The sequence below is a fragment of the Salmo salar genome, chromosome ssa14 (genome assembly GCF_905237065.1).
Source record: "Salmo salar chromosome ssa14, Ssal_v3.1, whole genome shotgun sequence".
Lineage (NCBI taxonomy): Eukaryota > Metazoa > Chordata > Actinopteri > Salmoniformes > Salmonidae > Salmo > Salmo salar.
Window position 1 is genome coordinate 58,584,802 of NC_059455.1, and position 144,179 is coordinate 58,728,980.

General features: G+C 43.1%; 2 protein-coding genes and 2 long non-coding RNA genes across 13 annotated transcripts in view; 2 read left to right on the forward strand and 2 right to left on the reverse strand.

Moving 5' to 3' along the window:
• Window positions 1-15,527: 15,527 nt before the first annotated feature.
• Window positions 15,528-62,520, reverse strand: LOC123726740 (uncharacterized). The gene is made up of 3 exons (XR_006758863.1): window positions 62,369-62,520; window positions 61,576-61,704; window positions 15,528-17,536 (listed from the first exon to the last, which is right to left on the reverse strand). It is a non-coding gene; the product is annotated as an uncharacterized lncRNA (long non-coding RNA).
• LOC106570080 (homocysteine-responsive endoplasmic reticulum-resident ubiquitin-like domain member 2 protein) lies at window positions 61,484-80,273 on the forward strand. 7 transcript variants are annotated; one of them, XM_014142048.2, is made up of 11 exons: window positions 61,484-61,724; window positions 64,219-64,294; window positions 64,507-64,583; window positions 70,341-70,643; window positions 72,576-72,653; window positions 72,835-72,962; window positions 77,162-77,275; window positions 77,451-77,582; window positions 78,007-78,297; window positions 79,287-79,398; window positions 79,630-80,273. In XM_014142048.2, exons 4-11 carry the CDS (start codon window positions 70,509-70,511, stop codon window positions 79,810-79,812), a joined length of 1,173 nt encoding a protein of 390 aa, XP_013997523.2. In that variant the 5' UTR covers window positions 61,484-61,724; window positions 64,219-64,294; window positions 64,507-64,583; window positions 70,341-70,508; the 3' UTR covers window positions 79,813-80,273. The 7 variants fall into 7 exon arrangements, with proteins under 7 accessions (XP_013997523.2, XP_013997526.2, XP_013997520.2 ...); XM_014142045.2 differs by lacking the exon at window positions 61,484-61,724 and adding an exon at window positions 61,931-62,131; XM_014142046.2 differs by lacking the exon at window positions 61,484-61,724 and adding an exon at window positions 62,510-62,622.
• Window positions 80,274-85,409: 5,136 nt separating this feature from the next.
• LOC106570079 (uncharacterized) lies at window positions 85,410-89,416 on the forward strand. 4 transcript variants are annotated; one of them, XR_006758864.1, is made up of 6 exons: window positions 85,410-85,478; window positions 87,927-88,018; window positions 88,206-88,305; window positions 88,454-88,529; window positions 88,711-88,796; window positions 88,883-89,416. It is a non-coding gene; the product is annotated as an uncharacterized lncRNA (long non-coding RNA). The 4 variants fall into 4 exon arrangements; XR_001320612.2 differs by having other exon boundaries at window positions 88,454-88,796; XR_001320610.2 differs by lacking the exon at window positions 88,883-89,416 and having other exon boundaries at window positions 88,711-88,833.
• An 8,839-nt stretch (window positions 89,417-98,255) lies between these two features.
• LOC106570077 (sodium bicarbonate cotransporter 3) overlaps window positions 98,256-144,179 on the reverse strand; it is a 50,441-nt gene continuing 4,517 nt past the window's right edge. Inside the window, 26 exon segments of the mRNA XM_014142041.2 lie at window positions 98,256-100,874; window positions 101,675-101,785; window positions 102,523-102,629; window positions 102,806-102,943; window positions 103,163-103,336; window positions 103,589-103,657; window positions 104,072-104,197; window positions 104,542-104,667; window positions 104,925-105,086; window positions 105,947-106,060; window positions 106,357-106,518; window positions 106,615-106,720; window positions 106,995-107,240; window positions 107,938-108,071; window positions 108,778-108,952; window positions 113,380-113,492; window positions 113,968-114,114; window positions 114,355-114,442; window positions 114,693-114,850; window positions 116,445-116,563; window positions 125,062-125,194; window positions 125,196-125,251; window positions 125,551-125,711; window positions 126,495-126,633; window positions 129,676-129,822; window positions 132,492-132,573. Of these exon segments, the coding sequence (XP_013997516.2) occupies window positions 100,790-100,874; window positions 101,675-101,785; window positions 102,523-102,629; window positions 102,806-102,943; window positions 103,163-103,336; window positions 103,589-103,657; window positions 104,072-104,197; window positions 104,542-104,667; window positions 104,925-105,086; window positions 105,947-106,060; window positions 106,357-106,518; window positions 106,615-106,720; window positions 106,995-107,240; window positions 107,938-108,071; window positions 108,778-108,952; window positions 113,380-113,492; window positions 113,968-114,114; window positions 114,355-114,442; window positions 114,693-114,850; window positions 116,445-116,563; window positions 125,062-125,194; window positions 125,196-125,251; window positions 125,551-125,711; window positions 126,495-126,633; window positions 129,676-129,822; window positions 132,492-132,573 (3,378 nt within the window). The 3' untranslated portion in view covers window positions 98,256-100,789.

Sequence of the window (144,179 nt, forward strand, 5' to 3'; positions counted from 1 at the left end):
TTGAATGATGACTCTGCAGTCCATGGCTAAAAAACAGTAGCGCATTTGGATAGTGGTCGATCTGAGAACAATGAGATGGGCGCGCGCTTGCACGTGAAGAGGCCATTTTACATTTTCAGTCTTTGAACGAAAACAACGACTCCCGGTCAGAATATTATCGCTATTTTACGAGAAAAATGATTTTAAACAGCGTTTCACATGCTTCGAAGTACGGTAATGGAATATTTTGAATTTTTTTGTCACGATATGCGCCGGCGCATCACCCTTCGTTACCCTTCGGATAGTGTCTTGAACGCACGAACAAAACGCAGCTATTTGGATATAACTATGGATTATTTGGAACCAAACCAACATTTGTTGTTGAAGTAGAAGTCCTGGGAGTGCATTCTGATGAAGAACAGCAAAGGTAATCCAATTTTTCTTATAGTAAATCTGAGTTTGGTGAGTACCAAACTTGGTGGGTGTCAAAATAGCTAGCCTGTGATGGCCGGGCTATCTACTCAGAATATTGCAAAATGTGCTTTCACCGAAAAGCTATTTTAAAATTGGACACTGCGATTGCATAAAGGAGTTCTGTATCTATAATTCTTAAAATAATTGTTATGTTTTTTGTGAACGTGTTGAATTCAGGCTGTAACACAACAAATGTGGGATAAGTGTGGTGGCTAATATCTGCATGACCAAATCAGGGGAGTTACAAACACACCAGTCTGAGTTAAGCTACATCTTTAATACTTAAGATACTTTTGCAAAAGCACCTTTGACTTTGAATGATTCACCATTTCTAATGACCCGTTAAGAGTGTTAACACAATGGCTACTGAGATCTTTATAGCAAGATCCACCCCCTTTTGACATGACAAACCACAGATAGTTAGGAACGGTTCACAAAGAAAGACGGTTTACTTTAGAGAGGAGTATCCACAGCCAGATAGCATTCGCTATAAATTATCGTTCAGTTTGGTACCTATGACGAGGTTCTAAACTCATCCCTGGTACTTCATAGAACAAAAACTAAATTTTATCCAATTGCATATATCAATTGTCAACTGTAGATACTCCCATCTCAAGCAAACCCCCTCTTGACCCCACTCCTGGACAAGCTCACTGAGGGGAGTGACTTACATGGTTTAAGAATAGGTAAAGACACATTCACATATGAAGACAATGTTTGCAAATAAAACATCTTAATTCTCTATGTTACCCAACTAATTCTGATTCATCCGCCACATAAGTCAAGGGGTATAAATACTTTCTGAAGGCACTGTACTTTACCTGGTAAGTTCACCTTCAGGTGTAGGATCTTCTTTTGATCCCTTTTTTGTTGCTGAGGATTTTCCAGCACAACAGGGAATGCAAACTTGTAATGAGGTTTAAAAAGGCTTGTAAATTTTCACTTGTCAAACTTGATTTACCCTTATGAAAAATATATCAACCCCCACAAAACATTTATATTAAGTATATTCCACATATTAATTCACATTTCCTGTTGCTTCAAGATTACTTTCCTGATGCAGCAAACTGTCTCAAATTAAGATCCTACATCTGTAGAACACGTTCTCATTTACAAAAATGAGGTGGTGAAGAGTTGCAAGGGGAGAAAAGAGGGGTTGAATGAGCAATGGAGATTGATTTAATGGTGCTTGAAGTAGCATGTCATTACAGAACTGCACATTGAGACAGGATGTTTGTCTCGCTCAAGAGCCCTGAATTGATTTCTTCAGCAGCAAGATCTTCCAAAAAATGATATCCTAATGTATGCTATTATGTTGGTATTGGATTGTACTGTAGTTCTGGCTGCAATTGACCTCACATATGCAGCACAGACTTTTGTCCCTCTTCCACCTTCTGCACTAGGCTAACTGCTCGGTCTTGTGCAAAAGTAGTGTAAGTTGTATCAAATGAAGAATACACTGATCTACAAAAGCTTGCACTATTGTAATACTGTTTCTTATCTGTCAGATAGGTTGAACAAAACGTAAGAATTTAATAATATTAATCACAACATTGAGAAAAATGTGTCTCTGAAGTAGCCAGAGGGCTACATGACTTACACACACACAGATAAACAACAAATGAATAACCCAAGTCACACCCTTAGAAATACAACTCCTCTGGGAAATTCAGCTGGGGACCGGAAATGCACTTATTTCTTAAACATATTCTAATCGAGGTGCATAAATGAACATGCTAATGTCACTCACTCACTGTTTTGTATGCAGTCAGAAGATCATTGCTGTTGAATATGCGGCAGAGGGTGTCGGGGAAAGCCTGTGCGTCATGGTAGACTGAACCCTTGGGGGTTGAGGTGGGGAGGGTTGAATGGTGGGCTGGCAGGTTGCCTATCTATCATCATCTTCGTCACCATGACTACCACCTACTGATTCACTCTCTACACACAGGTAAACAGTACACAGTTTAAAATGTTACACGCAATATATTTAGTAGGACAGGAGGCCTCCTACAGATGGGGATTACTGTTTGTTATTTTACAGACACAATTATCTCCCCATTATGATCATGATCCTCCAATGTGCATTCCTCAGCAGAGTACAAAATTACTCTTCTGATGATTGATTTTATACCATGATATTGTTGAATACTCGTTTATGATTGCCTTTAGGGGATTCTAGAGCATGCATTATTTCCCTATAACGCACGGTATATCAGTGGAATTCAATGGCTATAGTTCTTACACGTTCCATGTTCGAGCTGCTTTTGAAAGCAAACGTCGAATTGAAAACATTATTGGCATTGTTGAGTTTGATTTTCACAATAGCAAGCTAGGACTGTTGGTTTGGTTAGCGAAACTAGCAAGTCTGTTTGTTTGGTTACCAAGGCAAGTACTGTAGAACTGAACAGATTTTCTAGCGGCAAATGTAATTGGCAGGTTTTCCATGGCCGAGCAGCCACACACAAGCCTAAGATCACCATACGTAATGCCAAGCTTTGGCTGGAGTGGTGTAAAGCTCACCGCCATTAGACTCTAGAGCAGTGCAACCGCGTTCTCTGGAGTGATGAATCACACTACCCCATCTGGCAGTCCGACGGAAGAATCTGTCTTTGGCGGACGCGACGAGAACGCTACCTGCCCCAATGCATAGTGCCAACTGTAAAGTTTGGTGGAGGAGGAATAATGGTCTGCGACTATTTTTCATGGTTCGAGCTACGCCCCTTCGTTCCAGTGAAGGGAAATGCTACAGCAAACAATGACATTCTAGACAATTCAGTGCTTGGCAACAGTTTGGGGAAGGCCCTTTCCTGTTTCAGCATGATAATTTCCCCGTCCACAAAGCGAGGTCCATACAGAAAGGGTTTGTTAAGATCGGTGTGGAAGAACTTAACTGGCCTGCACAGAGCCCTGACCTCAACCCCATCGAACACCTTAGGGATGAATTGAAATGCCAACTGCAAGCCTGGCCTAATCGCCCAACATCAGTGCTCGACCTCACTAATGCTCTTGTGGCTGAATGGAAGCAAGTTCCTACAGCAATGTTGCAACATCTAGTGGAAAGCCTACCCAGAAGAGTGGAGGCTGTTATAGCAGCAAAGGGGGGGACCAACTCCATATTAATGCCCATGATTTTAGAATTATATGTTCGACAAGCATGTGTCCACATACTTTTGGCTATGTAGTATACCTGCCCAACTAAGTACACGGTTCGCTAATTAAAGCTATTTTTATCTCATCTATAAAGAGTAGCCAATAGGTCTTGAGTTCCTAGTAGGCCTGGTTTAATGATATGTAACCTGTCTGAATGTGTGCATTTAAGTGAAAAGTAAGAGTCGCTTAGCTGTTGCATGGAAGTCCAGAAACTGTCCAAAAGAGTTAACATATTTAGCTTTTCAATCTGAAATCAAAGCCAATTAGTAAACGTGCCCCTCAATGGTCTTAACGGTTTCCCATTAGTCCATTGATCTCTCACGTCTTAATGTCTTAACTAGACACAACCCACAGAGAACAAAGACTGACCACTATCGAGAGAGCATATCTTTTCTCCCCATCTGTACCTGTGCCTGGATGCGACTGTTGATCTGCCTGCCTCTTGTTTATCACTAAACCAGGCGTCTGTTCATGTCACTCTTTTATACTGATCTCATCCCAATGTTCTTCTAAAGAGAACCATGAATGTGTCCTAAATGTCACTCTATTCCCAATATAGTGCACACTTTTAACCAGAGCCCTATGTGCCCTGGTCAAAAGTAGTATGCTACATAGGGAATAGGGTGCCATTTTGGGACACATTCATGGTTCTCTTTAGAAGAACATTGGGATGAGATCAGTATAAAAGTGTCCCACTAAAATCAGGTCCCTCTACAGTCAGTTCACCCTACTTTACTACCATGTGATTTGAAAGGGGCTGGAATTTTGCATCTGGGGCTTATGCTGAAGCCTGGGTGCCCTTCAATGTATGCACACAAGACCGAAGATGATAAACTCTTCACCTGTCTCAGGCAGGTGCAACTGCATCTCTAGATTTCATGTACATGAACAGTGCCTTCGGAAAGTATTCAGACCCATTTGACTTTATGCACATTTTGTTACGTTACAGCCTTACTCTAAATTGGATTTTTTTTTAAATCCTCAGCCTTCTACACACAATATCGCATAATGACAACGCAAAAACTGGTTTTTAGAAATGTTTGCAAATGTATTAAAAATAAAAAACATAAATACCTTATTTACATAAATATTCAGACCCTTTGCTATGAGACTCGAAATTGATCTTAGGTGCATCCTGTTTCCATTGATAATCCTTGAGATGTTTCTACAACTTGATTGGAGTCCACCTGTGGTAAATTCAATTGATTGGACATGATTTGGAAAGGCAAAAACCTGTCTATATAAGGTCCCACAGTTGACAGTGCATGTTAGAGCAAAAACCAAGCCATTAGGTCAAAGGACTTGTCCGTAGAGCTCCGACACAAGAGTACCAAAACATTTGTGCAGCATTGAAGGTCCCCAAGAACACAGTGGCCTCCATCATTCTTAAATGAAAGTAGTTTGGAACCACCAAATTAAGCAGTCGGGGGAGAAGGGCCTTGGTCAGAGAGGTGACCAAGAACCCGATGGTCACTCTGACAGAGCTCTAGAGTTCCTCTGTGGAGATAGGAGAACCTTCCAGAAGGAGAACCATCTCTGCAGCACTCCACCAATCAGGCCTTTTGGTAGAGTGGCCAGAGGGAAGCCACTCCTCAGTAAAAGGCACATGGCAGCCCACTTGGAGTTTGCCTAAATGCACCTAAAGACTCTCAGACCCTGATAAATAAGATTCTCTGGTCTGATGAAACCAAGATTGAACTCCTTGGCCTGAATGCCAAGCGTCACGTCTAGCACCATCCCTACGGTGAAGCATGGTGGTGGCAGCATCATGCTGTGGGGATGTTTTTCAGCGGCAGTGACTGGGAGACTAGTCAGGGTCGAGGCAAATATTAACGGAGCAAAGTACAGAGAGATATTTGATGAAAAACTGCTCCAGAGCGCTCAGGACCTCAGACTGGGGGCAAAGGTTCGTCTTCCAACAGGACAACGACCCTAAGCACACAGCCAAGACAACGCAGGAGTGACTTCCAGACAAGTCTCTGAATGTCCTTGAGTATCCTAGCCAGAGCCCGGACTTAAACCCGATCAAACATCTCTGGAGAGACCTGAAAATAGCTGTGCAGCAACGCTCCCCATCCAACCTGACAGAGCTTGAGAGGATATGCAGAGAAGAATGGGAGAAACTTCCCAAATACAGGTGTGCCAAACTTGTAGCATCATACCCAAGACTCGAGGCTGTAATTGCTGCCAAAGGTGCTTCAACAAAGTACTGAGTAAAGTGTCTGAATACTTATGTAAATGTGATATTTCAGTTTTTTTTAAGTCGGAGCACAACAAAATGTCAAGAGGTCGGAATACTTTCTGAAGGCAATGTATATGGTTAGATGAACAACTGAAAACAAGCTCACTTCAAAAACTCCCAACCTAGGCCAAGATTAATAAATAGTTAAAATGTATTTATTAAACTACAAGCCCTTCAGATTTGACAGAAGAAATTCATCAATATGTTTTATTCACAGTGAGTGGTAATCAATTGGGTCGCAAATTTGCCTGACAGTAATATTTGTCTCCTATAATTGCATACATGTAAAGTAGTTGAGCCAACTCAGGCAAACAAAAAGCTTAAACTTAATTAGCAATAATTAAAGTAGAGCACAGCAAAACTGTTTTCAAGTATCAACATATTTCAAATATGTTGACGAGGCCAGACAGATCTCATCATAATCACGAGTAACTGTGGTGTGCTTGCTAGTCTTGAAATATTAAAGGTTGTGAAAGAGTAGTAGCAGTGGTAGGGACAGCAGTAGTATTGTTAGTAGTATCAATGGCAGCAATAGGGTTTCATAACCTATGTGTTAGTTATAGTGATCTATTTTGGGGTGGTTTAAATGTGTGGAGTTATTATAGTGGGCTAGCATAGTAGGCTGGAGTGATTACTATATCATCATAAGCCATATAGCTCTCTAAATGTTTTAGTTTGAACATTCTTGTAACGGCTGTCGGGAGAGAGAGTAGACCAAGGTGCAGCGGAGTTAGTGTTCATCACTGAATTTAATAACAGAAAGAACACTATACAAAACAAGAAAACCGACAGCCAAACAGTCCTGTCAGGTGCAAAACTCTAAACAGAAACAATTACCCACAAAACCCCAAAGGAAAAACAGGCACTTATGTGTGACTCCCAATCAGCAACAACACTCTACAGCTGTGCCAGATTGGAAGCCACACGGCCAAAATCAATGAAACAAACCAACATAGAAAAATGCACATAGAACGCCCACCCAATGTAATACCCTGGCCTAACCAAATAAAAGAACAAAAACCCCTCTCTATGGCCAGGGCGTTACAGTACTCCCCCAAGGTGCGGACTCCGACCGCAAAACCTGACTCTGAAGGGGAGGGTCCGGGTGGGCCTTCTTACGGCGGTGGCTCAGGTGCGGGACGTGGCCTCTGCTCCACCCTCGGCATCGCCCTCTTAGGTGGCGCACCTGGCCGCGCCGAAGGTCTGGTGGGCGACCCTGACTGCGCCTGGCTGGCGGGCGGTGATAGCTGCGCCCGGCTGGCGGGCGACCCTGGTTGCGCCCGGCTGGCGGGCGGTGATGGCTGCGCCCGGCTGGCGGGCGGCGATGACTGCGCCCGGCTGGCGGGCGGCGATGACTGCGCCCGGCCGGCGGGCGGCGATGGCTGCACCCGGCTGGCGGCTCCGGCGGCACTGACCCAGGATTCACCAGGCTGAGGAGACATGTAAGAGGCCTGGCCCTAGGCGCAGGCACAGGACTCACCGGGCTGGCGGGCGGCTCTGACTGTTCCGGACAGGCGGGCGGCTCTGGCGACTACGGACAGGCGGGCGGCTCTGGCGGCTCCGGACAGGCGGGCGGCTCTGGCGGCTCCGGACAGGCGGGCGGCTCTGGCGGCTCCGGACAGGCGGGCGGCTCTGGCGGCTCCGGACTGGCGGGCGGCTCTGGCGGCTCCGGACTGGCGGGCGGCTCTGGCGGCTCCGGACTGGCGCGCAGCTCTGGCGGCTCTGGCGGCTCCGGCGGCTCCGGACTGGCGGGCAGCTCTGGCGGCTCTGGACTGGCGGGCGGCTCTGGCGGCTCTGGACTGGCGAGACCCACTGGAGGCCTAGTCCTAGGAGGCGGCACAGGACGGACCAGGATGGGGAGACCCACTGGAGGCCTAGCCCTGGGAGGCGGCACAGGACGGACCAGGATGGGGAGACCCACTGGAGGCCTAGTCCTGGGAGGTGGCACAGGACGGACCAGGCTGGAGAGATCCACTGGAGGCCTGGTCCGAGGAGGAGGCACAGGATAAACCGGGCTTTTGGGGAGCACTGGAGTTCTAGACTTTACGCTCTTTACCCATACCCCAGGCTGAATGCCCACTTTGGCCCGGCACGGGCGGAGAGCAGGCATTGGGCGAACTGGACCCTCCCAGCGCCCTGGAGACACAGTGCACAGAGCTGGTGCAGGATACCCTGGCCCGAAAAGGCACACTGGAGACCAGACGCCTAGAGCTGGCACAACCCGTCCTGGCTCGATGCCTGCCCTCGCATGGCACTTGCGGGGGGCTGGTATGTAGCACACCGGGCTTTGAACGCGTACTGGGGACACCGTGCGCTTCACAGCATGACACGGTGTCTGACCAGTACTGCGCTGCCTCCTGTAAGCACGGGGAGTTGGCTCAGGTCTACCGCCTGACTCCGCCAATCTCCCCGTGTGCCCCCCCAAATTTTTTGGGGGGGGCTGCCTCCCGTGTCCATTGCGCTCCCTCTCTTCGTACCAGCGCCTCTCAGCTCTCGACTCTTCTATTTCCCATTGCGGGCAGCGATAATCCCCCGCTTGAGCCCATGGTCCTTTCCCATCCAGGATTTCCTCCCAAGTCCATGACTCCAGATAACTTTTCTCCTGGTTCTTAACCTTGCTCTGCTCCTTACTCCGCTGCTTGGTCTTCTTGTGGTGGGTAATTCTGTAACGGCTGTCGGGAGAGAGAGTAGACCAAGGTGCAGCAGAGTTAGTGTTCATCATTGAATTTAATAACAGAAAGAACACTATACAAAACAAGAAAACCGACAGCCAAACAGTCCTGTCAGGTGCAAAACTCTAAACAGAAACAATTACCCACAAAACCCCAACGGAAAAACAGGCACTTATGTGTGACTCCCAATCAGTAACAACACTCTACAGCTGTGCCTGATTGGAAGCCACACGGCCAAAATCAATGAAACAAACCAACATAGAAAAATGCACATAGAACGCCCACCCAATGTAACACCCTGGCCTAACCAAAATAAAGAACAAAAACCCCTCTCTATGGCCAGGGCGTTACAATTCTGAAAGTTTTGTATCAGTGATTTCAGTTTTGAATGTTGTAGCCTGGATTCCGCCATTGAAATGAATGGGGATATAACAAGCTTTATTGTTTATGAAGTAGGAATGCTGTGTTGAAGGCATCTAAATTATGCCAACGTTGGGGTGGTGTTTGTAGCAGTGGTCATAGTTGTGTGATCAGTAGTTGTGTGGTTGTGTTGCGGGGTCTTTGGACAACCATACCCATGACATGATGCAGCCACCATCATGCTTGAAAATATGAAGAGTGGTACTCAGTGATATGTTGTCTTGGATTTGCGTCAAACATAATGCTTTATACTCAGGACAAAAAGTAATTTTAGTTGCAATTTTCTGTTGCAGTATTACTTAGGTTGCAAACAGGATGCATTGTTGCAAACAGGATGCATGTTTGGAATATTTGGATTCTGTACAGGTTTCCTTCTTTTCACTCTGTCATTTAGGTTAGTATTTTGGAGTAACTGCTTGTTGATCCATCCTCAGTTTTCTCATATCACTTCCATTCAACTCTGTAACTGTATTAAAATCACCATTGGCCTCATGGTGAAATCCCGGAGCGGTTTCCTTCCTCTCCGACAACTGAGTTAGGAAGGACACCTGTGTCTTTGTAGTGACTGGGTGTATCGATACACCATCCAAAGTCTAATTAGTAACTTCACCATGCTCAAAGGGATATTCAGTGTCTGGTAAATGTGTAAATTCTTGGAGTCATTGAAAAACCTCCCTGGTCTTTGTGGTTGAATCTGTCAGTAGTTGTGTGGTTGTGGTTAGTAGTTGTGTGGTTGTGGTTAGTAGTTGTGTGGTTGTGGTCAGTATTTGTGTGGTTGTGGTCAGTAGTTGTGTGGTCAGTAGTTGTGGTTAGTAATTGTGTTGCTGGGTCTTTGGGCCCTAAAGTATGGATGTGGTCAGTAGCTGTGGTTAGTAGTTGTGTTGCTGGCATTGGGGCCCTAAAGTATGGATGTGGTCAGTAGTTCTGGACAGTATTTGTGGTCAGTAGTTGTGTGGTTGTGGTTGGTAGTTGTGCGGTTCAGTAGTTGTGTGGTCAATAGTTGTGTGGTTGTGGTCAGTAGTTGTGTTGCTGGGTCTTTGGGCCCTAAAGTATGGATGTGGTCAGTAGTTGTGGTTAGTAGTTGTGTTGCTGGTATTGGGGCCCTAAAGTATGGATGTGGTCAGTAGTTGTGGTCAGTAGTTCTGTGGTTGTGGTTAGTAGTTGAGTGGTTGTGTTGCTGGTTCTTTGGGCCCTACAGTATGGACATGGTCAGTAATTGTGGTTAGTAGTTGTGTTTCTGGGTATTGGGGCCCTACAGTATGGGCATGGTCAGTAGTTGTGGTCAGTAGCTGTGGTCAGTAGTTGTGGTTAGTAGTTGTGTTGCTGGGTATGGGGCCCTAAAGTATGGATGTGGTCAGTAGTTGTGGTCAGAAGTTGTGTTGCTGGGTATGGGGCCCTAAAGTATGGATGTGGTCAGCAGTTGTGGTCAGAAGTTGTGTTCAGTAGCTGTGTGATTGTGGTCAGTAGTTGTGTGGTTTAGTAGTTGTGCGGTCAGTCGTTGTGGTAAGTAGTTGTGTGGTTGTGGTCGGTAGTTGTGGTTAGTAGTTGAGTGGTTGTGTTTCTGGTTCTTTGGGCCCTACAGTATGGACATGGTCTGATTGGGGTTATCCCAATCAGATTGTATGAACATTTAAAATTGTTATAGTTCAAAAATTATAAATGGTATCACAAAGCCGTATACGAGTCTTTCTATAAACTAGGGTACCAGTGAGCATTTCTTGTAGTGGACAACTGTTAGGAGCTATTACAAAGTAATTCATAATAATTTGTCTTCATGTGAATACATTAAGATATAAAGGGGTAACATAGATACAATTGATTTAATTTATAAATGATATTGAATGTATCTCCCTATGCTACAGTTTGAAAACAATATAATGGGCACACATATCCACAATAATGTATGTGATTGCAAAATCCAATGATTCAAACAGAAAGAGTAACTTTAGTATGATTAATAAAACAAATCGATATTGTCATTAACGTGGCTTTTCAATAATTACGCATAACAGTTGTTTCATGTTTTTCTGTCTAGCTGTTTAGTTATGTGGGGACGTTAACCACGCAACATCAGCTGACACAAGAAAGGACTTTCTGAATGACAGTCAAGTGATAAAGAGCTTGTGTGACACTGCACACGATTTAACAACAGCCAACTTGACATTGTGATGTCCAAACGTGCCTGGTCAAGTGCACAGCCAACACTTCCTGTCCTTTCAAAGTAGGAGGTCACCCTTCTAACTCCATTCTAGTCATCTATTATCTCTTAATAAATGTATTAATATCGTGCCACAGTGCCGAGATGAGGTATGATTTCCACATTTCTGCATAAGATTTAGTGTGTATTGACTTATTAATGAACTGCTGTTACTGTAAATGGTTAGCTGACTGATATAGCCTAGCTACCTAGTTAACCATTGGTAATCTTGTTAAATTATGCTATACAGAAAAAACAACAGTATCTATTGTTAAACTAAAGATATGCCCTGGCTATATTTAGTGGTTGCACATTTAACCTCTTGGGGCTAGGTGGGACGCTAGCGTGCCACCCGTGGTGCACTCCATCAACAGCAGGTGCATTTCAAGAGCGGCAAATTTGAATCCAAATAAATGTCAAAATTCAAATTTTTAAAAAATACAACTATGTTACACCATTTGAAAGATAAACATCTCCTTAATCTAACCACGTTTTACGATTTCAAAAAGGTTTTACGGCGAAAGCATAAATTTAGAGTATGTTAGGACAGTACATTTACAAGAGTTGTGTGTAATGTTTTGTCAAGTCAAAGACAGGGTCACCAAAACCATAAAACCAGCTAAAATGATGCACTAACCTTTTACAATCTCCATCAGATGACACTCCTAGGACATTATGTTAGACAATGCATGCATTTTTAGTTCTATCAAGTTCATATTTATATACAAAAACAGCGTTTTACTATGGCATTGATGTTGAGGAAATCGTTTCCCTCCAATAACCGGCAGTCAAGTCAGCGTCAGAAATTAAATAATTAAAATTAGAAAACATTGGTAAAATATTATATTGTCATTTAAAGAATTATAGATTTACATCTCTTGAACGCAATCAACTTGCCAGATTTAAAAATAACCTTACTGGGAAATCACACTTTGCAATAATCTGAGCACTGCGCCCAGAAAAATACGCGTTGCGATACAGACTAGACGTCATGTTGGGGAGATCTAAAATCGAAAATACTATGTAAATAATCCATTACCTTTGATTCTCTTCATCAGATGTCACTTCCAGGTATCACAGGTCCATAACGAATGTAGTTTTGTTCAAAAAAGCTCATCATTTATGTCCAAAAATCTCCGTCTCGTTAGCACATGATGTAAGCCAGCCGGACTTCTCGTCATGAACGAGGGGAAAAAATATATTTCCGTTCGTTCAAACATGTCAAACGTTGTATAGCATAAATCATTAGGGCCTTTTTTAACCAGAACATGAATAATATTCAAGGTGGACGAATGCATACTCTTTTATAACGTATTGGAACGAGGGTACCCAACATGAACTCGCGCGCCAGGTGTCTAGTGGGACATCATCGTTCCATGGCTCTTGTTCGGTCAGATCTCCCTCCAGAAGACTCAAAACACTTTGTAAAGGCTGGTGACATCTAGTGGAAGCAATAGGAAGTGCCAAAATATTCCTAAACCCCTGTGTTTTTCAATGGGATAGGTTTAAAGTCAATACAACACATCAGGTATCCACTTCCTGTCAGAAAATGTCTCAGGGTTTTGCCTGCCAAATGAGTTCTGTTATACTCACAGACACCATTCAAACAGTTTTGGAAACTTTAGAGTGTTTTCTATCCATATATAATAAGTATATGCATATTCTAGTTACTGGGTAGGATTAGTAACCAGATTAAATCGGGTACATTTTTTTTATCCAGACGTGCAAATGCTGCCCCCTAGACCCAACAGGTTAACTAGCTGGAATGAAGCAAGTGTGTGAATAGTAGACATGTAAATATATCCTTTCACTGTTTACAGCAGGTCTCCAGCTACCCAGACTTGTGTGATCAGCCTGCTAGGGCGCCGTGGTTGTGTCCAGCTTACACCTGTACAAATCTGTGTGTGTATAGCAAAGGAATGAATAAACATCTAACCAATGCCTCAAGTGTCTTGCTGTCCAGAAACAAACCCTAGCCCCTACCCCTAGATACTTGTGGAGATCTGAGAGAATTGGGAAATACCACCAACATTCAACCAAGTCTATCAGAGGGTAAGGTGGAGGTCTCACAATGTCACCACCCATCAATTCCTCTCCGATCTCCACAAATGTCTAGACTCTGAGCAGTAGGGGCTAGGGGTTGTTTGTGGACAGGCCATGACTACTATGGTAGCTCAGTCAGTCAGTCTGGCACTGTCAAAATAAAAATAAAAGTGGTCAAATACTTGCTTCCTCTGTCCTTGGGAAAATCTCAATTGCATTTTCTTAATTTGTTGCATCCTCCCCTCGTTTCCTTCTCAAAACCGATTGGCTGAGAAGGTCAGAAGTCCCTCCCCTCTCACCTTCTTATCCAATGAGTTTTGAGAAGGAGGCGAGGACCGAGAATGTAAGGAATGAAGGAAATGCAATTCTGATTCTCCCCTTGTTTCCACCATTCCTCACCTCCCCCTCAAAGCACATTAGGGGGGGAGGAGGGAACGTTCCTCCCCTCGGGCTCCAATGCACTTTCAAGAAGAGGCAAGGAGTGGAGGAAACAAGGACAGAGGGAGCAAGAATGTGATGTCTAGTTCACACACACACACACACACACACACACACACACACACACACACACACACACACACACACACACACACACACACACATTCACTGCTTGAAGGGTATAGTGATTATAATGATGTCGTTATTGGTTATTGTTATGGTCAATTATTTTGTTGACAGAACCCATTGTATTATATTATTGTATTAAATTATTATATCAACTATTAAAAAAATACACTGCTCAAAAAAATAAAGGGAACACTTAAACAACACAATGTAACTCCAAGTCAATCACACTTCTGTGAAATCAAACTGTCCACTTAGGTAGCAACACTGATTGACAATACATTTCACATGCTGTTGTGCAAATGGAATAGACAACAGGTGGAAATTACAGGCAATTAGCAAGACACCCCCAATAAAGGAGTGGTTCTGCAGGTGGGGACCACAGACCACTTCTCAGTTCCTATGCTTCCTGGCTGATGTTTTGGTCACTTTTGAATGCTGGCGGTGCTTTCACTCTAGTGGTAGCATGAGACGGAGTCTACAACCCACACAAGTGGCTCAGGTAGTGCAGCTCATCCAGGATGGCACATCAATGCGAGCTGTGGCAAGAAGGTTTGCTGAATCTGTCAGCGTAGTGTCCAGAGCATGGAGGCGCTACCAGGAGACAGGCCAGTACATCAGGAGACGTGGAGGAGGCCGTAGGAGGGCAACAACCCAGCAGCAGGACCGCTACCTCCGCCTTTGTGCAAGGAGGAGCAGGAGAAGCACTGCCAGAGCCCTGCAAAATGACCTCCAGCAGGCCACAAATGTGCATGTGTCTGCTCAAACGATCAGAAACAGACTCCATGAGGGTTGTATGAGGGCCCAACGTCCACAGGTGGGGGTTGTGCTTACAGCCCAACACCGTGCAGGACGTTTGGCATTTGCCAGAGAACACCAAGATTGGCAAATTCGCCACTGGCGCCCTGTGCTCTTCACAGATGAAAGCAGGTTCACACTGAGCACGTGACAGACGTGACAGAGTCTGGAGACGCCGTGGAGAATGTTCTGCTGCCTGCAACATCCTCCAGCATGACCGGTTTGGCGGTGGGTCAGTTATGGTGTGGGGTGGCATTTCTTTGGGGGGCCGCACAGCCCTCCATGTGCTCGCCAGAGGCTACCTGACTGCCATTAGGTACCGAGATGAGATCCTCAGACCCCTTGTGAGACCATATGCTGGTGCGGTTGGCCCTGGGTTCCTCCTAATGCAAGACAATGCTAGACCTCATGTGGCTGGAGTGTGTCAGCAGTTCCTGCAAGAGGAAGGCATTGATGCTATGGACTGGCCTGCCCGTTCCCCAGACCTGAATCCAATTGAGCACATCTGGGACATCATGTCTCGCTCCATCCACCAACGCCACGTTGCACCACAGACTGTCCAGGAGTTGGCGGATGCTTTAGTCCAGGTCTGGGAGGAGATCCCTCAGGAGACCATCCGCCACCTCATCAGGAGCATGCCCAGGCGTTGTAGGGAGGTCATACAGGCACGTGGAGGCCACACACACTACTGAGCCTCATTTTGACTTGTTTTAAGGACATTACATCAAAGTTGGATCAGCCTGTAGTGTGGTTTTCCACTTTCATTTTGAGTGTGACTCCAAATCCAGACCTCCATGGGTTGATAAATTGGATTTCCATTGATTATTTTTGTGTGATTTTGTTGTCAGCACATTCAACTATGTAAAGAAAAAAGTATTTAATAAGATTATTTCTTTCATATCTAGGATGTGTTGTTTAAGTGTTCCCTTTATTTTTTTGAGCAGTATATATAGAAAAGCTGTTTATGTTTTTCATTCTTCTGGAAGGTTTAGCATGGCTATAAATGATAGAGAAGTGAACTAAAGCACACACAGACCTGGCTACCAGGCATGATAAGGAAACATGCGGTGTCCATGTGACATTTTGAATGACATGTAGATGTTTCGTAGTTGCTAGGAGTTATGTTCTCATTGTGTCTACCTAGACTCTTAATCCTGTAACTACGCATGTGAAGCTGGAAGAAAATCATATTTAAATGTATATAAAACCATTTTGAAATGTTGAGCCTGTCACACATCGGCCCATTTATTTATAGATAGACCCATGCAGGCAACCTATTCCAGACCGGTCTGCAGGTTTTAATGTTTGAATAGCGTTTGTAGCTTAAACGGTGGAATACTAGTTACGGCAAGAATGTTTCCAACTGAAGTCTATGGCCATTGAAATGCATTAGGATTTATGTAAATATGGCTGTAGTGTGAAAGGTATGAGTGGTATCATGAAATAGTTTTTCAAGCAATCTGGATGTTAATTTTTGTGTTGATAGCTTTCACGGTTTTGGCGCTACAGGTGGCTGTGGAACAATAATGAAAAGTATGAACAACTTCTAAAATTGTGCTTTGCTTTCAGCAAGCACATCTAGTAATTCCTCATGCTACTGTCAGTATTTTTCTTAAAAAATGGGGTACATTAGCATTAGCTCAGATTGATGAGCTATAGATTTCACTGGAGCCCAAATCAATCTTCAGAGATGATTAAGATAAACTATATTCTTACATGTCATGCTGAACAGTGTTGAATATTAATATTTTAGAATTTCACATTTTTTTTATTTGATTTGTTTAACCTTTATTTAACCAGGAGAAGAACCTTGAGACACACAGTTTCGTTTGCAAGGGAGACCTAGCCAGGAAGGCAGCAATGGGCTACAAGAGAACTTCAGGATGCAGAGCATATATGCATAGCAAGAGCCTAGACTTGTGAAGGGTTTGCACCAGGTGGAAAGTTATGAAACAGTTATAAGAGATTGCATATATAACAAACAAAAGGTTAAAACTTTGCATCATTTTTGGAAACATTGGTACAAGCAATAGTTACATATACAGAGCCATGGTAAGTCCTAATGTGCCCTATGAGGGCTCTCTCATTTAAAGACTGATGGGTGAAGTGGCTTCCACTATCGGCCTCCCACATGGCAACCTATGTCCTATATAGTACACTACTTTTGGCCAGAGCCCATAGGCGACCAAAATAGGGCTCTGTTCAAAAGTAGTGCACTATTTAGTGAATAGGGTGCCATTTGGGATGCATCAACTGTTTCATTTAATAACCAACATAATTAAAAGCCCCTCCACAGACAGTGAATACATACATTTCCCTTATGAAAGATATTACACTGGGTTAACATGACTTGGCTGCATAAAAACCTGTCCTTGGTGCTGGTGTACCTGGTTAATATTCCAGACACGGAAGAACAGACACTCACCGTCTGCTCTTTCAAACACAATGGTAACGCTCTGCCCTAATGGGTGCATTAGCAATTTCATTGACCTGAATTGCTCCCTAGTTCTATGCATACAGGATAGAGAAAGTAGCATCTTAAATTGAAGGGGGCACTGGTCAATTGATTGGCTGATGATCAATACATCAAATGTATTGTCCCATTGGTAATCCATCTAAAGAATGATGATTGACTCAAAAAGGGGTGAGGAGCATTGACTCAAGAATAGGTAAGAATTTAATCAAAAAGTGCTGGGAATTGACTCAAAGGGTGATGATTGACTCAACAAAGAGTGAGGATTGACTCAAGAAGAGGTGAGGTATGACGCTGAGGATGTCCTGCAATGAACACCATACACATTGTCCTTGACTACTGCACTGTTGTCCTTCTGCACGTGTTGTCTTTTTGCACTCCTTAACAGCCAGGGGTTGGAATTGTTAATCCCCTCTGCCCACACTTCTGGAGAGTTTTTCACTCTCACAGAGACCATCAAAGCTTTTGGTGGCAGGCAATGATCTTTTCCCTTGCGTGTGTAGATTGATGAATAAGGCTGTAACCTAACAAAATGTGGAGAGGGAAATGAACATTAGAACATTAGACTTCAATCGTGGTCTTCCTGTCTGGGTTGACGCCCCCCTTGGGTTGTGCCGTGGCGGAGATCTTTGTGGGCAATACTCGGCCTTGTCTCAGGATGGTAAGTTGGTGGATGAAGATATCCCTCTAGTGGTGTGGGGGCTGTGCTTTGGCAAAGTGGGTGGGGTTATATCCTGCCTGTTTGGCCCTGTCCGGGGGTATCATCGGATGGGGCCACAGTGTTTCCTGACCCCTCCTGTCTCAGCCTCCAGTATTTATGCTGCAGTAGTTTATGTGTCAATCTGTTATATCTGGAGTATTTCTCCTCTTATCCGGTGTCCTGTGTGAATTTAAGTATGCTCTCTCTAATTCTATCAATCTCACTCACTCACTCACTCACTCACTCACTCACTCACTCGGAGGCCCTGAGCACTAGGACCATGCCTCAGGACTACCTGGCATGATGACTCCTTGCTGTCCCCAGTCCACCTGGCCGTGCTGCTGCTCCAGTTTCAACTGTTCTGCCTGCGGCTATGGAACCCTGACCTGTTCACCGGACGTGCTACCTGTCCCAGACCTGCTGTTTTCAACTCTCTAGAGACAGCAGGAGCGGTAGAGATGCTGTCAATGATCGACTATGAAAAGCTAACTGACATTTACTCCTGAGGTGCTGACCTGTTGCACCCTCGCCAACTACTGTGATTATTATTATTTGACCATGCTGGTCATTTATGAACATTTGAACATCTTGGCCATGTTCTGTTATAATCTCCACCCGGCACAGCCAGAAGAGGACTGGCCACCCCTCATAGCCTAGTTCCTCTCTAGGTTTCTTCCTAGGTGTTGGCCTTTCTAAGGAGTTTTTTTTTCTTCTACACCTGCATTGCTTGCTGTTTAGGGTTTTAGGCTGGGTTTCTGTACAGCACTTTGAGATATCAGCTGATCTAAGAAGGGCTATAGAAATACATTTCATTTGATGATTTTATTAGAATTTTTTGGGTCGCCAAAAACCAGTTTCCAAATGGGTGGTGCTTCAGTTGACTGGGACTTTGTGATCTTTTTATTATGTGAACTAGAAATACCGCTTCCTCCCTCGATTAAAGTATTTTGCAGAATGGAGGGAGAGATTTTACATGATGTGAAAGTTTATTCATGTATGATAGTGAAGCAATTCACCATTCATGAGATGTTTAAAAACTATAGTTCCCTCTAGTTCACTCAATACATACTATACTATAGAGCCTATTGTTCTACACAGGTCGATATACAGTACCAGTCAAAATAACTACTCATTCAAGGGTCTTTATATATATTTTGATTTGTTTAACACTTGTTTGGTTACTACATGATTCCATATGTTATTTCATAGTCTTGATGTCTTCACTATTATTCTACATTGTAGAAAATAGTGAAAATAAAGAAAAACCGTTGAATGAGTAGGTGTGTCCAAACTTTTAACTGGTACTGTAAGTCTGACGGACATAATTCACCTGCAATCTGAAAGGCTCTGTCAAGTTTTCTGACTTCAATAGGTCTATTAAACTGATTCTTAGTAAGGAGCTATAATAGGGTCCATACACGTTCATTAACAGTGGCATTCTACAGTACAGAGCAAAGTTTTCCATGGTGACGTCAGTTTGCTACCAAGTCGGGGATATGTCAAACAATGGAAGAATAGATGGGTGGGTTGACAACGTCATGGAAATAATGTGCATTCAACTCGGAGGTAAAAGGCTGTGTGTTGTTGTCTTCTGAACGGTGTGAGAAAAAAATGTGGTGTTTACCTGATTTGTTTGATATTAATAGTTAGCTATTAATACTTAACGAATAGGATGACATTTCTGTCCTGCTAGTGTCTGTTTTTATGGTCTCCACTTTAGTTCCCTGCAGCTAATCTGGGCGTATGGTCACCAGAGATGGCTTGAGCTGACAAATGAGTTGAAGACTGCATTACATAGTCAAGAATGTGTTTTACTAGGGATAGCTTAGGAGTAGAACAATCCCTAATTGTCTCAAAATCATCCTTGTATCTGGGAGACTAATCCAGGGTGGGGTTAAGACAACAACCCACATGCAGATAACGACAGGATGAACCCAGAGTGGCTTATGATGCTCCTTGGTCTGCATGGGAGGGGTTGAACCAACCATGAATGAGCATTGTTAGTGTCAGCTATATATAGTACTCTGCATTTGTGTAAAGGTTAGGTTACTCGGTCCAACACTCAAGGGTGTGGGTTCGACCAGCCTCATTATTGCAATAATTAATTGATATTGAATAAAGATGATTGTTTGAAGAAATGACAGTCTCTCTCACTTGATTAGAATATTCCATGACAACGGTCAGATACCTTGCAACAATGACAAGTAGCTGCTGTGTGGTGAATCGTAGATGGCTTGTTTCAACTAGATGTATCTTGTTCTTGATACCATCTCTTGTTGTGGTTTGACTCATACTGTGTATTTGAGTGCCTATTGGGCAAATGTATTCATGTTGTCAATAAACAATTGCAGATGAAATATAGCTTACATGTCAATAATCCTTTTATTGTAAGCCAACCCTGTCTGTTTTTGCCTCGTAGTTGCGCACACATCAGGTTTTGTTGGTAAACACCTCACCCATCTATATGAATATTCGTTGATGGAGAGCATCCAGTTGCAGGACCTGCATAAACCAGTTGCTTTACCAGATAAGTGCCACGTTCTGCTCGTGCATATCAGTGATAAAACATTTATTAAAGTAAGTAATCATATCTGTTGTCATTGAAATTGACTATTTTTGTCTGAATGGCATGCATTATATTGACTGGCTTTGCATGTGGACTATGTCGACAAGGAAGCAAGGGAATGCTTTTAAGAGACAAAGGAAGAGAGAACCAATTCATGTGCCTGTGGAGACTGCAGAGAGAGAGAGCGAGAGAGAGAGAGAGAGAGTGTGTAACTGTGCAGACTGCAGAAGAGCAGACACCCAGTAGGTGAGGAAGCCTTACATAGTCAGGGTGTCACAAAGGTGCAGGTTTCCGGATGAGCCTCCAGGAGATTAGAATTTCAAAAAGAAAGTTACCTTTGGAGGGGTCCTGGCACTCAACTCTTCACTTTAATAGCCTGCACAGTAAGCTGGTGCTTAAGAGATTCCCGTAGGTGTTAATTTTCTCCTATATTCTCTGCAGCTTCCGCCTCCATTAACATTTCATTGACGTCATTGGGAGAAAAAAAAACACAGAGCTAGCCTCCCCGATTTCGCAGAGACCCGATTCCATTCCCACACACACACACACACACAGAGAAAAACCCTGCGTGGGCTGATTGCAGTTATTGAGCACTGCGTCTGTCTGAATGACAGCACATTAACAGACTGAACAAAAACAGACGTCAATGACCAGATCGAGAGAGGGAGGGTCGAGGATGCATAGAGAGCGAGGGGGAGAGAGAGAGAGAGAGATTGAATGAATGATAGACAAATAAAGCCTACTGATCCTGACAGTGTGTGAGAGATGATAGGAGCAGGGAGAAAGTGAGGCTGAATCAGAAGGTGTCGACACACAGGGTCTCCAGAGATGGAAGGGTGGAAGTAAACCGAAAATCTAGGATTTAATAAGAAGCTGAAATTCAATAAAATAGCAGCCATGTCTGCAGCCATTGCTGCTGTCGATTGCATCTCAAACAAGAGATAGTCACCAGGTTTCTCAAAAGGCATATGCATGATATTACCAGACAGGATTGATGTCAACACAGAGACAAACCTGTCTTACCATATATTTTCATGCAGGTGTCTCATGGATCGATAGGTGCATAAGAGGTTATCTGGTAGAGGCATGGGTGAGGGGAAGAGAATATAATATAATAAAAATAATCTATGCCTTTTAGCAGACACTTTTATCCAGCGGAAATCAAACCCAACATCCTTTCAAGTACCATGCCCTACCAACTGAGCCACACAGGACCACAGAGGAGATTCAATGTGACTAGACAAAACATGGCTAGGAGAAAGAGACAGGAAACATTGCCTCCCGGCGCCCTTGAGTGCCAGGGAGGGAGAAAGGGAGCAGTCGTGACAGTACCCGCCCTCTAGGGGCGCCACACGGCATCCCACCTGGACTAGCCTGACGGGCCGGCCGAACATGGGCGCTGGACCAGCCGGCTGGGGCGTAGAAGCCCGACGAACCGGCAGAGGCGTAGGAGCCTGGCGAACCGGCAGAGGCGTAGGAGCCTGGCGAAATGGCAGAGGCGTGACAGTTTGAGCCGTGAGTCGAGGACCAATCAAATTAGATTCCCTCCCTCCCGCAAAGAAAGAGTCATCATTCCTTAAAACTCCGGACCATGTTTGAGGAAGAAAACTGAATAAATATTTTGTTAATTTTGTGTGTTAAAAATAGTAATATTCAAATACATATAACACATGAAATGTAGTAATGTAACAGGATGCATTTGAAACTTCACATGCAGTAAAACTTTCGTATGACTTAATACTATTTTATCGATAGGAGTGGGGGGAAGCAATGGTATGCGTAAGAAAGATGTCACTAGCTAATTACAGAAAAGCTTGAGTAAATCTAGCTAGATTCGTAGTATAGACTTTTTGTCAGGAGACGAAAACAAGACGAAACAACGAAAATGGCCTTTAGGTGGGAAGAAATGAACCGCTGCAACATGGGTTTGAATCTGGCCCACTGCTATTCCAGCATTTATCTTTCCTCTCCTATCTATCCTTTTAAAAGATAAACAAATTTACTTCAGTATTGACATAAAGGAAGTCCTGATTCATCCCCAATCTCTCCAACTAGAGTTACCAGCTCTGTGTCACCTGAGTGCGTCATCACAGCACTGAGCGTTGTGATGGGAATAAGTCAACAGGTGCAATGATATTGAAATGTGCAAATTTTGTGCAATCATGCATACCAGGAAGGATAGCTGTCATCATGGTGCCAGGTAATAGGGATACAAATTAAGATTAAAGAGCAGTTAAACCAAAAAACAATGTATCTGGTTGTAAACGGCCAATGTTGCGTCGATATTAGCCAAAATCAGAATTGAGATGATGCACACTTGCCTCCTGTCATGCACTGACCTGAGAGAGAAGGTTTATTTCTCTATTTTGTTAGGTCAGGGTGTGGGGTGGGCATTCTATGTTTGTATTTCTTTGTTTTGGGCCGAGTATGGTTCCTAATCAGAGGCAGTTGTCTATCGTTGTCTCTGATTAGGAATCATACTTAGGCAGCCTTTTCCCAGCTATGTTTGTGGGTAGTTGTTTTCTGTTTTGTTATATGTGACCTGACAGAACTGTTGGTTTTCGGTTTGTTTCTTTGTTCGAGTGTTCTCAGCATTAAATCATTATGAACACTTACCACGCTGCGCTTTGGTCCCCTTCCTCTAACGACAGCCGTTACACATCCCAAGTGCCACTTGTCAATATTCCAAAATTCAAAACCCATTTCGTGTTCCACCGCGACCTGTTTTGTAACATGATTTGTTATGAAAGACTGCCAGACAGATGCACACCCTGGTAATAGGTAGTGAGAAAGTTGTAAAAACAATAAGCTGATTTAGCTAACGTGGGTGGTGCGGTCTGCCCAATGCATCATCGGGGGCAAACTACTTGCCCTCCAGGACAGCTACAGCACCCGATGCCACAGGAAGGTCAAAAATATCATCAAGGACAACAACCACCCGAGCCATTGTCTGTTCACCCCGCTATCATCCAGAAGGCGAGGTCAGTACAGGTGCATCGAACCTGGGACCGAGAGACTGAAAAACAGCTTCTCTCTCTCAAGGCCATCAGACTGTTAAATAGCCATCACTACGCGATTCCACCCGGTTATGTAACCCTGCACCTTAGAGGCTGCTGCCCTATATACATAGACTTGGAATCACTGGCCACTTTAATAATGGAACACTAGTCACTTTAATAATGTTTACATATTTTTGCTTTACTCATCTCATATGTATATACTGTATTCTATTTTACTGTATTTTAGACTATGCCACTCCGACATTGCTCATCCTAATATTTATATATTTCTTAATTCCATTATTTTACTTGTAGGTTTGTGTGTATTGCGTGTATTGTTGTGAATTGCACTGTTGGAGCGAGAAACACAAGCATTTTGCTACACCCGCAATAACATCTGCTAAACACGCATATGTGACCAATAAAATTTGATTTGATTTACGATAGTTTGACAGCTTGTAGACAAGTTGTAGACATGTTCTCAGAAATCCGTCTTGAGCGCTGAAGATTCGATACTGTCTGCAGTGCACAACTAGCTTTCATGCAAATCTTTTTATTTGAGGAAACACTGCACCAAACACAGAGATGTAAATTGCGTGACTAAGAACTCTACAAATGTTGTATTTATTTATCTTAATTTGGACTATTTTGAGGGTAAAATGTTGCTGCTGTGAGTCAAGAGGGACAAACAACAATAAATGCTAGGGTACGCTATACACTACAGTACATGATCAAAAGGATATGGAAAATACATTTTTATAAAATAATGAATATGGTGTGAGTTAGATGACAAATTGTTCACCCCAATCAACTGTCATCTATGGCCATCAATGACATGTCCAGAACATAAATCGTTCCCTTTAGTTTAGAGCCAGCCCATGTGTGAGGCCTGAATGCGAGCCTGTCCACTATGATTACAGATGCTGCAAATCAATGACGGCAGAAGCTTAGGAGTGGTCGGCGCTGACGGCACACTCTTCCGAATGACGCACATCAGAGAGGAAAGAACACCGGGACCACAGAGGCAGGAGAACAGCTGGACTATGAAAAATATGGCAAAACAAGGTAATAGTGTCTCATAAGTGACTGTGAAAGGAAGTAGAACCTTAATGTGGCACCTGCTAGAAGGTACAAAGCACAGCAATTGCCTGCCATGTTGAAAACATGAACACAACATTAATATAGAACTATAGTTCAGACAAGGAAATGCCAAATCTGCTTTTAGACTGTGATCTAATGCGGACCCTCAGATACCTAACAGTTTCTTTGTCCCGTTACACCCTCTCTCTCCCGAGAAAGAATAAAAGAAACAGAGAACATGAGTCATTTCACATCAATAGTATTTTTGCTAAAAATAACTCTGGAATAATAAAATGTTTTGGTCTTTGTCGCCATAGTATCCTAACTAGAAGTGCTATATTGCTATGTCTTGTCGACTACACGACTCACAGTTCAGCCAGTAAAGGAAGGGCATAAGGCATACACTTGCTTCCCATCCAAAACAGTTCGGGCATATACTATGAGGTCATTTTAAGATGTTTGTTTTGATCTTCGGCAAGGGTTTTTTGCGACTGTTCGTGTACACATAATTTTTTCTTGAGGCAAGCTAAGTTCAGAGCCGACGTCTGCGCCCCTTCGTCGGTCATTGGTCAACAGTAAGGATTTTCAAAGAACTGTCATTCAACTGTCATCCCCCAGTTTTATCATTGGAATGTGATACAAAATGAGGCAACGGTGTGCTTTAGGAACATGCGGACGCCTCCGAGCGGTCAGATGGGCTGTTTGGAGAAATTACAGTTTACAGTACCAGTCAAAAGTTTGGACACACCTACTCATTCAAGTGTTTTTCTTTATTTTTACTATTTTCTGCATTGTATAATAATAGTGAAGACATCAAAACTATGAAATATCACAGTAACCAAAAAAGTGTTACACAAATCAAAATATATTTTAGATTTTTCAAAGTAGCCACCCTTTGCCTTGATGAAAACATTGCACGCTCTTGGCATTCTCTCAACCAGCTTCACCTGGAATGCTTTTCCAACAGTCTTGAAGGAGTTCCCAGATATGCTGAGCACTTGTTGGCCGCTTTTCCTTCACTCTGCGGTACAACTCACCCCAAACCATCTCAATTCGGTTGAGGTGGGGTGATTGTGGAGGCCAGGTCATCTGATGCAGCACTCCATCACTCTTCTTGGTCAAATATCCCTTACACAGCCTGGAGGTGTGTTGGGTCATTGTCCTTTTGAAAAATAAATGATAGTCCCACTAAGCGCACACCAGATGGGATGGTATATCGCTGCAGAATGCTGTGGTAGCCATGCTGGTTAAGTGTGCCTTGAATTCTAAATAAATCACAGACAGTGTCACCAGCAAAGCACTCCCACACCATCACACCTCCTTCTCCATGATTCATGGTGGGAACTACACATGCAGAGATCATCCGTTCACCTACTCTGCATCTCACAAAGAGACAGTGGTTGGTACCAGAAATCTCAAATTTGGACTCAAACCAAAGGACAGATTTCCACTGGTCTAATGTCCATTGCTTGTGTTTATTGGCCCAAGCAAGACTTCTTTTTATTATTGGTATCATTTATTAGTGGCATTCATTCGACCATGAAGGCACGATTCACGCAATCTCCTCTGAACAGTTGATGTTGAGATGTGTCTGTTACTTGAACTCTGTGAAGCATTTATTTGGGCTGCAATCTGAGGTGCAGTTAACTCTAATGAACTTATCCTCTGCAGCAGAGGTAACTCTGGGTCTTCCTTTCCTGTGGCGGTCCTCATGAGAGCCAGTTTCATCATAGCGCTTCATGGTTTTTTGCGACTGCACTTGAAGAAACTTTCAAAGTTCTTAATTTTCCAGATCATTTATAATATCATACATGATAAATATTAATGTCCACTACATTCTCACCCATTGACCTTTTCCACATTTTGTTGTGTTACAGCCTGAATTTAAAATGGATTACCTTTAATGAATTTGTAAACATTTCGAAAAACTTAATTCCACATTATGTGGCTTGTCAAAGTCAAGCACAGAATTTCAAACACCAATTCAACCACAAAGACCAGGGAGGTTTTCCAATGCCTCGCAAAGAAGGGCACCTATTGGTAGATGGGTAAACAAATGAAAAGCAGACATTGACTATTCCTTTGAGCAATGTGAAGTTATTAATTACACTTTGAATTGTGTATCAATACACCCAGTCAGTACAAAGATACAGGCGTGCTTCCTAACTCAGTTGCCAAACAGGAAAGAATCCGCTCAGGGATTTCACAAAAAGGTAAATTGTGTCTTTAATACAATTAGAGTTTAATGGTTGTGATCGAAGAAAATTGAGGATGGATCAAAAACATTATAATTACTCAACAATACTAACATAAATTACAGATTGAAAAGGAAGCCTGTACAGGATAAAAAAATATTGCAAAACATCAACCCTGTTTGCAATAAGGCACTAAAGTAAAACTTTAAAAAATGTGACAAAGAAAATCCAACACAACACTCAAATTTTCAAGCATGGTGGTGGCTGCATCATGTTATAGGTATGCTTGTCATTGGCAAGGACTAGGTTTTTAGCATAGATAGAAATGGAATAGAGCTAAGCACAGGCAAAAATCTAGAGGAAAACCTGGTTGTCTGCTTTCCAACAGACACTGGGAGACAAGTTCATCTTTCACCGGGAAAATAACCTAAAACACAAGGCCAAATATACACCAAGATGACATTGAATGTTCCTGAGTTGCCTAGTTACAGTTTTGACTTAAATCAGCTTGAAGATCTATGGCAAGACTTGAAAATGTCAGCAACCAACATGTCACATCCTGACCATAGAGAGCTCTTATTTTCTATGGTAGAGTAGGTCAGGGAGTGACTGGGGGGTTTATTCTAGTTTTATTTTTCTGTTGTTTGGTTCTAGTTTCTGTTTTTCTATGTTGGGGTTTTTGGATGATCCTCAATTAGAGGCAGCTGGTCATCGTTGTCTCTAATTGGGGATCATATTTAAGTAGTTGTTTTTCCCACCTTTGTTTGTGGGAGATTATTTTCAGTTAGTGCATGTAGCACCTCTTCGTCACGGTTTGTTGTTTTGTTTATGGTTTATTGTATGTCTTGCATAGTTTCACATTCAAATAAATTATGTGGAACGATACCCACGCTGTGCTTTGGTCTCCTTCCTATGACGAACGTGACACAACATGACAGAGCTTAAAGAATTCTAAGAATAATGTGCAGATATTGTACAATCCAGGTGTGCAAAGCTCTTAGAGACTTACCCAGAAAGACTCACAGCTGTAAATGCTGTCGAAGGTGATTCTGACATGTGTTGATTCAGGGGTGTGGATACTTTTGTAATCAATATATGTATATTAGTGTTTTATTTATTTTTATTTATTTTGTGTAGATTGACGACAAAAAAATTACAATTAAATCCATTTTAATCCCACCTTGTAACATAACACAACTGTAGAAAAGGTCAAGGGATGTGAATACTTTCTGAAGGCACTAAATGTAATGAACTCCCTTTATGCAGCAAAATATTTTCTCACCAGGTAAAGTAAGCCCTAACTGGTAGAGAGGTACTTGAGGAGGATTGGGCTGTACCTTAGAAAACCTGGATTATTGTGTCCCAACCACATCTAGGCTATAATATTGTCATTGGACATCACCCAACTCTATTCTCAATACAGGCTGCACAGTGCTTAGTCTTAGTACTTACAGTGAGGGAAAAAAGTATTTGATCCCCTGCTGATTTTGTACGTTTGCCCACTGACAAAGAAATGATCAGTCTATAATTTTAATGGTAGGTTTATTTGAGCAGTGAGAGACAGAATAACAACAACAAAAATCCAGAAAAACGCATGTCAAAAATGTTATAAAATGATTAGCATTTTAATGAGGGAAATAAGTATTTGACCCCCTCTGAATCAGAAAGATTTCTGGCTCCCAGGTGTCTTTTATACAGGTAACGAGCTGAGATTAGGAGCACACTCTTAAAGGGAGTGCTCCTAATCTCAGCTTGTTACCTGTATAAAAGACACCTGTCCACAGAAGCAATCAACCAATCAGATTCCAAACTCTCCACCATGGCCAAGACCAAAGAGCTCTCCAAGGATGTCAGGGACAAGATTGTAGACCTACACAAGGCTGTACTGGGCTACAAGACCATCGCCAAGCAGCTTGGTGAGAAGGTAACAACAGTTGGTGCGATTATTCGCAAATGGAAGAAACACAAAAGAACTGTCAATCTCCCTCGGCCTGGGGCTCCATGCAAGATCTCACCTCGTGGAGTTGCAATGATCATGAGAATGGTGAGGAATCAGCCCAGAACTACACGGGAGGCTCTTGTCAATGATCTCAAGGCAGCTGGGACCATAGTCACCAAGAAAACAATTGGTAACACACTACGCCGTGAAGGACTGAAATCCTGCAGCGCCCGCAAGGTCCCCCTGCTCAAGAAAGCACTGGGAGACATCTGAATGATTCAGAGGACAACTGGGTGAAAGTGTTGTGGTCAGATGAGACTAAAATGGAGCTCTTTGGCATCAACTCAACTCGCCGTGTTTGGAGGAGGAGGAATGCTGCCTATGACCCCAAGAAAACCATCCCCACCGTCAAACATGGAGGTGGAAACATTATGCTTTGGGGGGGGGGGTTTCTGCTAAGGGGACAGGACAACTTCACCGCATCAAAGGGACGATGAACGGGGCCATGTACCGTCAAATCTTGGGTGAGAACCTCCTTCCCTCAGCCAGGGCATTGAAAATGGGTCGTGGATGGGTATTCCAGCATGTCAATGACCCAAAACACACGGCCAAGGCAACAAAGGAGTGGCTCTAGAAGAAGCACATTAAGGTCCTGGAGTGACCTAGCCAGTCTCCAGACCTTAATCCCGTAGAAAATCTGTGGAGGGAGCTGAAGGTTTGAGTTGCCAAACGTCAGCCTCGAAACCTTAATGACTTGGAGAAGATCTGCAAAGAGGAGTGGGACAAAATCCCTCCTGAGATGTATGCAAACCTGGTGGCCAACTAAAAGAAACGTCTGACCTCTGTGATTGCCAACAAGGGTTTTGCCACCAAGTACTAAGTCATGTTTTGCAGAGGGGTCAAATACTTATTTCCCTCATTAAAATGCAAATCATTTTATAACATTTTTGACATGCGTTTTTCTGGATTTTTTTGTTGCTATTCTGTCTCTCACTGTTCAAATAAACCTCCATTAAAATTATAGACTGATCATTTCTTTGTCAGTGGGCAAACGTACAAAATCAGCAGGGGATCAAATACTTTTTTCCCTCACTGTACATAAAGGCAGTGAAAATTGTAGATGAATCTAAGGGAACATTTATTTGCCACATGATACTGTAATACATTTCAATTACAGAACCAATACACGGAATATACCAAACATTAGGAACACCCCCATATAGGTGGCTGGATGCCCTTTGGATGGTGGACCATTTTATTTTTATTTTTTAGGGGGTAATATTGCAGATAGATTGCAGCTCTCCCTTAATTAATGTGAGCAAGACAAAGGAGCTGATTGTGGACTACAGGAAAAGGCAGGCCGAACAGGCCCCCATTAACATCGACGGGGCTGTAGTGGAGCGGGTCGAGAGTTTCAAGTTCCTTTGTGTCCACATCACCAACAAACTATCATGGTCCAAACATACCAAGACAGTCGTGAAGAGGGCACGATTTAACCTTTTCCCCCTCAGGAGACTGAAAATATTTTGCATGGGTCCCCAGATCCTCAAAAGGTTCTACAGCTGCACCATCTGGAGGAAAGCCCATAAAATTGTCAGACTCCAGTTACCCAAGTCATAGACTGTTTTCTCTGCTATCGCACGGCAAGCGTTACCGAAGCGTCAAGTCTAGGACCAAAAGGCTCCTCAACAGCTTCTACCCCCAAGCCATTAGACTGCTGAACAATTCATAAAAATCGGCACCGGATAATGTACAATTTGACCACCCCTCCCCTCTTGTACAATGCAGCTACTCGCTGTTTGTTTGTTACCTATGCATAGTCACTTCGCCCCCACCCACGTACAGATTACCTCAACTAGCCTGTACCCCTGCACACTGACTCGGTACCGGTGCCCCCTGTATATAGCCTCGTTATTGTTATTCTTATTGTTACTTTTTATTATTACTTTAAATATTTTCTTCTTCTTGAACTGAACTGTTGTTTAAGGGCTTGCAAGTAAGCATTTCACGGTAAAGTCTACACTTGTTGTATTCGGCATATGTGGCAAATAAAGTTTGATTTGATTTAGCTTCCATCAATGTAATTGTATCATTTCTAATCCCCCATATATTTTGTGTGTGTGTGAAATATATTTTCTCCTAACCCTACCACCCCTCCCCTAATTGGAGTAAACTAATGGACAACAACACTTACATAACCGTTAAAAAGTTTGAGGTCACTTAGAAATGTCCTTGTTTTCGAAAGAAAAGCAATTTTTTTTGTCCATTTAAAATAACATCAAATTGATCAGAAATACAGTGTAGTCATTGTTAATGTTGTAAATTACTTTTGTACCTGGAAACGGCCAATTTCTTATGGAAAATCTGCATAGGCGTACTATCAGGCTATTATCAGCAACCATCATCATCATATATATATATATATATATATATATATATATATATATATATACATACATACACACACAGTTGAAGTCGGAAGTTTATAAACACCTTAGCCAAATACATTTAAATTCAGTTTTACACAATTCCTGACATTTAATCTTAGTAAAAATTCCTAGACTTAGGTCAGTTAGGATCACCACTTTATTTTAAGAATGTGAAATGTCAGAATAATAGTAGAGATAATCATTTATTTAAGCTTTTATTTCTTTCATCACATTCCCAGTGGGTCAGAAGTTTACATACACTCAATTAGTATTTGGTAGCATTGCCTTTAAATTCTTTAACTTCGGTCAAATGTTTCAGGTAGCCTTCCACAATAAGTTGGGTGAAATTTGGCCCATTCCTCCTGACAGAGCTGGTGTAACTGAGTCAGGGTTTGTAGGCCTCCATGCTCACACACACTTTTTCAGTTCTGCCCAAAACATTTTTATGGGATTGAGGTCAGGGCTTTGTGATGGCCACTCCAATACCTTGACTTTGTTGTCCTTAAACCATTTTGCCACAACTTTGGAAGTAGTCTTGGAGTCGTTGTCCATTTGGAAGACCCATTTGCGACCAAGCTTTACATTTTAGTCATTTAGCAGACGCTCTTATCCAGAGCGACTTACAGTGGTGAATGCAGTGGTGAATACTGGACCCAGTGGGAATTGAATCCACAACCCTGGTGTTGCAAACACCATGCTCTACCAACTGAGCCACACGGGACCACACGGGACAACTTCCTGACTGATGTCTTGAGATGTTGCTTCAATATATCCACATACTTTTCTTGCCTCATGATGTCATCTATTTTGTGAAGTGCACCAATCCCTCCTGCAGCAAAGCACCCCCACAACATGATGCTGCCACCCCCGTGCTTCACGGTTGAGATGGTGTTCTTCAGCTTGCAAGCCTCCCCCTTTTTCCTCCAAACATAACAATGGTCATTATGGCCAAACAGTTCTATTTTTGTTTCATCAGACCAGAGGACATTTCTCCAAAAAGTACAATCTTTGTCCCCATGTGCAGTTGCAAACCGTAGTCTGGCTTTTTTATGGAGGTTTTGAAGTAGTGTCTTCTTCCTTGCTGAGCGGCCTTTCAGGCAATGTCAATATATGACTCGTTTTACTGTGGATATAGATACTTTTGTACCCGTTTCTTCCAGCATCTTCACAAGGACCTTTGCTGTTGTTCTGGGATTGATTTGCACTTTTCACACAAGTACGTTAATCTCTAGGAGACAGAACATGTCTCCTTCCTGAGCGGTATGACGGCTGCGTGGTCCCATGGTGGCTATACTTGCGTACTATTGTTTGTACAGATGAACATGGTAACTTCAGGTGTTTGGAAATTGCTCCCAAGGATGAAACAGACTTGTGGAGGTCTCCAATTTGTTTTCTGAGGTCTTGCCTGATTTCTTTTGATTTTCCCATGATGTCAAGCAGAGGCACTGAGTTTGAAGGTAGGCCTTGAAATACATCCACGGGTACACCTCCAATTGACTCAAATGATGTCAATTAGCCTATCAGAAGCTTCTAAAGCCATGACATCATTTTCTGGAATTTTCCAAGCTGTTTAAAGGCACAGTCAACTTAGTGCATGTAAACTTCTGACCCACTGGAATTGTGATACAGTGAATTATAAGTTAAATAATCTGTCTGTAAACATTTGTTGCAGAACCTGCAGGGTTTCAAACTTTAGAACCCAGTTCCTACATTTGAATATAAAAATAGATTTTTTTCAAACCAAACTATTCTACATTTTATCTCTGGGACCCTCAGGGTGACAAATCAGAGAAAGATAGCTGAATGTAAGTACATTACCTTCAGAGTTGAATGTATCAAACCAGTTGCCGTGAAAAGTTTTGTTGTTGTGCACTCTCAAACAATAGCATGGTATTTTTTTTCACTGTAATATCTGCTGTAAATTGGACAGTGCAGTTAGATTAACAAGAATTTAAGCTTTCTGCCCATGTAAGAAATGTCTATGTCCTGGGAAATGTTCTTGTTACTTACAACGTCATGGTAATCACATTGGCGCACGTTAGCTCAACCGTCCCGGTGGAGGGACACCGATCCCATAGAAGTTAAATAAAACTGGTATACTTTTTTATTTATAACAATTTTCTTTAACCAATTTTGGTCTTTAACGGAGGGCCGACAGACAAGTTCCTTACCTTTTCCCCCTTCCATTTGCCTCTTCCATTTTTGCGGTAGTGGTGCAATTAGTTGGTTGTAATTTGGGGTAGAGCTGACATTTCCATATTTTTCTTAGCTGCATGTGTGACATAACTCCACCAGTTGTATTTATGATATCATTTACAAAGATTATACCTTTAAAAAATTTTTTTTATCAATTAGTATATTTGAGTTTAGCAATAACATTTGTATTATTTGTTCTGTCTATTCTGGTGCATTAAACTGAAATTGGTGGACAATTCTTGATACACACAAAACTGTTGAGCATTGCAGTTCTTGACGCAAACCGGAGTGCCTGGCACCTACTACTATACCCCTTTCAAAAGCGCTTAAATATTTTGTCTTGCCCATTCACCCTCTGAATGGCACACATACAGTCCATTTCTCAATTGTCTCAAGGCTTAAAAATCCTTCTTTAACGTTTCTCCTCCTTTTCATCTACACTGATTCAAGTGGATTTAACAAGTGACATCAATAAGGGATCATAGCTTCCACCTGGTCAGTCTGTCATGGAAAGAGGTGTTCTTAATATTTTGTAAACTCAGTGTATACTCAATGTACGTGTCAAAGGTTACTACTTATTTATCAGTATTTAAGAGAGAGGAAAGTACCCTAACCAGATGCAATATTTGCTAAACAACCCTAATTCATTAAGGGCAGAGATGGAAGAGAGAAATACATTCTGAATGGAAGTGGCATAATCCTAAACTCAGACGACAGGAGTTCAGTGTCCCTGTTACGTTATGATTACAACGGCTCGCATTAACAATTTCCGTCTGGTGCTGCCTCAGCTTCCGGCTGCCCTTTACGGAATGCCAATGGCGCAATTAGCTCCACCAAGCAACAGGAAGCACTGTGCCCTCTGGGGACAAGAGAGCATGGCGTTGAATTCATAACTTCAATAGTGGTACAGACAGTAGTCCTTGGAGTAAGGGAGTGTGTACACGTAATACTATGAAATGATTAATGGGGCACTACTTAAAAGTCAGCAAGAAACTGTGAAATAGTTAATAATAATAACTACGGTTAATTTATAATTGTGAAGTCAATTCAGTTCTAAAAATAAGGCATGCATTATTGGAGACAGAATATATTTTACAAAACAAATAAGATGTATTTAGAAATAACAAGGCTAAAACAATAAATATACAGAATGAATGAACAATAGATTGCAATTGCAAAATTATGTAATACAGAATCCGAATAACAAACAGGGAATGGTGATTAGAGGGCCTAAAATCAAACAAACACTTATTCTTGATATAATAATACAAGTAACAGCCTACAGGTTACACGCTCACATTCAAATGAGGGAAAAGATATGTGAGATTGAGCTGGATACTCTTACGTATATCCTGTCTGGAACCAACAGTCTTCAGGAAACTCTCCATGGTGTATAGAGTCCAAAACAAAGGATTTCAGAAGTCCAGCATCTCAAGGTCCCCACGGGGGGGTAAGTCCTTGAATGATTTTGTAGTTCACAAATGACAGCAACCATACGGCTGGTCGCTGTACGAACACAAGAAGCAGTTCACACGCTCGTTCCAGGACTGTAAACTGAACAAGAGGTAAGGCCTGTTGTCAGGAGAGCTGTGATTGGGACAGGTGAGGGAACAGTTCTAGGGGTCGAGCCCGCCCCCATTCATCTCCTGCATTGTTCTGTGACCTGTGCAGCCTATGAATCAATAAATTGTCCAAACAATTTTGCACCCTCTCATAAAGTATTCCAACGTCTGTGTGAAGACTGTGTGGTCGCACAGATACCAAACAACATACTTTTCCTTGGACATCTTGGATACTTGGATACTGATAGTCCAGGGGCCGTATTTATCAAGTGTCTCAGAGAAAGAGTGTTGATTTTAGGATCACTTTTAGATAATAATTAATAAGATTAAATGGACCAGAGGGACCTGATCATAGATCAACACTGCTACTTTGAGACGCTTGATACTTATGGACCCTGAGCTCAAGAGCATGTCCATTCAGGTGAGACATTCATGGAAAGAATGAACTCAACTGACACAATCTATAGAGGACATAATGACAAAGAACAATATGTGGAGGCATTTACAGAAAAGTATCCCATTATTTGGCTATTTCATGACTTTACAGCCAATTTAAATTTTATTTGATAGCGGCTGCTTTCTTTGTTGAAAGAACCTTGTAAATATGCTAATGTTTCTAAGTCTGAATCATTATTCAAACAAGTTTACTTTAGGTGCAATGCGTCATTGATATGTTCCCCAGAACCATATCTTGCATCGTTCTGGGGGGAGAGGTTGAGATGTTGGACTAGAGTGGCAGAACCAGCGTGGATCCTCTTTGGTAGCCAACTCTAACCCCTCCTCTCTGAAACTAGACCTCTTCAAACATTGTCTTAAATAATCCTCCTCCTCACCTCAACCTTTTTTTAAACACTTAACCTCCCTGGGCAAGGTGGGATGCTTGCGTCCCACCCTAGTCAACAGCCAGTGGAATCGAGTGGCGCGAAATACAAATACCTCAAAAATGCTATAACTTCAATTTCTCAAACATATGACTATTTTACACCATTTTAAAAGACAAGACTCTCGTTAATCTAACCACATTGTCCGATTTCAAAAAGGCTTTACAGCGAAAGCAAAACATTAGATTATGTCAGGAGAGTACCCTGCCAAAAATAATCACACAGCCATTTTCAAAGCAAGCCTATATGTCACAAAAACCAAAACCACAGCTAAATGCAGCACTAACCTTTGATGATCTTCATCAGATGACACTCATAGGACATTATGTTATACAATACATGCATGTTTTGTTCAATCAAGTTCATATTTATATCAAAAAACAGCTTTTTACATTAGCATGTGATGTTCAGAACTAGCATTCCCACCGAAAACTTACGGTGAATTTACTAAATTACTAATGATAAACGTTCACAAAATACATAACAATTATTTTAAGAATTATAGATACAGAACTCCTTTATGCAATCGCTATGTCCGATTTTAAAATAGCTTTTCGGCGAAAGCACATTTTGCAATATTCTGAGTACATAGCTCGGCCATCACGGCTAGCTATTTTGACACCCACCAAGTTTGGGACTCACTAAACTCAGAATTACTATTAGAAAAATTGGATTACCTTTGCTGTTCTTCGTCAGAATGCACTCCCAGGACTTCTACTTCAACAACAAATGTTGTTTTGGTTCCAAATAATCCATAGTTATATCCAAATAGCTCCGTTTGGTTCGTGCGTTCAGGTCACTATCCGAAGGGTGATGCGCGAGCGCATTTCGTGACAAAGAAATTCAAAATATTCCATTACCGTACTTAGAAGCACGTGAAACGCTGTTTAAAATCAATTTTTATGCTATTTTTCTCGTAAAATAGCGATAATATTCCAACCGGGCAACGTTGTATTCATTCAAAGGCTGAAAGAAAAAAATTGAGAATTCTCGTGAACGCGCATCTCAGTCTCACTATCCCCAGGCTGACCACTCACAAACTCTCCTGCTGTTCTTCGCCCAGAGACAGCAGACACCCCATTCCACTTTCTGGCGGCTTTAGAGAGCCAATGGGAACCTTAGAAAGTGTCACGTTACAGCACAGATGCTGTATTTTTGATAGAGATGCAACAGAAGGACAACAAATTGTCAGACAGGGCACTTCCTGTATGGAATCTTCTCAGGTTTTGGCCTGCCATATGAGTTCTGTTATACTCACAGACACCATTCAAACAGTTTAAGAAACGTTGGAGTGTTTTCTATCCAAATCTACTAATTATATGCATATTCTCATTTCTGGGCAAGGGTAGTAACCAGTTTAAATCAGGTACGTTTTTTATCCGCCTGTGCAAATACTGCCCCCTATCCCAAAGAAGTTAACGAGAGTCTTATATTTAAAATGGTGTAAAATAGTTGATTGTTTGAGAAAATGTAATTGTGGTATTTTAGTTGGTTTTGTGTTTCGCGCCGTGCGATGCCATTGGCTGTTGGCTAGGGGTTCCGCAGGCGGAACGTCTGTCCTCAACAGGTTAAGGTCCTGGAGTGGCCTAGCCAGTCTCCAGACCTTAATCCCATAGAAAATCTGTGGAGGGAGCTGAAGGTTCGAGTTGCCAAACGTCAACCTCGAAACCTTAATGACTTGGAGAAGATCTGCAAAGAGGAGTGGGACAAAATCCCTCCTGAGATGTATGCAAACCTGGTGGCCAACTACAAGAAACGTCTGACCTCTGTGATTGCCAACAAGGGTTTTGCCACCAAGTACTAAGTCATGTTTTGCAGAGGGGTCAAATACTTATTTCCCTCATTACAATGGAGATCAATTTATAACATTTTTGACATGCGTTTTTCTGGATTTCTTTGTTGTTATTCTGTCTCTCACTGTTCAAATAAACCTACCATTAAAATTATAGACTGATCATTTCTTTGTCAGTGGGCAAACGTACAAAATCAGCAGGGGATCAAATACTTTTTTCCCTCACTGTATGCCTGGCTGGATCTCCAATTAAACTAATTGTAGACACAGAGGACCTGAGAAGTAGAGACTTTTGTTAATTAAACAGATTTTGCTTAGTATGACAGTAGACAACCTGTGTCTTCTCTCATGTTTCAGGTGAATGAAGACTAAGTAGGCCCAGGTACGGTACTCAAACAACATTTTGATTAACTTGAATCTTTACCTGCGTTGTCATAGAAACACGCAACCGACTCTAAGTTGTTCAAATACAACACATATTTAATGCTTCACTCATTAATGCACTCACTGTGGTGAAACCTTTTAAACTAAACACAAACACTTTTCACTTCACTCGTTTATCGCTCAAATTGCTCATCCTTTGTCAAGGCAAACCATGCTTGGATTGCTGGATGATCCAAGCATGGTTTGTTTTGACAAAAGATGGATGGAACATCAAAATACATTCTCAGCACTTGACGTGATTGTTTTTTATGAATGGACAGTCATTCCTCCTTTGATGGTGCTGACATGCCTGCCTCGTTCTTCCTGCCATTCATGCTCGGTCTTATCCAAACAACAGACTTAACAGGGGGAGGTTTCACTACCGGTGGGTTGCTCTGACTGCAAACTTCCCACACAACAAAACATCCTTGTGTTTACTGTAGTGACATTTTTATCTTTTGGTGGGTTGATGTGTCTGACATTTTTGTCTTCTAGTGGGTTGATGTGTGTATGACAGCAGAGGGGGAAAAGTTTTGAGCAGCGGAATGAAGCAATGTCTGGAACAGGGACTGGATATCAGCATTGTCTGTCAGAGAACCGCACATTGTGTGAATGTTAAACAAAACAAGAGGTAAAACTGGTGCCAGGTTGCTTTAGGAGTACAAGTATGTAATACTGTCACACCCTGATCTGTTTCACCTGTCCCTGTGATTGTCTCCACCCCCTCCAGGTGTCGCTTATTTTCCCCAGTTTATTTATCCCTGTGTTTCCTGTCTCTCTGTGCCAGTTCGTCTTGTATGTTTAGTCAAGTCAACCAGTGTGTTTTCCTGTACTCCTTTTGCTATTCTCCTTTTTCTAGTCCTCCCGGTTTTGACCCTTGCCTGTTTCTGGACTCTGTACCCGCCTGCCTGTCCATTCTGCCTGCCTTGACCACGAGCCTGTCTGTCACTCTGTACCTCCTAGACTCTGATCTGGTTTTGACCTTTTGCCTATGCACGACCATTCTCTTGCCTACCCCTTTGGATTAATAAACATTGTAAGACTCCAACCATCTGCCTCCTGTCTCTGCATCTGGGTCTCGCCTTGTGCCTTGATAGTACGAACTGGCCATGACAGACCCAGCAGACTTGGACCAGCTCCGCCACGCTGTCTCCTTGCAGGGAGCCACCATTAGGAGACATGAGGAGTTGGTACAGGGCCTTTTGGAAGGGCTCAAGTCCTTGACAGAACGCCATGACCATGGGTTAAAGGCTATTATGGAGCAAATCAGGGAGTTGGCTCAGAGGCTGCCTGTCCCCTCTGGAAAAACCCCAATCACCCAGTCATTTTTTCCCCCCTATCTGTGGTGAATTTGTACTGCCTATCCCGCTCCCCGAGAACCCCGCTCGCCTCCTCCGGAGAGATATTCGGGGAATCCTGTTACCTGCCGGTGTTTTCTTTCGCAGTGCTTGCTTATTTTTGAGCTACAGTCATCTTTTTTTCCTTCAGACAGATTAAAGATAGTGTATATTATTACGCTAATGTCGGGAAGGGCGCTCTCCTGGGCTATGGCAGTTTGGGAGCAATCTGTTGCTTGTGGTCATCTAGAGGGATTCATGGCAGAAGTGAGAAAGGTATTTGAGCCTCCAGTTTCCAGGAGAAAGGCAGCCATTAAACTACTTGACTTCAAAACTCCTGTAGTGTGGCAGACTACGCGGTTGATTTTTGCTCGTTGGCCGCCGAGAGTGCCTGGAATCCGGAGTCTCTTTTCGATACTTTTTTGCACGGATTATCTGATGAGCTAGCTGCTCGGGAATTGTCGATGGATCTCGACTCCCTTATCGCCCTTACCATTAAAATTGATGGACACCTATGGGAATGCAAGAGTGAGAGGAGGTCTGGTCTTGGGCACACTTGTGCACCCGCTATGGCGCGTTCACCTCCAAGGGAATCCAGAAGTTTCCGAAGGCAGGTCTTCCGAGAGGATTCGAAGCCACCTGAGCATTCTCGTGAATCTACAATGGGTGAGTTGGATACTCCTGAGCCAATGCAATTGGGAAGAGCTAGGTTATCAGTTGGGGAATGCTCACGAAGGATGAATAATAACTGTTGTTACATTTACGTTACATTTACGTCATTTAGCAGTCATTTACAGTAGTGAATGCATACATTTCATTTATATATTTTTTTTTTTCGTACTGGCCCCCCGTGGGAATCGAACCCACAACCCTGGCGTTGCAAACACCATGCGTTGCAAACACCATGCTCTACCAACTGAGCCACAGGGAAGGCTACTGAGCCACAGGGAAGTTGTCTGTACTGTGGAGGGGCAGGACAATTTATAGCTACCTGCCCTACTAGGAAAACCTTGTCTCTAGTGGGTACCAGTTCTATGGTGAGTCAGACTGGGAATTCCCTAATTCCCATCACCCGCACACCCCTTTTTGCTCTTGTGATGTGGGGAGACCAATCTAAGTCTCTCCGAGTGCTCATTGACTCTGGGGCTGATGAGGGTTTTAGGCCATGATAGCTTCGGAGCATGGTATACCCACCCGATGATTGATTGGACCACAAGCTCCATCCTGGGTTGGAGCCCATTTTGCCATTCCCACTGCCTTCAAGCAGCACAGCCTTCCTCAAGTCGTCTCCTCAGGATGTTAGCAAGACTGTGGATGTCTCTGCTATCCAAACAGAATGCCATGACCTCCTGGAAGTGTTCAGTAAGGCACGTGTTACTTCCCTTCCCCCGCACAGTCCTTATGATTGTGCCATTGCTCTTCTCCCAGGCACCACACCACCTCAGGGTCGATTGTATTCTCTGTCTGGACCAGAGACCAAAGCTATGGAGGAGTACATAGAGGAGTCTCTGGCCACAGGGGCCGTCCGTCCGTCTGCATCTCCTGCCGACGCAGGGTTTTTCTTTGTGGAGAAGAAGGACAAGAACCTGCGTCCGTGCATTGACTACCAGGGACTTAATAACCTTACTGTCAAGAATTGTTACCCCCCCACCTCTCCTCGGCGTTTGAACCTCTCCAAGGGGCCACCATATTTTCCAAGTTGGACCTTCGAAATGCCTACCACCTGGTTCGGATAGGTGGAGGGGGGTGGAAGATAGCCTTCAACACAGGCAGTGGACATTATGAGTACCAGGTCATGCCATTTGGACTCACCAACGCTGTTTTCAAGGCTTTGGTCAATGATGTGCTTCGGGACATGCTAAACCGGTTTGCGTTCGTGTACCTTGACGACATCCTGTTTTTTCCTGATCTGCACAAAAACATGTTCTTCATGTCAGACAGGTCCTTCAGCGCCTCCTGGAGAACCAACTGTTTGTGAAAGCCGAGAAGTGAGTTCCACCACTCTACAATCGCCTTTCTGGGATATGTCATTGCTGAGGGCAATGTTCAGATGGATCCTGGAAAGGTGAAAGCAGTGGTGGATTGGCCTCAACCAATGTCCAGGGTGCAGTTAGCAGTTAGTTGGGTTTGCAAACTTCTACCGCCATTTCATTTGGGACTACAGCACCTTGGCGGCCCCCCTCTCGGGACTCACCTCTCCCAAGGTACCGTTCAAATGGTCTCCCGCTGTCGACAAAGCCTTTGTGGACCTGAAGCATCGGTTCACAACAGCACCCATCCTCATCCATCCGGACCCCTCACGTCAATTTGTGGTGGAAGTGGATGCTTCGGATGTTGGAGTGGGGGCCATCTTGTCCCAGCAATCTGCTCAGGACCAGAAGCTTCCTCCCTGTGCCTTCCTGTCCCATCATCTCAATCCTGCTGAAAGGAACTACAATGTTGGCCACTGAGAACTCCTGGACGTGAAGATGGCGTTTGAAGACTGGAGGCACTGGCTGGAAGGAGCAGAACAGCCATTCCTGGTCTGGATCGACCATAAATACCTGGAATATCTCCGTACAGCCAAGCGCCTCAACTCCAGGCAGGCCTGGTGGGCCCTCCTGCTCACCAGATTTAACCTCACAATCTCTTACCGCCCAGGGTCAAAGAATGTGAAGCCTGACACCCTCTCCCGCCTATACAGTTCCTCTGCCACACCCTTGACCTCTGAAACCATTCTCCCTACCTCATGCCTTGCTGCCACTGTGGATTGGGGTATTGAGAACCTGGTCCATGAGGCACAACGTTCCCAGCCTGGACCTGAAGTGGGCCTGGCTGACCGGCTGTGTGTCCCTAGTCCGGTCCTGGAATGGGCTCATTCCTCCAGGCTGACCTGTCATCCTGGGTCCCGTCATACACTAGCCTTCTTCCGACAACGTTTCTGGTGGCCCACAATGGTTCCTGACTTCTCTGCCTTCGTCACCACATGCACAGTGTGTGCTCAGAATAAGACTCCACGGCAAGCTCCTTCTGGCCTCCAGTCACTACCGGTCCCTCATTGTCCCTGGTGTCATATTTCTCTGGACTTTGTCACTGGGCTCCCTCCATCTGATGGCAACACTGTCATTCTGACGGTAGTCGATCGGTTCTCCAAGGCCGCCCATTTCATCCCTCTCCCCAAACTACCTTCTGCCAAGGAGAGGGCTCCGCTTATGGTGCTGCATGTCTTCCGGATCCATGGACTCCCGGTAGACATGGTCTCCGATTGGGGTTCTCGTCTCAGTTCTGGAAGGCAATCTGCACCCTTATTGGGTTGTCGGTCAGCCTGTCATCCGGATTCCATCCCCAAACTAACGGTCAGTCTGAGCGAGCCAATCAAGACCTGGAAACCACCTTGAGATGCCTAGTATCAACCAACCCCACTACCTGGAGCCGTCAACTGGTCTGGGTGGAGTATGCCCGGAACACTCTTCCCAGTTCTGCCCCAGGACTCTCGAGTGCTCTCGAGTGCTCCATGGGGTATCAGCCTCCACTCTTCCCTGAGCAGGAGGTCAGCGTACCCTCAGCCCAGATGTTTGTCTGTCGCTGTCAACGTACCTGGAGAAGAGCCAAGGCGGCTATTCTCAGAAACAACTCCAGGTATCGCCGACCGTCGCCGGACCCCAGCTCCCCGCTACCGCATTGGGCAGAGGGTATGGCTTTCCACTCGGGATCTGCCCCTTCAGGTAGAGTCCTGCAAGTTGTCTCCCCGGTTCATTGGTCCTTTTCCCATCTCCAGAGTCCTGAGTTCCACTGCTGTCTGTCTTGTGTTACCCCGTACCCTCCGTATTTACACTACCTTTCATGTGTCTAGGATTAAGCCTGTGTCTCACTGTCCTTTGTCTTCTGCTCCAGGCCCATCTTTCCCCCCAGGTTATCGGTGGCCAGCAAGCGTAAACGGTGAGACGCCTCTTCTTGAAGGTTCGACCACGGGGCAGGGGTTTCCAGTACCTGGTTGACTGGGAGGGTTATGGCCTGGAGGAGAGGTGCTGGGTCCCTGCTAAAGACATCTTGGACCAGGCCCTCATCGCTGATTTCCACCGCCGACACCCCGGTCAGCCAAGTATGCGCCCAGGTAAGACGCCAGGTGGCGTCCCTCGGGGGGGGTTACTGTCATGCCCTGATCTGTTTCACCTGTTCCTGTGATTGCCTCCACCACTCTAGGCCTCACTTATTTTCTCTGATCTGGTTTTGACCTTTTGGATGTCCACGATCATTCTCTTGCCTACCCCTTTGGATTATTAAACATTGTAAGACTCCAACCATCTGCCTCCTGTGTCTGCATCTGGGTCTCGCCTTGTGCTTTCATAAATACCAAGTCCATGGACATTTTACGTGGGCTGCTGATGAGACCCACGTGACTCACAGTGCAGGGAGCGCTGTGACACAATAGTCTGGAAAGGAGGCCATTTGTTAATGCATTAGTCGCTCAGGAATTGAGCAACGGGTTTGATTGGTTATCTCAAATGTATTTGTTTCCTTAGGGGTTGAGACCTGTCATTGTTTGGATTTGAAAATCCAACCGTTGTAATGGAAGGGGGCGGCGCTCAGGTGCTGTTTGGCTGTGGGTGTTTGAGTGAGAAAGACACAGCGGCGAGCCAACCAGTAAAAGCAGAGCCCCCTTCATTATTGGCACATTGTGCCGACAACATCAAAGAGCCATTCCAGAAGTCAGGACTTCGAGAATTAGATGTTAGCCAGAATATTGCCTTAAGACCAATGAAATTGCTTTAGGCCTAACAAAACCCATTATACCCCTACAAATAAACCCATTTTTGTGTATTACAAGTTAACAAGTGGATTTTTGTATCATTACTACCATTCTTGGTTTACCCAATCTGAAAATGTATTGATTTCGGGACAGGTGCCTTTTGCCGTGTTTGGTGCAGATTCCATTTGGGTGACACCTCTAAAAAGGTAATGAACAGTCAATCATGTTTTTCATGCAATTTGATATTTTTAGGAAACCAGATCAAAGTATGAAAATGACTGTTGCTCCTACATTGATAAAGTTTCTGGTCCCCTCCCCCATGGCAAATGCTTGGATTCATTATTAACTTAAGTCTCATTTTATTACATCAATTGTAACATGATATTCTCTTAACTAATTTAAATAAGTACCGCCTTGTAACCAACATCAGAGAAGGTGTGATTGCAGAGGGATGTGGTTTATATAGCTAGATAACTGCTCTGCTGATGCTAAAACTTGACTGTGTGTCAGCAAATATAATTAAAAGTTTACCCTATTCATCTGTGGCAATGATACTTATGTTTCCCCTTTCATCTGTTTCTGGTGTTAGCTAGCTAGATCTTCATCCAGCATGGAAAAAAAGGGGGGGAGAGAGTTGTCAAGTCAACACATCCGTTAGTACTGCTGTGAACCGCATCACAAGAAACATGCCAAATGGGAGATTTGTAAGAAAAGAAAAAAGATAACATTGATGCAATTTCAATGTTGGTTTGTATATCACCAAATTCAGTTGATTAATTTTACTGCCACACTGCATCCAAGTTACTTGACATAGGAGTTTCAAAGAGCTGTCAGTCAAAGTGAGCTCATGAATATAAGCTCCCCGCCCAGTCAGCCTGTCTTTTCAAACATCCTGATAGTTAGCCATGATAGAAAAAGTACTTTTCAGAATGACTGTTCAGGATCTTTAAGAAAAAGACACTGGTGATTGTAGACTTCTTAACATGCAAGACATCTATTCTTGTCCTGTGTAGCTGTGTTAATTGAGCTAAACGGGTGGATTTTTTTCATTCACTCCCCTACCAAGTTGTTTGTGTCTGAATGGGATCCGCCCAACGGGGTGTGGGCGATCTATTCATGGTTCTTGGTCATACTGACTGGTGTGGGTGCCAAAAATAACCAACTGTTACATATACACACAGATGGCAATATATCTCAATGATGGAAACTAGTGAAGTCATTACACAAGGACTAGGGGATTTTGCCCGAACTGTTATGTCCCAGGCTAGCACACAATAACTAACAGGGCCGGATATAGCTCTACTCTAAATGATGCGGTGCCTCCATGGTAAAAATTGCACCCCAAATTACCGGGGCCGGTTTTCAACCAGAAGAAACCAGTGGGCCAATGAGTGAGCAAATGACCTCACAGCGTTTTATTAATTGGCCTTCCTTTTCCGTCTCTAGACTGAGCGCTAATACAGTACATAGTGGGCAGGCTGAGTCAGACTAAGTTTGAAGGCCGCTCTCATTCATCCCCTGATCCCCATTGTTCAGTCAAGTACACATGAAAGTCTTGAGGCTCAGTGGTGAATGGAAAAGGGAAATTACAGAGCATTGCTTACATTCCAGAAATATGATTCACCAATTGACGATGTGCTGACCAGTTCAGGGTTTAACCTCAACAATGTGAGCAATTATATTGCTAAGCCCATCCGTTAATGAATGTAATGCAAATTGAGGATATCAAGCAACAATTTCTTCGTTCTTTTTAGAAATCACCTAGCATTGCACTGAGCCCTGCAATTGTTGTTGCCACTATCCACTTAGAACTAACTTATGCAGTGATTGGAAGCTGGGTCAGGTTCACTGAAAGTTAGAAGTGCTTTTGTCATACCTTACACTAGAAAAAGTGACAAAAAAGTATTGTGGCTTTGACTTTTTCCTCCAACAGAAGGAGGAAGAGGGCACCTCAGAAACTGCCTACCGAGTGGTGCAGCGGTATAAGGCACTGCATCGCAGTAGTTGAGGCGCCACTACAGACCCAGGTTCAATCCCGGGCTGTCTCACAGCCAGCCGTGAACGGGAAACCCATGAGGTGGTGCACAACTGGCCCAGTGTCGTCCGGGTCAGGGGAGGGTTTGGCCAGCCGGGATGTCCTTGTGTCAACGCGCTCTCGCGGATCCTGTGGCGGGCTGCGGGCATGCACGCTGACTTCGGTCGCATGGTGTTTCCTCTGACGCATTGGTGCGGCTGGCATCCTGGTTAAGCGAGCAGTGTGTCAAGAAGTAGTGCGACTTGGCAGGGTCGTGTTTCGGAGGATGGATGGCTCTCGACCTTTGCCTACTCTCGACAACTTGCTAACCTATTCTCTCTGCCCCCCCCTCTCTCTGTTTTCTCACGAAATCCAGTTATGGAGCTCTCTTGGAGTTCGAAAACTTGTTGCCATGGGGACAGCAGCCGGCTCCTGCCACACTGAGGCTGAGACTAGATTGTGTGTGCGTAAGAAACCAGCGAGAGCCAGTCTTCATCTCAACTAGCAACTTCTCTCTCTACAAACTATATTGATGTATTCTGAAGAAACAAGGTTTAGTTATGTGTTGTTGTTGGTCCTAGTAGGTCAAACACGTTGATCCCAATCCTGCAGCATTAAAAGAATATGCATCTATGGACTCACCATCCATTGACTCACTTTTTGTGCATGCAAATAGATGAATAAGATCGATTGCATTACACTGTACATGTCGAATACAATGCAATCAAACTTCCCTGACATTGCATTCTCTGTCAACTCTGTTGATGCAAAGGTGTGTGTGTGTGTAAAGCGTCTGAGAAGTCCCTGTAGAAATGGTTTACAATATGCATAATGAATGCAGATAATTGCCCACTTAATGTTTTAACTGAAGAGATGCAGTATTCTTAATTTGCGGTCATGGGGGAGGGGTGGTCACACAGTCTGCAGGCTTTTGTTCCAGCCTTGTACTTATACAGTGCCTTCGGAAAGTATTCAGACCCCTTGACTTTTTCAACATTCTGTTAGGTTACAGCCTTATTCTAAAATCGATTAAATCGTTTTTTCCCCCCTTATCAATCTACACACAATACCCCATAATGACAAAGCAAAAATAGTTTGGCCGGGCGGCCAGCTCTAGGAAGAGTCTTGGTGGTTCCAAACTTCTTTCATTTAAGAATGATGGAGGCCACTGTGCTCTTGGGGACCTTCAATGCTGTGTAAATGTTTTGGTACCATTCCACAGATCTGTGCCTCGACACAATCATGTCTCGGGGCTCTACGGACAATCCCTTCGAACTCATAGTGCATGTCAGAGCAAAAACCAAGCTGTCAACTGTGAGACCTTATATAGACAGGTGTGTGCTTTTCCAAATCATGTCCAATCAATTGAATTTACCACAGGTAAGTGTTTCTACAACAATCAAGTTATAGAAACATATCAAGAATGATCAATGGAAACAGAATGCACCTGAGCTCAATTACGAGTCTCATATCAAAGGGTCTGAATCCTCATGTAAATATGGTATTTTCTTTTTTTTTTTTTTTCTCAAAGATTTCTAAAAACCTGTTTTCACTTTGTCATTATGGGGTATTGTGTGTAGTTTGCGTGTAGATTTTTCTTCATTTATTTAATCCATTGTAGAGTAAGGCTGTAATGTAACAAAATATGGAAAAGTAAAGGGGTCTGAGTACTTTCCAAAGGCACTGTATATAAGGGTTTTTATTTATTTTTATTTCACCTTTTTTTAACCAGGTAGGCAAGTTGAGAACAAGTTCTCACTTACAATTGCGACCTGGCCAAGATAAAGCAAAGCAGTTTGACACATACAACAACACAGAGTTACACATAGAGTAAAACAAACATACAGTCAATAATACAGTAGAAAAATAAGTCTATATACAATGTGAACAAATGAGGTGAGATAAGGGAGGTTAAGGCAAAAAAGGCCATGGTGGCGAAGTAAATACAATATAGCAAGTAAAACACTGGAATGGTAGATTTGCAGTGGAAGAAAGTGCAAAGTAGAAATAGAAATAATGGGGTGCAAAGGAGAAAAATAAATACAGTAGGGGAAGAGGTAGTTGTTTGGGCTAAATTATAGATGACATAAAGAGCCGTTGTGTTGAACACCGTGCAATGTTTAACAGTGAGAATGGCAGAATGGTGAACTTACTAAATGAAATGAGAGTTTGACTGTGTGATAATAGGTTGCTTCTTGTGTAAATATTTTCCGTCTGGATTTTAATGATTTGTATGCCGTTTGTCTGTGAGCTGCTCTGACAGCTGGTGCTTAAAGCTAGTGAGGGAGATAAGTGTTTCCAGTTTCAGAGATTTTTGTAGTTCGTTCCAGTCATTGGCAGCAGAGAACTGTAAGGAGAGGCGGCCGAAGGAGGAATTGGCTTTGGGGGTGACCAGTGAGAGATACCTGCTGGAGCGCATGCTGCTATGGTGACCAGTGAGCTGAGATACGGGGGGAATGATGATGATGATGATGATTGGTTGAAACAGATGCATTGAAGACCACTGCATGGGATTGAGGCATATCAACTGCAAAGCACTATATTTTCTGAAGCCACTTTTGAACCACTTTTGATTTGGTCTGAGGTATACACTGTATGCAAGAGTAAAGCTATTGACTATAGAGCTCATTTGCAGCTTACTGATCATATCAGTGCTGTCTCCATAGAGCATTTAGTCTGGTAGACTTCTGACAGCATAACAAAGAACACTCTCCCCCACAATTCTGTATAGAGGGGGCCATGTTATGGGGTTATTCAAACTCCAGAGTACTTCTAAAAAGCTCCTTAGACAATCTCTAATAGACTAGCTTTTATGAAATAAAATAAAAATAGCTTTTGTTGTAAACAAAAACCAAGTTCCCTTGTAGTTTTTTTTAAACAAATGGAATGGAAGAAGCTCTTCTGTGAACTTGCTTAGTTTTCCAACTTTCACGTCATTACAAAAAACAAATATGTACCGCCATCCACTGTAAGTGCACTTTCGGTCTGTGACCAACCCATTCATTTTCATTGAGAAGATAGCATTCTACCGCAGGCTTAGAGGGAGTTGAGTTAAGACCAAGGTTATTATAATTTGTTTTTGTATACATTTTTATTTATATTAGTTAAATGTTTATTTCAAATTCAGTTGAATTTCAGTTAGATGAACAGCTGACTGAAGACGGGACGTGCAGTTGAGTCCGTTTCAGCGATAACATGGACTCTTAAGTAAAAAAAATTAAAATACAAACAATTAAACAGCAGCAGTAAAATAACAATAGCGAAGCTATATACAGGGGGTACCGGTACATTTACAAAATTACACTGATTGGCCAGATGGAGGCACTATAACAAGAGATGGAAAATGCAAACTTAGAAAAAGGTCACGCCCTCACCCCATTTGTCATGAAATTCACTACACAGGCCTCTCTCCTCACAAGGAACAAATTCACTACATAGGCCCCTCTCCTCACAAGGAACAAATTCGCTACATAGGACCCATAAGGTCTGCAATGATGGATTTTAGAATTTTGTGAAAAATTCAGTACTCTTTGGCACGAATGACTGATCTGCATGAAACTTGATATGTGGCATCTCTCAACACAATATTTTCCAGACCAGTACCTAAAACAACATGACCGCTATTGACCAATAAACATTCACGTGGTGTGGTCTGGCACATAAATGCTTGTAAATCAGTCAAGGATACTTGTACATTTGGTATACATGTAGCAAACTGTCAAGACTCAACCAATGGGAAAACATTCATATTGACCACACAAAGGTGCTATTCAGGCAAATGTTTATATCTCTTGATCTGTTTGACTCAGAGTGATTAAATTTGGCACACATGCTCAGGGATATTAGTCTAGCTAACCCACACGATATCTCAGAAACCACTAGCCCGATTCTGACAAAACTTGGGTGAGTGGTGTGTCTTGCCATAGAGATCCGTCATTTACAAATTACTGAAGGGGGGGCGCTGCATCAATCATGGGGGACGTTTACTGTTGCCTTGTTTTTATTTAGCTTGAGTTTTATGAAACATTTCTATTATGTCTTTCTATTAGTTTGAGTTTTAGTGTTAGGGACAGAAAGTAGCGGATGTCTTCCATGTTAGCCAGTGATAGCTAGTGCTAGTGAGGAACAAGCTAGACCTATTTAAAACATCGCCATCTCCTGGCAGCATTTACCCATCAGAAAACCCCATTAGAAAAAAAAGCTTAAACCCCATTAGATTCTGATTCTTATGCAGGCGACTCAACAACTAATGTGGTTGTGGTGATTGCAGGCCTTTATGTTGATTGCTCTGAGACATTCTTGGGAGCCATGCTACATGCGCTTTTCTTTAACCTTAACAGATTGAGAAGGTATGGACAATCTGTGTGGTGTATGACGTATGGTTTGCTCAGGATAGGTCGATTAGAAAAGAGGTTTCATGAGACAAAACCTCAATAATCATAGATGTGAAACTGTAATTTGCAATAATTTACACTTACATGAGCAAGTAATCACTCCACAGTTGAATAGAATGCCATATAACGATCAGACACCGGAGGTTGTCTTGTCACAGGCTGACAATAGGGAAAGAACACTGCTCATTTGGCAATTAAAGATGTCAAATAAGACATGGCATTAGAATTGGCCATCACGGTTGTTATCCCGGTCATGCCGGAGGAGAGGCATGCATTTAGAAATCTCTTCCTCCCAACCAGACTTTTCACTCGTGTTAGTCATGATGTAGGATGAGGATCCCATGAGTCACATCAGAGGCATTTGAGTCAACTCTCTCCAACATAATGTACTGTTCTTTCTAGAGGCAAACACACACACAATGCAAGCAGCAACACTAGAAGGAAAATAATATAACTATAGAAAGGGAGAGAATGAGATTCTATGGCGAGATTGTGTTTATAGAGTGTTCCAAGAAGAAGACAATTGGATGTCAACCATTAAAACTAGATTTCAAACTTACCCAAAGAGTTTCAAGACTGGAAAATGTGTTTTTCCTCCCCAACTAAACATAATTTTCCAGGAAAAGCTTGTGGCGGAGCTGAATTTAAACTCTACTCTGACTTATAGGGCTAAATGTCCATTTTCTCCTCTGCCTCTCTGACGCTGCTCCACTCGATTGGGTCAGCAGTGACTGTCTGTCTGGCATCATATCTACTGCTAATGTATTTCCATGGTCTAGCATGCATCAGTTCCAATTGTATCTTTGAATCAGGATTGTAGTAGACCATCCAACCTGGTAAAAGTGCTTGCCATTTATTTAGCTTGTTAATTAAGCCCCCTAAGGTCGATGTGCACGCCCCCGCAGAAATCAAATTTGCATAATACCAAATCCCCATAAAAATCTGTCAGTTTAAACTAGAGATATCAGGTTTTTTTTGCATTGGATGCATCTCAATCCACCACACCCGCCTATGTGACACCTCCGCATCAGCGGTGAAAGGTGACAGAGCTAGAGCGGTGTTTGTCAGACCATGAGACATCCTGAAAATTGGTTTTCTAACAAAATTGTCTGTAGCATCCAAACGGTTTGGCCTACAAACTACTGTATGGAAAGATGAGAATCTCATGAACACGTACATGTTGGCATGGGTCCCCAGATCCTCAAAATGTTTTACAGCTGCACCATCGAGAGAGCATCCTGACCAGTTGCATCACGGCCTGGTATGGCAACTGCTCAGCATCTGACCGCAAGGCGCTACAGAGGGTAATGCGTACGGCCCAGTTCATCACTGGGGCAAAGCTTCCTGCCATCCATCCAGGAAAGCCCATAAAATCGTCAGACTCCAGTCACCCAAGTCATAGACTGTTTTCTCTGCTACCGCACGGCAAGCAGTACCAGAGCGCCAAGTCTAGGACCAAAAGGCTCCTTAACAGCTTCTACCCTCAAGCCATAAGACTGCTGAACAATTAATCAAATGGCCACTGGACTATTACATTGACCCCCCCCCATGTGTTTCGTACACTGCTGCTACTCGCTGTTTATAATCTACTCATAGTCACTTCAACCCTGCCTACATGTACAAATTACCTCAACTAACCTGTATCCCCACACACTGACTCGGTACCGGTACCCCCTGTATAGAGCCTTGTTATTGTATTACTTTTAATTTTTTTACTTTAGTTTATTCTGTAAATATTTTCTTAACTCTCCTTGAACTGCACTGTTGGTTAAGGGCTTGTAAGTAAGCATTTCACGGTAAGGTCTACGCTTGTTGTATTCGGCGTATGTGACAAATAAAGTTTGATTTGATGTTGGTTGTTTTGCTCTACGAACCCCACAAGCATCTTGGGACTCGTCTAAAGTCGGTGCAGCCGATCTGCCAAATTCTGTCTGTAGCATCCGAACAGTTTGGGCTACACACTAATATGAACCCTCTGTGTAAAGGAGAAACTCTCACAAACACGAACATGTTTTGCTCTAGGACACCCACAGGCCTCACAAGACTCGTCTGAAGGTCCCCGGTATCAGTCCAAAAAAAATATGGAAGTACAGTATACAGTACGGAGACTGTTTAGTCACAAAAATAAGGGGTTAAAAACATATTAAAAAAAGTTTTCTGATCACTTCAGCACAAACTTCCTTAAAACATTTTTGGGGGGACTATCTGTTGTTCCATGTAGTGAATCTGTTATTCAGTGCGTTTGAAGTAGTAATCGATTTTGTTGAAAGATCCTGAAATTCTTCACAAAAATTGAGTGGATTATCAAACGTACACACTTAGATTGTGGAATGGATGCATTAGTTACGTTTCATACAGTTATTATGCTTTAAAGGTGCTACACATATGATATTTTTGCATTGTAATTACAGCAAATGTCCATACTATATCTAGTGGCCTTCCCTGTAGCTCAGTTGGTAGATCATGGTGTTTGCAACGCCAGGGTTGTGGGTTCGATTCCCACGGGGGGCCAGTATGAAGAAAAAAAAATGTATGAAATGAAATGTAAGTCGCTCTGGATAAGAGCGTCTGCTAAATGACTAAAATGTAATGCTAACAGTGGAAAGATGGTGTTTCACAGTATTACTTACTGTGTTGTGATTGACTGTGATATTCACCTATTGATTTCTCCCACCGGAGAGCAGCTGTTGTCAAACTGGGAAAGATAATTATCAAAATGTATCACCAATCCAAATGTTTGTTTACTATATCTACACGTGATTCGTTACATTTGATATTAAAACGCTAAATGAAGGCCCTGCATAACACGTCTTGGATAAAATGTTTTTATCCTGACAAACTTTAGAGGGTAGCTAAATTCCTATAGAATGGTACCAACCCAAGAGCACATGTCCTTCAAATGCTTTTGAAATTATGTGTTTTTGTGTGTCATGAGTTACAGTAATCATCTTCAATAATCTGTCATTATGAATTACGAGTACCGTAAATTCCGGACTATAAGCCGCAACTTTTTTCCCATGCTTTGAACCTCGCGGCTTAAACAATGACGCGGCTAATATATGGATTTTTCCCGCTTTCAATTTTTTTTCTTCCAAAAAACACATTCTGTGACGTGCTCAGTTTTTTGGCGGCATGAAGCTTTCATTAGACCAATGAAATTGCCGAACGGGTTAAGGTCAAACAACTTTTTTGTTTACTGTTTAGATTAAATCGAGCGCTCTCAAACTTCCCATCATTCTGATTACGGTAGTCATTTTGTCACCCTCATCATGGCAAAGACACGGAGAAATGCATATGATGCAGCTTTCAAGTTGAAGGCGATTGATCTGGCTGTTGGAAAAGGAAATAGAGCTGCTGCACGGGAGCTTGGTCTTAAAACCTGTTGGGGCTAGGGGGCAGCATTTGCACGTCTGGATAAAAAAAATGTACCCGATTTAATCTGGTTACTAATCCTACCCAGTAACTAGAATATGCATATACTTATTATATATGGATAGAAAACACTCTAAAGTTTCTAAAACTGTTTGAATGGTGTCTGTGTATAACAGAACTCATTTGGCAGGCAAAACCCTGAGACATTTTCTGACAGGAAGTGGATACCTGATGTGTTGTATTGACTTTAAACCTATCCCATTGAAAAACACAGGGGTTTAGGAATATTTTGGCACTTCCTATTGCTTCCACTAGATGTCACCAGCCTTTACAAAGTGTTTTGAGTCTTCTGGAGGGAGATCTGACCGAACAAGAGCCATGGAACGGTGATGGCCGATTAGACTCTGACGCGCGAGTTCATGTTGGGTACCCTCGTTCCAATACGTTATAAAAGAGTATGCATTCGTCCACCTTGAATATTATTCATGTTCTGGTTAAAAAAGGCCCTAATGATTTATGCTATACAACGTTTGACATGTTTGAACGAACGGAAATATATTTTTCCCCTCGTTCATGACGAAAAGTCCGGCTGGCTTACATCATGTGCTAACGAGACGGAGATTTTTGGACATAAATGATGAGCTTTTTTGAACAAAACTACATTCGTTATGGACCTGTGATACCTGGAAGTGACATCTGATGAAGAGAATCAAAGGTAATGGATTATTTACATAGTATTTTCGATTATAGATCTCCCCAACATGACGTCTAGTCTGTATCGCAACGCGTATTTTTCTGGGCGCAGTGCTCAGATTATTGCAAAGTGTGATTTCCCAGTAAGGTTATTTTTAAATCTGGCAAGTTGATTGCGTTCAAGAGATGTAAATCTATAATTCTTTAAATGACAATATAATATTTTACGAATGTTTTCTAATTTTAATTATTTAATTTGTGACGCTGACTTGACTGCCGGTTATTGGAGGGAAACGATTTCCTCAACATCAATGCCATAGTAAAACGCTGTTTTTGGATATAAATATGAACTTGATAGAACTAAAAATGCATGCATTGTCTAACATAATGTCCTAGGAGTGTCATCTGATGGAGATTGTAAAAGGTTAGTGCATCATTTTAGCTGGTTTTATGGTTTTGGTGACCCTGTCTTTGACTTGACAAAACATTACACACAACTCTTGTAAATGTACTGTCCTAACATACTCTAAATTTATGCTTTCGCCGTAAAACCTTTTTGAAATCGTAAAACGTGGTTAGATTAAGGAGATGTTTATCTTTCAAATGGTGTAAAATAGTTGTATTTTTGAAAAATTTGAATTTTGACATTTATTTGGATTCAAATTTGCCGCTCTTGAAATGCACCTGCTGTTGATGGAGTGCACCACGGGTGGCACGCTAGCGTCCCACCTAGCCCCAAGAGGTTGGTCTTAATGAGTCGATGATAAGACGTTGGAAACAGCAACGTGAGGAATTGACTCAGTGCAAAAAGACAACTAAAGCTTACTGCTAATTATAATTTTTGGGTTACAAGGGGTGTTTCGTTAAAGCCTATTTATTTTTGTTACAAGCCATGTTTCGATAAAGCATATGTAAAGTTCATTTGTTTCAATGTACCGGTAGGCACCTGCGGCTTATAGACATGTGCGGCTTATTTATGTTCAAAATAAAATAAAATTAATTCAGTGGGTGAGGCTTAATAGTCCGGAAATTACGGTGTATATATATGGTGTATACATATAAAAAAAAAAATAGCACTACCTGCATTTACACCTGACCCTTTAGTTCCAAAATCTCTGCCTCAGAATATCCGATCCTTACAAGTGCATAATGATTCTTTCTGATTAGTTAGCAGGGATCTACACTGTCTGAGAAAAGTATTTTTGTTTGCTAAAGGCAACGTTTGACAGATCTTGTGCTCTCTGCACAGTGCACAGTGTCACGACTTCCGCCGAAGTCGGTCCCTCTCCTTGTTCGGGCGGCGTTCGGCGGTCGACGTCACCGGTCTTCTAGCCATCACCGCTCCACCTTTCATTTTCCATTTGTTTTGTCTTGTTTTCCCGCACACCTGTTCACATTCCCTCATCAGACTAAATTTATATTACCCTCTGTTTCCCCCAGTCACTCACCCCGTTACACATAGGCTACACGTTCAGGAATAGGAAAATAGTATTTGCCATTAATTCAGTAATCAAGCCTTTCCTGCAAATAATAATAAAGAGAACTAGTGTGTCAGCAATCAGGTACTTCTGATTCATACTCTTCAGAAAAGCAGAGATTTTAACAGGGTATGAGTAACATCTGATACCACCTCAGTGGCCTTGTGGTTAGAGTGTCTGCCAGAGATTGGAAGGTTGGGAGTTTGATGCCCGGCCAAGTTATACCAAAGACTGTAAAAATGGGACCCGATATGTCTCTGCATGGCACTCAGCATTAAGGAGACACTGTAGATTGGGGGTAAGTCCCTGTGATAGACTAGCGTCTTCTCCAGAGGGTGTACTTGTACATTAAAGCTGACTCACGCTACAGAAACAGGCGATAGGCTCCTGCTCCTATGCGCCATCCCAGCTCGCACAAGGCTACTTACTTACGATTAACCTCTATTTTAGTGGCATGACACAAAGGGGAACCTCCGGTAACAGCAACCCCATCACAAAAGCCACTGGAAACTATGTCAAATGAGTAATGATTCCTCAAGAAAAGCAATTTTGCCATTGTTTGCCTCAAGTTCACAACTGGGGTGAGATGACACAAGTGCCTTTGTGTCCTTGCTGATGTCTTATTTAAGTTCTAGGTAAATTGTTACTAAGAGACCAGGATGGACTGAAACTCTGCATATTATGTGGTCTAGCCTACACAACCCTCAACGATTGAAGATCTGTTCCATCTACTGTACATACCAGACATCATGTCAGATGGAACTTTGTACACTATAGCAACCATTTTATTTTTTGGGGATTATCAATTAAATTTATACATTTGTAATTAGTAGGTTTTGTTACCTGTTTTAACAAACATTTGTATTTTGTACTTCTGTATTGTGGTTTTCATATAAACCCTTGGGCTTCCAACCACACCTGCACACTGTTTTTATCTGTATTGTTGTCTATCACTTGTTTTCTTCAGTGCATATAAATTAAACTTAATCCAAACCCACAAGCACATCTTCCGAATTGTCCTATATTTGTTTACTAGCCTGCTGAATAGAATAGGTTGGATAAGATTGGGACCAAGATATATTTAATTGCAGTGGAGGTTATCCTTATTTTCTTCACCTGTTGACAAATAAGACTGAAAAAGTTTGAGAGTAAGTGTTAGACGAGCAAAAAGCCTTGTTACGCAAAGTCATGTAATCCCATCTCACATCTATTGCTGTTGTCATTTGGACGCCTACTATTGTTGCAATTTCCTACAACACCAGTAACACACAGGAAGTGTCTCACCAAAGAGTAATTAATGCCCATGGAGGGTTTTGGAGCTGCAGTGTGAACAATTATTTGTGTTGAGGGAATAAATGGACGTATTAACACAGGGTAAAGAATATAAAATAAATTGGACATCTCTTAGCCACTAATGCGGTGTGGACCATTAGAGGGACTAGTATGCACAGTCTCTATGGTAACATGTAGCGCCTTTTGGAACCATCAGTGTCTTCCCCAGGCAAATGTGGTAGAAAGACAGGTGACAAGAAGATGACCTCTGTACTGTCATGCACTCTCAAAGAGCCCCTTCTACATAAGAAGAGCGGGGGTATTTTTGATATTCTAAGTAGCCTACTGTTTGCACCTGGAATTCCAAGACATTTTTTTTGAATGTTCAAAAGTGGTGAACCTGACTTCTCCGTTTGCCCAAGGTCATTCACAGAAAAAGAGGAAATGGAATATGAAGAACAGTCACATTATTAAACCATCTTCCTGTGGCATTGAAGAATGAATTGGCTCAGCAAGGTCTATCAGGGTTTCATATAGTAAGCGGAACTAATCCATTCAGAGTGTCCTCCAGATTAAATATTCTCACTTTAATTGCCTTTTTTAGATTTCAATTTAAGGCAGCAAAAATGTGAAAACGGTGCAAAGGGGTGTGTAGACTTTTACTAGACACTGTATCCTAGTGTCCCAGAGGGGTTAGTTTACCTTGGGTCTAGCATAAGTCTTTGTTATCCAAAACTTCCACCTTACATTATCTAACAACACTATCAACGGGTGACCATCAATGATGTGTCCCCAGCTGCAGTGGGTAGCCAACTAGTTGGTAGCCAACTAGCCAACTTTCTGAACCAAAATAAATAAATACTGAATCATGTTAAAAAGTGATGACCCCATTCCACAGGGATGCTGGCCCATGTTGACTCCAATGCTTCCCATAGTTGTGTCAAGTTGGCTGGATGTCCTTTGGGTGGTGGAACATTCTTGATACACACGGGAAACTGTTGAGTGTCAAAAACCCAGCAGTGTTGCAATTCTTGACACAAACTGGTGTGCCTGGCACCTACTACCATACCCCGTTCAAAGGCACTTAAATGGCACACATACACACCCCATGTCTCAATTGTCTCAATTGTCTCAAGGCTTAAACATCCGTCTTTAACATGTCTCCTCCCCTTCATCTACACTGAAGTGGATTTAACAGGTGACATCAATAAGGGATCATAGCCTTCACCTGGATTCACCTGGTTAGTCTATGTTTTGTATACTCAGTGTATATTTTCTTGTCAAGAGAACCATCTTCCTGTGCTATTTTGGAATGAATTGATTCAGCAAGATCTATTAGGGTTTCATGTGATAAGCGGAACTTACCCACTTGTAGAATTTTAAAGTATTTTTTCCCAAATGGAAAAAACTCTCACTGTAAGTACTTTGTAGGTAAAAGCCAACAAAACTCTCCAAATGGGTTATTTTCAATCCCACAGTCATAGTGCTCAGTAGTAATAAGTTGGTTCCAGGTCTATTCATGAGAACCACTGAATATAAAACCAGTAAAATGTATTATAAAGAAATAAAAATGTGTCCCAAATGGCACCCTATTTCTTACATAGCACCCTACTTTAAAAAAAGAATATCGGTCTTGGCCAAAAGTAGGGAATAGATGCCATTTGGAATGCAGCCACTTACTTCCCATCTTTATCTGAAGATATAGTTTTGTCACATAATGAACCCATTGCACTCACCCACCTAATTGAACTAGTCTTACTATTAGCTACAGATCAACTATTCAGAGTTTAATTGACTATTTTCTCTTCTAGATCTTCTCTGTCATCTAGTGGTGTCAAGTCAAATTGCACTGCTGTAGTGTACCACTGTCACGGAGTTTGGCAGAGGTTTCCAAACCTATTTGAACTGTTCCCTCTCCAAAGCTTTTGAGATTATTCCGGCCACCACAGACAAATAAATTGTTCAAACAAGGACCCGGTCTCAAGATGAGACAAAGAACTTGGGATACACAGGTGGTTTGGGTAATAGAACTTTCAAATTCAATTTCTGCATAAGTTGGTCATTAAATGTTATCTGATGTTCATCTAAGTCACAACAATAGACAAATATAGTGTGCTTAAACTAATAACACACAAATTATTGTATTTTTCTTGTCTATATTGAATACATCATTTAAACATTCACAGTGTCGGTTGGAAAAAGTATGTGAACCCATAGGATAATGACTTCTCCAAAAGCCAATTGGGAGTCAGGGGTCAGCTAACCTGGAGTCCAATCAGTGAGACGAGATTGGAGATGTTGGTTAGAGCTGCCTTACCCTATAAAAAAACACACAAAATTTGAGTTTGCTATTCATAAGAAGCATTGCCTGATGTGAACCATGCCTCGAACATAAGAGATCTCAGAAGATCTAAGATGAAGAATTGTTGACTTGCATGAAGCTGGAAAGGGTTACAAAAGTATCTCTAAAAGCCTTGATGTTCATCAGTCCACGGTAAGATAAATTGTCTATAAATGGAGAAAGTTCAGCACTGCTACTCTCCGTAGGAGTGGCCGTCCAGCAAAGATGACTGCAAGAGCGCAACGCAGAATGCTCAATGAGCTTAAGAAGAATCATAGAGTGTCAGCTAAAGACTTACAGAAATCTCTGGAACATGCTAGCATCTCTGTTGACGAGTCTACGATAGGTAAAACAATAAACAAGAATGGTGTTCATGGGAGGACACCACGGAAGAAGCCACTGCTGTCCAAAAAAAAACACTGCTGCACGTCTGGAGTTTGCAAAAATGCACCTGGCTGTTCCACAGCGCTACTGTTAAAATATTCTGTGGACAGATGAAACTACAGTTGAGTTGTTTGGAAGGACCACACAGCACTATGTGTGAAGAAAAAAAAGGCACAGCACAGCACACCAACATCAAAACCTCATCCCAACTGTAAAGTTTGGTGGAGGGAGCATCATGGTTTGGGGCTGCTTTGCTGCCTCAGGGCCTGGACAGCTTGCTGTCATCGATGGAAAAATGAATACCCAAGTTTATCAAGACATTTTGCAGGAGAATGTTAATTGAAGCTCAAAAGAAGTTGGGTGACAAATACCCAAAATACAGAAGTAAATCAACAACAGAATGGCTTCAACAGAAGAAAATACGCCTTCTGGAGTGACCCAGTCAGAGTCCTAACCTCAACCCAATTGAGATGCTGTGGCATGACCTCACGAGAGCAGTTCACACCAGACATCCCAAGAATATTGCTGAACTGAAACAGTTTTGTAAAGAGGAAAGGTCCAAAATTCCACCTGACCTCGTTGTGCAAGTCTGAACTACAGAAAATATTTAGTTGAGGTTATTGCTGCCAAAGGAGGGTCAACCAGTTATTAAATCCAAGGGTGCACATACTTTTTCCACCCTGTACTGTGAATGTTTACATGGTGTGTTCAATAAAGACTTGAAAACGTATAATTGGTTGTGTGTTATTAGTTTTAAGCAGACTGTGTTTTATTGTTGTGATCAAGATCAGATCAAATTTTATGACCAATTTATGCAGAAATCCAGGTATTTCCAAAGGGTTCACATTCTGTACTGTCGCCTCATATAAAACATTTGCTCTCAAATCCAAAATACTGGAGTATAGAGCCAAATTAAATGTTTTAGCTTCACTGTCCAAATAAATACATAGGGGAGTGTATATCAATAGTGGAAGGTATATAATGTATAGCCTATGTTATGTTGTTATTTTGTTGTGGACTTAAAATTAAGGGGAATAGCTTTGATTATCAAATTCTGTTTGGGGCTGCCTAAAGCTATTGCATTCTCTGGTCTACAATGGTAAGTGCTGTCGCCCATTCCCAAGTGGAGACAAACCCAGCATGCTCTCTATGCTTAAAAGCACTCTGTTTAAAGAAAACCTCATATAAATGTCAAATTGGAAATATATGAGCTTCAATGAAGACTGATTACGTAAAAAATAAGAGGTTTTGCTAAGATAATTTGTACAGGGCAGTGTGGTGATTATGCTCAAAGAGAAGTCAGTCACACGCTTTTAATTCCTGTAATATTCTCTGGCCTCTCAAACATATTTAAGAATTGGTATTAAATGATTTGCATTACTAATTATAAGTTAGCATTAAAGGGATAGTTCACCCAAATTACAAAATACAACACTGGTTTCCTTACCTTGAAAGCAGTCAATTCAGGTCCAAATGATCTTACAATAACTTAATTGACTGACACAATCATGTAGGTAGTAGCACAGATATCATATAATGTTCTATTTAATACTGTGGGTAGTAGGCTATGAGAATCCAAATCACGAACAGTAGGCCTATGTCATAAAATAATTATAGGGCTTGCCCTTCTGACTCCAATGCCATTCCACATCTCTTTTGATTAGGTCAAGTGTGAGACGCTCTATCTAGAAACAATTGATCCTTGATAGCGCTACGATTTTGAAAACCTTGAACACAACTTAATTATCATCCAAAAATACCTTAACAAATACAAAATATACACTTACTTTTAGCTAGCTGTTTTACCACAAGTTTATCGGTAAACCGCTTCGAGCAGGCTTTTTTTTGTGTTCCCTCCAGAGTTTCCATTAGCTCAGGAATTGCATCGCAAAACAGCAAAACACTTCTGTTGGAATCTGTGATAAAACGGCACACAGTAAGTATATCTTCTGTATTTGTAGAATTAGTTTGGGTTTATATGAAAGTACAGCAGCTTCTGAGATTTTCAAAACGGCATTGTACGCCATGATTATTAACGTAATCCAACAATGTGTACACAACCATCTTGTATTTTTTTTAAATATTCTAATTTATCGAGACAGGTGAGAGTCATTCAACGTAACGATTGATTTCTGTGTCGCGCTCATGACACGCAGCAGATTTGAAATAGACAAGATGGCGGCGTACACATTGTTGGATTACTTCATGGCACAAAATATTTACTGTAATTTAATAACGGAGAATTTTCTAAATTCAAACAAACCCCCTGCAACTAGCTATGGATGTTTAGAAGACATGCGTTGTCTTTCAAGTCAGGAATTGAGGAAGTATCGCCAAGTCAAGGTTGGTCAAACATTCTCTGTACAACGCTTTACACTACATAAGTAATAACGCCTATCAGCCAGCTGGAATGGTAGTAGTGGTCTGACTAAGCTATATTTTTTATAGTTAGGGTTCTCTTAAACTAGGTCTAGCCTCTCCCAATTCCTAGTGTGGACTGGTCTCTAATATATACTTAGGAAAATTTCAGAACAGTCTCTTTACATGTCAGAATGTTGAAAAAACTTCATTTGAACTTACTCTACCGGTTGTCCGCTGACACTTCATCCTTATGATGTAGAAAATTTGAGACAAAATGTCCACAGGAAAGTATTATTAAACCAACTTTAAAACACAGTAATGAGTGATTTACATGCCATTACTGCCATGCACAGGTCAGAAGTCTACAACAGTCATAATACCCACAAAACCTAGCGGTAAAACCCGTAAATGGTTCAAATAGTTTTTCCACCATTCATTTTTCCGTAGGGGATATTAGAACTACTTCGTATAAGGTCTGTGTTTCGTGTAGGCTTACCCTGGCTTGACGTTTTGGTAACTGCGCAAATCTCTTTCTGAGAAGTAAACTTTTACCAATTAATTTGCCTGTAATTACCCCCCAAAACTGAAATGCTAAATTAGCCGCTAATGTGGCTATCACACAGAACTACACATCCTGTCGCAAGCTATAGCCCTAGCTAGTTAGGCACCTTGGTTGGCTACTTGGCTACATTAGTTAATGTTAGCTAGCTAACGTTGCACACTATCTCACTGTGGTGTAGTCTCACTTTCCTGACAAGCTGTGAAATGCTAGCGAATGTGCATAACATTAGTGATTAGCGCTAACTAGCTAGTGTTAAATATCCCTACCCTGGTGGATTAGCTAGCATGTCACCACCCGTGGAGTCTGGGGAAAAGTCTGACAACACAAATTATGAGCTAATGTTAACTAGCTGGCTAGCTAGCTCACAAAGGACTTGAGGGGTCAATGTTTTCCCATACAAAACACAAACAGTTTTGTTTCACGAGTGCATCTGTCGTACATGTCTAATCAAATGCCCCGTGAAGTCAGTTATAGATGTCAACAGGGATGGAAATTAAGCTAGCCCGAGGCTAGTACTTTTCAGACAGGGCCATCAGACAATGTGCCAAACCAGCCACCTGGACAGCTGATGGAACTGTGGGTTTGCACAACCAAAGAATTTCTGCACAAACTGTCAGAATCCATCTCAGGGAAGCCCATCTGCGTGCTCGTCATCCTCACCAGGGTCTTGACCTGACTGCAGTTTGGCGTCGTAACCAACTTCAGTGGGCAAATGCTCACTTTCGATGGCCACTGGCCCACTGGAGAAGTGTGCTCTTCTTGGATGAATCCCGGTTTCAATTGTGGGCTAGCAGTTTGCTGATGTCAACGTTGTGAACAGAGTGTCCCATGGTGGGGGTGGGGTTATGGAATGGGCAGCCATAAGCTACGGACAACAAACACAATTGAATTTTATCGATGGCAATTTGAATGCACAGAGATACCGTGACAAGATCCTGAGGCCCATTGTCATGCCATTCATCCGCCGCCATCACCTATTTCAGCATGATAATGCACGTCCCCATGTTGCAAGGATCTGTACACAATTCCTGGAAGCTCAAAATGTCCCAGTTCTTCCATGGCCTGCATACTCACCAGATACGTCACCCATTGAGCATGTTTAGGGTGCTCTGGATCGACATGTACAACAGCGTGTTCCAGTTCCCACCAATATCCAGCAACTTTGCACAGCCATGGAAGAGGAGTGGGACAATATTCCACAGGCCACAATCAACAGCCTGATCAACTCTATGCAAAGGAGATGTGTCGCGCCGCATGAGGCAAATGGTGGTCACACCACATACTGACTGGTTTTCTGATCCATGCCCCTACTTTTTTTTTTAAGGTATCTGTGACCAACTGTTGCTTATCTGTATTCCCATTCATGTGAAATCCATAGATTAGGGCCTAATGAGTTTTTATTTAAATTGACTGATATGAACTGTAACTCAGTAAAATCTTTGAAAATGTTGCATGTTGCGTTTATTTGTCCATGTACTTTAATTGTTGCGTTATTGCAAATGCTCAGGCAGCTGCCATTTTACGTTGGGAAAGAAAAATGGGCCTGCATTCACCAGAAAAGGAAGCTCCACACTACGAAGGGGGTAAGAAATAATTTAAACATCACAGATAAAGATTCCTCCTGTGCCCATGATAAAATGCAATGTTAATTGTGTTGTGTTGAATTTACGTTAACTACATTATTTTAGTTGGCTGCTTTGAGCAAAGCGTGTATGTAATATAACCTATTCTGGGAGCCTAGTGTGTGTATGAACGATGTGGAATATTTTTGGACCATTGGCTTCCCTGAAAACAGGTACTGACAGGAATCGTGACGAGGACGCTGATGAAATGCCCCCCCCCCCAATTTACTGATTGGAATAAAACCACAAGGTATGAACAAAAACTGATTTGTGTTCACTATGCAGTGCCAACTTCGGGAGCATATGGTGCTTGAAAAACTCCTCTAATCGGGCAATATGAGTCTTCCTTTGAAGATTTGTCTCTGGTCATGCAACTACAATACAGAATGGATGTCTAAACATTCTCATCAATGACAACTTGAGTTATAACTCATCTAAGTCTGGTATCCGGGTTAATCTGGTTAATGACTTTAATTATGTGGTACTTTCCTTGTTGAATGTTGACAGCTGTATAGAACACATTGTATTGCTACGATACTCAAACTTAACTTACTAGCTACACTCACCGACACAGGAGAAACTTTATCCCTCATGCTGACCCTGACCAAACTGGTAAATTGCCCCTCACTATAGCTGCGCTTCTCCACATGACTAGACTTATAGTGATCTTATCCACCTTTTAATACTCTTATGCTCATCCTTTAAACATTACATCATGTTTGAAATAGACACCAAAGTCGACACACTTTACAAATAAATATCCTTGGATAACTAATACAAAACTATGCTTTGATCTACTGCTCTGCGAACTACAGTTGAAGTCGGAAGTTTACCTACACCTTAGCCAAATACATTTAAACTCACTTTACACAATTCTTGACATTTAATCCAAGTAAAAATTCCCTGTCTTAGGTCAGTTAGGATCACCACTTTAATTTAAGAATGTGAAATGTCAGAATAATAGTAGAAAGAATGATTTATTTCAGCTTTTATTTCTTCATCACATTCCCAGTGGGTCAGAAGTTTACATACAATCAATTAGTATTTGGTAGCTTTGCCTTTAAATTGTTTAACTTGGGTCAAACATTTCAGGTAGCCTTCCACAAGCTTCCCACAATAAGTTGGGTGAAATTTGGCCCATTCCTCCTGACAGAGCTGGTGTAACTGAGTCAGTTTTGTAGGCCTCCTTGCTCGCTTTTTCAGTTCTGCCCACACATTTTCTATAGGACTTTCAGGGCTTTGTGATGGCCACTCCAATACCTTGACTTTGTTGTCCTTAAGCCATTTTTCCACAACTTTGGAAGTATGCTTGGGGTCATTGTCCATTTGGAAGACCCATTCGTAACCAAGCTTTAACTTCCTGACTGATGTCTTGAGATGTTGCTTAAATATATCCACATAATTTTCCTGCCTCATGATGCCATCTATTTTGTGCAGTGCACCAGTCCCTCCTGCAGCAAAGCACCCCCACAATATGATAATGCCACCCCCGTGCTTCACAGTTGCGATGGTGTTCTTCGGCTTGCAAGCCTCCCCCTTTTTCCTCCAAACATAACAATGGTCATTATGGGCAAACAGTTATATTTTTGTTTCATCAGACCAGAGGACATTTCTCCAAAAAGTACAATATTTGTCCCCATGTGCACTTGCAAACCGTAGTCTGGCTTTTTTATGGCGGTTTTGGAGCAGTGGCTTCTTCCTTGCTGAGCGGCCTTTCAGGTTGTGTCAATATAGGACTCGTTTTACTGTGGATATAGATACTTTTGTACCCATTTCTTCCAGCATCTTCACAAGGTCCTTTGCTGTTGTTCTGGGATTGATTTGCACATTTCGCACCAAAGTACGTTCATCTCTCGGAGTTAGAACGCGTGGTCCCATGGTGTTTATACTTGCATACTATTGTTTGTACAGATGGGCGTGGTACCTTCAGGCGTTTGGAAATTGCTCCCAAGGATGAACTAGACTTGTGGAGGTCTACAATCTTTTTTCTGAGGTCTTGGCTGACTTCTTTTGATTTTCCCATGATGGCAAGCAACGAGGCACTAAGTTTGAAGGTGGGCCTTGAAATACATCCACAAGTACACCTCCAATTGACTCAAGTAATGTCAATTAGCCTATCAGAAGCTTCTAAAGCCATGACATAATTTTCTGGAATTTTCCAAGCTGTTTTAAGGCACAGTCAACTTAGTGTATGTAAACTTCTGACCCACTGGAATTGTGATACAGTGAAATAATCTGTCTGTAAACAATTGTTGGAAAAATTACTTGTGTCATGCAAAAAGTAGATATCCTTACCGACTTGCCTAAACTATAGTTTGTTAACAAGAAATTTGTGGAGTGGTTGAAAAATGAGTTTCAATGTATGTAAACTTCTGACTTCAACTGTAGCTAGATAAAGTGTAGTCAATGACTAGCTAAGACAGAAAGGGGACTGAAGAAGTTCAACTCTTTATTCAATTAATTTCAATACAGCACATGGATGCATCATGGATTGTGCACAGGTCTCTGATCGAGCAGAGATGACGTGCAGGACCTTCCTGCAGGAATTTGAAGTCTTGCTGAGGTCTTCTCTTTTGCTTATTAGCATTTCACATTTTTGGGAGCAAATTGAGGCAAATATATTGATAAAACTCACCTTGTCCGAAAGAGAATTACAGTTATCAAAACATTCACGCCAAGGTAAGCCTACACCACACATTAGTTTGAATTGTTTGGAAAATTCACGGATATTTCCTAGCGACAATAGTCCTTGCAGTGCTTCTGCCGTAAAGTTTTAGAGCCCAAAAAAATGTCTCGGCTGCAGATATATCTAGCTTCTTGGACTTCTTAGGCACTTGTGCTTTACAATTGTGGCAATAAATGACACAAAATCCACTTTCTTCCCAATGAGTGTATCCAGATAACTCAATTGACTTAAAACACTAGCAACTGGTTGCAATGCATCCACCACCAAATTTTCAACACGGTTGCCTCTTGCCCCCCTGACTCTCTTCAACGTCTCCACATACAGTACCAGACAAAAGCTTGGACATACCTACTAATTTCAGGGTTTTTCTTTATTTTCTACATTGTAGAATAATAGTGAAGATATCAACTATGAAATGATACTTAAGGAATCATGTAGTAATGAAAAAAAGTGTTAAAGAAATCAAAATATATTTTATATTTGATATTCTTCAAAGTAGCCAGCCTTTGCCTTGATGACAGCTTTGCACACTCTTGGCATTCTCTCTACCAGCTTCACCTCGAATGCTTTTCCAACTGTCTTGAACGAGTTCCCACATATGCTGAGCACTTGTTGGCTGCTTTTCCTTCACTCTGTGGTCCAACTCATCCCAAACCATCTCAATTGGGTTAAGGTCTGGTAATTGTGGAAGCCAGGTCTTCTGGTGCAGCATTCCATCACTCTCCTTGGTCAAATAGCACTTACAGAGCCTGGAGGTATGTCATTGTCCTGCTGAAAAACGAATTATAGTCCCACTAAGCACAAACCATATGGGATGGTGTATCGCTGCAGAATGCTGTGGTAGCCATGGTGGCTAAGTGTGGCTTGAATTCTAATAAATCACAGACACCATCAGACCTCCTCCTCCATGCTTCACGGTGGGAACCACACATGCAGAGACCATCCGTTCACCTACTCTGCATCTCACAAAGACACGAAGGTTGGAACCAAAAATCTCAAATTTGGACTCATCAGACCAAAGGACAGATTTCCACCAGTCTAATGGCCATTGCTCATGTTTCTTGGCCCAAGCAAGTCTCTTCTTCTTATTGGCGTCCTTCAGTAGTGGTTTCTTTGTGGCAATTCGACCATGAATGCCTGATTCACACAGTCTCCTTTGAACAGTTGATGTTGAGATGCATCTGTTACTTGAACTCTATGAAGCATTTATTTGGGTTGCAATCTGAGGTGCAGTTAACTCTAATGAACTTATCCTCTGCAGCAGAGGTAACTCTGGGTCTTCCTTTCCTTTGGCGGTCCTCATGAGAGCCAGTTTCATCATAGTGCTTGATGGTTTTTGTGACTGCACTTGACATTTTCCAGATTGACTGACCTTCATGTCTTAAAGTAATGAATGCCTGTCATTTCTCTTTGCTTATTTGAGCTGTTCTTGCCATAATATGGACTTGGTCTTTTACCAAATATGGCTATCTTCTGTATACCACCTCTACCTTGTCACAACACAACTGATTGGCTCAAACACATTAAGGAAATAAATTCCACAAGTTAACTTTAACCAAGGCACACCTTCTAATTGAAATGCATTCCAGGTTCCTCATGAAGCTGGTTGAGAGAATGCCAATTCCCACACTGTAATTGTTTGGACACAAATGTTCTCACCGCATACCTCACATAGAAGATGGCGCTTCAAGTCCTTAGGAAACTGTGCAGTATTTTCTTTTTTTAATGTATTATTTCTTACATTGTTCTTTTTTATAACCATGTGTATGTGACCAATAAAATTTGATTTCCAAGTTTCACATATTCTGGTAGAGTCTCCTCAAAAAAATATATATATATCGACCGGCTTTTCTCCTTCCTTCCATTCACCATACGGGTCAGGCGACGTGCACTCGTGGGTCCTCCTCGTCTTTTTCCAACGAGCCTCCAGCTTTAAAACTCCTTTGGCAGGCGCCCTTCTCCGAAAATCAATACATGTTACTTCTCTCGTGGACAATTGTGCCAGATCCAGTGAAAGCTTGTTCTGCTCTTCATCAACACAATTAACCAAAGCAAGGCTGCGTCTAGTCACCTTGGTTGAATCCATCTTTCCCACTGCTTTCTTCACAGTCCTTGATATCACAAATGGATTTCCCAAATGAATCTCCTTGTCCAAAAACGTAGTCCAATAAGAAATGCATTATTGGACCGGTCCTTCATCTTTTGCTCGTTTAATTGCATTCTTTGATTTCAACTTTTTTTTTCATTCATTGTCACACACTTCACTTGCCTCACTTTCAATTTCTAGCACAGTCGCCATTATCTCCCAACCACCACCATAGAAGAGTTCTTAACACGTAGCCCCTAACCTTAACCCATTGTAAATGTAAACTTCAATGGGGTATGGAAGTCCCAAGGATCCCGGTCAGCACGGACCATTCGATTATACGAGTTCCGGATGTGGGAGGAACAGCTGTTTCGGACACGATGACGTATATCCGCTTTCTTTTAGCTATCGGCTGGCTAGCAGGCCAACAACAACAACCGTTCGGATATTCCGATTATATTGAAGGACTTGTAATTGAACTTTATAGGTGATCAAGGCAAAGGTGATCAAGGTACAGACATTTTATCGGCCTGACATTGCGAAAGACTGACCATCCTCATTGCCAGAACGTTGAGTTGAGGATAACTTGTTAGCTAGCTAACAAACTTAACTCTGATAGCAAACTTCTGCTGGTAGTATAGGCTGGTACCGAGATCGCTAACAAACATCAAATATCCGTGCTAAATGAAATGGCAAGCTAACATAAATTAGCTTGATCGTTTAATAAGTACTATCTAGGCTTGTCGTTTAATGCAGCCCTCCGCACCTCTGATTATCAGGGGTTGGGTTAAATGCGGATGACACATTTCAGTACAACTAACTAGGTATCCCCCTTTCCCTTCCTTTCAATGTCAACTCAGAAGGGTCGCTTTATAAAAAATACAAAAAGTTACACATGGTAAATTCTTATTGGCCCTAGCCAGCTAACGTTAGTCACCTAAGTTACAAACCGTAGCTAGGTATGTAGTCTGTGCAAATCAAATCTACTTGCATAACACAGCCTTCCCTGTAGCTCAGTTGGTAAAGCATGGTGTTTGCAACACCAGGGTTGTGGGTTCGATTCCCACGGGGGGCCAGCACAGGAAAAAAAAAAATAAAATGTATGAAATTGTATGAAATGTATGCATTCACTACTGTAAGTCGCTCTGGATAAGAGCGTCTGCTAAATGACTAAAATGTAAAAAATTTCAAATGTGTTAACTTCCCCAAACAATGTGTCTTTAATCTTTTTTCAGGTTTCAATGCGGTGACCAAGTATCAGCTAATGTTACATATTGCAGCTGGATAGCATTTTGTAGTCGTCCGCATTGGAAGAGACCATTCTGTTGTTCCAGCCCAACATATCTGGGCTATGTGCAAGGCACCATAAGACTCCAAGAGGACACTAACAGCTGGTGAAAAACATGGACCTGGGTCCTGTTATCCTTGTCATTAAGGCACCCAACCAGAAGTATGATGACCAGACAATCAACTGCTTCCTGAACTGGACAGTGGATAAACTAAAAACCCATATCTCACATGTATATCCCAGTAAACCGGTGAGTAGGTTATGGCTTACGTACAGTGAGATTGGTCTCAGTTTTAATTTCCCTTGCGGTCTGTTCAGATCAATAATGTATATAAAAATCATTGGTTCAGATGGGGTTTGAACATTCAGTTAGAAATATATTGCATAGTAGATTACATAAAATAGAACAATAGAGCCATGTCCACTCTGATGTGGGATGTCTTGATTCTGAAATGCACTTCCTGTTTATTTAACTTTTTAATTCATGGAGGTTGCAGCCATCTGGGACAATTTGTTGCTATCCCTGAAACATTATATTGGCAGACTGTCAGTAGCACAAATGTTAAACTGCTACTGTTTTCCCACTGGGCATAAGCTGGTTGAATCAACATTGTTTCCATGTCATTTCAACCCCCAAAAATCTGTGAAGACTTTTAATTAACGTGGAAAACAAATTGGATTTGCAAAAAGTCATCAATGTAGTCTTTTTCACCCAAGTTTTAACCTAAATCCAATGACATGGTGAAATGTTTTGTTGATTTCATGTTGAATTCACATCAGTTGATAACTCAACCAAATGTACATCAAAACTAGATGTTTAACGGACATCTGTGCCCAGTGGGTTAGGCCTACTTCTCCCTGAAATTTCCAGGGCTGCATTTGTATGCACAGTTACAGCAGCCATCATTGAGGATTGTGACTGGATTGCGTTGTGATCTGATGCAGGAGTAGGCTATAAGTAGGATACATAGCCTAGTAGTCCAAGACTAATTTGAATTGAATCCTTTGTTTACGTTAATATTTTTCAATGAGTGGGCTTGGAGAGAGAAACAGAACCTAGCTCGGTTTGCTTTGATGTGAATGAGCCAATTAGTAGTATAGGTTTATAAACAGTGTTATGTGTTTTATTTACCTCGTTTATTTGTCTGAAAAAAAGGGCCGCAGAATACTGACAGTCTAACTAGCTTAATTTAGTCTTCGCTGAATTCACCATCACATTTTCTACACTAACATCCTATGTACCCCTGCAATTGCTTTTTGCTACACAGTGATGATTTCCTAACCTGGATAAACATATGTTTATATCTAGGCCAGCACTTTTGAATTCATGTCATGTCATATTACTAAAATGGATCGCCTAATGTCTGTGATGTGAACCTATTACCAATGGAGATTCATTTTTAGAACCCATCACCACAACCAAAATAATGTCAAACACAGTTGAATAACCTTGAATAACTAACTATAGGGGAAAAAGAGAGGTGGGAGGAGGATAAAGCAATAATGAAAGGTTGTGCTGGGCCTGTATTTGAAAAGATTCTTCTCTTGAAAGTGTGTGGATTTGACGTCAGGCTGGAAGGAGGGCAGTGAGATTCCTTTGTTCTCTGATTTCCTTATGGTTCCTGCTCAGTAAACACTGAGCATTTAAAATCACTCTAGTCTGGTAATCTCAGTCTGTTGTCTGTTCTCCAACTTCTCTGGTTAGTGTCATCTATCACTGTTTACCATAATAGTTTTAACCAGGTGACAGCCATCTTTGTTAAAGCTGCAATATGTAACTTTTTGGGTGACCTGACCAAATTCACATAGAAATGTGAGTTATAAATCTGTCATTCTCATTGAAAGCCAGTGTAAGAAGCGGTAGATCTGTTCTATGTATGCTATCTCTTTGCTTCCCGGCGTTGTCATTACCCTACCCTACTAACCTAATCCTTGGTTTCCTAACACCTGTCGCAGGGATTTTTCTGCCACTGTAATCCTTGGGCGTACGGCCCAAGTGTTTTTTTCGGGCTACCTAAGCCCCCTTTTGGTCCAGAAAAAAACCTGTGTCAATCTGATTAACTAAACTGAGATTTAAGAGTACATGTGGCCAAATCGTTTTTCAAAACGTTCATAGATGACCAGCAGGGTCAGATAATAAATAAGCTGTTCTATGTTCTGAACTGTCTGATTTTCATTGTAGAGCTCCAAAGACCAGAGGCTGGTGTATTCTGGGAAGCTGCTCTTGGATCACTTAACACTGAAAGATGTGCTCAGAAAGGTCTGTCTGAAGCATTCATTTTCTTATATTTCATCTTCACCTGATATTCTGTCCAGAGATTACGGCAATGTATGCATTCATTTTAGATTACATTCTTAAAGTCAAGATGATTACTTTGACAATTGTATTTTAATGCAATATTGTGGCTGTCCTTGCTAATGGCCACGGATGACTCTTACAGCAGGATGAGTACCACATGGTCCACCTGGTGTGTGCATCACGCACCCCTCCTGGGTCCCCCAAGGTCCTCAGGAGCCACAGTAACAAGGCCACTGGAGTCCCCTCTACTAGCTCCATGGTGAGTTACCGGTATGCATGCAACACCCATTGATTGCCACACATTTCATCATCCCAGCACACCTTGGGCTAGCCTGAGTGCCAGTCTGTTTGTGCTATCATGCCAAAAATGGCTTGAAAATGAGCTATGGAGATGGCAAGAGCACAAACAGACCTAAACCTGGCTTATCTAGGCCTACTTTCTATTGTAATCCACACAGTTCCTGAGATGATTATATATACATACATACATACATACATACATGCATGCATACATACATACATACATACATACATACATACATACATACATACATACATACATACATACATACATACATACATACATACATACATACAGTTGAAGTCGGAAGTTTACATACACTTAGGTAGGAGTCATTAAAACTAGTTTTTCAACCACTCCACACATTTCTTGTTAACAATCTATAGTTTTGGCAAGTCAGTTAGGACTTCTACTTTGGATCCCTACAAATCAGCTGGGCTAGACAATCTGGACCCTTTCTTCATAAAATTATCCGCCGCCATTGTTGCAACCCCTATTACTAGTCTGTTCAACCTCTCTTTTGTATCGTCTGAGATGCCTAAAGATTGGAAAGCGGCCGGGGTCATCCCTGTCTTCAAAGGGGGAGACACTCTAGACCCAAACTGTTACAGACCTATATCCATCCTGCCCTGCCTTTCTAAAGTCTTTGAAAGCCAAGTGAACAAACAGATCACCGACCATTTCGAATCCCACCGTACCTTTTCCGCTATGCAATCTGGCTTCCGAGCTGGTCAGGGGTGCACCTCATCCACGCTCAAGGTCCTTAACGATATCATAACCGCCATCGATAAAAGGCAGTACTGTGCAGCCGTCTTCATCAACCTGGCCAAGGCTTTCGACTCTGTCAATCACCGTATTCTTATCGGCAGACACCATTCTGTATACATCTGGCCCTTCTCTGGACACTGTGTTAACAAACCTCCAAATGAGCTTCAACACAATACAACACTCCTTCGATGGCCTCCAACTGCTCTTAAATGCTAGTAAAACGAAATGCATGCTCTTCAACTGATTGTTGCCTGCACCCCCCCGACTATAGCATCACTGCTCTGGACGGTTCTGACTTAGAATATGTGGACAACTGCAAATACCTAGGTGTCTGGTTAGACTGTAAACTCTCCTTCCAGACTCACATTAAGCATCTCCAATCCAAAATTAAATCTAGAATCGGCTTCCTATTTCGCAACAAAGCCTCCTTCACTCATGCTGACAAACATACCCTCATAAAACTGACTATCCTACCGATTCTTGACTTTGGCGATGTCATTTACAAAATTGCCTCCAACACTACTCAGCAAATTGTATGCAGTCTATCACAGTGCCATCCGTTTTGTCACCAAAGCCCCATATACTACCCACTTGAGGTCGACCAATTAATCGGAATGGCCGATTAATTAGGGCCGGTTTCAAGTTTTCATAACAATTGGAAATCGTGTTTTTTGGACGCCGATTTGGACGATTTTTTTATTAATTTTTTTATTTTTTATTTTTATTTTTTATATATATATTTTTTTACACCTTTATTTAACTAGGCAAGTCAGTTATTAAGAACACATTCTTATTTTCAATGATGCCCTAGGAACGGTGGGTTAACTGCCTTGTTCAGGGGCAGAACGACAGATTTTTACCTTGTCAGCTCGGGATTCAATCTTGCAACCTTACGGTTAACTAGACCAACGCTCTAACCACCTGCTTTACGTTGCACTCCATGAGGAGCCTGCCTGTTACGTGAATGCAGTAAGAAGCCAAGGTAAGTTGCTAGCTAGCATTAAACTTATTTTATAAAAACAATCAATCAATCATAATCACTAGTTAACTACACATGGTTGATGATATTACTAGTTTATCTAGCCTGTCCTGCGTTGCATATAATCGCTTAGGTACACGTTGCTCCAACCATAAACATCAATGCCTTTCTTAAAATCAATACACAAGTATATATTTTTAAACCGGCATATTTAATTAATATTGCCTGCTAACATGAATTTCTTTTAACTAGGGAAAATGTGTCACTTCTCTTGCAACAGAGTCAGGGTATATGCAGCAGTTTGGGCCGCCTGGCTCGTTGCGAACTGTGAAGACTATTTCTTGCTAACAAAGACAGCTAACTTCGCCAAACGGGGGATGATTTAACAAAAGCGCATTTGCGAAAAAAGCACAATCGTTGCACGACTGTACCTAACCGTAAACATCAATGCCTTTCTTAAAATCAATAAAAAAAATGAAACCTGCATATTTAGCTAAAAGAAATCCAGGTTAGCAGGCAATATTAACCAGGTGAAATTGTGTCAGTTCTCTTGCGTTCATTGCACGCAGAGTCAGGGTATATGCAACAGTTTGGGCAACCTGGCTCATTGCAAACTAATTTGCCAGAATTTTACGTAATTATGACATAACATTGAAGGTTGTGCAATGTAACAGGAATATTTATACTTAGGGATGCCACCCTTTAGATAAAATACGGAACGGTTCCGTATTTCACTGAAATAAAAAAACGTTTTGTTTTTGAGATTATTGTTTCCGGATTCGACCATATTAATGACCTAAGGCTCGTATTTCTGTGTGTTTATTATATTATAATTAAGTCTATGATTTGATAGAGCAGTCTGACTGAGTGATGGTAGGCACCAGCAGGCTCGTAAGCATTCATTCAAACAGCACTTTCGTGCGTTTTGTCAGCAGCTCTTTGCTGTGCTTCAAGCATTGCGCTGTTTATGACTTCAAGCCTATCAACTCCCAAGATTAGGCTGGTGTAACCGATGTGAAATGGCTAGCTAGTTAGCGGGTGCGCGCTAATAGCGTTTCAAACGTCACTTGCTCAGAGACTTGGAGTAGTTTCCCTTGCTCTGCATGAGTAACGCTGCTTCGAGGGTGGCTGTTGTCGATGTGTTCCTGGTTCGAGCCCAGGTAGGATCGAGGAGAGAGGCGGAAGCTATACTGTTACACTGGCAATACTAAAGTGCCTATAAGAACATCCAATAGTCAAAGGTATATGAAATACAAATCGTATAGAGAGATATAGTCCTATAATTCCTATAATAACTACAACCTAAAACTTCTTAACTGGGAATATTGAAGACTCATGTTAAAAGGAACCACCAGCTTTCATGTATTCTCATGTTCTGAGCAAGGAACTTAAACGTTAGCTTTCTTACATGGCACATAATGCACTTTTACTTTCTTCTCCAACACTTTGTTTTTGCATTATTTAAACCAAATTGAACATGTTTCATTATTTATTTGAGGCTAAATTGATTTTATTGATGTATTATATTAAGTTAAAATAAGTGTTCATTCAGTATTGTTGTAATTGTCATTATTACAAATAAATAAATAAAAATCAGCCAATTAATCAGTATCGGCTTTTTTTGGTCCTCAAATAATCGGTATCGGCGTTGAAAAATCATAATCGGTCGACCTCTACTACTGCGACCTGTATGCTCTCGTTGGCTGGTCCTCGCTACATATTCGTTGCCAAACCAACTGGCTCCAGGTCATCTATAAGTCTTTGCTATCTCAGCTCACTGGTCACCATAGCAACACCCACCCGTAGCACGTGCTCCAGCAGGTATATCTCACTGGTCATCCCCAAAGCCAACACCTCCTTTGGCTGCCTTTCCTTCCAGTTCTTTGCTGCCAATGACTGGAACGAATTGCAAAAATTACTGAAGCTGGAGACTCCCTCACTATCTTTAAGCGTCAGCTGTCAGAGTAGCTTGCCGATCGCTTCAGCTGTACACAGCCCATCTGTAAATAGCCCATCCAACCAACTACCTACCTCATCCCCATATTTGTTTTTCTGCTCTTTTGCACACCAGTATTTTCTACTTGTACAGCCTCATCTTCACATATCACTCCAGTGTAAATTGCTAAATTGTAATCACTATTGGCCTTTTTATTGCCTTACCTCCTTACTTTGTTTTGCACACACTGTATACAGATTTTTCTATTGTGTTATTGACTGTATGTTTGTTTTCCCATGTGTAACTCTGTGTTGTTTTTGTTGCACTGCTTTGCTTTATCTTGGCCAGGTCACAGTTGTAAATGAGAACTTGTTCTCAACTGGCCTACCTGGTTAAATAAAGGTGAAATAAATAAAATAAAAAAAGTGGAGTTAGAGAAGTAAAATAATCCAAAAGTATTGGTCTGTTTTCTCGATGGGTCAAAGCCCCAGTGTCCCCTCCCAGAGTCAATCAACCTCCTCTGAAGAGAGCTCTGACGGGCTGAGACATCGGACAGGCCCCGCCCCTAACCATGCAGCACACCCTGCCTTTATGCAAGGGTAAGTCCTTATACACCAACACGGTTAGTTCTGGACACTTTATGATTGGCCAAGAGTTGAACTACTGTTGACTCACTTCATAATAGATTTGTGTGTGTTTTTATGTGTTAATGTGCTTGTTGTCTACAAGTAATGTCCAAACCCCTTACCCTGCAGCTGTGTACTTACCTTGCAGCTACATGTGGAACCAGTTCCCGCCACAGCAAGGCCCTCCCACCAACATGCCAGCCTACCCTGGCATACAGTACAATCCCATGACGCTGCTGTGGTGGCAGCAGGTGTACGCCCGGCAATACTACATGCACTAGTAAGTCTGCTGTCTCCCAATAACTGTGTCACAATGTGCTCAATTACCCATGCTGTGTCATGGAATCACTGAGATTCAATCACAATTATCTCACTTTGACATGTTCTCTATATAAAACTAACCAGGTTCTCAGGTGGACTAATTATCTGACGCATGGAAAAAAGTCACGACCATGCTGATGGAACGAGGAAGTATCGGTACAATTTCATAATTGTCGACAGAAAATGTTTGTTCGACATGGGATCTTTTTGTGTCGTGAAAATTAATAGTGCGATAAATGGCGGTGGAAACGCCTTCATGCACAAATATTGTTTTTATGTGGATTTTATAATATTCGCATGAAATCTGTCAACGATTAGATGGAAACCTAACTACTAATCCAGTTTCTCTTTACATTAATTTCTCTCTGTCTCTCGCCCTTCAGTCAGATGTTGGCTGCCTCGTCTCACCATCTCAGGCCTGACCTGCTCTCGGCCCAGCCTGGCCAATCAGATCCTCTGAACCCACCTCCCCCGGAGGAGCGCCATGGCGACCCCAACATCCAGTTGAATGCCCAGGGAGCGGAGGCGCTGCTGAACGAGGAGGATCAGAACTGTGATTGGCTGGACTGGGTGTACACTGTGTCACGCGCCGCCATCTTGCTCAGCATAGTCTACGTTTACTCATCCTTTAGCCGCTTCGTCATGGTGATTGGTGCCATGTTGCTGCTATACCTGTGAGTATTCCCCTGCACCCTCTCAAATTAATGCTGTGTGTCCCTTTTAGCGGTGACATACTAGACTGGCCCCAGAACTCGATGTATGTGCTGTCTTGCCAATATCCAAAGAGATAGCTATACAGCTCTGGGACCAGGATCTTTCCATGACCGACTGACCAAATTAAAGCTATGATCCCTTATTGATGTTACCTGTTAAATGGGCTCCCGAGTGGCGCAGCGGTCTAAGGCACTGTATCTCAGTGCAAGAGGTGTCACTGCAGTCCCTGGTTCTAATCCAGGCTGCATCATTATCCGGCCGTGATTGGGAGTCCCATAGGGCGGTGCACAATTGGCCCAGCGTTGTCCGGGTTTCGCCCGGGGTAGGCCGTCATTGTAAATAAGAATTTGTTCTTAACTGACTTGCCTAGTTTAATAAAAAAAAATCCACTTCAATCAGTGTAGAGGAAGGGGAGGAGACTGATTTTTAAGCATTGAGACATGGATTGTGTATGTGTGCCATTCTGAGGGTGAATGGGCAAAACAAAAAATGTGAGTGCCTTTTAAACGGGGTATTTAAACGGGGAACTGCAACGCTGCTGGGTTTTTCACCCTCAATAGTTTCCAGTGTGTATCAAGAATGTTCCACCACCCAAAGGACATCCAGACAATTCGACACAACTGTGAGAAGCATTGGAGTCAACATGGGCCAGCCTCCCTGTGGAACGTTTTCAACATCTTGTAGAGTCCATTCCCCAATGAATTGAGGCTGTTCTGAGGGCAAAAGGGGGTGCAACTCAATATTAGCAAAGGTGTTCCTAATGTTTAGTATACTCAGTGTATTTGTACAAATTGTGTAAATGGAAAGTGAGTTCTGAATACTTTATTTTAACCCTATACCTTTCTTTCCTGGTCTTCTTGGCTCTTTGACCCAGCAAATGTGTTGTGAAATTGTCACCTATTATGTATCACAGAGTTTGTTATTGGCTGTTTCTCTGTGTTTTCGTTAGGCACCAAGCAGCGTGGTTCCCCTTTAACCTGGAGAACGAACTTCAGAACCCTGGGGACGGGCCCCACCAGGACGAGCTGGAGGCTGACCTTCATCATGACCTCCAAGAGACGGTAGGTCATTTGTAACCTCTGACATTTTACCTCTAGTTTAAGTGCTTTTGAATGTCCGGACAGAACCCCTGGAATGATACAGTAATTTAATTTGCAATAGCAGTGATGCGTGATTTATGTAATGCTTGTCTGGTAACGTAAAATGGCATTGCTATGGTGAATGATTACAATTGTAAGAAGGGGGGAAAAAATCTATCTAGTTTTACAGTTTGTATTGTTTGACCTACACAGGAACGGGTGATGGATGACGGCTTAGGGGATGATGATGATGATGATGATGCGGACAGTGGAGAGGAAGGACCAGAGGATCCCAATGGTATTCCCCATGTTGGCTTCCTCAATACAACTTGGTCATTTATTGCCACGTTCTTCATGTCTCTTATACCTGAGGGGCCCCCCGATGCTGCCAACTGAGGCAATGAGCCATGGAAGTCAGAATGGCACTAGTGACTGAACTGAATACACTATCTTAGTATGCCCAGCAAGTTCACCCCTAGGTCTACACAATCATTGTACATCTACCGGATCACAGGGCACTACCAAAGAACTGAATGGTCACAGACAGAAAGGTTTTGAAGTGAACAACAGAATGACACTTTGGGGGGAAATGACATCATTTGAAACTTTCAATATGAGATCTAAATATTCTTCAGTATGATCTTCTCCGTCGTTGTAGTGTAGGAAACTATGACTTCTAAGAAGAGAACATTGATCCCTGTGTAATATTATCTGTTTAATACAATGATAATTAGCCCTATTTCTGTGTGAAAGAATGATCAAGTATGTACTGTCTGTATAGTTGAAATAATTGTTGAATTGTATAATAAGTGTATTTTAATATAAACTTCAAGCAATCAGTTAGAAAGTACCCTAAATCCTATTTGTTGTGATGTGTTTGGCGCTTAATCTGTTCAAATGGAACCTTGGCGTTCTCTTTTGGAAGAAGCTAGCTAGCTAACGAAGAACAACAAAGAATATCTAGTTAACAGAAGAAAAGAAAGAGAAAATCAGGACAGAAGAAAAAGGATATCAAAGTGAAACAGTTCTCTAAAGACACAAGAGACAATAATACAAGAAACAACACTTCTGTAGCTTGTCAACTATGTGTCTGTCTATCCCTGTTCTCTCCTCTCTGCACAGGCCATACAAACGCTTCACACCGCGTGGCCGCTGCCACTCTAACCTGGTGGTCCCAGCGCGCACGACCCACGTGGAGTTCCAGGTCTCCGGCAGCCTCTGGAACTGCCGGTCTGCAGCCAACAAGGCTGAGTTCATCTCAGCCTATGCTACCCTCCAGTCCCTAGACTTCCTGGCGCTGACGGAAACATGGATTACCACAGATAACACTGCTACTCCTACTGCTCTCTCTTCGTCTGCCCACGTGTTCTCGCATACCCCTAGAGCATCGAGCCAGCGGGGTGGGGGCACTGGAATCCTCATCTCTCCCAAGTGGACATTCTCTCTTTCTCCCCTGCCCCATCTGTCTATCTCCTCATTTGAATTCCATGCTGTCACAGTTACCAGCCCTTTCAAGCTTAACATCCTTATCATTTATCGCCCTCCAGGTTCCCTTGGAGAGTTCATCAATGAGCTTGACGCCTTGATAAGTTCCTTTCCTGAGGATGGCTCACCTCTCACAGTTCTGGGTGACTTTAACCTCCCCACGTCTACCTTTGACTCATTCCTCTCTGCCTCCTTCTTTCCACTCCTCTCCTCTTTTGACCTCACCCTCTCACCTTCCCCCCCTACTCACAAGGCAGGCAATACGCTTGACCTCATCTTTACTAGATGCTGTTCTTCCACTAATCTCATTGCAACTCCCCTCCAAATCTCCGACCACTACCTTGTATCCTTTTCCCTCTTGCTCTCATCCAACACTTCTCACTCTGCCCCTACTCGGATGGTATTGCGCCGTCCCAACCTTCGCTCTCTCTCTCCCGCTACTCTCTCCTCTTCCATCCTATCATCTCTTCCCTCTGCTCAAACCTTCTCCAACCTATCTCCTGATTCTGCCTCCTCAACCCTCCTCTCCTCCCTTTCTGCATCCTTTGATTTTCTCTGTCCCCTATCCTCCAGGCCGGCTCGGTCCTCCCCTCCTGCTCCGTGGCTCGACGACTCACTACGAGCTCACAGAACAGGGCTCCGGGCAGCCGAGTGGAAATGGAGGAAAACTCGCCTCCCTGCGGACCTGGCATCCTTTCACTCCCTCCTCGCTACATTCTCCTCTTCTGTCTCTGCTGCTAAAGCCACTTTCTACCACTCTAAATTCCAAGCATCTGCCTCTAACCCTAGGAAGCTCTTTGCTACCTTTTCCTCCCTCCTGAATCCTCCTCCCCCTCCCCCCCCCCCTCCTCCCTCTCTGCGGATGACTTCGTCAACCATTTTGAAAAGAAGGTTGACGATATCCGATCCTCGTTTGCTAAGTCAAACGACACCGCTGGTCCTGCTCACACTGCCCTACCCTGTGCTTTGACCTCTTTCTCCCCTCTCTCTCCAGATGAAATCTCGCGTCTTGTGACGGCCGGCCGCCCAACAACCTGCCCACTTGACCCTATCCCCTCTCTTCTCCAGACCATTTCCGGAGACCTTCTCCCCTTCCTCACCTCGCTCATCAACTCATCCTTGACCGCTTGCTACGTCCCTTCCGTCTTCAAGAGAGCGAGAGTTGCACCCCTTCTGAAAAAACCAACACTCGATCCCTCCGATGTCAACAACTACAGACCAGTATCCCTTCTTTCTTTTCTCTCCAAAACTCTTGAACGTGCCGTCCTTGGCCAGCTCTCCTGCTATCTCTCTCAGAATGACCTTCTTGATCCTAATCAGTCAGGTTTCAAGACTGGGCATTCAACTGAGACTGCTCTTCTCTGTGTCACGGAGGCTCTCCGCACTGCTAAAGCTAACTCTCTCCTCTGCTCTCATCCTTCTAGACCTATCTGCTGCCTTTGATACTGTGAACCATCAGATCCTCCTCTCCACCCTCTCCGAGTTGGGCATCTCCGGCGCGGCCCACGCTTGGATTGCGTCCTACCTGACAGGTCGCTCCTACCAGGTGGCGTGGCGAGAATCTGTCTCCGCACCATGCGCTCTCACCACTGGTGTGCCCCAGGGCTCTGTTCTAGGCCCTCTCCTATTCTCGCTATACACCAAGTCACTTGGCTCTGTCATATCCTCACATGGTCTCTCCTATCATTGCTATGCAGACGACACACAATTAATCTTCTCCTTTCCCCTTCTGATAACCAGGCGGCGAATCGCATCTCTGCATGTCTGTCAGACATATCAGTGTGGATGACGGATCACCAGCTCAAGCTGAACCTCGGCAAGACGGAGCTGCTCTTCCTCCCGGGGAAGGACTGCCCGTTCCATGATCTCGCCATCACGGTTGACAACTCCCTTGTGTCCTCCTCCCAGAGTGCTAAGAACCTTGGCGTGATCCTGGACAACACCCTGTCGTTCTCCACTAACATCAAGGCGGTGACCCGATCCTGTAGGTTCATGCTCTACAACATTCGCAGAGTACGACCCTGCCTCACACAGGAAGCGGCGCAGGTCCTAATCCAGGCACTTGTCATCTCCCGTCTGGATTACTGCAACTCGCTGTTGGCTGGGCTCCCTGCCTGTGCCATTAAACCCCTACAACTCATCCAGAACGCCGCAGCCCGTCTGGTGTTCAACCTTCCCAAGTTCTCTCACGTCACCCCGCTCCTCCGCTCTCTCCACTGGCTTCCAGTTGAAGCTCGCATCCGCTACAAGACCATGGTGATTGCCTACGGAGCTGTGAAGGGAACGGCACCTCCATACCTTCAGGCTCTGATCAGGCCCTACACCCAAACAAGGGCACTGCGTTCATCCACCACTGGCCTGCTGGCCCCCCTACCTCTGAGGAAGCACAGTTCCCGCTCAGCCCAGTCAAAACTGTTCGCTGCTCTGGCACCTCAATGGTGGAACAAGCTCCCTCACGACGCCAGGACAGCGGAGTCAATCACCACCTTCCGGAGACACCTGAAACCCCACCTCTTTAAGGAATACATAGGATAAAGTAATCCTTCTAACCCCCCCCCCCCCTTAAAAGATTTAGATGCACTATTGTAAAGTGGTTGTTCCACTGGATATCATAAGGTGAATGCACCAATTTGTAAGTCGCTCTGGATAAGAGCGTCTGCTAAATGACTTAAATGTAATGTAAATGTTTGTTGGTAACGGTCGTGAGCATCAGATAAATGCTCGAGCTCTAACATTATTGAAAACAGACAACTCTTTTTTTTGAAAATATTGTATCCAGTATAAGAAAACATGAATATTATTATTTTTTTTTTATATGAATTAATATAACGATGGTGCAGTAAAACCGTCCTGTTTTGTTGATACGGGATTTCCATGGTTACTAAAATTGCGGCGCGTCCTCTGAAGTTGAGTGGCACATCAAATGCTTGCTAGTTAGCAAACTAACGTTAGCTCATTACTTCGAAGTTTGACAAAGAAAATAACCGGTTGAAAATACTGAAACGAGTTGCCTAGCTGGTATCTCTGGCAATTATGTAATATTTTGAGGCATTATCGGACTCGGAGTCTGAACCTGATGACTCACAGTTCAGTCGATGAGCCCCAATTTAGTTCTGAAAGGGACGATGAGTAATTGTTACAATCAACCGAAGTCATCCAGAATGGTGGAAAGGGTAAAGGCATTGAATTTGGCCGTCATGTCAACAAACGACAGGCACGGAAATGTGTTTCTCTCAACTGAGTTTTGCAAACCAAAGAAGATGGGAGTTGACGTGTCTGTTTTCATCAGAGATAAACTAGGCCAAACTGCGAGATAAACTAGGCCAAACTGCGAGATTGTATAAACATTGGTATCAGTCATTCTTGGTAAGTGTCAATATTCGCCTCAAATATTAATGAACGAACCTATTAGCTAATTAAGCAATATGGCACGGGGAGGTGTGGTAACTGGCCAATATAAGACTGCTAAGGGCTGTTCTCATCACGACGCAACGTGGAGTGCCTGGACACAGCCCTTAACCGTGGTATATTGGCCATATACCACAAACCCCTGGTTACCAACTACCAATTTGAGCAGTAAAAATAAATGTTTTGTCATATGCGTTGTATACGGTCTGAAATACCACGTCTGTCAGCTGATCAGCATTCAGGGCTCGGAACTACCCAGTTCATACCAACTCCCCCAAAAGAAACTCAGTCCAGCTTTAAACTTACTCTTGAAAGTTGTAATAGTAGAATGCACAAGGTGCAATTTCTAAATTGGGTAGTGCATCATCAGTTCATCTTGTAATGTTAGTCATACCTTAGAGAGCTATTTATAGAAATGTCCAGATCAACTACCCCTCAGCTAACGTCTTTTTAGCCCATAGGTATTGCTGTAAACATTTTGTTGGTTTTATCTGTCAGGATCTGTATTATTTCTATTTCAAGTTCTTCATCAAAGCACCATCCTATTTGTATTGGCTCCACCTGATCATGGAGTACCCTCTTGTGATCAATGCTCTGAAGAGGCTCAATCTGTTCTCAGAGGAAGTGGAGGAGTTGGAACTATCTGGTATTACTTTGCTAGCAAGAATTTATCATTTTGTAAATATGCAAGTGCAGATATTTATTTATTTCACCAAACAAAGACAAAGGAGAAACAATGGCTATCAAACTTTGCTTTGGCTGGGGTCGTGGAAGCTGCAGGCATGGTGATTTGAGCTATCCAATTGGCCAGTGCTGTAGGCACACTCAAGAGTTTCTTTTCAGACAAATGAAATGGTCCAAAAGGGAAACACTTTGCTTACCCGGTGCGCAGGGCTTCTGAATCAAGTGAACATACCGCCAACAGCGCAAAAAAAATGTATGTTTGGTGATCAACTATGAATGCCTAGAAGATCGACCAGTCGATGACCACTGGTTTGTTGTAAGCCATGACAAGTAGTGGCATGATGGCACAAACAGACAGGTACCCAGGCTAGTTTATCCCTATGGTACTCCATAAAACCATGGTCTTTGGTATCTTTGGGGTCCTTTCCAGAGGCAGTTGTCTTGGAGGTGTCATCAACGTCCTGGGTCTCTTCAACCATGGAGAGGTAAGAGAGAGTTTTGCACTTTGGAGCTGTGTACTCTGTGAAATCCATATGAAAGTTTCCTCACTTGGGGCTCCCGAGTGACGCAGCGGTCTAAGGCACTGCATCTCAGTGCTAGAGTCATCACTACAGACCCTGGTTCGATTCCAGGCTGTATCACAACTGGCCATGATTGGGTGTCCCATAGGGCGGCTCACAATTGACCCAGCATCGTTAGGGTTTGGCCGGGGGTAGGCCGTCCATCTAAATAAGAATTTGTTCTTAACTGACTTGCCTAGTTAAATAAAGGTAAAATTAAATGTAAAAAAATCATGTTTTGTTGAGATTCATGTAAATTGATTGTTGTATACAGTGCATGGAAACTATCTTAGATCCTCACAGGGGTTGGCTGGTGGTGAATGCTATCTCAACTAGGGATGCACGATATATAGGTGAACATATCGGAATCGACCGATATTAGCTAAAAATGCCAACATCGGTATAGGCCTGATGTCTAGTTTAACAACGATGTTAAAAATCTGATGTCAAAGCTACCGTGCATACCTATATAATGTAGGTACATAACGTAATGAGTCGAGCAGTCATTTGAAAGAGTAAGAACATTTCAGTGAGACAACTCAAAGGTGAAATCCATTAAAGCCAAGATAATGGAATTCGTTGACCTTGACAATCAACCGTTCTGTCGTGGGTGATGTTGGCTTTTGCCGACTGGTCGAGCACTGGTGCACACTACCAAGTGCACTATTTTTCAGATGTTGCCCTAACACAGTTACACAGTAATAGCGTCACTGCTATTAGCTTCACGACATACATACTATGGAATGCTGTTTGGGTATCAAAAAAGATACAGTAGCACTGTCAAAGCTGTACAAAAAAGTCTGCAAACACCGGCCACGAACGATGTTATTTACAATACCGTGTTGGTGATAAAGCATCATTTGTTCAACCGCAACTTCTGGGGTAGCTAGCTTTAGCTTGATACCTAGCTAGCACCAAGACAACCAGCCTGAAAACAATGACATTTACATTACATTTACATTTAAGTCATTTAGCAGACGCTCTTATCCAGAGCAACTTACAAATTGGTGCATTCACCTTATGATATCCAGAGAAGAACTGGTAGAACCATTAGAAACTGCAGTCATTTTCATTATTCTTAGCAATGCTTTAGGAATCCTTGTGAGAAAGTATTAGCTAGGTTGCCACTTATTGTTTGCCTAGTAACATTTAACTTCAGTTCATGAAAATAAATAGCTAGCCAGCTACTTAACCCGGTTGCCCAAAGCTAACGTTATAAGCAGCCAGCTAGCTTCATCTGGCTAGCGATGCTCGACCAAACCAGGTTATGTGTTGTGAAGCTAGCCACAGTAAGGATTAGGCATAGTAGTGGAATTTGCGGTTTGCCTTCAAAATAAAAGTTTGTCATTGACAATGATGCAATGAATACAAATAGTAGAAGTATTACATACTTTCCACTATTGTGGCAAATCCTTATTGTGGCTAGCTTCACATAGATGGTTCCGACCACCATTAATCAAATAAGAACTGTTTTATAAATTAGGATTATTTTAGATGTTGACACTTAGCTATATAGTCAGCTAGCTAACTATAGCGCTGAAACAGATGTCGTTTTACTATGTTTTTGGGGAAGAACATTGTTTGCATCCATGAGCTAGCTAGCTTTTTTTTATGACCAGCACTGTAGGTGTGCGAGACAACTTTACCAGCATCATAGCATACGTATCGATGAATCGTTGTGACATATGAAATACGAGTGATAGTGTAATCAATGTGTAATAACTACGTACAAAAATTATGAACGTGTTAAATAATTTGTGACGTGCAGTCATATTCCGGTCCTGATTGGTCGACAAGCTTATTTGACACTCAAATAGTGTTATTTGACGTATCTTTTTTTGACACGCAAAGACCCAGACACGCGTTCCATAGAAATCCTGGTAAGAATGAAACGACTGAACAGCAAGTAAGTGAAAGAAATAGGTTTTGATTGTTTTACTGGTAATGGGGACATACTGTACATAAATGCCAACAAATAACTTGTTGGTTAGTGTGGTGTCGGTGTGTGAGTGAGACCTTTATTTAAACTAGGCAAGTCAGTTAAGAACAAATTCTTATTTATAATGACGGCCCGGACGATGCTGGGCCAATTGTGCGCCACCCTATGGGACTCCCAATCACAGCCGGATGTGATACAGCCTGGATTCGAACCAAGGACTACAGTTACACCTCTTGCACTGAGATGCAGTGCCTTAGACCGCTACGTCCGTGTGTGTGTTAACTATTTAACTGTACTAGAATGCTTAAAAGGCCGCAAAAATGTTAAGTATCGGTTATCGGTATCATTTTTTGGGGCAAGGAAAATATTGGATATCGGTATCGGCCAAAAATGTATTATCAGTGCGTAATCTCAACTCATGCTATGTATTCCAGAGCACTTGGGTCATGTGGACTCCACCGCTGAGGGAGAGCTTCTCCTATCCCTTCTTTGTCCTGCAGATGCTGCTGTGAACACACATTCTCGGGTATTTTCAGTTCACATGCCATTGATCTTACCTATTTATGACCATCTTGGGCTTCACCACTCTTTTCAAAACCCTATTTATGTTTTATAGATAAATATTCAGTTAGATATATATTCACTTAGATAAATTAATACATGTCACTGATGATTAATGCAAATAATACTGTTGTCTTTGCACCATTTTGTAGGCATTCCAACCCTGGAGGAAGATCCCTAGTAATTATTGGTGCTTGCAATGTGTTGTTCCTTCTTCCTTGGCCATTTGCCCAGTTTGTCTTGCTAACTCAGGTAAATAAATCCACACACTGAGGTAAAAACGCATACCTGGGATGTACCAGTCAATTTTCAAGATTCTGTTTATGTACTGAAGATCCTTAGCTGTACAGTAGGGTTCCATGACAATACATTGAAATGCTTATGTTGTCTGTCTCTTCAGGTTGCATGTCTGTTTGCCTGTTATTTGATGGGCTTTCTCCACTGCCAAGATGACGTCACTACTTGTTGTGCACCTGGTATTACTACTGAATTGATATTTAGACAGACTTGTCACAGGATTAAGAAACATACTAGTATCTGCTGTTGTTGTGAAATTATCATAGTATAGTTCCAACATGAACATTTTTCATAAATTATGGTTTGATGATGGATCAATGTATTTTGATTTGCTCAAATGTTATTTATTTCTCTCTTTAGGCTTCACTTGCCATCTGCTTTATTATGTTGTTTGAGAATTTGGCACTTTGACATCTTTTTACACTTTTTCCTTGGTTGCTGGTTGGGTGAGTAGACTAGGAAATAGACTGAAATGCCTGAATACACAAGTGTCATTCTGTCACACTCATTCCTGTACGGTGGTGTTTTTCAGGCCATCGTCGCACTGAGAGACAATGTTGCACGAGTCTGCAAACCTGGAATCGTCACAATTGCAGTAATTTAGTTATATGCTGGGGTACATTTGTGAAATTACATTCCTCAGAATTTGACATTTTTCTGTGACCTTTTTCAAGAGAGATCTATTGAATTCCACTGGTATGATAGCATCCCATGGGTCTCAACTCTATACCCCCAATGTAACACCTGGTAACATGCAATTACATACAGAGTATTGGGAAAGTATTCAGACCCCTTCTCTTTTTCCAAATGTAGTTACATTACAGCCTTATTTTAAAATAGCTGAAATTAGATTTTTTTTCTCATCAATCTACACACAATACCCCATAATGACAAAGCGAAAAGTTTCTTAGAAAGTTTAGCAAATGTATAAAAACAAAACAAATCTGAAATACCTTATTTACGTAAGTATTCAGACCCTTTGCTATAAGATAAGAAATTTATCTCAGGTTAATCCTGTTTCCATTGTTCATTCTTGAGATGTTTCTACAACTTGATTGGAGTCCACCTGTGGTAAAATCAATTGATATGACATGATTTGGAAAGGCACACACCTATATAAGGTCCCACAGTTGACAGTGCATGTCAGAGCAAAAGCCAAGCCATGAGGTCGAAGGAATTGTCCGTAGAGCTCCGAGACAGGATTGTGTCAAGGCACAGATCTGTAGATTGGTACCAAAAAAATGTCTGCAGCATTGATGGTCCCTAAGAACGAAACATGACAATTAGAGAAATAAACCACGTGAGATTTTTGAGTGAGAATTAAGACTTTCGAGTAGTAGGACATGTATAAAAGCAACAGATACCATTAATAAGAAGCGGCTAGACGCGTCTTATATGGTGAGCTACCGAGTGGTTAGGACAGGCAAGCCCCATACTATTGCGGAGGACTTAATTCTTCCTGCTGCCGCAGATCTGGCTGGGACAATGCTGGGTGAAAAGGCCCAAAAAAACTATACAGACAATGACTTAAATCAAACTACCCTGTTTCCCGAAGCATCAGTGACATGGCAGGAGATGTTTTGAAACAATTACTTCTTCGCATACAAGCCAGTGAATTCTATGCGTTACAGCTGGATGAGTCAACAGACGGGCCTGACACAGCTCCTGGTATATGCCCGTTACGTTTATGGGGGGTCAATTAAGGAAGACATCCTCTTCTGGAAACCAGGACAACATGAGAGGATATTTTTAAAGTACTGGACAGCTTTGTGACACCAAATGGACTTTGGTGGTCAAGATGTGTTGTATCTGTACTAATGGCGAAAAAGCCATGACAGGGACAAGCTGCAACATCGAGAGCATCTTGACTGGTTGCATCACTGCCTGGTATGGCAACTGCTCGGCTTCCGACCGCAAGGCACTACAGAGGGTGCCATCCAGGACCTCTACACCCCCCCCGACCCCTCTTTCATCTATGCATAGTCACTTTAACTATACATTCATGTACATATTACCTCAATCAGCCAGACTAACCGGTGCCCCCGCACATTGGCTACCCGGACTATTTGCATTGTTTCCCCCCACCCGCCAACCCCTCTTTTTACGCTGCTGCTACTCTCTGTTTATCATCTATGCATAGTCACTTTAACTATACCTACGTGTACATATTACCTCAATCAGCCCGACTAACCGGTGCCGCCGCACATTGACTCTGTACCGGTGCCACCTGAATATAGCCTCCAACTGTTATTTTCACTGTCATTTTACTGTTTAATTTTTTTTTAAATTTACTTCTCTATTGTTTACCTAATACCTGTTTTTTACTTAAGAATTGAGCTGTTGGTTAGGGCTTGTACGTACGCATTTCACTGTAAGGTCTAAACCTGTTGTATTCGGCGCACTTGACAAATAAACTTTGATTTGATTTGAGGTTGACATGGTGGAGTGGTATCGCGCGTGTAAGCAGTTGCTCCCGACGCCACTTGGGTACACTGCAGCATCCACCGAGAGGCTCTTGCTGCCAGGGCCTTTCAAGCCTGACAGCTTGAAAGACGTTTTGGACACTACAGTGAAAATGGTTAACTTTGTTAAAGCAAGGTTCCTGAACTCTCGTGTATTTTCTGCATTATGCAATGATATGGGCAGCGACCATGTAAGGCTTTTACGACATACAGAGGTGCGCTGGTTATCAAGGGGCAAAGTATTGACAAATATTTTTGTAATAGAGAGACGAGCTTAAAGTTTTCTTTACTGACCATCATTTTCCCTTGTCTGACCACTTGCATGATGATGAGTTTCTCACACGACTGGCCTATCTGGGTGATGTTTTTTCTCGTCTGAATGATCTGAATCTAGGATTACAGGGACTCTCCGCAACTATATTCAATGTGCAGGACAAAATTGAGGCTATGATTAAGAAGTTAGAGCTCTTTTCTTTCTGCATTAACATGGACAACACACAGGTCTTTCCATCATTGTATAATTTTTTGTGTGCAAATTAACTCAATCTTACGGACAAATGTCAAATGTGATATAGCGAAGCACCTGAGTGAGTTGGGTGCACAGTTACGCAGATACTTTCCCGAAACGGACGACACAAACAACTGGATTCGTTATCCCTTTCATGGCCTGCCTCCAGTCCACTTACCGATCGATATCTGAACAAGAGAGCCTCATCGTAATTGCAACAAGCGGTTCTGTGAAAATTCAATTTAATCAGAAGCCACTGCCAGATCTCTGGATAGGGCTGCTCTCAGTTTCTTGCCTTGGCAAATCGCGTTGTTAAGACACTGCCCTTTGCAACCACGTACCTATGTGAGAGTGGATTCTCGGCCCTCACTAGCATGAAACCCAAATTCAGGCACAATTATTTAAGACAGACTCTCCAATACAACCCAGCATTGCAGTCATGTGCATCCTTTCAAGCACAACCTTCTTATTAACCTGTGGTGAGTTATTCACAATTTTTGATGAACAAATAAGGTTTTATGTAAGATGGTTAAGAGCAAAATTATTGATTATTATTATTTGTGCCCTGGTCCTATAAGAGCTCTTTGTCACTTCCCACGAACCGGGTTGTGACAAACTCACACTCATTCTTATGTTTAAGAAATGTATCGGATAGTGTGTGTGTTGCAGGCTTACAATGATGGCAACAAAAAAAACATTTGAGAGTGTGCTGACCCAGGTGCTAGAGGGGGTACGCAGCTGGAGGTTGAATGTTTGGGACTATAAAAAGTTTGGGAACCACTGGTCTAGAATGTTATTGTATGATGTAGCATTAAGATTTCCCTTCACTGGAAGTAATGGGCCTAGCCCGAACCATGAAAAACAGCCCGAGACCATTATTCCTCCTCCACCAAACCTTACAGTTGGCACTATGCATTGGGGCAGTTAAAGTTCTCCTGGCATCCACCAAACCCAGATTAGTTCGTCAGACTGCCAGATGATCATCACGCTAGAGAACGTGTTTCCATTGCCCCAGAGTCCAATGGCAGCGAGCTTTACACCACTCCAGCCGATGCTTGGCATTGTGATCTTAGGCTTGTGTGCAGCTGCTCGGCCATGAAAACCCATTTCATGAAGCTCCCAACGAACAGTTCTTGTGCTGATGTTGCTTCCAGAGGCAGTTTGGAAGTAGGTAGTGAATGTTGCAACCGAGAACAGATTTTTACACGCTATGCGCGTCAGCACTCATCTGTCCCATTCTGCGTGTGTGTGCTACCACTTCCTGGCTGAGCTGTTGTTGCTCCTAGACATTTCCACTTCACAATAACAGCACTTACAGTTGACTGGGGCAGACATTTGTCAAACTAACAGTGCCAGGTTGAATGTCACTGAGCTCTTCATTAAGACCATTTTTTAATTAATATATATATATAACCTTTATTTAACTAGGCAAGTCAGTTAAGAACAAATTCTTATTTTCAATGACGGCCTAGGAACAGTGGGTTAACTGCCTTGGACAGAACGACAGATTTGTACCTTGTCAGCTCGGGGATTCGAACTTGCAACCAACCTTTCGGTTACTAGTCCAACGCTCTAACCACTAGGCTACGCTGCCAGCCCATTCTACTGCCAATGTTTGTCTATGGAGAGTGCATGGCTGTGTGCTAAATTTTACACAGCTGTCATCAACGGGTGTGGCTGAAGTAGCCGAATCCACATACTGATATATATACTGTATAGTGTATATATTTATAAAAAATATACAGTATATGGGGTATTGGAAATGATGCAGACAATTACATTGATGGAAGCCACAATCGATCTGAAATATTAAAGCTGACCCACCCCTAAATATATATATATACAGTACCAGTCAAAAGTTTGGACACACCTACTCATTCAAGGGTTTTTCTTTATTTTTACTATTGTTCACTATTTTCTACATTGTAGAATAATAGTGAAGACATCAAAACTATGAAATAACACATATGGAATCATGTAGTAACCAAAAAAGTGTTAAACAAATCTAAATATATTTTAGATTCTTCAAAGTAGCCACCATTTGCCTTGATGACAGCTTTGCACACTCTTGGCATTCTCTCAACCAGCTTCACCTGGAGTGCTTTTCCAACAGTCTTGAAGGAGTTCCCACATATGCTGAGCACTTGTTGGCTGCTTTTCCTTCACTCTGCGGTCCAACTCATCCCAAACCATCTCAATTGGGTTGAGGTCGGGTGATTGTGGAGGCCAGGCCATCTGATGCAGCACTCCATCACACTCCTTCTTGGTCAAATAGCCCTTAGACAGCCTGGAGGTGTGTTGGGTTATTGTTCTTTTGAAATAGAAATGATAGTTCCTCTAAGCGCAAACCAGATGGGATGGCGTATCACTGCAGAATGCTGTGGTAGCCATGCTGGTTAAGTGTGCCTTGAATTCGAAATAAATCACAGACAGTGTCACCACAAAGCACCATCACACCTCCTCCATGCTTCACGGTGCGAACCACACATGCAGAGATCATCTGTTCACCTACTCTGCGTCTCACAAAGACACAGCGGTTGGAACCAAAAATCTCAAATTTGGACTCCAGACCAAAGGGCAGATTTCCACTGGTGTAATGTCCATTGCTCGTGTTTCTTGGTCCAAGCAAGTCTCTTCTTCTTATTGGTGTCCATTAGTAGTGGTTTCTTTGCAGCAATTTGACCATGAAGGCCTGATTCACTCAGTTTTCTCTGGACAGTTGATGTTGAGATGTCTCTATTACTCAGGCTGCATTTTTTTAGGCTGGCAACTGTAATTATCGTATCCTCTGCAGCAGAGGTAACTCTGGATCTTCCATTCCTGTGGCGGTCCTCATGAGAGCTAGTTTCATCATAGCGGTTGATGGCTTTTGCGACTGCACTTGAAGAAACTTTTAAAGTTCTGGACATTTTCCTGATTGACTGAACTTCATGTCTTAAAGTAAGGATGGACTGTCGTTTCTCTTTATTTATTTGAGCTGTTCTTGCCATAATATGGACTCTGTCTTTTACCAAATTGTGATATCTTCCATATACCATAAAATTCTGTGGCTCAAATCTGCTCGTTGGGCTCTCAACGAATCATCTAGGGGTGGTTCGTCGACAAGCTTCATTATTGCAATAATTAATCAATGTTATTAATATGTTTTAAATGAAGTAATATCCTGATTGGTGACCTTGTTTCTCCTCATTATTGATTAGTATTTCCACGACACACAACACAACTGATTGGCTCAAACGCATTAAGAAGGAAAGAAATTCCACAAATTAACTTTTAAGAAGGCACACCTGTTAATTGAAATGCATTCCAGGTGACTACCTCATGAAGCTGGTTGAGAGAATGCCAAGAGTGTGCAACGCTGTCATCAAGGCAAAGGGTGGCTACTTTGAGGAACCTCAAATATAGCATATATTTTGATTTGTTTAACACTACATGATTCCATATGTGTTATTTCAAAGTTTTGATGTCTTCCCTATTATTCTACAATGTAGAAAATAGTACAAATAAAGAAAAACCCTTGAATGAGTAGGTGTGTCCAAACTTTTGACTGGTACTGTATAGAAATAAAATATGTTACTCATTGTGTATATATACTGCTCAAAAAAATAAAGGGAACACTTAAACAACACATCCTAGATCTGAATGAAAGAAATAATCTTATTAAATACTTTTTTCTTTACATAGCTGAATGTGCTGACAACAAAATCACACAAAAATAATCAATGGAAATCCAATTTATCAACCCATGGAGGTCTGGATTTGGAGTCACACTCAAAATGAAAGTGGAAAACCACACTACAGGCTGATCCAACTTTGATGTAATGTCCTTAAAACAAGTCAAAATGAGGCTCAGTAGTGTGTGTGGCCTCCACGTGCCTGTATGACCTCCCTACAACGCCTAGGCATGCTCCTGATGAGGTAGCATATGGTCTCCTGAGGGATCTCCTCCCAGACCTGGACTAAAGCATCCACCAACTCCTGGACAGTCTGTGGTGCAACGTGGCATTGGTGGATGGAGCGAGACATGATGTCCCAGATGTGCTCAATTGGATTCAGGTCTGGGGAACGGGCGGGCCAGTCCATAGCATCAATGCCTTCCTCTTGCAGGAACTGCTGACACACTCCAGCCACATGAGGTCTAGCATTGTCTTGCATTAAGAGGAACCCAGGGCCAACCGCACCAGCATATCGTCTCACAAGGGGTCTGAGGATCTCATCTCGGTACCTAATGGCAGTCAGGCTACCTCTGGCGAGCACATGGAGGGCTGTGCGGCCCCCCAAAGAAATGCCACCCCACACCATGACTGACCCACCGCCAAACCGGTCATGCTGGAGGATGTTACAGGCAGCAGAACATTCTCCACGGCGTCTCCAGACTCTGTCACGTGCTCAGTGTGAACCTGCTTTCATCTGTGAAGAGCACAGGGCGCCAGTGGCGAATTTGCAATCTTGGTGTTCTCTGGCAAATGCCAAACGTCCTGCATGGTGTTGGGCTGTAAGCACAACCCCCACCTGTGGATGTCGGGCCCTCATACCACCCTCATGGAGTCTGTTTCTGACCGTTTGAGCAGACACATGCACATTTGTGGCCTGCTGGAGGTCATTTTGCAGGGCTCTGGCAGTGCTTCTCCTGCTCCTCCTTGCACAAAGGTGGAGGTAGCGGTCCTGCTGCTGGGTTGTTGCCCTCCTACGGCCTCCTCCACGTCTCCAGATGTACTGGCCTGTCTCCTGGTAGCGCCTCCATGCTCTGGACACTATGCTGACAGACACAGCAAACCTTCTTGCCACAGCTCGCATTGATGTGCCATCCTGGATGAGCTGCACTACCTGAGCCACTTGTGTGGGTTGTAGACTCCGTCTCATGCTACCACTAGAGTGAAAGCACCGCCAGCATTCAAAAGTGACCAAAACATCAGCCAAGAAGCATAGGAACTGAGAAGTAGTCTGTGGTCCCCACCTGCAGAACCACTCCTTTATTGGGGGTGTCTTGTTAATTGCCGAAAATTTCCACCTGTTGACTATTCCATTTGCACAACAGCATGTGAAATTTATTGTCAATCAGTGTTGCTTCCTAAGTGGACAGTGTGATTGACTTGGAGTTACATTGTGTTGTTTAAGTGTTCCCTTTATTTTTTTGAGCAGTGTATATATATATTCCTTGTTATTATTTTTCTATTTCTATATTTTTTTCTCTGCATTGTTGGGAAGGGTCCGTAAGTAAGCATTTCACTGTTAGTCTACACCTGTAGTTTACGAAGCACGTGACAAATACGTTTTGCAATAGAAAATGAAAACAAGTTTGTTATTGGTCACTTTCCCTCCGTTTCAGTCCGTTTTCTTCCATTTGGTGCATTATGAACAAAACCCTGTACTATGTTCTCTCACACTGATTCCCACCTAACTGTGCTACACTTCACAGTTCTGCGATCTGGGACATGGAGGATCAGGAGAATGGGAAAGTTGTCGCTATGTACCCTCCTGTCCATCAACTCCCCACCTCACTTCACCACAATGTTCGAGAACAAAGTCTACAAAGTGCTGAAAATCCCCAAAGCTGCCAAATATTACCTTTTTAATATAGGGATATCATTTTGATTAAACATGTTAAATTTCACCTTCAATCTCAATTTCTTTAGTCTGGTGTTTTTCTTTAATCTCTACACTACAGAATAATGCCTTTATCTCCTGAACAGTTTAAAAAGCTCTAGCTGAATCCAAAATCACCCTGTTCCCCTCGCCCCTCTGTTTTCGCATTCACACGCACCTCCACCATATGCACAAGTGTCCCAAAACTGAGTGACTGAAAATTATGGGGGGTGTAGAAGCTAATTGGACCCTCCGATAGCCACTTTGACTGAATCTGCAACACTGGCTTCCAGTGGTGTAAAGTACTTAAGTAAAAATACTTGAAAGTACTACTTATTAAGTAGTTTTTTGGGGTATCTGTACTTTACTATTTATATTTTAGACAACTTTTACTTCACTACATTCCTAAAGAAAATGATGTACTTTTTACTCCCTACATTTTCCCTGACACCCAAAAGTACTCATTACATTTTTAAATGCTGAGCAGGACAATAACATTTTCTAATTCACAGACTTATCAAAAGAACATCCCTGGTCATCCCAACAGCCTCTGATCTGGTGGACTCACTAAACATATGCTTTGTTTGTAAATTATGGCTGAGCATTGGAGGGTGCTCCTGGTTATCCGTAAATAAATAAAAACAAGAAAATTATGCTGTCTTGATTTGCTTAATATTAGGAATTCAAAATGATTTATACTTTTACTTTTGTTACTTAAGTATATTTTATCAATTACATTTACTTTGGATACTTAAGTATAATTAAAACCAAATACTTGAAGCAGTATTTTACTGGTTGACTCACTTTACCTTGAGTCATTTTCTATTAAAGTATCTTTACTTTTACTCAAGTATGACAATTGGATACTTTTTCCACCACTGCGGCTTCAGAGCGAAGTGGTATCCCATAACGCACTGCATTATTGAGTTTGCGCAATTTAACACAAATGAATGGAGGCTTTCCTAATTATGAGTCACCTGTAGTTATTTGTGTCTGATTTCGAGACATGACACGTTACATCTGAAATACTTCCCACATTAAATGCTTAACTGTTATCAAGGTTTTTTATCGTGTAAAACGTCAGGGGGAATTATTTCATTTGAATGTCATGCTTGTTGTATTATTTAAATGTCGAACATGAATTGCATCATTCAAGTCAAGGGTGTGTCCTGGAGTTGATGGGTTTATTTGATCCCTTCGCCACTCTTGAAGTCACCCTGCGAGTTTCGTCAGCAACACGTGACAAATGAGAGCCCTCCGAGAGAGTTGGTAGGGGTATGGGATTCACCGTAGGTATTGTACTGATGGTGTGCTTTGCGCTTGGCTTAAATATGCAAAGAGGAACAATAGACATTTCATTTACTTTTAATTGCTTTCCATCAACACTTACAAAAAATAGTTTCCACCCTACATGTTCTTATCGCATTCAACAACATATTACAGGAGAATGTTCTGTGCTTGACTGACAGCAGTTGTGAGGTCAGTGTAATACATGGTCCTAAACAATACCCTGTTTCTATGGTACAGATCAGAGCCATATATTATTTATGGTAAAGATCATATAATACAGATGGAATCCATTGCACTGCAATACCATTTGTGTTCTACAATGAATTGTACCTACTGCATACATATAGTATTACAAATACCAAAACAACATTTGTAATGACTTAAAATAGCCAACATTTTACCAGAATTGTGTTCAAACAAAAATTGCAACAATGCACATTTACATTTTTGTTAAAAGAAATGTGTTTGGCGAAATGCATTCGATTTCTGTAATTTTCATTAGTGATATTGAAGTTACAATAATTCTGTGCACATTCACTGATATTGCATGTAAAAAAATGACAGTGCATACCATTCGTGAACAAACACTACATCTGTGACATACAAACACATACAGTACATTATTGACAAAAATGAGTATGATGAAGTACTAATGAGTACATATTTGTCATGTAATACATCAGGTTAGTTGTCGGGTTGGGTTGAGGACATTCAGAGCACTACCGCATTCATATTTCACTTCAGTTTCAACAGATATGAACAGCCTGTCGATATGCCGTCCTAGCTTGCTCGTCTCTCTTACGCATTTTGGGCCGTGTGTGTGTGTGTGTGTGTGTACTACCTGAACATTAACACTATGCCTACAGTATGAATAAAAGACAAACAAAGAGCATTCACAAGGCACGTAAGCTATTGTCTGTATAATCAGCTACACACTAATAGTCAATAGAGGAGACACACAACGTGGATGGGGTTCGACAAACTCCCCCTAGACAGCTCAATAGAAACATCACTCCAGACATTGTATTGTACTGAAAACTCGTCTATTATTGCTAAAACAGGAGCATGTGTGCTAAGCAAATGAGAAATATATAATTGCATTTTACAGATCATTTTTTGAAATGACATCTGCAATATTGAACTTACTGATACGGTGTACATTGTGACTCACAAGTATCAAAACTTGTACAGCATAAATTGTACAATATTGTGAGAATACAATTTGACTGCACCGAATAATGTTGTTCATTGCTTTTAGAAGAAATCTGACGGCACATGACTTTTTTGTTCACTTTCCTATTTATCAAAAAATAATTGTCCCAAGAATAATAAATCCAACAATACACAAATAGGTTATAATATTGAAATACTGTACGAATAGTGACAGACAAGTGATGAGTGTAAAGAACTTCCCACAATCAGAAATCATGTTGATTCCAAAGTTGTAACTTTTTCTAGACATTTGAGCAACAGTTCTGTGGATCTTCAGATTCAATGGTTTTTAACTCAATTCAGGCCTGTGCACTAATTCCTACAGGCAAACAAATCTAAAGTGCTTATTGTAGTATTCATCCCATCACTTTCTTAACCTTAAATTAGTATTTCAGAAAATGTTCCATTAAAACATACAACAGAAAGCACACAATTCCACTAAAACAGCATAACAATGACATATACTTACAAAAAAAATATTCTCAGTTGAACAACTTGATCTGAGCAGCAATACCAATACTGAGAATGTAACTTGCAGAGTATACAGTACAGATACAGTACAGATACAGTACAGGGGCAGTGAAAAGATGTTGCCACTCCAACCTTTGTCAATGTTTCACAAGCAAGAAAGATTATGGGCTATAGGCGTCTGAATGTCTACATTCTTCTTTTGGTTTGCAACAGTTTAGATTTAGATGACCAGTGTCTAGTCATGATGTAACCAGTTTGCACTGATGAAATCACAGCAATAACAACTTGAATCATCATGGCTTGACTGACATCTGTTTTTGGAGCTGGTGTAGCTGGTTTGTGTTTAGTACATTGTGGAAAGGATATATATATATATATATTTTTTTTTTTTCGACAGACCAGAATAGCTCACACATGACGTGTGCCAAAAAAAACAGGATGCAAATGTGTTTCTCTTAATTGGTAATAAAATATAACTTAAAATGTACATGAGAAAATATACCTTATATAATACAATTAAGTAAATTTACGCATACACAACAATTAAAGAAGATTCCGCATATGTGTGATGGTGGTGGCCCCATCCTTTGGCATCTGTGGCAGTGGGTGGGAAATGATTGGTTGACATGGGGTTTCGGTAGGCAGTGTGAGTCTGGTTCATTCATGTCCCGGCAATGTGCTCGCCACTACAGGGCAGTCAGTCCTCTGTGCACTGGGGGGGCCTCAAGACCCCCATAGCTACACTGGACCACTGGAGGTCACTGGAGCTCAACTGTTGACCCAGCAGACCCACAAAAGGGGCTTATTTTCCAGAGACCAGTCTGATTGCTCTGCTCAAGTCCTAGCTTGCTCACTGTACCAGGGTGGCCCTCTGTGGTGTTAGGTGGGGGGTAGGACAAGGTCTCCTCCATCACAAGGCAGTCTCTAAGGCTGAACTCTCTCCTCCTGCCTCGGTAGTGTCCATGTTGACTCTAACACAGGCTACCTTCTCCTGGCTGCCAGAGACGAGGGAGGGAAACAGATGTGAAGAGAAGCATCAATGGGCTGGTTGTGCTGTGCTGGGCCAGGATATCAATGTGTCAAGGATGAGCAGGAAATGTGTTTCTGATGTAAGTGCAATGCTGTCTGTGAAAGTGTCAGACGGCGATGCTAAAATTAAACTCAAAGCTCATACCATGCTCTAAGAATACACGGTTGTTAACACCCTAGACTTAAAGATGGCGGGCTCACGTGTTAAAGTATGTTGTTCTTAACCATTATAATTGGGACGGAAGGATAAAATGTGGCAGCACCCAGTTAGATCCTCAGGACATGTTAGAACCTCAGGGCAAAGCCTCTTCAACGCTTTGCTTTTATATATTGTAGGCAAATATATCTGTAGGCAAATACAATATTCAGGAAAATAGAATGTGTTCTTGTTTTATGGAAAAATCCACACACAATTCAGATCTCACAACATACATGCAACTGAAAATTATGCAAGTTATGGCACAGCAAAAGCAAGATCTTAATACTCTCATTACATACAAATGGGTAGATTGTCCTTATCATACCTATTCATTCATGGGATAGTCACAGAATTAAGTAGATTATTTAGTTATATTAGATTCGTTACTGTACATTAGAATAGTCACAGAATATAATAGAATTATATGATCTACAAGGGGTAAGTTATCAATGTGATCTTGTCTTGATGAGATTTCAGTAGACCTGAGGTGTGTCTGGAAAAAGGCTCCTCCATTTTCAGGACAAAGAGGGGTGACAGCTAAAGGCGAGTCGTCGTCGGCATAGCTACCTTTGGCTACGCTTCATAGACGGGCCGAAGTCGGCGCTCAACGCCACTGCTTTGCATGCCCCGCTTTTGGCCATTTCCTCAGAGATATTAACATTGCTGAGGTCACATGAGCTACATGCAGCGAGGAACAAGACAGAACAAGGGAGGGGAGACAGACATGCATGCATATGGATAAGGTAAACAAACAAAAAATTGAAGCACACAGGGCTACTTGGCACCAGTTCTCAGTCAAAGCGTTTCTCTGTCATTGTATCTTGCACTAAAAATATGTAACAATCGCTTTGGAGGCAATTGTGACTCTTGGATGGTTGTCTGGGGTGAGTTCTCTATGTAATCAATGTGTACATTAGTCATTAGTATTCACATGGTTTTAGAGCCTTTTTACCTTGCCATGATACTATAGAGCAGTATGTATCATCATAACAATCCCCCCCCAAAACACAATAAAAAGGCATCATCTACAGGTATAGTAAATAGCCAAGTTACGATTTTGGCCATGCGCTCACTGATGTTACTGTATATTACTGAGTAGGGTTAAAACTCAGCACGTGGGCTGGCTATATCGGACACCCACCCCTACTGCCTCTTCATCCATTGGGAGGGTATGAGCGGTTATTCTGTACGATCTGTTCAAGATAAACACGTTACAGAACTAACATCACCACTGTTACCTTTACGTTGCAATACCAAGAATGTAGAGATGGAGATTTTTGTTGTTGTTTTATACCATAATAAAATGATATCATCAAATCATACAAAGATAAAGCCAAAGAAAAGCGTGCCCTTCATTTATCTATCCAGTGTAATGTTTTGTATTGTACTCCTGTTGCATGGTGGGCGGCACTCACCTCCCTGAGAACGTTTTGACTGGGATCTTGAGCAGGTTCCCACCATCATAATGGACCTTCACAGAATTCACGCCCACCTGTTCTACGAGCAATAAAGCCTGGGCCTCCTGGGACCAAGGGGACAAGCGGAGAATTACAATCATGTGTACCCATGAGAGTGCAGTCAAATTGACATCGTCTGAGCGGCTTTGCCCGATCTAGTTTGATTTCTGTGGGGCCAAGTCATGTTAGCGTGCTAGACGGGGGAACTAATGGCTTTAAAGTGTGTTACACTGTGTGTTACCCGTTTCTCCCTCTCCTTCTTCTTCTTGTCATCCTCTTTCTTCTTCTTGCTCTCGGGCATCAAGTCGTCCAGATAGCTGAGCTCCCTCTTGGTAAAGAAAAAGTCGAGAAGCTTCCGAATGAAGACGAGGGCCAGCACCTTTAAGCAAAAGCAGGATATTTTAAGAGGGAGAGAGGAAGCAAACGAACTACACAGACCCATACACACGGTTTTAGATATTTTCATGTTTACAAACACCCTTGTTGGTAGACAAGATATCACATTTCTCCAGTTTGTAAATGTGGAGAGTGATATTAACCACGGAGAGATAGATTGATGGCAGTACTACTATAAAACATTTCTCTCTATGGGTATTACCATCATGGGGAAAACGACAGCGGCTGCGGAGGCCTTGATGACCCACAGCAGTATCAGGCAGGTGAGCTGCACCAGGGTGAACACATGGACCTTCCACAGGGGAACGTAACGCAGGTAGATCAGGTCGGGCTGGTGCTTGGCTGGCATACCAAACAACTTGATACGGTCAAAGAACTAAGAGAGAGGGAGAGGGAGAGAGAGAGAGAGATGTGAACATTGTACTGAGCACCATTCATCATCCACTTCACATTTTTGTCAGGAGACACATTTGAAATGAAAGAGTTCAAATGCAATGACATGTTTTCTTGATCAAAGGGAGTTTCATTACAAAAGAGTAAGCTCATCATTACAGACAAGGCATTGCTTTACTGTTAAAGATCCAAATCTATGATCATATCTTCAACTAATCATTGAATATAATCTCACCTGAATGCCTTTGAGTGAAGAGGCTCCCATGTAGAGGAAGACCCCGTACAGCACTGGCATAGGAATGAACTGGAGGTTGGGGGAGAAAAGTTGAACATACAGTATATAATGACAATAATAATAATTTCAAGCGCCTTTTAAAAAATCATCCATGTCACCATTTCAACTGTAAGGTGAACACATAACATTTACATTTTAGTCATTTAGCAGACGCTCATATCGAGAGCGACTTACAGTAGTTAATGCATACATTTCATTTCATGCATTTATTATAATTTCTTTTTTTTGTACTGGCCCCCGGTGGGAATCGAACCAACAACCCTAGCGTTGCACACACCATGCTCTACCAACTGAGCCACAGGGAAGCCTGTGAGTCAAACTGCTTATCATTCACATTGCATTAGGGGTCCAGCGCCCATTGTCTTATATTAATGATCCATCAGATTTTTTAGAACACTTTTCTAAAACCCAAAGAGCTGTCACCTTGAGTGCGGAGGTCATGAAGACAGAGCAGCCCATGAGGACAAAGATCATGAAGCCGGTGACCCTCTGCTCTCTGATGCCCAGGAACTTGGGCTGTTCTCCTGGCGCAGAGCAGCCCGACTCCACCTTTACATTTGATATTAGATGAATATCTGTTATATACTCAGAGAAACACATTACTTTTCAAACAAAAACCCAACCCACAACTAATCACTTACAACAGAGGTGTCAAACTTAATACCTCGAGGGCAGAATGTCTGCTGGTTCTTGTCATTTTCTTTTAATGTGTCCAGTTAAGCCCTAGACAACCAGGTGAGAGCAGTCCCTAACTAATTGATGGCCTTAACTGATCAATGAAGTACAAGGGAGGAGCAACAACAACAAAAAACGCAGACACTCTGCCCTCCAGGAATTGCGTTTTACACCGCTGACCTATAACGAATAAACAAAGACTGCAGCAGGCTGCCAACCTTGAGGCTGTTGACGTGGGAGATGGAGAGCACGGTGGCGGCTACGAACCAGGGCAGGCCCATGATGGAGCAAACCCCCAGCATTACCGCCACCACCAGCAGGTCCAGATGGTAGCCACAGCCTTTCTACATGATGGAGAAGAGGGGGGGAAGAAGAGGATAAAAAGTGATTATAATATACTATAGTTGGGAGCACCAAATGGTACACAGTGAATACGCTTCATGGAAACACTAGCTACATTCAACACAGTGAACGATCATATAATGGACAGAACTAGGAAACAGAACAGCATTGTAAGAAATGTGTCTGTTCCACCCACCTTGACAATGGAAATGGAGTCTGTAGACTACGGAAGTCTATGCCATAACCAGCGCTTGCTCACCTTGAGCTTGTGCTCCTTGCGGTTGATGATGACGGCGGTGATCTGCTGGTCCATGAAGATGAGGATGGTGCAGAGCAGAGCGGGCAGCGCCGCCACCAGCAGGGTCCACCAGGGGTTGGGGCCCAGCGGGGAGATCAGCCAGCCGCGATGCTTGGAGGTAGGCTGTAGACCAGAGCATAGAGTTAGCTTTTAAACCAATGCTAATAACTTGCAGTCAGGCTATAGTTTTCGAGTTAAGTTTATTTGTCATATGCACAGGAACACATGGTGTAAACAGTACAATGAAATGCTTGCAGGTCCCCCTCTCGACAATGCGACAACAATAAGAATAGAAAATAAGTAATAAAAATGTATATAAAGAATAGAAGCTCAATAGAAGCTATAAAAAAAAATAGAATACAAATTTAGCAGCGGTATAAATACAAGGAAGGCACATTGCAATATTTACACGTGTACCGGGGAAGGGAGATATGAAGTGTGTTGTGCATTATTCAACAGAAGTCCAATAACAGCAGTGGTGTGTGTGTGTGTGGCTTGAATGTGTGTGTGTGCCTGGGAGTGTGTGTGTGTATATATATGTGTTTGTATCTGCATATGTGTGGGCTTGTGTGAGTGAGTAACTCAGTGAGTGAGTGACTGAGTGAGTAACTGAGTGAGTGACTGAGTGAGTAACTGAGTGAGTAACTGAGTGAGTGACTTTAGCTATAATGCTAAGGCTAGTAGCTAGCTATCGCGTTACACCGGATAGCCTGCCGTGGTGCTTGGAGGTGGGTTGCAGCAGGGCAGAGAGTTAGCGTCAACGCTAAGGCTAAAAGAAAGCCATCCCATTGCCCTAGACAGATCTGAAAAGGTCAGTGTCCACATTAGCTTACTAGGATCACTACTGGCTCAAGTATCAGCCCAGGATAGATATCATTGCCGTCATCAGTATCACATGACATGTTGATATGATCAGTACGCCATATGGCAGTACGGCGTCTTTTGAACGCCTACGCAGAGATACAATATCAGAAGAGTCCTACCTCAAAGCGGTCGGGTACGTTGAGTTTAGGAGAGGGGATGCCCATCAGATAGTCCACCAGCACCATGATCATAATGGTCAGAAACACAGCAAAGTCACTGATGGTGGAGCGTACCTGCACAACCCATAATAATGACATTACATAAACATGGTAATGTGTAAACAACAAAACCATTATAATTCACTCAGTGGGAACACCCACACACAGTAGCTAACGGTAACAGCAAAGCGTGAGACATATTGTGTGGGAAGAATGTGATGACCTTGAAATTAACTGTGAATGTTGTTGCAGCACAATAAACTTTTAGAGGAACACACACACACACACACACACACACACACACACACCCACCCACCCACCCACCCACACACACACTAGCTGTACGCCCTGATTGCAAGTGAATAACACACCTTTGTAGGGAAGTATCGCTCGGTCTTGATCTCCTTGAGGAAGGAGGAGAGGAAGAAGGTGGTGAAGAAGAGGATGATGGACCAGAAGAGGACATCTGGGATGTAGGGGCCGTGGTGACCACAGGCAGGACCAGAAAACTCTCCATGGAGCAGGTTACACATCTGGCAAAGAGTGTAAAGGGTCAGAGAAATACACAGGCTCAACAGATGTTTTTGCAGTGTGTGTGTGTGTGTGTGTGTGTGTGTCCTCTGACTGACCGACACGTTGAGGCTGTTCCAGGAGATAGTGTCTGGTGTGTGTCCTGTCCGATTCCACGTCTGCAAGATCTCAGTGGAGGTGTTGGCTGGTGGAGAACACTGACACCTGAGTCAAGAGAAGAAATCTTACACACTCCATGCCTTACACTCCCCACACAACCACCATTTCCCCTTTTCCATCTTTGGGCGCGAGTCAGTGGTAATATCATCTAAAACACTGCAATCCAAATAGAAAAGGTACATTTCCTGAATAAAATGTGTGCTTGGTCAGCTATCAAAACGGTTTTTCTTTCTTCTTTTTTTTTAAGGCAGCAGAAAAATGGCAGTGCCCACTTCCCGTGGCTTCTGCCCTCCACCGAGGCTCTCTAACCCAGACTCACGAGTAGAGGGTGAGGTTGTCCAGCTCGTTGTGCATGTTGACGGGGTAGTGTTCCCCCAGGTGGAAGAGCTTCTCCAGGGCCTCGTAGATGAAGATGATGCAGATGAGCGCGGCGAAGGCCTCCTCTGTGAAGCGGGTGATGTAACAGACCAGGGAGCTAGCGTCTGTGGCCACCAGGACCAGGCAGAGGAAGGCCGTCCACAGGCCGATGCTGGTCCTCAGAGACAGGTAGGACAGGCCGTAGTCCCTGGGTAGGAGAGGAGAGGAGTTCCAGATTCAATAGTAGGGCTGTCAAATCATTAAACAATGTAATCGAGTTGACTCGCAGGATTCTCTGCGATTAATCGCAAATTATGAATTTGCTCAAAGTGAGCTGTAATTTAAGATTTTTCATACAAAAAAACATAAGAATATTGATGTCTTGATTTTATCTAAAGCAACGGTTAGAAAAATTTGGTGAATTAAGAAAGCACACTTTATTTAACCTCAATATAAACTTTACAAAGCATTGTACTGTAGATTTTAGCTGTATATATCATGTATTTTGGATGTTTTCAGTGTATTTTCACATTAATATCTTATTAGGTACTGCAAGCAGTGAGCTCAAAGCATAGAGGTTATGACAGTTGTAGGGGAGGCGCCATCACTCGGACCATGCCTTATGAAATGATTGAGGATTTATCAATGAATGACCTTGAGCCTGTCCCAACTTCTTTCATAACTAGTTATGGCCCTGAGTTTTTCCTGACCATGTGACTTGACCAAGAAAAACTCCAGGCACTTGATTTACTGTGCATGTACACAGTACATAAAACTCAGGGAGTTACTGATCAGAAACAAATTAGAAATCCCCAAATGGCAGGCGAGCTTGTACTTGCAGATTGTTACCACCAGAGGGCCACAGTGCAAATGACAGTGAAACCAGGATATGTTTGCACACTCACTTGCAAAACTTGAAGAGGATCTTCTCGAAAACTAGGACAGGCCCCGTACTGCCCAGTATAGTGAGGGGCTGCCCCGCAAACAGAGAGAAGGCCACTCCTGTGAGGGATGCCCCAAACAGAGACTCTATGGCACTCTGTAGCAAAAGAAGAGAGGGAGGGGAAGGAGTGAGAAGGGGAGGAAGAGGAGGAGGTGGTAAATACATAAGAGGAAACCAGAGAGAGGGAGGTACTAAGGGGAATAAGGCAAAGCGGACAGAACACCCCACACAACATAGCACATCAGTTTAAAGCGACATTCCATCTCAGGCTGCCTAGCATCAGACCGTGTAGATAAACTGCTTTACTTCTTCCAGCCCGTCGGCCTGTCTGTTCTTATATCCCTCCGCCACTGGCCTTCTAATGAGTTTACTCAGACGCATCACACACCCCGGCACGCTGACGCTAGCTATGCCAACAGTCTCCCTCTGGAGTTACTGTAGGGTTTGTGTGTGTAACTCATTGTCAGGATCAAAGCATGGAGACAGTATGTTGAGTAGCTCGCAGTGAGGAAGAGGGACACTGTCTAAACACATGCGATTTGCTTATAGTGATATGATTCCTATATGCTTTTAGTGATATTTGTATATAGTAATAAGCAAATAGGGTAAGAACTTTAGTAAGACCTTTTGGTAAACGTATACATAATTAGTGCAAGGCTTACATTGACTTGTAGCAGGGTTAAACCAGTTTCACCAGGCAGCTGAGTGACTTGCATACATTATGGGATACAGCACAGATAGAAGACAGACTGCTGTAATCGGAGTGGCATTCGTTGACACTCATGGACAAGGACCCACTCACTATGTTTCCCTTGGTGGCCTCGCCCAGCAGTCCTCCGAAGGTGATGACCGGGGACATGCAGGCGCAGTAGAGGAACAGGATGGAAGCCAGACACTGCAGGTTAAACGAGTCCCGAATGTCGCTCCAGTAGAACGGGGCCTTCCGCTTTATATCCATCACGAGGCCTCCAAAGATCCTAGAGGAAGGGCAAAACCACAACGCTTTACAGCAGGCTAACTAAAGTAGCAGGATTATACTAGTGTGGTGAAGTAACCCAGAGGAATCCCAGATTACATCCGTAGACATCTGGATTAGGTTTTTTGGACCATACAAGCCACTGGGCACACACCTGTTGAGTCAACGTTTTCCACGTCATTTCAATGAAATGACATTGAACCAACGTGGAATAGATGTTATTGATGTCTGTGCCCAGTGGGAACACATTATTGGACTCCGAGATAACTCTTTTTGGATCTATAGGGCTCCCAGAGATTTGTTAGGACCCACAGATAACTTTACAGAACATCAGTGTTGCACGGTGCACCAAAACCTAGGTACTTTCTGATACTGTAAAATGAGAAACAGTTCAGTACTAGAGCTTGTTACTTTCGGTTCTTCTACCAAATGTGTCTCACGTCGTACACTGACTGAGATGATCAAGCCTGTCTAGTAATATGTCGACTGGGCCAGCAGCCTAACTTTCCAGCACGTTTGGCGTTCCAGTTCGACAATGATACTGACCAAAAATATAAACTCAACATGCCACAATTTCTAAGATATTACTGAGTTACAGTTCAATATAGGAAATCAGTCAATTGAAATAATTTCATTAGGGCCTAATCTATGGATTTCACATGACTGGGAATACAGATATGCATCTGTTTGTCACAGACACCTTAAAAGAAAATGGGCCTCAGGATCTCGTTACGGTATATCTGTGCATTCAAATTACCATCAATAAAATGCAATTGTGTTTGTTGACCATAGCCTATGTCTGCCATGGAACATTTCTGGGATCTTTTGTTTCAGCTCAGTACACTGAACAAAAATATAAACGCAACATGTAAAGTGTTGGTCCCATGTTTCATGAGCTGAAATAAATGATAGAAGACATTTTCCATACGTTGAAAAAGCTTGTATCTCTCAAATTGTGAGAAATTCTCCTTTTCCAAGATAAATATATCAAATCAAAATGTATTGGTCACATAGACAGATGATATTGAGGGTGTAGCGAAATGCTTGTGTTCCTAGCTCCATCAGTGCAGTAGTATCTAACAATTCACAACAATACACACAAATCTAAAAGTAAAAGAATGGAATTAAGAAATATATAAATATTAGATTGAGCAATGTCGGAGTGGCATTGACTAAAATACAGTAGAATAGAATACAGTATATACATATGAGATGAGTAAAGCAGTATGTAAACATTATGTAAACATTATTAAAGTGACTAGTGTTCCATTATTAAAGTGGCCAGTGATTCCATGTCTATGTATATAGGGCAGCAGCCTCCAAGGTGCAGGGTTACGTAACCAGGTGGAAGCTGGCTAATGATGGCTATTTAACAAGGTCTGATGGCCTTGAGATAGAAGCTGTTTTTCAGTTTCTTGGTCCCAGCTTTGATGCACCTGTACTGACCTCGCCTTCTGGATGATAGCGGGGTGAACAGGCAGTGGCTCGGGTGGTTGTTGTCCTTGATGATCTTTTTGGCCTTCCTGTGTCATTGGGTGGTGTAGGTGTCCTGGAGGGCAGGTAGTTTGCCCCTGGTGATGTGTTGAGCAGACCGCACCAACCTTTGGAGAGCCCTGTGGTTGCGGGCGGTGCAGTTGTCGTACCAGGCGGTGATACAGCCTGACAGGATGCTCTCAATTGTACATCTGTAAAAGTTTGTGCCAAATTTCTTCAGCCTCCTGAGGTTGAAGAGGCGCTGTTGCCACTGTCTGTGTTGCTGGACCATTTCAGATCGTCATGTGCGCTGAGGAGCTTTCCACCACCTCCACTGCGGTCCCTCTGCTGTTTCCTGAAGTCCACGATCAGCTCCTTTCTTTTGTTGACAATGCGTGAGATGTTATTTTCCTGTCACCACTCTCCCAGGGCCCTCACCTCTTCCCTGTAGGCTGTTTCGTCATTGTTGGTAATCAGACCTACTACTACTGTCATCTGCAAACTTGATGATTGAGTTGGAGGCGTGTGTGGCCACGCAGTCATGGGTGAACAGGGAGTACAGGAGGGGGCTGAGCACGCACCCTTCTGGGGCCCCTGTGTGTAGGATCAGCAAAGTGGAGGTGGTGTTTCCTACCTTCACCACCTGGGGGCGGCCCGTCACGAAGAACAGGACCCAGTTGCACAGGGCGGGGTTCAGACCCAGGGCCCCGAGCTTAACGATGAGCTTGGATGGTACTATGGTGTTGAATGCTGAGCTATAGTCAATGAACAGCATTCTTACATAGGTATTCCTCTTGTCCAGATGGGATAGGACAGTGTGCAGTGCGATGGCGATTGCATCGTCTGTGGATCTATTGGGGAAGTAAGCAAATCCATCCACCTGACAGGTATGGCATATCAAGAAGCTCATTAAACAGCATGATCATTACACAGGTGCACCTTGTGCTGGGGACAATAAAAGGCCACTCTAAAATGTGCAGTTTAGTCACACAACACAATGCCACAGATGTCTCAACCGCAGACCACGTGTATGGCGTCGTGTGGGCGCGTGGTTTGCTGATGTCAACGTTGTGAACAGAGTGCCTCATGGTGGCAGTGGGTTTAATATCTTTGAAACTGTTGCATGTTGCTTTTATATTTTTGTTCAGTATAATTTGACCCAATATTATGACCATGGATGAGTAAATTTACCCTGATATGCATCAAAGTACATTTTAAAACAGTTAGTAGATTATATTGTAACATTTTTATATGCTCATGTATGGTTTTGCAGAAGGATTTTAGGCTGAAGTCCACACATCAGCTACAGCCTATGTCACGACTTCCGCCGAAGTCGGTCCCTCTCCTTGTTCGGGCGGCGTTCGGCGGTCGACGTCACCGGCTTTCTAGCCACCGCCGATCCACTTTTCATTTTCCATTTGTTTTGTCTATGTCTTACACACCTGGTTTCACTCACCCAATTACCTGTTTATTATTTAACCCTCTGGTCCCCATGTTTGGTTGTGAGTGATTGTTTGTTGTATTGTGGTCCGTATTTGTGGGCTTGGTAATTCTCTTGTATTTTGATGACTGAGTAAAGTTACTTTTATTTCCTCGTCTCTGCTGTCCTGCGCCTGACTCCTCTGCACCAGCTATACATAGATCCTTACAGCCTACCATTACATCTGTGCTAGAATTACAACTTCCTTCACACAAAGTACGACAAAAACTCAAAAGATGCCCAAAGGTTATTCTGTGAATTTGGCTAATACACTTTCCTTTGCCTTGGTATCGAGTATTGATATTGAGTATTATGATACTAAACCTGGTATCGAAGTCAGAAATTCTGGTATCGTGACAACACTACCATCAATAGGGTCTGCCAGAAAAAAAATTGGAGCCCTCAAATGTGGTACACATTTTTGGACACTTTCTACAAGAATGAATTGACATTTTAGAGATCTTTGTTTAATGGTCATTTCCTAACTGTGATGCTTAGAGCTAGGTTCCTTGCTGAGGGGAACCCTGTTAGTTTCCCACCAGGGCTGGACACGCTCCTGCTCTCTGACCCAGATACCACTCAACCCATTCACACCCAGGTTTCCACCTCACACACACAAACACACTCAACCCACCACTCTCAGGTCTAAGTCACCACCCCTTTGTGTGTTCAGGGACTGCATAACACCCTGTAAAGACTATCCCTTATCCCTACTTTAGTCTCTCTCTCTCTCTAATGCTCTTTATCCCTCCTTCCCCCCCCTCTACCTCTCTCTCAGTCGTTCTCTGCCGGCATGCTGCTTTTTATAGCAGCACGCCGAGAGTGGATCTGCGGAGGGGTAAATAATGCAGTGCCCAGTCTGCGAGGTGTGTGTGTCCTGGGGGAGTGAGGTCACAAATAATCACACTCTACCAGCAGGGCAGCCACGCGATCTCAGAGACTTTCACCCGGAGAACCTGACAATTTACTTATGTCAGCATCGTAATTGTAACGTGGGCAGTGCATTGGTAATGTCACAGTATGTGGGCATTGTATGTTATTCATTTTTGCCTTCATAAACAGTTTCAATACTGGATTACCTTATACACGTTTAATGGATTTCATCAAGAATAAAAAGCATTTTATTTCTATGACATCAAAACAGTTAAAAGAAAAAGTTTTACTGCCTATTGCCTATGTCATAACATAGTATTTAAAAAAAAGCCGTAGGCAGTGTCTCAAATGATACCCTATTCCACATGTATGGTAGTCCACTACTGTTGATCACAACTCTATGTAAGAAATAGGGTATCATTTGAGATTTACCCTTATCAACTCTTCTCTATGGGGCAGTTTCCCCAGACACAGATTAAGTCTAGTCCTGGAATAAAAAGCAAGCTCAGTGGGGAATCTCCATTGAAAAGGCTTTTAGGTCCAGAATTAAGATGAATCTGTGTCCTGGAAACCTCCCCTATAAATTCATATGCATAGCTCACCGTCCGGTTCTCTGCAGCTCGGGCCCAGCTCCGTGGCCTTCATCCTCCTCCTTCAACATCTCCCCAGAGGGTGAGGGCGACCCGTTGGGCTGGGAGGGAATCTTCCTCTTCAACTACAAGTGAGAGAGACATTATAGGTTTGGCTCAGATGGTAGAGCATGGAGTTGGCCACGCCAGGTTCATGGGTTTGATTCCCGCTGGGGCCATCCATAGGAAAATGCATGCACACATGACTAAGTTATTACAGGGCTGTTATATCCTCTACTGCCACCAGGAGGCACAGTCATAGACATCATGGAAACGTCATAGAAAACTACCACGCAAGCCGGTGTTCTTTAATCCTGGAGACCCACAGGTGGTACAGGGCAGACTATATTTCCAACACATCTGATTCATCTAATCATCAAGCCCTTGATTCATTGAATCAAGTGTGCTCATGCTAGGCTGAAACAAAACCCCTTGTGGGTCTCCAGGATCAAGATTGAAGAGCACTATGTGACCAATCATCTAAAATCAGGCTTGACTTCAGACATGTCGATTTTCTGTTTCTGTTTATAGGCAGAGCACATTGTCAACTTAGACCCTCACCTGCGATGGGACGTTCTTGGGGGGTTCGATTCGTATCGAGGGGTCCCATTCTCCTGGGGGCAGGACTGTCACCTGGTCCAGAAATTCATCTATCCCAGACAGCAGGTCCATCCGATCTTTGGCCTTGTACGCCACATCATGGAATATCTACAGTGAAATGCAGGAAAGAGTATAGCTTTACGTTTTGATCTTAAAATTGATCTAATCTGAACGCCACACCTAAAGATCCCCCCTGGCGGGAAAAAGTTACACAAATGAGTTGTTCTATTCTATGCATGTGGGGAGGGAGCTAATTCATGTTTATGACTGACTGTTACTAATCTTCATAAGACTATAAAAGGGTAATTGCACAAACAGCAGCACGTAAAACATCTCCCGTCCTCTCACCTCATCTGTCATCAGTGTGGCCATGGATCTGCCAATCTCATGGTACTGAGGGCCTTTACCGTGTGGACCCAGCAGCAGAAACAAAAACCTGTAGGGGACACAAACCATTTTCACACATTAGACTGAACGCAATGTAGATGGCCAGGTATAGGCAGATACAATGTATTTTATTCAAAACCCAACATAATTTAGTATATTTGGTGATAGGACTTATGACTCCAAATACTAATGGTTTAGGCTAATGGTAGGGGAGCAGGTGCAAGAATAAAACCTAGAACCAGCAGGTTAGACAGAGAAAGAGAAGTGAAAGAGTGGGTGTAGAGATGTAGTGTACCTACCTGGTGGGCACGGGCACCTCCGTGAGCCCTGTGATGAGGACGGCAGGGGACAGGCGTACGAAGGCGATGATGGGCCTCTCCAAGAAGTCCACCTCCCCTACCAGCACGTTGGACGCCTCGGCGCCCGGAGGAATCTTCTTCATGAAGTTCATGTCCACCTAAAGGAGCGGAACGGGACAGAGAGAGAGAGAGACTTTAGGATGTAACAACTATATAAGACAGTGTCTCCCAATCCTGGCCCTGTTTCTGTGACTCCTGTGAATCCTGGTCCATCAAAGGCTTGATGATGAGTTGATTAGTTGAATCAAGTGTGTTAGTGTTAAGGGGGAAAAAACTAAAAATGTGCATCCCTTTGGGTCTCCAGAACCAGGATTGGGAAATTTCTTACCGCGCCCGCCCGCTTCTGCTGACTTCTCGTCCGACTCCCACCCACTCCCGCCAGAACTGGTCCTAAATCTGGCCCCAGTCCCGCAATGTAGGTGTATGGGACACAGCTTGCTTTGCATCCCCAGTCCCAGCAGTTTAGATAACACATAGCATACAAAACAGAAAGACCAAGCGTTTTCGAAATAACCTTGCATAACTTTAAAAGAAGCAGGACGATTCGCAGGCAGACAAATGCATGCGTCATCAATGTTTATTTCCAGTCAATGTCGTAGCCTAAACTATAGCCTATCCTATTCAGGAAGTAATTTTCCATGGAAAGACAACTGCGCCGTGCTTCTCCGCCCATGCATATAGGCTACAGGCTATTTAACTGAGACCACACATAGGGGCATTTGCTCTCGCACGCCCAACAAAAACGAGGAGAGGTAGCCTAACTGAAATTGAAGCAGAATTAGCCTATAAGAGTTTGTGAACTGTGACACAAAAAGTTATTTTTTTATATACAATAGATAACACATACAACACAGAAAGACAACCGTTCAAAATAATCTGTGGGACTGTGACATGTTTTCATCCCAAAGTTGTCTGTCTGACCGACCGCAGCATGAAAACCGCCAACCGCGCTGCTACGATCTGTCGGGGACCTTAGGTCAGTGCAGCTCTATATTGGGAAACACTGGTATAACAAATCAAGCCCAGCAAAATATATATGTTATGTCATTATATCTACCTGGAGCCCAATTGGCACAACAGAGTAGGGAGAAACTTCAAATGAAAGGAAGGAATGACTGGGGATGGAGGGATCATGCTCAGTGGCAGATAGCAGCTATGGATGGACGCTAGGGTTGGAGGAAGCTACGTTGTTAGTGGCATAGAGGGAAGCTATAAGGGGCAGTACTGAGCAAAGGAGTCCCTTTCATCACAAGGTGGGTTGTTTGAACTATGTAACAGAGCTGGGAGACCTTGCCCACTGAGATGGGTAATATCCGCATCTCTCTCTCTTCCACACACACTCTCCCTCTTTTGATTCGACTACCCCAGTCAAGTATGAGATTGCTTCTTGGAAAACACATGAAAGCTGGTTGTAAGCTGACTCCTCACGGCCGCCAGCCTACTTATTTCATGGTTGAAAAGAGTCACAAAGGGATATAATGAGGGATAAGATCTCACTTAACCAAACCCAGTTATTGAATTAAAACAATGGACAGTTCACTTTGAGACTGGCTCTTGGTTCTAGCAGGCAGGGAGTGGGTGAAGTTTCTTATGCTCAGAGAGTAAGGGCTGTGATTGATGATGGTTGTCTTGGATGTCTGGATGAGAGTGGCTGATGATGAGGGGTTTTCTTTGCCCAGTTGCAGGGGTTACCTTGCTGAAGTCCACACTGCTGTTCTCTTTACTGACCCCAGCTCTGGAGGGCCTCCTCTCTCCGGTCTTGCTGCTGCTATCCAGGTTACTGGGGACAGAGTGCGTGGACATCAGTGGCCCTGCAACGACAGACAAGACAGACAGACAGACAGACAGACAGACAGGGGATAGCGGCAGAAGAGTGTTAGAAATTTCAGCTCTGGAGGACCCGAGGCAGTATATGCAGAGTTTGCAACGCATCAAAACACAATACAGGCTCTTCTATTGAAAATGTATTCAAAAATGATGTAGCTATACTCTGACAAATGGTTTGCAATTCTTTTTCAATAGGTTCTCTGTATAGGTTCTCCAGACTACAGATGTATATATAATAGTATTTGATACATAGTTTGACTTATACACTCTCAAAGACCTTAACAAATTGCTAACATAATTAAAATTCATTATGGCCTGCAGTGATAAGGGTTCAAGAAATTGTGCATCTGCCTCCCCACTTCAATGCACCCTATAGCCATGTGAGGTGAGCCGTACACAGGAAACGCCAGCACTTCAGCGAGGGAGACATGCATTGAGGAAATGACCACAGAAATGAATGAATTGTAACATAGCAACACTTCACTCCCTCTGTCTCAATCACCTAGAACGTAGATGAATGTTCAAATGAATATGAATGGGTGAATTTCCTTGTGGTCATCCTTGACCTGTGACCTGTTGTAACCTGGCCCTGCGGGCTACTAGGCAGCCCCGTTGGGATGAACAGAAGCGCCATCGCTCACATTCCTTACAAAGCCCCTGGGAGTGACAGGGATTAGTGAAGGTTGCATCCGCGGACACACTTCATTCAGGAAGATAAAGCCCGGAATGCGGGCTCCATGCTGGACCTCAGGCCACGGTCCATATGCAAACGAGTCCGAATAATCAAATCATATCATTCCAAAACCAGGGGTAAACTGAGGACAAAAACTACTGACTCTATGATAATTTGCCTTCATCTGCATACTAAGAGCTGACACTACATGTACTGTACAGTTGGCACTATGCATTGGGGCAGGTAGCGTTCTCCTGTCATCCGCCAAACCCAGATCCGTCCGCCAGACTGCCAGATAGTGAATCCACTGATCCAGACTCCAATGGCGGCGAGCTTTTTACCACTGCAGTCGACGCTTGGCATTGTGCATGATGATCTTAGGCTTGTGTGCGGCTGTTCGGCCATGGAAACCCTTTCATGACGCTCCTGACAAACAGTTATTGTGCTGACATTGGCTGAAATAGCCGAATCCACTAATTTGAAGCGGTGTCCACATACGTTTGTATACATACTGTATATACACTGAGTGTACAAAACATTAGGAACACCTTCCTAATATTGAGTTGCACCCCCTTTTGCCCTCAGAACAGCCTCAATTCGTTGGGGCATGGACTCAACAAGGTGTCGAAAGCATTCCACAGGGATGCTGGCCCATGTTGACTCCAATGCTTTGCAGAGTTGTGTCTAGTTGGCTGAATGTCCTTTGGGTGGTGGACCATGCTTGAAACACACGGGAAACTGTTGAACGTGAAAAACCCAGCAGCGTTGCAGTTCTTGACATGCTCAAACCGATGTGTCTGGCTCCTACTACCATACCCCGTTCAAAGGCACTTCAATATTTCGTCTTGCCCATTCACCCGCAGAATGGCGCACACACACAATCCATGTCTCAATTGTCTCAAGGCTTAAAAATCCTTCTTTAACCCGTCTCCTTCCCGTCATCTACACTGATTGAAGTGGATTTTCACCTGGATTCACCTGGTCAGTCTGTCATGGAAATATCAGTACACTGTTTTGTACACTCAGCAGCCAACATTGCAGAACCAATTTTAGTTTTGTAAACTATATAAAGTTTCTAATTTTAATTTAGAAAATAAAGACAAATGGCATGGGCAAAATGACTGGCATCCCGGAGCTACTACTTGGTTGCACAGCCTTTGGCCAGATAACTGCAGACAAATGTTCTTGCAGCCATCAATGAGCTTGCGGCTCCTTTCACGGGTCATTTGTCCTACTTTTTAGCAGCAAACTGCTCTAATTCTTCAATGTTTGAGGGGGTCCCCTCCACCAACTGCTGTTTACAGATCTCGCCATAAGTTTTAGATGTGATTAAGATCTGGCCTCTTCTCTCGCCACTCCATTACAGTCCATCGTCTCTCTTGAACCATCCCTGGGTGCTTTTGGATGCGTGTTTGGGGTCGTTGTCCTGCTGGAAGACCCACAACCTTCAATGGAGACCCAATTTTTGGACACCGGGTTGAACATTGCACTCCAAAACACCTGGTAAACAGCAGGTTCATTGTGCTTTGTGTACGTTCAAGGCCCCCAGTACCAGAGTCAGCGAAGCAACCCCACAGCATTATCAAACCTCCCCCATCTTTGATTGTAGGGAGGGTGTTCTATTCATTGTATGCTACTAAAAGCTCCAACAAATCATCTTTAACCACCTGTCTATGCAAGCATGGAATTCAAACTCAAATGAGCGATACTCAGAACAAGGTGAAGTAAGTACGTAGTATATCGTTTGTTGGCAAATGTTGTCATGTTGTCAAGCATGGGATTCAACGTTCACTCGAGCGATACTCACAGCGTGGTCAAGTACGTTATATTGTTTCTTGGCAAACGTTGTCTTTATAGACATTACGTAATGGAAGATTACAGAACCACACTAGTACTTATAATAAGACCACCAGCTGCCACCCTTAATTCATGTTTCTCTCCAAACCATATATATATATACACACACACACACACACAGGGGATAAAGACTATCCAGGTCTGGGAAGACAAAAAGTCATGGTGGATGACACTGGGACTGAGAGAGTTACGTGCCAACGTTACAACCCTCCCACCCCAAACCCCACTCTATGGCTTTATATTTAGCATGCTGTTTGCACACGTAGGAGTCTCGAGCTAGACTCTTAATGGAGACAACATCTCTGAGACATCTGTGTGTTTATACTCAGGAATTATGGAGGAGAGATGCCAAACAATGCTGCTCTGGAAAAAGACAAGATGTTTTTAAGTTGTTTAAGTCTGTCCTGACTGTATATTCACGATAGGACAGTCACCAGTGACGGTTACAGCTGGGAAGATACGCCATGATATGAGACCTGTTGCCATAGTGGCGAGTCTGGCGACTCAATTCTTACACTGACTGGATTTAAAAAAGGCCCTCAAGGGATGGAAAATAAGGGATGGAAAATAAGGGATGGAAAATAAGGGATGGAAATGTGCAGTCGATTAAACCCCTTCAGGTTTCATCTTAGGACTGAATGAAAAAAAGGTTTGCAATGAAAAAGTGGACAAAGAAATATCACAGAACCAGGGTTCAACCAAATCTTTTTTTTCTTACTGTTGGCCAAAAATCTACTGGCCTGAACAGAATTTCTACTGGCCCGGACATTGTGTAGTTAAAATGCATTGCCTAAGCAGGACCTACAGGTTGGCATGTTTCCTCTCTATATTCAGCTAGCATTAGGCTACATTTGGTTATTATGGAATGTATCAAAACGCTGTGTAATACAATCTAGCGATATAATTCTTTAGAATTGCATTCATTGGGAAAGGGGGATACCTAGTCAGTCATACAACTGAATGCATTCAACTGAAATGTGTCTTCTGCACCCCTGTGAATCAGAGAGGTGCAGGGGGGCTGCCATAATCAACCAATCCATGTCTTCGGCAACCAGTGGGTTAACTCAGGGGCAGAACAACAGATTTTTACCTCGTCAACTCAGGGATTCAATCCAGCAACCTTTCGGTTAGTGGCCCAACGCTCTAACCACTAGCCTACCTGCCGCTCTAACCACTAGGCTACCTGCCGCTCTAACCACTAGGCTACCTGCCGCTCTAACCACTAGGCTACCTGCCGCTCTAACCACTAGGCTACCTGCCGCTCTAACCACTAGGCTACCTGCCGCTCTAACCACTAGGCTACCTGCTGCATTCGCTTTGTTTCATTTTGAGAAGATTTTTTTACATCTGAAAATAGGACCCCTTTAAGACAACTGTGTTTCAAAAGAGAAGATATTGATCTGGCCACAGTAGGCTAGCCAAGACAAATGCTAGCTGTCTTTTTGTAGCTTTCAATGTGCAGACTATCAACAGTAGCCAGCATATTGCTAGCATGTTCACTATTGAAGGTTGACGTTTGTAAATCAATTTCCCTAAAGTAAATGGATTGGTGAGCGCTTCTTTTTACTCTGGACGGCTTGCGTGTGCCGTGTGACCGGATCAACTTATGTACTGCTCGAGAAGTTGTGAGTCGCGATCAGCGTGGTTGAATGAATGGCCAATCATATTTCTCAAATACAAACAGCATGACTTTTCCGCATGTAGTCTTCAATGGTTTTCAAGACTGCAACACGGCAGGTAATCTCAGCCATCCCCTTCGATGGCGCCGGAGGGGATGGCTGCCATTTTATGGGCTCTAAACCAACCATGCTATTTTGTTTGTTTTCTTATGACCAAAAAGAGCTTCTGGACATCAGAACAGAGATTACTCATCTTGAACTGGACGAAGATCAGGGTGCCTGGTAAGGAGCCGGCGACGAGTGGCTAATATGCCTTTGCCATCGGTACTATTGGTCAACGTACAAGCACGTATATCCTACCAACAGGACATTAAAAACAGGAATATCTTATGTTTCAACGAGTAGTGGCTGAACGACGACATGAATAGCATACGGCTGGTGGGTTATACACTGTATCGGCAGGATAGAATAGCAGCCTCTGGTAAGACAAGGGGTGGCGGTCTATGTAGATTTGTAAACAACAGCTGGTGCATGATATCTAAGGAAGTCTCAAGGTTTTGCTCGCCTGAGGTAGAGTATCTCATGATAAGCTGTAGACCACACTATTTACCAAGAGAGTTTTCAGCTATATTCTTCGTAGCTGTCTATTTACTACCACAGACCGATGCTGGCACTAAGTCCGCACTCAATGAGCTCTATACGGCCATAAGCAAACAGGAAAATGCTCATCCATAGGCAGCGCTCCTAGTGGCCAGGGACTTTAATGCAGGGAAACTTAAATCAGTTTTACGTAATTTCTACCAGCATTTTAAATGTGCAACCAGAGGGAAAAGAAACTCTAGACCACCTTTACTCCACACACAGAGACGTGTACAAAGCTCTCCCTCGCCATCCGTTTGGCACATCTGACCATAATTCTATCCTCCTGATTCCTGCTTACAAGTAAAATATAAAGCAGGAAGCACCAGTGACTCGGTCAATGAAAAAGTGGTCAGATGAAGCAGATGCTAAGCTACAGGATTGTTTTGCTAGCACAGACTAGAATATGTTCCGGGAATCTTCCGATGGCATTGAGGAGTACACCACATCAGTCACTGGCTTCATCAATATGTGCATCGATGACGTCGTCCCCACAGTGACTGTACGTACATACCCCAACCAGAAGCCATGGATTACAGGCAACATCCGCACTGAGCTAAAGGGTAGAGCGGCCGCATTCAAGAAGCGGGACTCTAACCCGGAATCTTATAAGAAATTCCGCTATGCCCGCTGACGAACCATCATACAGGCAAAGCATCAATACAGGACTAAGATCGAATCGTACTACACCGGCTCCAAAACTCGTCGGATGTGGCAGGACTTGCAAACTATTACAGACTACAGGAGGTCAGAGAACTGGCCGTGTGGTGCCAGGACAACAACCTCTCCCTCAGCGGGATCAAGACAAAGGAGATAATTGTGGACTACAGGAAAAGGAGGAGAACACGCCCCCATTCTCATCGACGGGGCTTTAGTGGAGCAGGTTGAGAGCTTCAAGTTCCTTGGTGTCCACATCACCAACAAACTAACATGGTCCAAGCACACCAAGACAGTCGTGAAGAGGGCACGACAAAACCTATATTCCCTCAGGATACTGAAAAGATTTGGCATGGGTCCTCAGATCCTCAAAAGGTTCTACAGCTGCACCATCGAGAGCATCTTGACTGGTTGCATCACTGCCTGGTATGGCAACTGCTCGGCCTCCGACCGCAAGGCACTTCAGAGGGTAGTGTGTACGGCCCAGTACGTCACTGCCATCCAGGTGCTAGAACGATGCTAGAACGAGGAGCGGAACCGGAACGACGAGTTCCACCCTCTCTCTTTGCAAGTCACGGGCCGAATTTTCCCTTACCTACGAGATCGTGACTTGTCCAATGACGAAAAACCCCAACACCAGAACTACATGCTCCCTGCTATCCCACACATCCCATTCCTTCCCAACAGATTCTAAGGTACCAATTATGTTTCCGGAGATCTGTCCATTAGAGATTACATAGCAGGTAAATGTCAACTGGAACGCCAAAATGCACGGTCAGCCCAGTGACTGAGGAGATCCACTGGCTCGACATGTTTTTACTGGCCCATTGTTAATGTCGGACCCTGCAGAACTATGGTATGGTAAATGATGAAACACATTCTCGAGAAGAGCCATGCACACACACTGACCAGAGAGAAGTGGAGGGACCAAGCCAAGCAAGGTGGGGTTAGTGTGGAAGGGCCGGATGAAGAAAGGTGGAGATAGACAGAGAGAGAGAAAGGATCGTGAACAATAAACAGCCTAGGAATGGAGCGAGATGTGAGAGAAAAGGAGAGAGTGCAGAACAATGTATTTGATAAGACTAAACTAGAGAAACACAGACAGAGAGGTGTGCAAGAAAAAAACAAGGTAGAGGGAAACATTGTGAGGTCTTGTTGAGTTAATAGAGGAGGGGTATAAAAAGTGAACCTTGCTGGGGGTTTGTCATGGATTTGTAGTCGGGTAGGGAAGGAGGGCACAGCCAGCATGCTGGTGCTAGTGTTCTCTGTTCAAGCCGTGACTCACACTGGCAGGCTACACAGATATTTGCCTTCTAAGGGCAGCTGCTGGAGCCCTTTAGTCTGCAGCGACGGATGCCGATTGGTATACGCCTCCTTATCCTTTGTAATGGTGGTGGGTGGCGACTCGTCGTCCTCAGGCGGTGACACCACCACCTCCGGGATGGCCTGGGGGACCGGGGCGGGTCCAGGGGCGCGGGGAGGGTCTGGGGAGCGGCGGGGAGTAGGGGGGGTGTTCTGGGGGGTGGTGAGGGGCGAGGGTCCGGGGGAGGACCCCCCAGCGGAGGTGGAGGAGGAGGAGTTAGGCAGGAGGAGGTTGAGGAGGACGGAGACCCGGGACTCTCGCCTGTGGGACAGGTTGGAGACGGAGGCCCCCGGCTTCAGGGAGTGGCGGGAGGCAGAGAGGCCCTCCCCTGGAGCGGCGGGAAGACACAACAACAAAGAAGGGAAAAGAGGGAGAGAAGAACGGGAGGAGGGAGGAAAAAGGGGGAGGATGGTAAAAGGAGGAACATATGAGGGAGAATGTCATCAGAGAGGTGGTTTTAAGGGTGCATTCTCTGGGGGCAGAGAGAGAAGGTGGTGGGAGCTTGGGAGGAGTGTGGTTAGAGAGAGACAGAGGCGTCGAGAGGTTCTTGCAGGGGAAAGGTGAGAGAGGGGAGGTGTCCACAACAGACCAATAGGCTTGTCCACTCACCAATCACACAGTGACAGACTGAGGGGGAGCATTTTGGGTAGAGAGATGCTTGCAAGCAGGAGAAGAGGTGTGGGTTGGTTAGCATAGTGTCAGGGTACAGTATATTGTGCATACAAATACAGAACCACACACAAACCAGACATACTTCATATCTGTCCAAGCTGTGCAATAACTTACTATGATTGTGTAGCACATTAATATATGACATTTCACACGTATTTTATACCCAGGCAACATTGCATTCAATGCATTCAATAGAACAAAATGTGACAGTAGGACAGAGACCAGAGACCATTAGAACTGTAGCACGAGCTCGTTATTTCAGTCACATAAAACAGTCACACACCATACTCATCGTTCACATCACACCCTGAGGTCATGCTCAGCAAACGAAACATATCGAACTGCAAGAAGAGCATCAGCCCAACCATTCCAACATAGAGTAGAAGCCATTGTTAATTCCTGAGGCCAAACCCTGAGCCAGGCCAGCCACACGCACCATCCGCACCCAGATGTATCTTTTACGGTGGGGGGGGGGCAGTAGTAGTTGTCTCTATGAGGCTTATGACCTCATTGTAGCGTCTACTCACTTCATTACTTTGACACCTCCTGAACTGCCATGGTGGATTTGGTCTTGTGTGGCTCAGTTGGTAAAGACCATGGCGCCTAGCAACGCCAGGGTCGTGGGTTCAAATCCCGCTGGGGCCACACATACTAAAATGTATGTACTCACTGTACTGTAAGTCACTTTGAATAAAAGTGCCGGCTAAACGGCATAGATCACATACATGATTGTTGTGGTCATAGCATCTCCCACATACACTCTTAGGAAAAAGCGTTCCAAAAGAGGGTTCTACATGGACCCCAAAAGGGTTCTACCTGGAACCAAAAGGGTTCTCCTATGGGGACAGCCGAAGAAGCCTTTTGGAAAGCTTTTTCCTAAGAGTATCTGGGAGATGCTGTCACCTTTCCCTTTTTTGGAATACCAAGGATTGCAAAGATTATCTGAACCCCTCGAGGCTTGAGGAAAAAGAAACGGACTGTGCGTGGTGCAGGGGATCTCACCGTGTCTCTCAAGCAACAACGGGTCTGAATGTTTCTTGCCTATGTCTGCGATTGAGCGGACCAGCGGGATGCGGTTGCTGAGTTTCCTCTCGTTCTGGTGGTGGTGTCTTTTCAACATGGCCTCACGCACCTTTCTGACACAGCTCCTCCTGCAGCTGGCCTGACGCCACCATGCTGTCAATCAGCATGTCTGGACACACACATGTAAATACACACACACGTATGCATTGTATTGCCTTGTATTGTTGTTCATTTGGAGGTTTACACCACTGGTACACACACACACACACACACACACTTGCAAATGAGCTTGCACGCACACACACGCGCACACACACACACATATGAATTCAGTTTCACCTTATTGAACCCACTTTTCATTATTGCCTTGTTTATCGTTTGCACACACAAATCGAAATAATCAAATAGCGTGCGCATGAGCGTACGCACACGCACACATACACACAAACTCTTCTGATAGGAATGTACCTGCGATCTCCTCGATACAGGTGGCCCTCATGTCTAGCATGACGGTTCCGTTGAGGATGCAGCTCCTCAGCTCAAACAGGCTGTGTAGAGACAGGGTGGCCACGTAGGGCTTGCTCCAACGCTCCCCTCCATCTTCCACGTCCTCCTCAAACTTCAGCCACCTAAACACGCACGCGCACAGACACAAGACAAGCACACACAATAAAAAAAAATATCTAAATCAAATTTCCCCAATGCTGACTAAGAACAGCTCGACCAGAGGTTAAGACCAGGCCTGAACGTACTAGACAATTTGCATTCCCTTGACTGGTTCACTTTTGAGAGGTAATGGAAAAAGTTTGATAATGTTTTTCCGGCTTTTACCTCCTGTCAGACTGAAACCAGTTTCAACCAGTTTTTTTAAGAGAGGTAAATTGCTGTGTATTTGCGTCTGAGCCGTGAGCGTAGGCTGACATTGTCTGGGATGGTGATATTGCCATGGCTATGGAGGATGACTAAGATAGATTGACTCACAGCCAGACTTGTAGGCAGTAGAGCTCTGTCAATCTTACCCATTACTCATGATAACACATTCCCACTCACACACAAGACACGTCACTATCTCATAGTTCTCTGTTCCCCAGCCCCCGCAAGACAATTTCAAGAGGGTTATAAAAGGCCACAGTTTACCAGCCTACAGTTTTGGCCATTAAAAAGTTGGTTTCCCTGAATATTTACCACAGTCAAGAAGACGACTTCAAAATTCTCAAGATGCAAAGTTAAACTCATCGACGTTTCATGGAAAACCGGCGGTAGCAATAAAGTGCCACTGAATTTAGACCTGAATGAACAAAGAACGACATGATGAAGTCACATGGACCCCGGAGTGTGGAGGCTGGACCCTGGAGTGTGGAGGCTGGACCCTGGAGTGTGGAGGCTGGACCCTGAGCTGGGCTGTGAACTACCTGGCTGTCTCCTTCCACTCGGTGGCGCTCCCGTCCCTGAAGGACAGCTCGTCCAGCTCGGTGAACAGGTCGTGGGGGACGTGCTCCACGTCGTCATCTTCCGTACCCAGGATGAACTGCACCCGCTGGGAGGGCGTGTCTAGAGGGGGAGGGGAGAGAGAGAAGACAAGAGATATAGAGACGAGGACTGGAGGAGAGTGTGGGAGGAGCAGGATCCAACGCTTAGCTTCTGAATGAACTGCTGTGAATTCCCGTAGACGTAGATGTAGACACACACACACACACACACACACACACACACACACACTCTCCCCCTCCATCAGTGTCACTGCTTGCTCCTGGAGGCCTGGGTTTGCCTTTAAGAGTGACGTTCCATTCACAGCATGCACACTCTCTCTAAACGAACGGACAGATAGATAGATAGGTCTCCATGTTTCTGCCTCTATTTGAAGAGCTCAGCCAAACACTCACAGATGCCTTAGAGACTTTGCCAGGTACCCTGGCTACTACAGGTTTCTGTTTCTGCCTCTGGGAAGCATGACACAACACAGTATTTAAATTGACAATAATAATCCAAATGTTATTTGGGAGAATGCTTGAGGGTAGCAGCTGGGGTGGGAGTTGTTTTGAGTTGACTGACGTGATTCCAATACGTTATGATTATGTCTAGTGCTACACAACTGACTGATCCAAATTAGCCCATGGTAGCCTACTACAGAAACACATTATTTACATAAGTATGTTGATATGAGACTAGAAATTGAGCTTAGGTACATCCTGTTTCCATTGATCATCCTTGAGAGGTTTCTACAACTTGATTGGAGTCCACCTGTGGTAAATTCAATTGGTTGGACATGATTTGGAAAGGCACACACCTGTCTATATAAGGTCCCACAGTTGACAGTGCATGTCAGAGCAAAAACCAGGCCATGAGGTCAAAGGAATTGTCCGTAGAGTTCCGAGACAGGATTGAGTTGAGGCACAGATCTGGGGAAGGGTACCAATAAATGTCTGCAGCATTGAAGGTCCCCAAGAACACAGTGGCCTCCATCATTCTTAAATGGAAGAAGTTTGGAACTGTCATGTCTATTTCCGCTCCCCCTCTCCGGCGCTCGACATCGCCAGTTTATTCATTATTACGCACACCTGCCACCATCGTTACGCGCACCTGTGCCCCATGAGACTCACCTGGACTCCACCACCTTCCTGATTACCTTCCCTATACCTGTCACTCCCTTTGGTTCCTTCGCCAGGCGTTATTGACTCTGTTCCTGTGTTTTATGTTGGTACACTACTCATTTTTCTTGTTTTATTTATTATTAAATTCACTCCCTGTACTTGCTTCCTGACTCCTAGCTTGCACGTTAAAGAATAACGCCTCACCAAAGGTATGCAACCGGGATGTTTTTTTATTTTTTATTGGTGACATCGGGTCTAAGTGCAGCTGCCGAAGCAACCGGGGATGCCTCAGCCGGCTCGTCAGGCTCCCAGGCCTCAGCCGGCTCGTCAGGCTCCCAGGCCTCAGCCGGCTCGTCAGGCTCCCAGGCCTCAGCCGGCTCGTCAGGCTCCCAGGCCTCAGCTGGCTCTACATGTTCCCGCGCCTCAGTTGGCTCTACAGGTTAATGCGCATCAGCAGAAGCAACAGGCCCGCTCCTGGTCCTCGGGACCGTCCCTCTGGTCAGCGTCCTGCGGTTGGAGCCACGTGTCAGGGAGGGGGTACTGTCATGTCTACTCCCGCTCTCCCTCTCCGGCACTCGACGTCACCAGTTTATTCATTATTACGCATACCTGCCACCATCGTTACGCGCACCTGTGCCCCATGAGACTCACCTGGACTCCATCACCTTCCTGATTACCTTCCCTATACCTGTCACTCCCTTTGGTTCCTTCCCCAGGCGTTATTGATTCTGTTCCTGTGTTTTATGTCGGTACGCTACTTGTGTTTCTTGTTTTATTGATTAATAAATTCACTCCCTGTACTTGCTTCCCAACTCGAAGTGTACACGTTACAGGAACCAACAAGACTCTTCCTAGAGCTGGCCGCCCGGCCAAACTGAGCAATCGGGGAGGGCCTTGGACAGGGAGGCGACCAATAACCTGATGGTCAATCTGACAGAGCTCCATAGTTCCTCTGTGGAGATGGGAGAACCTTCCAGGAGGACAACTATCTCTGCAGCACTCCACCAATCAGGTCTTTAAGGTAGAGTGGCTAGACCGAAGCCACTCCTCAGAAAAAATAGGCACATGACAGATCACCTGGAGTTTGCCAAAAGGCACTTAAAGGACTCAGACCATAAGAAACAAGATTCTCCGGTCTGATGAAACCAAGATTGAACTCTTTGACCTGAATGCCAAGTGTCACATCTGGAGGAAACCTGGCACCATCCCTACGGTGAAGCATGGTGGTGGCAGCATCATGCTGTGGGGATGTTTTTCTGTGGCAGGGACTGAGAGACTAGTCAGGACTGAGAGAAAGATGAACAGAGCAAAGTACAGAGAGATCCTTGTTGAAAACCAGCTCCAGAGCGCTCAGGACCTCAGACTGGGGCAAAGGTTGACCTTCCAACAGGACAACAACCCTAAGCACACAGCCTAGGGCCTGAATACTTATGTAAATGTTATATTTCAGTAGTTTTAAAAAAATATATAAATTAGCGACATTTTCTAAAAACCTGTTTTTACTTTGTCATTATGGGGTATTGTGTGTAGACTGATGAGGGAAGAAAACTATTTAACCCATTTTAGAATAAGGCTGTAACGTAACAAAATGTGGATAAAGTCAAGGGGTCTGAATACTTTCCCGAATGCACTGTATGTGCCACCACACATTTATTCAATTGCATGAGGAGATGAACGAGGAACACCACGGAAGGTAGAATAGAAGTTAATTGTGTGTAAAAAAAAAAAAAGACACTACATTAACCTATTAAATTGTTGTCAGCATATATAGTGTCTGACTTCCTTCCTTTTTTTTTTACTAATGCTTTAGTCAGCACTTCTACTAACATTTCTAACAGTCAGCTAATGGGTAAAAATTGTTAACTTATTAAATTGTTGTCAGCATATAAAGTGTCTAACTTTATTAATTTATTACACCGTTTCATATTCCTTTAGTCAGCACCTCTAACTAACATTTCTAACAGTCAGCTTTCTACTGGACTTTAAGGTAGAAGTTGGTTACCATAAGTGGGGTCCTCACGGTCCTCCTCTTCATGGTCCTCCTCCCGCTCCCGCCTCTTGCGGTGGTGTTTGTGGCCTCTGCGATGGTGCCTGCGTTTGCTCTCCCGGCCCAGGGGCACATGGACCCCGACGTAGACCGCCCTGTGGCCTAAGACAAACCAGACCAGACCAGAGAGAGATTGACAGATTAGCTGGTTTCCATTTTCTGTGAATAACCTACTTAGATAGGGAAGGAAAAGACCATCACTTTTTTCACATGTTTATTTTTGTTGTTACTTTTTTCCACAATCCCTCATTATAGTTTTTGTTCCACTGGATTGTTAGATTGTTGCTCTGAAATGGAAATGTCCTAGTTTCTGTGCCAATAGTCACTTTGGAGGATGAGTCATTGCACTTTGAATTGTGAGATACTCTCAAGTTAGGGAATAATGAAAATAAGACATGAGGGGAGAAGAGAAAGGAAAGGATAAGAGAAAGACATGAGTCTATCAGATGAATATACAAAGAGAAAGAGATGAAGGGAAGGAGCCATAGTGTTTTAGCGGGATACAGAGACGGAAAATACAAGAACAGAACGGGGGGAGAGGGAAAAGATAATGGAGAGAGAGAGACACACGACAGATACAGCGAGGGAGGAATCGGAGATACACGTGGCAATGATGTTGTTGCTAGCAGCATTCTCCAGACGTGAGCCTCATTTGACACTTCCTTTAACCCTCGAGTCTAAGTAGCCTTACTGCTATTAGCCCATAGAAACGCATTGAATAACAGATTCATACATGGAAAAATTGAAAAAAATATCAAAAGGAAGTTTCTTTTGAAGTGTGGGAGATATAGAAGAAAAATACTTTTGACACATATTTAAACCCTTTTTTAGGCACTAAACTACTTCAATATACACTGAGTGTACAAAACATTAACAACACCTTCCTTTTATTGAGTTGCCATCAGAACAGCCTCAATTCATCAAGGCATGGACTCTACAAGGTGTCGAAAGAGCTCCACATGGATGCTGGCCCACGTTGTGTCAAGTTGTCTGGATGTCCTTTGGGTTGTGGACCATTCTTGATACACACAGGAAACTTTTGAGCGTGAAAAACCCAGCAGCATTGCAGTTCTTGACACAAGCTGGTATGTCTACCATACCCTGTTCAAAGGCACTTAAGTCTTGCCCATTCACCCTCTGAACGGCACACATACACAAGCCATGTCTCAATTGTGTCAAGGCTTAAACATCTTTCTTTAACCTGTCTCTCCCCTTCATCTAGACTGATTGAAGTGGATGTGACATCAATGGGGAATCATAGCTTTCACCTGGATTCACCTGGTCAGTCTATGTCATGTTCTTAATGTTTTGTACACTTAGTGTATACGTCCATTCATTTTTTTAAACTGGTTTCGGGCTACCTTCAGACGAGTCCTGTGAAGCTTGTGGGGGTCGTAGAGCAAAACCACCGAGATGTAAGTGTTTCCATAGACATGTCATAATAGTTTTGTAGGCTAAACCGTTCGGACACTACAGCCGTTTTCGTGAGAAGACCGATTTACGGGATGTTTCATGGTCCGACAAACACGGAAGGTCAATATCGGCGGATGTGGCGGATTGAGACGCAGCTCATGCAAAACATATCTCTAGCTTAAACAGACTTAAGCCGATTTTTAATGCGGATTGTTTTATTATGCTAATGAGATTTGAATCAAAAGGGTTAAAAGCCTCTCCTCTCTCTGCCTCGTTCCCAGGAGATGGACCACAGAGGGTCACTCTCAATCACGGCTGGCTCACTGCCACCTCTGTTTCAAGGCAAACACAGAGTTCTTTTCTAGTAATTAGAGATAATCACAGGTCCTGTTTGAAATCCCCTTGAATGTACAGCTCAGATAGAGAAAGCTAGCTTTGTAACCTAGACAGCCAAGATACTCAGAGGCCATGTGGACAGCTAATCATGTCCTAATCTCCCAATTTGAGGCTAAACAAAGTTAGATAACCAGAGAATGTTTGGGGTAAGGAGACACCACCGTACTGTTATGTACTGTGGTTTTATGTACTGTAGTTTTATGTAGTGTAGTTTTATGTGATATGACACTACAATACCACAGCTGATACTATCCCAGCGGGTAAAACGGGTCGAAATCATCCCATAACCAGTTTCTGGTTGCAATGACATCATTTCAGACGTTTTTTCCCCGCTGGCATGGCATTTCATCCCATTGGAAATCCTTATTTTGTAATTGAAACCTAAGCTCTAGGCTATGTGACATAATTATACATAATTATTTTATATAGCCCTACAGGTGCGTTTAAAAAAAAACCCACAAAGAGTCTCCGGCTGGACTTGAATATAGCTGTACATGACAGATAAGCTCCATTACAGTTACAATATTCCTGCGGGTTCATGTACGCCTGGCTAATGAACATACCCTTCTGGAAAGCTACAGGAGTGGAGAGCCAGGCTGGGGCTGGCTTTAACCTGCCAAGAACTCAGCAACACCTGTTCTTTCTATTCACAGCACGTCTCTAGGCCTATATGTGGACAGGAAGCACCCACACAGAGACAACCAAACAGGCATGTAGACCACAGTAACAAAGGAAAGCACACATACTGTAGCTATACACACACACACACACACACACACACACACTGACTGATACCAAGGTAGGTCGATTCAATATCAATTCAGTCAATTCAGGAAGGAAATTGGACGTGGAATTAACCCCATTCCTGACTGCTACACCACTCCAACACATTCCCTATGCACACAGGAATAGACATACACAACGTTACAGTAAGTGGGTAGGGCTGTACTGTAGGGTCTTACTCTCCAGCTCTTCCGTCTCATAGTTGGTGTGGGTGGTGGAGCTGGTCTTCCCAAGGTCAACGATGGCCTCCTCGTCAAGACCCTGAGAGACAGAGACGGAAAGAGGTGTCAGACCTTTAATGGACCAATAAACTGACAGTTGAAACCAAGACTGAGCCAGAGGCATATAAAAAAAAATGACTTTAGAAGACTGCCAGCGTGGCATAACAGCACATCCAACCAAAAGTCTAGGTTTACCACCGAAATCACCAACAAGATTGATGTCTGCCTGATATTCAAAGAACCACATGTGTAACAGCAGCTTTTGTTGCCTTCGCAGAGAACAAGCTGCTTTGACACACACACACACCATTTCTGTGTGTTTGATTTGATCTCAGGATTCAGGAATATCAGGCGACTATAATATATTGTCTCTGGGAATAGGCATATTTGACAGTATTCCTGCACCTGGGCTAGGAAATGTTAGCCTGATCCCACCGTCCAGAACACTGTGCTCTCGTTTCGTTTCACTTAACTGAATCCGTGTAGCAAAACGGAACACCATACGCTCGTGACATCAGGATGGTCCTACGAAGCTAGGGGAAATGTAGCTTATCGGATAGGATGAATATTTTCCATCCTCTGGAGGAAAGGTAATGGTACTTTATCGCAAGGATGTTTCAGTGAGTCTTCATGGGGAGATACACTAGGGCCCTCAAATTAAAATCAGGACCTCGAAGCCAGTTTCACTGCTTTAAAAAAATAAATGTCCCTCTAATCAGGGACTGATTTAGACTTGGGATACTAGGTGGGTGTAATTAATTAATTATCAGGTAGAACAAGAAAACCAGCAGGCTCCAGAACTTGCAGGGTATGATTTGAATAGCCCTACACTAGTGGATTAGGCCTATATCTGCTTTAAGTATTCTTCATGGACCTGTACTGGTACAGTACAAGCATAATGTAACATAAATCACAGTTTGGCAAGAGTAAGTAAGTAGATGTATCATTTAGCGTAAATGTACTAATGCAGGGATGCAAAAAGCGGCATCCCAGAAATGGGGCAATTTAATAATAAAGTGTATTTGTTAAGGAACAGTTTCAAACATTGACACATTGAATTAGGCCTATCGTTAGTCAGGGCAAGTACCTTTTTTTTTTTTTACCAAATCTCTATTTTGGGATGTAAATTGCATGCTATATAAGTGTTCAGACACTTTTTTATGACTTCACTTGGTTTTGAGAAACTTACCCCACCAGTGATAGACCTCGTAAGGCTCATTCGGCAGTTATTTGGGCACGCAGAAAACATGAACAAAGCTCAAAAACACCCAAATACGTCCTTTCAGAAACGGCAAAGCTTCCAGTATAGTGATGCAGGTCTTTAAATGTTGTACACATGAAATTGTGTCATTCCAAACTATCCGCAATTATAGATTTTATTTTGTTGAACTCGAGCAATACTTTTTAGTGTGTAAGCATGTGCGTCCTTTCAGCAAAAATAGAGATTTTGTAAAAATAAAAAAAAACACTGTCCTTTAAGCTTGCCCGAATTTGCAGCATCAGTCCATTGATGGACTTTGAAGTAATATAATATTAACCAGCACTGTCAGCAATGCTTAGTAACTGGCTTTTAACTTTGGGAGTTACACACATCAGTTCCTAGATGGGCTTTAAAATAATGTCATATTAAACTGAGTCTCAGCGATATGTTGGTACGAGCAGAAACGCAGATATTCAAATGAGCGCGATGTAACACTTTGCTCTCACACAGGCACACAGAATATCTGCGCATGTGCAAGGGTGCGTGTCACGCTGCTACAACCTGATAGCTACAGGACCAAAGCAGTGGACTTAGCCTCATGCTCAAACGGTCTTAGTTGCTGAATTGGACCCGGTATTGCAGTTTACTTCATGCATTGTGAGTCTACCTTTAACCAGCACAGTCAGCAGTGCTCAGCATCTGACTTTGAACTGTGGGAGTTACACCGATCATGATGCATGTTGGGGCTTCAATAATGCAAACTGCACTCTGCCTGTCCAGCTGGCAGTGACGTGGAACAGGCGAGGTTCTGCCTGGCTGGCATTGAGGGTAAAAGCTGATTTATGCTTGATCCAGCTATCCTGTCCGGAGGCTCCATACGGAGGGTGTGATGCAATTGCAGAGCTTCTGTATGCTTGCGGAGTCCAAATCAAGCTCCATATCGCATCGCTGTGCACCTCTCAAATGTTGTAACAAGGGCTATGTATATGGAGGGCTACGTGAATTCCATATAGCTCTGCATTGACATGATTGGTTGTTGGTAGGTGGGGGCGGTACGTCCTGTATAAACACAAACTCACTTCCTTGACAACTTCCTTAACAACAGCTCTGCTCCGTGAAGCGCAATAATTATGAATACCCTGACTTTTGCAGAGGCCGCATCGCCGTAAATGCTGTACAGGCAATACAGACATCGGATTGACCATAAATTGGCTATAAACAGTGGAGGTTCTGCCTGGCTGGCAGTGTAGTGGAACAGGAGCGGTTCTGCCTTATTCTGGACCTAAGCTTGTCGCCTGGCTTCCCACCTTTGGGACAACGACTCCCATTGTTAGTAGGGCAGTTAGGATATTTTTTTCCATGGCAAAAATGTAAACACAAAGCAGACCAAACTCTTTGGTCCATTAAAAACCTGCTGTATGTAAGATATAGTGCGCTACAGCTCGGAAAGGAAATAAATATGACTCTGGATGACAACATAATGATGTTCGTTTCCGACATTAAAAGAAGTTCAATCTGCTTCGTGTTTAGTTGAGTACCACGATACTGGCATCGTCCCAGCCCGAATTGTTAGGGTGGAGACATGAGCATCTCGTCATTATATAAAGATCTCTGGTGCAGTGGAACAGAGGAGGTTCTGTCTGAGGATGAAAGTTCATAGAAAAACTGTTGTAGGCCAGTTACAGTTGAAGTTTACATACACTTAGGTTGGAGTCATTTTCAACCACTCCACAAATTTCTTGTTAACAAACTATAGTTTTCGCAAGTCGGTTAGGACATCCACTTTGTGCATGACACAAGTCATCTTTCCAACAATTGTTTACAGACAGATTATTTCATTTATAATTCACTGTATCACGATTCCAGTGGGTCAGAAGTTGACTGTGCCTATAAACAGCTTGTAAAATTCCAGAAAATTATGTCATGGCTTTAGAAGCTTCTGATAGGCTAATTGACATAATTTGAGTCAATTGGAGGTGTACCTGTGGATGTATTTCAAGGCACACCTTCAAACTCAGTGCCTCTTTGCTTGACATCATGGGAAAATCAAAAGAAATCAGCCAAGACCTCAGAAAAACAAATGTAAACCTCCAGAAGTCTGGTTCATCCTTGGGAACAATTTCCAAACACCTGAAGGTACCACGTTCATCTGTACAAACAATAGTATGCAAGTATAATCACCATGGGACCACGCAGCATGTCATACCGCTCAGGAAGGAGACGCGTTCTGTCTCCTAGAGATGAACGTACTTTGGTGTGAAAAGTGCAAATCAATCCCAGAACAACAGCAAAGGACCTTGTGAAGATGCTGGAGGAAACAGGTACAAAAGTATCTATATCCACAGTAAAACGAGTCCTATATCGACATAACCTGAAAGGCCGCTCAGCAAGGAAGAAGCCACTGCTCCAAAACCGCCATAAAAAAGCCAGACTACGGTTTGCAGCTGCACATGGGGACAAAGATCGTACTTTTTGGAGAAATGTCCTCTGGTCTGATGAAACAAAAATAGAACTGTTTGGCCATAATGACCATCGTTATGTTTGGAGGAAAAAGGGGGAGGCTTGCAAGCCAAAGAACACCATCCCAACCGTGAAGCACGGGGGTGGCAGCATCATGTTGTGGGGATGCTTTGCTGCAGGAGGGACTGGTGCACTTCACAAAATAGATGGCATCATGAGGGAGGAAAATTATGTGGATATATATATTGAAGCAACATCTCAAGACATCAGTCAGGAAGTTAAAGCTTGGTCGTGAATGGACAATGACCCCAAGCATACTTCCAAAGTTGTGGCAAAATGGCTTAAGGACAACAAAGTCAAGGTATTGGAGTGGCCATAACAAAGCCCTGACCTCAATCCTATAGAAAATTTGTGGGCATAACTGAAAAAGGGTGTGCGAGCAAGGAGGCCTACAAAACCTGACTCAGTTACACCAGCTCTGTCAGGAGGAATGGGCCAAAATTCACCCAACTTATTGTGGGAAGCTTGTGGAAGGCTACCCTAAACATTTGACCCAAGTTAAACAATTTAAAGGCAATGCTACCAAATACTAATTGAGTGCATGTAAACTTCTGACCCACTGGGAATGTGATGAAAGAAATAAAAGCTGAAATAAATCATTCTCTCTAGTATCATTCTGACATTTCACATTCTTAAAATAAAGTGGTGATCCTAACTGACCTAAAACAGGGAATTTTTACTAGGATTAAATGTCAGAAATTGTGAAAAACTGAGTTTAAATGTATTTGGCTAAGGTGTATGTAAACTTCCGACTTCAACTGTATATCCTAGAATAATAAAAGGGAGAAGTAATTACTACAGTACGCCTAGAAGATGGTATGAGAAGATGGTATGAGATGAGACGCGATCAAGATATGACTTATCTTGCAGATTAGCTGCCTAACTTCTGATTAATGGCCCGGGCCCGGTTTCCCGATAGCGATTGACTTAGGCTTACGAGTGTTTTAACGATGCATCTTTCCTACAACGGACAATGATGTAACATGCGTTTCCCAAAACACCACGTAGAGAGAATGTTTGCTAAGTACGCCGTTGAGGCGTGTGTCAATACTGATAGGATCAAAAGAAAAGCAGCGCTGCTGTCGGATCAGCAAATCTTACCTTAACATTGTAATTATACCACAATACTGGCAACTGATCAGCTCCCAGGCAGCTTGTTCTAATGCTTACCCTATAAAAAAGTACTAAATCTTGCTCCCGAGTGGCCGCAGCGTTCTAAGGCACTGCATCGCAGAGCTTATGGCGTCACTACAGACCCGGTTTGTCACAACTGGCCGTGACCGGGTGTCCCATAGGGCATCACACAATTGGCCCAGCGTCGTCCGGGTTAAGGGAGGGTTTGGCCGGGGGTGGGCTTTACTTGGCTCATCGCTCTAACGACTCCTTGTGGTGGGCCGGGCGCCTGCAGGATGACTTCGGTCGTCACTTGAACAGTGTTTCCTCTGACACATTGGTGTGGCTGGCTTACAGGTTAAGCGGGCGGGTGTTAAAAGGCACATCTTTCGGAGGATGCACGACTTGACCTTCGCCTCTCCCGAGCCCAGGAGTTGCAGCAATGAGACAACATCGTAATTAGATCGCAATTGGATATCACGAAATTTGGGAGAAAAAGGAGGTAAAATACAAAAAAAGATTCAAAATAAGTACAAAATCAAGATTTGGCACATCGTTGTGCACATGTTATGCACTGTGGCAGACGGCAGGGAGAGGTGAGGGGAGTGGTTATTGAGGGGAGATATCCTGGCTGGCTCCACCCCAGAGCCTTATATGGACTTCCAGACCCAACGTGAATTTTACTTCACTTGTGGACTGTGAAGTAATTAGTGAATTCCCCCTTCTTCCCCAGTGTACAAAAATCCTTAAAACTTCCCATTTGCATTCTAGTTGTGCTACTGTTTTGTTATTGAACTTGGTGATGCAGAAATCCCACACCCTTGATCCTGCTACAGCATCATTAAATATATTGAGGCAAAATGTACAGACAGTAGTAATGTACAAATAGCTAAATCAAACTCAACTGGATGTACATGAAATTGATTTTAATATAATTTAAATATATAGGTCTATACAGGGGTTGGAACAGTAATTATATTCCAATAATTTAATTCAGAACAGAACCAATATACCTTTCATCTGTTCTACTGTTCTGACCTACAAAATAAAGTTCTGAACCGGTTCTAACCAAAAAAAGTACCGGTTTATAGCGTTCCTTTGTAAACCTCTGAAATATATATTTTTTTACATTTAGCTCGACATTATTTACTTCACCAATCAGTGCTGATAGAGCAGTTTAGGAGCAGGCAAGCTATAGTTGTTTACATGCACGATGGACAGACAAATGTAGGGCGAGAGATGTGATTTTTGCAGGTGGGGAGAAAGCAAGAGAGGGTGGGTGAGGAGGCTTGGTTTGAAGCACTTGGCATCTTGTTGTTATGACATGCATTATTTGAATTATGCCCACAGAATTATACCTACGGAGGATTGGCTTCTATGGAGGAACTTTGAATGTCTTTGAACTATCAAGAGTTGGCTTAACGTTGGACTAGAGCGAAAGCAAGCTTGTGTGTGCAGAGCGTAATAAATCCAATGTGAAACATGATAACTATAGTATCCTTAACTAGCATTGAAAAAGTTAATCCATTCTTCTGTAATTAAAAATTCTCCCTAATTTCAGAATCACGCTTGTAATGTCAATAGGCTACAGTATCCTATGCTTCGGAAGGGGAGAGGCAGGTAGCCCACACACGAACACACACGCACAAAGATTTTCAGCTGACAGGCAGACACTGGAATAAGTTTCTGAGTGACAGAGAGAGGGCTTTGCATAAGAGCTTTGTGTTTTTTTGTGGGTCTGAAAAAAATCCCCGGAAAGTAAAACAACGCTATTAATCGGTTCCCATGCTTTTAAAATATTGGTTCTGTTCCAAAACAGTATAGATCTCGTTCGTTCTGATTCTGTTCCTCCAGTTTTTGGTTCTGTTTCCTGAACCGGTTCCAACCCCTGGGTCTATGTATTTTAATACAGTCATCTCGGTTTTCATTGAATCATCCTTTTATCATAAGCTTGTTATTAACAATTGCAAAGAAATTGGCATCATTGTATTTGTAGTCATATTCATTCTGAAGTTATCGGCGGTCACAGAATGACAGATAAAATCAAGATGTTTATCTTAAGCGGAGATCTTCTGTGTATAAAGTGACACGGAAGGGCCAAACATTTTCTAACAACGCACTTAGCCGTTCTGGTCTGGAAGGCAAACGGATTTGGTAAATAACAAGCGTTTTCAAGAGCAATAGTACTAACAATAGTTTTAGGAAACAGCTCTGAGATTTAACGATGCTCCTGTGAAGGTTCTAACGATGAATTTAGCCTTAAGGTGCTTTCGGGAAACGGGGCCCTGAACTATGATGCAGAAGAACATATTTAAGTTTTAATAAGGTGGCTTTGGAAAATATACGAATCACCAAGATGTCTGTGACAGGCTATTGAAACGCCATAAATAAAGCAATACTAGGAGCCCAATGAAATGAAATAGCATAACAGTCATGATCGTGGCACTAGACAAAAGGACCATTTACACCGTTCCAAAAGGTATTCATATTTCATGCCTTGTAGCAACAACACTACCTAACAGAAACGTTCACACTTCATAGTGACAACCTCTTGATTCCAAAGTCCAATTAAAAACAGATTTGTTTTGAATCAGTGCTATACTGATAATAATAATTACACTTGATATGTGACCAGAATCCAACCGAACCTAATACAAAGCCTCTTAGCCCTCATTAGTGATGTTTCACACCATTCCCCTCTGTTTCCTATGGCCCCGACGAGGACAGACAGGCAAGTCTCTCAATCTATTTCAGCCCCACATGAGGTATTGTGACTGGGAGAGGAGGCTATTTTTGACCTGCCTGAGCCTCCATAACGGATGCAAAAATACCACCGGGGTGAACCAGAACTCTGCTGGCTTAGATCTACTATACTGAGGAGTTTGGCTGGATTAAATTGGGTATGGGGAAAGGTTGTATGGCTAAAAGAGGGAAAAAGTAATGTTGCTGTAAGTAGAATTCTCTAGTGTTTCTGTATTTTATTTCTGTAAAACAAGGAGTGCTGTCCACTGGACCGCTCAGTTATGGTTTAGAAACCTTCAGAGCAGCACTTGTCTGTGCTTGCACTTGTCCAGTCCGTAATTACAGACAGGTTATTTCAGAAATTCTTAATAGAATAGAAATAAGCCTACTCTATACCGTATTTTACTAAATGACGGTACTGATGCAGGGACTGTTTTGGGTTTTTACTTTACCTTCTATAATGGAATTTCAATGTTTTGTTTGTTTAATCTGGTATGCCAATCCGTTTTTTAGAGTTTACTCCACTACTTGTGTCGTCTCTCTCTCTCTCACCAAATCCCGCCCCCTGTCACTCAAGGAGCGCAGCATTTGCAGACAGTTCACTCAGAGTTACTGTACTGTCTTTGGTTCACTCTTTGGTCTGCATGGTCAATGGAGCAGATGGAACAATATGTTGATGACAACCATGCTGCTTTCCACTTTACTTCTTAATATAAATCCGCAAGTGTTCTATAATTACACTATTTGTTTGTGTATCTTACTGTCTGCAAACAGCTAGCTCGTCTTTTCTTAGCAAGTTATGGCTCAAATAAATTGTGTTAGCCACTAATGCTTATCGCTAGTTAGCTAGCTACTAAATGTACTGAGTCAGAGCAAATATAGCTAGCTAATAAAGCCTGATACCAGTGCTGGTGTAGGCCTAAATCAGCATGTTGTTTTCTAAATGAGAGAGGAATAGGCAAAGCATGAATATGTTAGCTACATGAAGTAAGAGAAAACATTTAATGTAGCCAAAGATTATAGGGTCCCACACCCCTGGGAAACACTGACCAACACTTTGGTTCCTACCCTGTCACAATAACGCATCCAAAAAGATCCTATTAGTATACTAATTCCTAATTCTATGAACGCCTCCCTGGCTTTGCCATCCGTTGTCATGTCAAACGGCACTGTATTCAAAGTGCCCAACAGTTCACCCAAGTGTTTTGATCTAAATTGCAAGTCAAATTGCAAATGCAATATTTTGTCAAAAATAAGGTCTACATTTTTGTGCAGCCCTACATGACAGTGTGGAAATTATCTCAAATTAGATAAACTTTTGATTGAAATTTGATTGAACAGTATAAAACAATCAGAATGGGGAAAGACATCCTAGGGTCATGCCATATCGCTCAGCCCTAAGGCCTATATGGTACTTGGTTGGTAAGTGATGAAGAAGAATATCAGTGTATTTGAGGGCTTTAAATGCAACATCTCCTCCACTGGAGGAGGATTTGAGATATCCCACCAATCACAAAGAAACACTGCTGCTAAGCAGCAGAGAGAGCTGATACAATGGGTGAGGATGTTAAACACACAGTAGGAGGATAGGAACATGATATGCACAGAGCACATATCTCTGACATTGGGGTCTCTTTTGCTCCGACCCTTCTCTCCACTGAACTATACAAGCCCCTCTTGCACTGAGCCTCCATTCTCATGAAGAGCACGTATGCTCGAGCTACTACAAACAGAGACACACAGATACAGAGGTACACCACGCACACATTCGCAGTGCTCACAAAGGCAGATCCCCAAGGAGCAGAGCATCCATGGTGAAGGACACTGTTTGAAGGACACTGTTTGAAGGACACTTCATGGTGGTGGCCTAGCGGTTAAGAGCATTGGGGCAGTAACTGAAAGGGCGCAGGTTCGAATCCAAGAGACCCGACAAGGTGAAAAATCTGTTGATGTGCCCTTGAGCAAGGCACTTAATCATAATTGCTCCTGTAAATCTCTGGATTAGAGGGTCTGTGAAATGACTAAAATGTGAATGAGAGCGCTGTCTGAGACAAATGAGATTGGCAGAATAGTCAGCTCTGGCAATCAGTGTGCAAGTAGGACTGCCAACACAAAGCTGTGTTTTAAATCTAAACTAGGCCTAGCTAAAAGTCTTACAAGCGTCAATTAAAATGGAACAAATTGTATTTTCCATATCAGTCAGAGCACAAGTGACATGCGTCTTGAAAAACCGTGTCTACGACACACAGCTAGTCTACCTGTAAACAGAGAGTACACACATACAAAACATGCTCTTTCGATGACATAGACTTACTAGGTGAATCCATGTGAAAGCTATGATCCCTTTTTGATGTCACTTGTTAAATACACTTCAATCAGCGTAGATATAGAGTATGAGACAGGTTAAAGAAGGATTTTTAAGCCTTGAGACAATTGAGACATGGATTCCGTATGTGTCACTCAGAGGGTGAATGGGAAAGACAAAAGATGAAGTGCCTTTGAACGGGGCATACCCTTCATCTAGGTGCCAGGCGCCCCGGTTTGTGTCAAGAACTGAAACGCTGCTGGGTTTTTCACGCTCAAATAGTTTCCCGTGTGTATCAAGAATGGCCCACCACCCAAAGGACATCCAGCCAACTTGACACAACTGTGGGAAGCATTCCTGTGGAACACTTTCGACACCTTGTGTAGAGTTCATGCCCTGACGAATTGAGGCTGTTCTGATGCCAAAAGTGGTGGGTGCAACTCAATATTAGCAAAGTGTTCTTAATCTTTTGTACAATCATTAGTATGGCCTTTGGGTCTCCATCTCACCCCTCACGAGATAGCATCCATAATCGATTTCAAGAGTCATCACACTGGCCGGGGAACTGCAGCAGTGATCTATTCCATTCCTTTCCATGTGACTGTCTTACGATGACATTGAGATTCACACCACCTATACATTACCATAATCACCTCTCTCCTGTTTGAAATACCACCTTGGAAGAACAGCGAGCACCTGCCTGCTGTCCTGACCTCTGTGTCCCAAATGGCACCCTATTCCCTGCATAGTGCACTACGTTTGACCAGAGCCCTATGGACCCTGGTCGTAAGTAGTGCACAGTATTGGAAAAAAGGTGCCATTTGGCAAGTAACCGACTTCTCTTCTGCTGCTCGTGGATTTCCAAGGCAATTAGCTCTCTGACTGTCTCTTGATGGGGGAATGGTAATAAAAGTGAAAGGTGAGCCAGGAAATAAAGACAGGGGTTTGATAGCGGGCCAGGACTAGTGGAGTGATGATGCTGGGCTGGGCTCAGTGGGCTGCATAACTACAGTTGTTGACTGTTCATTGTGATGGGGACTTGGGGAGGCTAGAGACTGAATCCGTTTAATACATCGACCGGATACAAGGCATCAAATAGGCTAGGCTATACTAAGCCAGCGTTTACACTTGAGAAAAGCAGATTATTCCAGGTTCATTACCAGTTCAAAGCCTCTTAAAATATACCTAGTGCCTAAATAAAATAACCGTCATAACATGATGACCGGACACCATATATATATATATATAGTACCAGTCTGTAAAGGGTGCGTACTGGCGGCAGAGAAGTCAGGCGCAGGAGAGCAAAAACTGTGTTCCAACGGAGCAGTTTAATAATAAAAACCACCGGAAAATAGAACAATCAATGGGTAACAAAACCCGTCACACACCAGATAACGTGCACATGCACTTACAATAAACAATTCTGGACAAGGACATGGGGGGGAAATGTGGGTTAAATACACAACATGTAATTGATGGAATTGAAACCAGGTGTGTGGGAAGACAAGACAAAACAAATGGAAAATGAAAAGTGGATCGATGATGGCTAGAAGACCGGCGACGCCGACCGCTGAACGCCGCCTGAACAAGGAGAGGCATCGACTTCGGCGGAAGTCGTGACACAGTCAAAGGTTGGGACACCTACTTTTTACTATTTTCTACATTGTAAAATAATATTGAAGACATCAAAACTATGAAATAACACATATGGAATCATGTAGTAACCAAAAAGCGATAAACAAATATTTTTTGTTTTTGATTTTAG

What these genes read in the sequence shown, in the direction of transcription:
- LOC106570080 (XM_014142048.2), top strand. Translation starts at nt 70,509, where the DNA reads ATGGACCTGGGTCCTGTTATCCTTGTCATTAAGGCACCCAACCAGAAG. An exon ending in ATGTATATCCCAGTAAACCG is followed by an intron (nt 70,644 to 72,575) that starts GTGAGTAGGTTA and finishes TTTTCATTGTAG; the next exon opens with AGCTCCAAAGACCAGAGGCT. An exon ending in TGAAAGATGTGCTCAGAAAG is followed by an intron (nt 72,654 to 72,834) that starts GTCTGTCTGAAG and finishes TGACTCTTACAG; the next exon opens with CAGGATGAGTACCACATGGT.